Genomic DNA, 144,179 nt, shown 5'->3' on the forward strand with positions numbered 1-144,179 from the left:
TCATCCAGAAAAATATTCTCTTGATATGTTTAGAGATTAGATAGAATGTAAGAGTCGTGTAAATGGCACATGATGACGGTACTGTGAATCATCATGCTTTATTAGAAACTCAACATGACTTACTGTAATATAATGACGTTGATCAAGTGTCATTATATTATACTAATCCATGCTTCAGTTCCCAACACTACTTCAAAATATTCATATTTTAAACTCGAAGGTTTCAGAATTTAGAAACTAACACAGTTTCTTTTATGTTGCAGATATTACGGAGAGATAAATGATCTCAGATAAGAATAGTTGTGAAAATATCGCCAGAAATATGGAGGATATTTATAGTAGAACATACGAGAATATCTTAGAATTTCTAATATCAATGGATGATGAAGAAGATTTGTCTGTGAAGCTTTAGAATGAGAAATAAGATGTTTGCTAACGATTTCAGCAGGCACAGAATCATTTGGATTCTTTGAAGGCAAACTTATTCTTTGTGATTTGTCCACGGCTTTCTTCATAGTTTCGCATAATCCGCTTTTCGGTACTAAATTTTCTATCGAGAGTTCCTAACACTTCTTTCTTTATCATCAAACTTTTGGCCATTAAGATCATCTACAACATGCTGCTTCGTCAGCATTTTCAAAGTTAACTGATGTGAGTCATCGATTATCAAATTGAGGTAGTTTCAGGAGAATTGTGTTTTTTTAGAATGATTAATCGCTGATGGTAATATTGTGGAATATAAAAGGTTCCCTAGTAACATTAAAGAGTACGCATATATATCGCGGTTATAATAAAGTTGTTTCGGATGAAAAGTCAGAATTGACTTGCTGGAGCTGTGACAAAATTAGCTACTTTGGAAAGGGATTGCAAAATGATCTTCGGTAATAACAATGTCAAAGGAACTAGAACAGATACGTGTCAAACGTTTACTCAGTTTCCGAGGGTTTTTCAGGTGCATAACTATATGCATCAATCTTTTCTTCCGTAGATGAAGTGCGGTTGGTTTATCCTCTCGATTGAGGTGTTTTTAAGAATCATGATAGATTTGAACGCTGATTGTAATCGTCGAGATACAATGAGGTTTAAGATGAAATCAAGTGGCAATCTTGAAGAAATGTTTATTTTCATATGTTATAATCAATAATTTAATTCATTTTAATTGTCCAATGTCATTAGTCCACAGTCGATAGTCCACAGTAACAGTCCAATAATTCATATATAGTTTAATATATAATATACGAATTAATTAATACGTGTCATGACCTGTATACGTCTCAGACTCGATCACAACTCAAACTATATATATTATTGTAGAATTAACCTCAACCCTGTATAGAGAACTCGATCATTACTGCATATAGAGTGTCTATGGTGATTCCAAATAATATATATAGATGCGTCGATATGATATGTCAAAACATTGTATACGTGTCCTGATATTTAAAGTGCGTAAAATAATTACAGAAATTAAATGACGATAAATAAAAGTGCGATAAATAAACTGCGATAAATAAAATGTAATGAGTTAGCTAGGAACAGTTAGCGTGGATTCTTAACAAAATTTTTCTTAGTTAATTTGTTTGTTTCTAACAGATTTTATTTTTGTCATATGTTTTCTTCATATGCCACTTGTTGGATTCTGGGAAGTCAAAATCCAAATATGAAATTGAATGAAAATGGTTATTCTGTGGTGAACGGATACGTATATCGGTGGTTATAAGTAGGATAGTAAATGACTGTTGAATCAGCTTCGACGAATGTACAAAGTAACTTATTAAGATGAAATCTAATTATTCCTCGGGTATTACCTACCCGTTAAAAAAAAAATTTCACCATTAATATTTTGTACAAAAGAACTTTTAATTACAATCTTTATGAAAACATATATACATATATACATATATATTTTCTTCAGATGAAATCATGAATTTAATGAGTTAATATGATATTAATCTAATTTGCTTTTCGGTTTGAGCTAGAATAAGAAATCTCTAAAACTTTTTAAAACCACATATTCTTCGCAGAATATCAATGAAATTATGGATCAATACTTCATCGTTCATTATTGTTGGTACTCCTTTTTATCTATGGTGCGTATGATGTTGATGTTTGTGGGACAGATTATGATGTCGAGACGTGTGATGCGGATGTTGTTTGTTAGTGGTGATGATGGTATTGTTGATGTTATTGATGGTGGTGCTGATTATGCTGCTGGTGCTGCTGCTGGTGTTTGCAACCTTCGCACCATGTTCTCCAAAGCCGTCACGCGAGCGCGAAGTTCATTAACTTCTGCTAGTACACCCGGATGATTGGCGGTTGGAGCGAGCGAATGAACAAGATTTGTAATATGTGATAGTATATAATCGTGACGACATACTCTAGAAATGAGAGAGAAAATGGTGTTTCGAATAGGTTCGCCGGTAAGTGCTTCAGGTTCATCGCCAAGAGGGCAATTTGGTGGATGGAATGGATCACCTTCTTCTTGTCTCCAGTGATTTAGTATATTACGAACCCATCCCCAATTCATCCAGAATAGATGAAGGGAAATTGGTTGATCCATTCCGGTGACGCTGCTTTCGGAGCCCGAATGGAAATCCATATCGGCATAACTGTCGGAATCTGAAGAATTCGAACTAGATGCGGAATCCATCTTGTATAATGGGGAAAATTAATTTTTGGTATGGAATAGATTATAGGAGTTAGATTTGGTACTCTTCAATACATAATTTACATATGTATATATAATACTAAAATCCCGTAAATTACGGAGAATCTTTGAAAAGATATCAGTCAAAGTTCGCAATAACAGATATGCTAAGATAAGAATTCGTCTATACATTATCAATGCAGTAAATGCAGTAAAACGTGTCTAGACTTATGAATGATAAGCAGATAATTTCCTAAGGATGATAAGCAGATGATTTCCGACTAGAAATGATAAGCAAAACTTTTGACATGTAGACACGGTCGAAGTCCAGACTCATTAATGCATCCTAACAACTACTAGTTAGACACACTAATGCAAGACCTGGTTCGCTACGACCACCGCTCTGATACCAACTGAAAGGACCCGTCCTAATCCACCTGGACGAAGTCATCAACATTTGGTCTCATTGCGATGATCGGCTCCAAGTAATGTCCTTATATTGAGCAAATGCACAGCGGAAGACTTAATTCCTACCTGAGAATAAACATGCTTTAAAGTATCAACCAAAAATTTTGGTGAGTTCATAGGTTTATCATAACAATCATTTCAATATGTTAATAGACCACAAGATTTCATAATCATAAACATAATACACTCGCAAGTGTATGTAAAGCATTCTAAGTGGTTGAGCACTTGGTAACCATACTTAACATTTAATCAACGTCGCATATTCCCTTTATTATGAAATCTCACTACACCGTACCAAGTGTAGTCACTAAAACGAAGTACTGTGCAACCGTTGAATACTGGTAGTCCAGTCCGGTTGGGGTTGTCAGGCCCGATGGATCTATCAATAGGATTTGCGTTTTCAATACCCATGTAATTAGTAGTTACCAAGCTACAGGGAAATATGCCAGTAGTACAACTCAACGTAGAATATATTTTTAAGTACTTGTGTCTATTTTGTAAACATTTATAAAAGCAGCGCATGTATTCTCAGCCCAAAAATATATATTGCAAAAGCAATTAAAAAGGGAGCAAATGAAACTCACTTTTGCCTTGAAGGTATTTAATTCGACTTGGTCTCCGATAGATATCACGAACCTAACCATATATATAATATATCAACATATTTTCTTTTTAAGTAATCGTTACATATATATATACTTTTAATACTTTTAATATTTTCTTAGTCCGTAGTTAGCAGTCCGATGTTAGTGGTCCACAATTAGTTGCTTAAATAAAATAAATAAAGACCCCATCGTATTCGTATTGATCAGAATTAATCTCGACCCATGGTACCATGTTGTCAAATGACGTGTTGCGTACGTAAAGTACCATGTTGTCAAATGACGTGTTGCGTACAATCATGAGGTCTTATGATTAATCTTCTCGTGTTGTTTACGGGTGGTCCTGAAATATATAAAATCAAATCATAAGTAATTATATATAAAATATCATATTAATTAGAAAAGATATGATTAATTTACTTTTTCTCCAAATATTTTCGTAGCTAAACTAGCTTCGGATACCCAATCTTGTTTTAGTCGTAGTTTCTTCATTACAACTCCGTTTTTGTTGGTTCAACTTGCCACTTCCTTGGATCGAGTCAAATTTTAAGAATATGAACTGAAAATACCTTAGTTTGTATTCGAAATCATAGGTTATAGGTCAAACTTTGTTGAAACTTATGAAAGTGATCATTTTCCATCATAAAAACAATATTTAATGATCATTTTTCTAAAAATACTTACACTTTGAGTTAAACCATGAAATTTTTATGTGTTAACATATTCATAAGAAATATCATTTTTCCAGAACATGAACTTCCAATTCAAAGTTCAAGATGGTTTTTAATTATCCAACCCAAAACAGCCCCCGGTTGCACTCCGACGACGTAGATTCAGTTTTTAAGATGTTCTTTGTAAAACCAAGTTATATCTTGTTAGGTTAGCATATCATTATGATATAGTACAGGTCTTGAAGTATTTTAAAAGTCAAGTTAGAAGGATCTATTTAGTTTGCGAACAAGTTTGAAATCATTCAAACTATGTTCTTGTTGTTAAAATTTTATACCACAAAATAAGATAGCTATATGAATATGAATTGAATAAGATTATGAACAAGGTTACTATCTCAAGTTACATGGAAAAAATTACTGTAAAAGATAAGAAATAATCTTGGAATCAAAGAGTGGTGGAGTTAGATCAAAAGGTTGGAAGTAAACTTCTTCAAATGGGTGGTTATTTTGATATGTTCTTGAAAGAGTTTTCTTATAGTGTTTAAGGCTTGTAATTGAAGCTAAATGATGGGGAAAATGCTTGAAGATGATCAAGTATAAAGTTAGGAGTATTTTGAGAGAGAAATGAGGGTGTAGGTATGAGAAAATGAAGTGAAGAAATGGTGTTCATTTATTATAACGTTTTTAGTTTATAAACAAAGAAAAGGATTCCTAATTTTGTTTTCTTTCTAATAATTCATACTACTTGACAAATCTTAGTTACCTCATATCTAGGGCAGTAATAATGTTGATTAGGATATTGATTTGATGTGTATATACTAATAGTAAATACTTATAGAAGTTGGGTATGATACGGGTACATATACCCTAGATATACGTATAGAAATCTTGAGGAAACGGAACGAGAATTCAAATATAGCTATCTTTTGTGAATATACTTATATTGTTTTATGTATTTAAGTCCTTAAAAAGTGATTAAATACAATATATATACGATACATGTATAAGCATTATAGATTATAAGTATATATATCAAAGAATGTTACATATAGTTATTGTTTTGAAATCTTAAGTTAGTAGTTTCAAAATATACTTATAACTCATTGTCATTAGTACACAATGAGATGTTAAACCATCCTTAGATCATGTTAAATATATATAAATACATATATATACACAAACGTATAATTGTCGTATGTTATATAGTTCGTGATATCATCGGTCATATTAGACGGTCAAACGTTGTGTAAAACTCTTTTCAAAAACACAAGTCTCAACAATTTGGATTGCTTACCATGTTGGTATGGTTTAATTTATGTAAATATTAATCTCATAAGTATAATTTGGTCGGAAAATTCCGGGTCATTACACTTAGCTTCATTAATCAACTCCTTAAGTTTGCACTTTTCATGTTTTGACAAGTTTGACACTAGGCGTTTTCTCAAGTGCTCATCCTTTTTGGATGAGGCACGATGAACCCGCTCATAAAATTTCCTCATGGACTTGTCAATGATATCAATTTGATATTTTGGTTTACTTAAAGTTTCTTTGGTCAACTCCCCACCACACTTAGTTGGTGAACCAACTTGAGTTGTGCTTGTAGTGCATTGTACACTAGCAACAACTTGTGGTGTGGTCATGGGCATTGGTGGCAATTTGGTGTATTTACTACAAAAGCTCATACACTTGCCTTTGTCTCTAAGAGTTAACTTTCCGGTTCTAAAGTCAAAGAAAGAACCCGCGGTTGCCAAAAATGATCTTCCTAAAATAAGGGGCACAACCGGGTCTTCCTTTATATCAACAATCATAAAATCGGCCAAAAACTCCATTTCTCCTACTTTCACAATTAATTCTTAGGAGATCCCCACAATTAATTGGTCAATTAGTTTGACTCCCATCTTGGTGGGTGAAAGATCACCTAGGCCTAACCTTTTGTAAATCGAGTGAGGCATGAAGTTTATGCTTGCCCCTCGAGTCGGCCAATGAAGTAAACATTTCTGACCCGTTTACATTGCAAGGGATTAGGAAAGGCCCGAGATTGCCCAATTTAGGTGGTAGATTACATTTCTTTAAAATTACATCACACTCCCTTTTTTAGAAAGTGGTGGATGCTTGCTCGCATTCTCCCTTCTTGGCCATAAGTGACTTCAAGTATTTCCCGTAGTTGGGCATATTCTCCAGCACTTCCGCCAAGGGTAGTTTAACATAGATATTTCCATTCTAGGTTAGGGTTGACTTATAATACACATCCTTTAAATGTGTAGGAAGCAGTGTTGTAAATCTCCCGAGATCTCCCCGAGATCTCCCCCGAGATCTCATTTTTAGAAGGCAACCGAGACGAGATGTTCATCTCCCGAGATTGCTCGATCAACGGGGTCAAACTTAGTTAAATCCACCATTTCTCGGATTTTCTTGCTAATTTGTAAGATTTTCTTGTAAAATTCATAATTTCTAATATTTTCTCGCTCATTTCTCGAATATTTTTGAAAAATCTCATAAAAACGTACACAAATATACATATATTTATGTTTTTATGTATATTTTTATTAAAAAAACTATAAAGTCAACGTAAGTCAACGTCCAAGATCTCCCCGAGATTATTCCGAGATGCCGAGATCTCCTTAAAAAGTCCAAACGAGATCTCCCCGAGATCCGAATTCTCCAACCTTGGTAGGAAGCAATTGTAACACCCGCGTTTTGGGTCTCGCTGAAATGACCCTTTTGACCTTGGGCGTGTTTGTATGTTATTATAATAATTATTTGGTTGTTTAGTTGAGACCAGTTTGTGACAAGGGTCACAGAACAAGTTCGTTTGTTTAATTTGGACTCCGTTAGGGCCGCCTAATGAGGTACGAAAGATATCAGATAACTGATAAATACCTGTGTGTTGTGGGGTATGGGGTTTTAACCCCAAGTAAGTGTATTGTGTTGCCCTTTCCTCTCATTTTCTTCCTCCCTCTAGAAATTTCCTAAACCAAACCGTACCCACTTCATCTCCTATCTCTAACCCCAGATTCCTAAATTGTGTTCTAGAGCTCAAATTGTTCATACCATCTTGTTTTTTACAGATTACTGAGTCTATCAAGGTAAGTAACATGTGTTTTTGTGTTCAATTCATTGTTAAATTCATGGTTTTGTGTGAGTTTTGTAAAAAGCTTGAATTTGTGTCAAAACAAGTGATTTAAGTGTTGTTATGGTCAAATTGTTGTGGGTTTTGAGTCTACAACAAGTAGTGAACAAGTTGTGGTCGATTTTGATGTTTAAACCGAGCTCTAGATCGAGTTTTGAGGATTTCATCGTGTAGTCCGTAGCCTTTGTTCAGTTTCTGAGGAAGATGAACATAGTCGACCTACTGTCAGTCGACAGTCGACCGACTGAGAGTTCAACCGATCGATTGTTTAGTGAACCGACCAACTGAGATTTACCTTCGGCTGATTGATGTAATACTAAATGAATCGACCGACTGTAAAGGTCAGTCGACCGGTTGTGTCGACAGTCGACCGACTGTCAGTGTCAGTCGACCGACTGAGTGTCCAGGGAAGAATATTTTACTAAGTGTTGATTTTTAGCCGTTATGCTGCCTGTTTGTATTTTGGTGTTCAGGATGTAAATTTTGAAAGTGCATAAGTGTTAGGTGGACTTTTAGCGGCGCTTTTGTGACTGATTTATGTACTGTGTTGTTTTGTGTTAACGGATAGAAACTAACTTGATTTGCCTTATGTTCAGGTGATAAGGATAAGGAAGAAGCTCAGTGATAGTTTATCTGAGCTGGTTGCTGGTAATCGGTGAGTGGGATTATCTCTTGGTGTAGTATAGAGTAGCAAGTTGCACTACTATGTTTATATTGTTGATAGTTGCCATGATTAGTAGTTATGTGTACAGTTGATCACGGTTAGGGTTGCCATGCTTTTAGTAGTATTAGTTGCCTGTTATTGTAATAGTAGTTGACTGATTGTATGTGCACAAGTTGTTATTGTTGTTGTTGGAACCTATTGTTGTTAGGTTCAGCTCAGAGAGGTCAACCTAGTTGTGGTTGGGTCTAGTTGGCTACTGTTTGTTGAGTATAGTGTTGAATGACGCATCACCTGCGTGTGGATGACTATACTGGAGATTCAGTAGTAAAGACTATCGGTAGACTCTAGCCCGATCAACTAGTAGTCATGTGCCCGTACAAGCCGCCGATCCTCTAGTTGGAGCATAGTTGCCAGTTGCTGTTGTTGTTGTTGTTGTTGCTTGTTGTATGTGGGTACTTATAGTTGTTGCTATAGGAGTACAAGTTGGTACTGTATGCAAGACCTTGCGATAGTTCCATTCACTTAGCCTTGTGCTAACCCTTCACCTCCTCCCTTGCAGGTTTTGGATGTTAGCGGGTTTCGGGATAGAAGTGGTTGTTTGAAGATATGTTTGACTGGACAAACTCTGATGTCTTAACTTTTATAAATATGTAACTAGTCGTTTGATGTAACACCGGTGGTTTGTAATGAAATGATTAACTAAGGGTATTTATGTAAATTAAGTCTTCCGCTGTATTTAAAAAAAAATCTAGGGTGTTACAGCAATGCTTGAGGATATGGGACCGGTGCTTCATATTTCCCCTTTGTTGGTGAAGTAAGAACCTCAAACTCATTCCTTTGCTCTTTTGCATTCAAGACATTTCCTTTCTTTGCCCCTTTGTATATCACCTTGTTCAATTCAATTTTCTCAAAATCACTTCCTAATTGCTTGCATGTCGACTCGGTAGCCTCCATGGACATCACGCTCTTTACCCGATAAGGAATAACTTCGCTAATTCTGAATCATCCAAAAACTTAAATACCCCAAGTTCCATTGTGTCGATTTCTAATGCTTTATCCATATCAAACTCCTCTTCTTCAACATCGAATGTAAAAACATGAGGGCATTCGTGTTGCTCTTCCTCCTTGATCGAAATAATTGAATTTACTTGTGCATAATTAGGATTAGGCGTAGAATTTGATGAACTTGCTTGGTTCTTATTTTGATTAGTATTGGTGCTCTCGATAGGAATGACTCTTGTGTTGTTGTGGTTTTGGTTTTGTTGGTGTTGTTGAGATTGTTGATTGCCTCGGTTGTTATTGTAGTTGCTGTTGGGTTGATTTGTGTGTTCGATGGTAAAGTGTCTTGAGGTCTTTCGGCAACTTGGTTTCAAAGTCTTCCAACGGTGCTCTCAAGATTTTGGAAATGAGTCTTGTTGGTGTCGTAATTGTTGCTTCAAGAACTCATTCTCCTTGGTTAGAAATGCTTCGGTTGTCTCCACCTTCTTTATGTAATTTTGCATCATCTCCTCTAGACTCTTTGAAGGTTGAGATTGTTGAGTGTTTTGTTGGTTTTGTTGTGGTTGTTGATTGTAACCTTGGTTATTTTATGGTTGACTATAACCTTGGTTGTTTTGATAGCTTTGATTGCCTTGATAACTTGAGTTGGTTTGATTGTTATAAGGTTGGGTATTGTATGGTTGTTGGTTTTGTGGTTGGAAGTTGTTGTTTCGGTTTTGGTTATAATTTGGGTTGAAATCTTGGTTTCAGTTTTGATTGGTAAATCCGGGTGGTAGGTTGTTTTGAGTGTTGAACGAGACTTGCCTTTGATTAGGGTTGAAGTAGCCATGATTTTTTTGATAAGAGTTGTTGCTTTGGTTTGATGAACCGCCCCGTAGATAATTTTGATTACTCACATAGTTGACATTAGCATCAGAATTCATGGGAATATCATCCTGATATCGTCTAAAAAGTCACATTTTTATCCCCAATATTGAGCCTTAGAACAATAAAGATTTAAACTTTATCGGTAAAATTTTCGCTTTTTCGGTTGATTTTGTAGATTAAGTAATTACGAAGGCAATGCAAAAAGAATCAAGTAAAACGGAGCTAAAACGGAGATTCTTGAGCGAAAACGGTGAAAGACAAGAAATCAAGTTACGATCCAGCCAATCAATAAGCCAAAACGCTTGCCAAACGGGCTGCCAAATGACCTGCCAGTATGGCAAACGGCCTGCCAAATGGTCAGAGAAAACGGCCTCGTTAAACGGCTTGCCTTAGCAAACGGGCCCTGCAAACGGCTTGTCAAATGGCTTGCCAAACGGCCTGCCAGCTGTTTGCAGGCAAATTTTAAGTCTATTTAAAGGGCTTTCTCCATCCATTTCAACACATACTCAATTTGTAATTCATTTCATATTTTCAAGCTTTTAGTTAGTTTTTAGTAGTAGTTAGCTTAGCTTTTATTTTCCGGAGGATATCCCGGCGAGTCCCTGCGATCTCGGGCAGATTTCTTCGGCCTATTCAGGTTTTTATCCAAAACGCTTGTCTTTTGTATTAAATATTTGTTCTTACTTTCTATGTTTAATAATGCATTCCGATATTACCATGATAGCTTAATTAATCTGTATGTTGCCATGATAGAAGTTTGGGTTAGCGTAATTATGTTAAATTAGTACGATTACTGTTATAATACTGAACTAGGAAGTCTGATAGATTTGTATGCTAGCATCTTAAGGATTGACCAACCTAGGTTGTGATCAGGACTTGTCCACCTATATGAAATTAGCTACTTCATAGGATTAAGACCCCTGGTTATACTGTATTTGAAGATTCTACGAACTCGGTATGGCCGGAGTTCCCGAGAGGCATTTAATGCGCTTTTAGGACACGAAACTTAGGAATTGAGACATGAATGAGCTAGTATGCCTATTGACTATTTCGAAGAGACTTCTTAGGAGCTGTTAAGATCTAGTTAGTGCCTTCACTGTGTGACCCAAGCCTGTTGCATGTTCTTGTTTGATTGTTGCCTTAGGTCTTAGTCATATCAATTGTTTAGGTACTCATTAGGTTTCTATCTGCTTTACTATCAGTATATCAACTGTAATGCTGTATAATATTTAAATTGATATGATCTCATTAGTATGATGGAATGGTTGTTAGTTTTCATTTAAGGTTTTTCCAAGTTAAACCGACGGATTCCTTCTGTTTGTGATCAGTGTTCAATCAACATGGTACGTTGTTATTCAGTTAACTAAACTGATAACGAGGGTTAGGATTAGAGCTTAACTCACTAATAAACCTAGTACTTTACTGAGGATAACCTCTGAGGTATTGCTACCTTTCAATTGTACGACCAAGTGACATACTTCTCACTGCTCAAAGAGAACTTCGAGAGTTCAGAGACAAGTAGGTCTGTGTAATTGGCTCATCCAACCAGATTTACATCATTCCAAGCATAGTCTTAACATAAGCATAATTACCTTTCCCTAACTCAACACTGATATCTTGGTCAACATTTCCCTGATCTGCATACTCCGGATATCCTTCCACTTATTTACTTTTCCGCACTTAGGACTTTTAGCTTAAACCAACTACTATCTTTTATCCAGGTAATTTAACTAAAAGACAATTATCCACTTGATCTTCAATTTGTTAATCCATAAAAAAAACACGACTCTAGGTTAACTTACACCTTCTACACCTTAGAAAGTAAAAGTAAATTTAGGCCCCGCACAATATAAATAAACAAAACCACTGTGTGCTACCTTGATCAACTGAATCAGACGTCCTGCGGCCTAACGACACCGCATGAATAAAATCGTCCATTTCAGCCATATCACATCCAAATCAATGTGATTGCATTGGTTGATTTGAGGACAATTCTTTGTGTGGTGTGGTTCATTGCACCTTTCACACCCTACTTGCACCGCAACAATAGATTATTGTAGCTTCTTCAACTCCTTCCCGAACGATTGGAATTAGTTATTCAATCTAGCAAGTGTGATTTGCCCATTGTCACTATCCACTTGAGCTATACTCTTCCTTGGCAAATCTCTAGATGAAGGGTTCCACTCGTAAGTATGAATAAAGATATCTTCCAACAAGGTTTTGACCGCATTTGGTGACTTATACATAAATACTTCCCCCGCGGATGCATCAAGAACTTGCCTTGTCAATAAATTAGTACCGGGTAGAACGTGTTGATGTATTCCCTTTTTGTCAATCCATGTGGTGGACAAGCTCTTAACATCTTCTTAAAACAAATCCATGCATCATATAAAGACTCATCACTTTGTTGTACGAATGCATTAATTTCCATCCTAAGTCTCTCCACCTTCGATGGTGGAAAAAACTTATTGATAAAAGTGTCACTTAAGTCTTGAAAGGTTCGCTTCGAGTCGGAAGGCAAATTTCTTAACAAAGCATTGGCATCACCTTGAAGAGAAAAGGGGAATGCCCTTAACTTATAAGCGTCTTCGGTGACATCTTTGTGCTTATATAAATCACAAATATCGTTGAATTGTTGAAGGTGCTCGAAAGGATTCTCCTCCATCTACCCATGAAATTGCACATCTTTGATCATTGTGAAGAAATTACCCTCGACTTTCCAATTATCGGCCCCAATGGGCGGTTTAGTAATGGCGGGAGGCACCACCGTAGTTGCAACCAACGTAGTGTTCCACATTGGTGTGTCATTTGGATCAACTTACTCTTGATTAACCGGCGGTGGGTTGTTGGGTAAGCCATGACCAAATGGATTACCCTCTTTTTGTTGATTAGCTCCTTCCATAACTTCAAAAAAAATGGCAAAACCTCAAAAAATTTCCTTAATACCCTTTCTTCTCTACACTTGTAAACCCCGTGAACGTGTTTCTCCGGATCGGAAAATGGATGTTCAAACTCTTCTTCCTTTTGGGATCTCCTTTTCATACACCACGATACCTAACCTTCGATCACAACACAAACATAAACGGTTTCCAAACACAAATAATATATAAAAACAAGAAAAGTAACTTTTGCAAGGATAAATCCTTATAAAAGGATCGAACGATTAAAAGCTTAAACTCAAAGATACAACTAGCTAACTGCTCCCCGGCAGCGGCATCAAGAAGTTTGATGATGCTTTCACAAACTACTTTGAATATTTTATATTTATACTCAAACGTGGACTTCATATGTGACAAGCATGCGAGAAACAATGACTACGTAGTTATAATTAGCAAGTTTTCCGTTTAAGGTTCGTTCGAAGAGATCGGTAATTGTTAGTTGAATTGATGAAAACTTATAATCATCCTAGAGTTTGTTTGATTGGGGGGTTTTGAATTTGAGAAATCAAGAAAACAATTGCAAATTAAACTAAGAACTAGAATGAAAGGACCCGTCCCAATCCATCCGGACGAAGTCACCGACATTTGGTCCCATTGCGATGATCGACTCCAAATAAGGTCTTTAATATGAGCAAATGCACAGCGGAAGATTTCTTTCATACCTGAGAATAAACATGCTTAAAAGTGTCAACCAAAAGGTTGGTGAGTTCATAGGTTTATCATAACAATCATTTCAATATATTAATAGACCACAAGATTTCCATTTATAAATATATGTACACTCGCAAGTGTATAAAAGTGTTCTATAAGCTGTAGGCACCCGGTAACAAGCCTTAACGTTCATGTTTTACCCTCTGAAGTACACCAGACTAGGTGTGTTTAAAATAAACTCGAAGTACTAAAGCATCCCATAGTCAGGATGGGGTTTGTCAGGCCCAATAGATCTATCTTTAGGATTCGTGCCTACCGTACATAGACAAGTAGTTTAATGTTATCAAGCTAAGGGTATATTTCTAGTTTAAACCCACATAGAATTAGTTTTAGTACTTGTGCGTATTTCGTAAAACATTTATAAAACAGCGCATGTATTCTCAGCCCAAAAATATATATTGCAAAAGCAATTAAAAAGGTAGCAAATGAAACTCACCGAATGTATTTTGTAGTAAAAATACATATGACTATATTGAACAATGCGGGGTTGGCCTCAGATTCACGAACCTATATCATTTGTATATATATTAAAACGTATAATTGTGATCGAACAATTATATTATTATTAGCGATGTAATTCATTTATATAGTAGATTTATAAGTTTCATTATATATATTTTCATTTTATATATAGTTATATAATATAGTTAAGTTATGTGTATTAAATATATATTTAGATATATATAATCTTTATTTTCAGGCTTATAACTTTAATGATGTCATTTATACTTTTATTTTCATAATCGTAATTATCTTAATAATACTAATAATACTTCTAATAATTATAAATTGATACTAAATCTAATATTAATATTTGTGTTATTTTCATAATTACAATAATAATAATAATCATATTCATAATAATAATAATAATGATATTCATAATAATAATAATAATAATAATAATAATAATAATAATAATAATAATAATAATAATAATAATAATAATAATAATAATAACGACAACAACAATGATGGTAATAATAATATTAGTCATGTTAAAAAAAATACTCATAATATTAATTTTAGTGATAATAATAATTAACACAATAATAATAATATAAATGATAATAATGATCATAAAAATAAAATAAATTAACCTTTGAAGAGAAACTCAATAAAAAGAATGCACCCGCCGGGAATCGAACCCGCGACTTCTTGTTAACCGACCCAATACCCAAACCATCCAAGCTACACTGTCTTTCTGTTAACGTACGACCCAGGAATATTTATAACCCGTATATATAATTCCACTTCATCTTCTTCATTAGTTCAACCCAATCCCAAAATCGTATTAAACAACCCAATCAAACTTTGTTTCTTTAATTAAACAGAACAATTTAAAATCTATGAATTTAAATTAATAGATTCAGTAAAAAAAAAAAATTTTTTTATCAAAACCTGCTGTTTGATTCACGAAGAACTCAAAATCCATTTTCGATATTCGAATCTCTTTTAGCTTATGATTATAACAGGGAAGATGTCTTAAATCATCTATAAAAACTTTAGACATCATCAATTGTACATTGTACATAAAACATTAAAACAGATTCAAAATTTAAGGAAATTGATTCGTTTGACTTTTTATTTTAATTCTTTTGACTCCAAGATTCAATATCAATTCGAGGAATTGATACCTGAAATTTTACAGACAACTTGACCAGGAGATTCATATTACTTCTACGTTTATAGATTTTGCACTTTGATTCGTTTTCTAGTTGTTTTGATTTGAACCTATTGAAACAGGGTGTCGAGCTGTAAAAAAAATACTTTAACAGCTATAAACATATACAGGTTGTTGTAAGTTGATATTTTTGGTGGATAATCGATTGAATTCCTCAATACAATGAACAACTAAATATTTTATAATGGAAAGTGGGTCAGTCGACACAATTTACCTCAGAAAAATTCATGAACAGGGAAAAAAAAATAAAAAATTAAAAAGCAGACAATCACACTTAACATAATTTGTTTTAACTCATTTGGAATTCGAATATGGAGTAGTTAAATACTGATCGTGAGCAGAAACATAAATCAAATTGATGGTGATAGATAAACATTAGGTGTTACAGCTGTATCATAATATATCTATATTTTATAACCTGTGTTTAATTATTATCTATTATATACACTTATATCTGTTATGTATTTAAATACGTAGTATATCTATATTTATATAAGGGTTATATTATGTAAGTTTTTGATATCAAATTATTAATAACAACCCATTTATATTATTAATTTGGATAAGATTACAAATAATAAAAAAAATACTAATATTAATAATGATAATATCAATACTAATAACAATAATTATATTGTTAATAAATAATAAAACTTATAATAATAATTATAACAATGATACTAATAATCTTATTAATTACTCTTAATGTTCAATATAATATTTATTTCCAATAATATCATTATTATTAATCATAATAATTAAGATTGCATCTTTACTACTGGTTACAATAATAATAATTATGTTATCAATGATACAATAATATTAGTAATTGTAATAACTCAAATGTATCAATTTTCATATAATAAATTCTAACAATATTAATATTATTGAATATAACAAATAAATTTGTAATTACATTTAATATAATATATATTAACATTTATTTAATATTTATATATTACAACTAATTATAGGTTATATATGTATATATATTTATTCATTTTAATTAAACTTATTTATTTTATATCTTATTTTACATATTTATTTCTACTGATTATATTATATTTTATAATTCCAAGTTAATATACATTTACTTACATTTATATATACCTATTTATTTACAAACAATTGTTCGTGAATCGTCGGGTATAATCAAAGGTCAAATGAATCTATGTAACAGTTCAAGAAGTTTTTAGACTAAACAATACATATTTTTCTTATCGTGTCGAAATCATTTAAAGATCAAGTTCAAATTTGGTCGGAAATTCCCGGGTCATCACAGTACCTACCCGTTAAAGAAATTTCGTCCCGAAATTTGAGTGTGGTCGTCATGGCTAACAGTAAAAATGTTTTCATGACTAAGATGAGTTGATAAATCGAGTTTTATCATCATTGAGTAATATGGATAAAATAATTTGATTATTCGAAGAGTACAAATGAAGCTATCATAAGAGAGAATGGCTCAATTTTTAGCCGTTAGTAAAATAAAACTAAAAAAATCCCAACGGCTATCCCAACGGCCATTTTTTTTCACTATATAAACACCAACCATATACCTCATTTTATACACTCAAACATATATTTCTTTTATATTTCCACCTCTCTCAAAATCAAAATCAAACACTCCCAAACTGAAAAATGCTAACACTTCCCCCAATGATTGTTTCATTAGATGTTCATTACGGAGGTGATTTTCATAATCAAATGAAGGAATACAAGTGGGGCGATAGTATTTTGTTTGAAGATATCGACATTCGTGAAGTTGGTTTACAAGACTTGCTATCCTTTCTGAAGGAAAAAGTTTCGTCTGAATTCACGTCTGTGTTCTTTTATAAAGACGATTATGATGTGGATTGTAGGGCAAGTTTTTTGTGTACCGATGATCAATGGTACTTTATAAAAGATACCATTGAAGATCGTGGTAAACGCGTTTCTCTGTATGTGGTGCTTGAAGATGAAGAGACGTTGGGTTATCGTTACCTCGATGAATCAGCTGAAGCAGCAGCTGAAGCAGCAAGTGAAATACCGATGTCTCTAGAGAATGGAACTATCTAGTATTTTAGTTTAATTGTCGAAATCTTTTAAATTTTTAATTGTCATGATGTTTTAATTTTTTTAATTATTGTAATTTCAGTGTTGTTGTCGAGTTTTATATCTTCTCTTATGTTTCGGAGCTCTTTGTCTTTTTAATCTACTCTCAATTTTTAGTAAAACGAATAATGGTCCAGAATTTGTACGTATGGAGTTTTGAATGAATTTAATGTTATAATCAAGAAAGAACATAATAGCACAATTTGATTTGTCAAATTACCAGAATCATTGAGAATAGAATTATCAAGAATATATTTCTTGATATGTTCAGAGGTTAATTAGAATGAAAGAGTTATGTAACATGACACATGATAATAGTATAATCTACTATGAACCATCATCACGTTTCATTAGAAACTCAGCATGACTTACTGTAATATAATCACGTTGGCCAAGCACCATTATATTATACTAACTCATGCTTCAATTCCCAACACTTCTCCGTAATTCATTCATAATTTATACTTAGATTTTACAGAAGTTTCCAATATAATGAAATACAGAAAACACGAAGAGGTATATAATTTCGGACAAGAATTTTTTTATGAAAATATTCTCAGAAATATCGAAGATATTTAGGATGATATTTTGGAATTTCTAGGTTCGAAGGTTGATGAAGAAAAATTTTTCGCAAGATTTTAACATGACTTAGGAGCAAGATATTCTCTAAAGATTTAGGCGGATTCAGAATTACCTGGATTCTTTGAATATAGGGTTTGGTCCTTGTATTTGTCCTTGGTCTCTTTCATGGTGTGCTTAATCCGATTTTCAGTACCAATTTTCTATCGTGCGTTCCTAACACTTCCTTCTTTATCATCAACTTTTGGCTATTAAGACCATCTACAACATGCTGCTTCGTCAGCATTTTCAAAGTTAACGGATCTGGGTCATCGGTTATCAAACCGAGGTGGTTTCAGGAGAATTGTGTTTTTAGATGATTAAACGCTGATGGTAATATGGTGGAATATAAAAGGTTCCCCAGTAGCAATAAAGAGTACGCATATATATCAAGGTTATAATACTGTTATTTCGGATGAAAAGTCGGAGTTGATTTGCTAGAGCTGTGACAAAATTTGCTACTTTGAAAGGGATTACCAAATTATTTTGGGTAATAATAACACTAAAGGAATTAGCACAGTTATGTGTTAAACGTTTACTCAGTTTTCCAAGGGTTTTTCGGGTGCATAACTATATGCATCAATCTTTTCTTCCGTAGATGAAGTGCGGCTGGTTCATCCTCTCGATCGAGGTATTTTCAAGAATCACGAGAGGTTTGAACATGGATTGGAATCGTCAAGATTCAAATGAGGTTTAAGATGAAATCAAGTGGCAAACTTGAAGAATTGTTTAGTTTCATATGTTATAATCAATATTTTAATCCATTTTAATTGTCCAATAATGGCAGTCCTTAGTCGATAGTCCACAGTTAACAGTCCAATAATTCATATATAGTTTAATTTATAATATTCGAATTAATTAATACGTATCGTGACCCGTGTACATTTCTCAGACTCGATCATAACTCAAAGTATATATATTATTTGAGAATCAACCTCAACCCTATATAGAGAACTCGATCATTACTGCATATAGAGTGTCTATGGTGATTCCAAATAATATATATAGATGCGTCGATATGATATGTCAAAACCTTGTATACATGTCCCGATATTTAAAGTGCGTAAAATAAATAACAGAAATTAAATGACGATAAATAAAATTGAGATAATTAAATTGCGATAAATAAACAGTGATAAATAAAATGTAATCAGTTAGCTGGGAACAGTTAGCTAGGAACAGTTAGCGTGGATTCTTAGCAAAATTCTTCTTATAGTTAAATTGTTTGTTTCTAACAAATTTTATTTTGTCCAATATTTTCTTCATTATGCCACTTGTTGAATTCTGATAGATCAAAATCCAAATATGAAATTGAATGAAAATGGTTATTCTGTGGTGAACGAATTCATATATATGTGGATGTAAGTAGGATAGTAAATGACTGTTGAATCAGATTCGAAGAATGTACAGTGTAACTTATTAATGTGAAACTAAATATTCCTCGGGTATTACCTACCCGTTAAAATATTTTCACCATTATTAGTTTGTACAAAAGAATTTTTAATTACAATTTTTATGAAAACATATATACATATATATTTTCTTCAGATGTAATCATGGATTTAATGAGTTAATGTGATATTAAACTCATATGATTTTTGGTTTGAGCCAGAATAAGTAATCTCTAAAACTATTAGGAACCACATATTCTTCGCATAATACTAATGAAGTTATGGATCAATACTTCATCGGTTTTTGTTGTCGGTATTCCTTGATATTTATGGTGCGTATGATATTGATGTTCAAGGTAAAGATTGTGATGTTGAGGTGTGGAATGCGGATGTTGCTGTTGATGGTGGTACTGTTGGTGCCAGTAATGATATTGATCGTACTGTTGGTGCCGGTGATGATGGTACTGGTTATGTTGCTGGTGCAGCTGATGGTGTTCGTAACCTTTGCACCATATTCTCTAAGGCCGCTACCCGCGCTCGAAGCTCGTTGACTTCTTCTATTACACCGGGGTGACTGTCGGTTCGGACGAGCGGATAAATAAGATCTAGAATTTGGTATAGTATATGATCGTGACGAGATACTCTGGAAATGAGAGAGATAATGGTGTTTCGGACAGGTTCACCGGTAAGCGCTTCAGGTTCTTTACCCAGAGGAGAATTCGGTTGGTGGAAGGGATCACCTTCTTCTTGTCTCCAATAATTAAGTAGGCTACGAACCCATCAGATGAATTGGGGATGGATGATTGGTTGATTCATTCTGGTGACACTACTTTCGGAGCTTTGGTGAAACTCCATATTAGAATAGCTGTCAGAATCCGAGGAATTCGAACTGGTTGAGGGATTCATCTCGTACGATCAGATGTAGGATTTTCGATAAGAAATAGATTATAGGATGTAGATTAGTATCCTGCAATACATAATTTACATATACATATATAATACTAAAATCCCATAAGTTACGGAGGAATCTACGGAATATGTTAAGCAAAGTTTACAGTAACAGATATGCTAGGATATGAATTAGCAGATACGCTAAGATATGAATTTTTTCTATACACTATTCATGCAATCCAGGTAGTATGATATGTCTAGATTAAGTATGATAAGCAAGTGATTCCCTAAGAATGATAAGCAGGAAATTTTCGATACGGAATGATAAGCAAAACTTCTGACATGCAAACACGGTCGAAGTTCAGACTCACTAATGCATCTAATCAACTATCAGTTAGACACACTAATGCAAGACCTGGTTAGCTAAGACCACCGCTCTGATACCAACTGAAAGGACCCGTCCTAATCCATCCGAATGAAGTCACCGACATTTGGTCCCATTGCGATGATCGACTCCAAATAAGGTCTTTAATATGAGCAAATGCACAGCGGAAGATTTCTTTCATACCTGAGAATAAACATGCTTAAAAGTGTCAACCAAAAGGTTGGTGAGTTCATAGGTTTATCATAACAATCATTTCAATATATTAATAGACCACAAGATTTCCATTTATAAATATATGTACACTCGCAAGCGTATAAAAGTGTTCTATAAGCTGTAGGCACCCGGTAACAAGCCTTAACGTTCATGTTTTACCCTCTGAAGTACACCAGACCAGGTGTGTTTAAAATAACCTCGAAGTACTAAAGCATCCCATAGTCAGGATGGGGTTTGTCAGGCCCAATAGATCTATCTTTAGGATTCGCGCCTACCGTACATAGACAAGTAGTTTAATGTTACCAAGCTAAGGGTATATTTCTGGTTTAAACCCACATAGAATTAGTTTTAGTACTTGTGCCTATTTCGTAAAACATTTATAAAACAGCGCATGTATTCTCAGCCCAAAAATATATATTGCAAAAGCAATTAAAAAGGGAGCAAATGAAACTCACTGAATGTATTTTGTAGTAAAAATACATATGACTATATTGAACAATGCGGGGTTGGCCTCAGATTCACGAACCTATATCATTTGTATATATATTAAAACGTATAATTGTGATCGAACAATTATATTATTATTAATGATGTAATTCATTTATATAGTAGATTTATAAGTTTCATTATATATATTTTCATTTTATATATCGTTATATAATATAGTTAAGTTATGTGTATTAAATATATATTTATATATATATAATCTTTATTTTCAGGCTTATAACTTTAATGATGTCATTTATACTTTTATTTTCGTAATCGTAATTATCTTAATAATACTAATAATACTTCTAATAATTATAAATTGATACTAAATCTAATATTAATATTTGTGTTATTTTCATAATTACAATAATAATAATAATCATATTCATAATAATAATAATGATATTCATAATAATAATAATAATAATAATAATAATAATAATAATAATAATAATAATAATAATAATAATAATAATAATAATAATAATAATAATAATAATAATAACGACAACAACAATGATGGTAATAATAATAATAGTCATGTTAAAAAAAATACTCATAATATTAATTTTAGTGATAATAATAATTAACACAATAATAATAATATAAATGATAATAATGATCATAAAAATAAAATAAATTAACCTTTGAAGAGAAACTCAATAAAAAGAATGCACCCGCCGGGACTCGAACCCGCGACCTCTTGTTAACCGACCCAACACCCAAACCATCCAAGCTACACTGTCTTTCTGTTAACGTACGATCCAGGAATATTTATAACCCGTATATATAATTCCACTTCATCTTCTTCATTAGTTCAACCCAATCCCAAAATCGTATTAAACAACCCAATCAAACTATGTTTCTTTTATTAAACAGAACGATTTAAAATCTATGAATTTAAATTAATAGATTCAGTAAAAATAAATAAATAAATTTTTATCAAAACCTGCTGTTTGATTCACGAAGAACTCGAAATCCATTTTCGATATTTGAATCTCTTTTAGCTTATGATTATAACAGGGAAGATGTCTTAAATCATCTATAAAAACTTTAGACATCATCAATTGTACATAAAACATTAAAACAGATTCAAAATTTAAGGAAATTGATTCGTTTGACTTTTTATTTTAATTCTTTTGTCTCCAAAATTCAAGATCAATTCGAGGAATTGATACCTGAAATTTTACAGACAACTTGACCAGGAGATTCATATTACTTCTACGTTTATAGATTTTGCACTTTGATTCATTTTCTAGTTGTTTTGATTTGAACGTATTGAAACAGGGTGTCGAGCTGTAAAAAAAAAAAAATACTTTAACAGCTATAAACATATACAGGTTGTTGTAAGTTGATATTTTTGGTGGATAATCGATTGAATTCCTCAATACAATGAACAACTAAATATTTTATAATGGAAAGTGGGTCAGTCGACACAATTTACCTTAGATAAATTCATGAACAGGGAAAATAAAAATTAAAAATTAAAAAGCAGACAATCACACTTAACATAATTTGTTTTAACTCATTTAGAATTCGAATATGGAGTAGTTAATATACTGATCGTGAGCAGAAACATAAATCAAATTGATGGTGATAGATAAACATTAGGTGTTACAGCTGTATCATAATATATCTATATTTTATAACCTGTGTTTAATTATTATCTATTATATACACTTATATCTGTTATGTATTTAAATACGTAGTATATCTATATTTATATAAGGGTTATATTAAGTAAGTTTTTGATATCAAATTATTAATAACAACCCATTTATATTATTAATTTGGATAAGATTACAAATAATAAAAAAAATACTAATATTAATAATGATAATATCAATAATAATAACAATAATTACATTGATAATAAATAATAAAACTTATAATAATAATTATAACAATGATACTAATAATCTTATTAATTATTCTTAATGTTCAATATAATATTTATTTCCAATAATATCATTATTATTAATCATAATAATTAAGATTGCATCTTTACTACTGGTTACAATAATAATAATTATGTTATCAATGATACAATAATATTAGTAATTGTAATAACTCAAATGTATCAATTTTCATATAATAAATTCTAACAATATTAATAATATTGAATATAACAAATAAATTTGTAATTACATTTAATATAATATATATTAACATTTATTTAATATTTATATATTACAACTAATTATAGGTTATATATGTATATATATTTATTCATTTTAATTAAACTTATTTATTTTATATCTTATTTTACATATTTATTTCTACTGATTATATTATATTTTATAATTCCAAGTTAATATACATTTACTTACATTTATATATACCTATTTATTTACAAACAATTGTTCGTGAATCGTCGGGTATAATCAAAGGTCAAATGAATCTATGTAACAGTTCAAGAAGTTTTTAGACTAAACAATACAGATTTTTCTTATCGTGTCGAAATCATTTAAAGATCAAGTTTAAATTTGGTCGGAAATTCCCGGGTCGTCACATAGAAATGATTAAGTAATTATCAATACTAAAAGCATGCACACTTGCTTGATCCACTTGAAGCATTTAGATTGTTCTTTTGTTCACTTACGGTCTAATTGTGTTCAAACTTTGGACAAGTATCCCTACTAGATGTTCTTATAATCAATCAACACTTACAAATTCCCATAACCTTGCATTAATTGGATCTAGTTGAATCATGCAATTATCATCAGTACTTAGCTTGAGTTTGTAGTGACCCGAACTTTTCCATGTTTATATATATTAATTGAGATTGATATTTACATGATTAAATGTTTCCAACATGTTAAGCAATCAAACTTGTTAAGACTTGATTAACTGAAATATGTTTCATATAGACAATTGACCACCCAAGTTGACCGGTGATTCACGAACGTTAAAACTTGTAAAAACTATATGATGACATATATATGGATATATATATAGTTAACATGATACTATGATAAGTAAACATATCATTAAGTATATTAACAATGAACTACATATGTAAAAACAAGACTACTAACTTAATGATTTTTAAACGAGACATATATGTAACGATTATCGTTGTAAAGACATTTAATGTATATATATCATATTAAGAGATATTCATACATGATAATATCATGATAATATAATAATTTAAAATCTCATTTGATATTATAAACATTGGGTTAACAACATTTAACAAGATCGTTAACCTAAAGGTTTCAAAACAACACTTACATGTAACGACTAACGATGACTTAACGACTCAGTTAAAATGTATATACATGTAGTGTTTTAATATGTATTTATACACTTTTGAAAGACTTCAATACACTTATCAAAATACTTCTACTTAACAAAAATGCTTACAATTACATCCTCGTTCAGTTTCATCAACAATTCTACTCGTATGCACCTGTATTCGTACTCGTACAATACACAGCTTTTAGATGTATGTACTATTGGTATATACACTCCAATGATCAGCTCTTAGCAGCCCATGTGAGTTACCTAACACATGTGGGAACCATCATTTGGCAACTAGCATGAAATATCTCATAAAATTACAAAAATATGAGTAATCATTCATGACTTATTTACATGAAAACAAAATTACATATCCTTTATATCTAATCCATACACCAACGACCAAAAACACCTATAAACACTTTCATTCTTCAATTTTCTTCATCTAATTGATCTCTCTCAAGTTCTATCTTCAAGTTCTAAGTGTTCTTCATAAATTCCAAAAGTTCTAGTTTCATAAAATCAAGAATACTTTCAAGTTGCTAGCTCACTTCCAATCTTGTAAGGTGATCAACCAACCTCAAGAAATCTTTGTTTCTTACAGTAGGTTATCATTCTAATACAAGGTAATAATCATATTCAAACTTTGGTTCAATTTCTATAACTATAACAATCTTATTTCAAGTGATGATCTTACTTGAACTTGTTTTCGTGTCATGATTCTGCTTCAAGAACTTCGAGCCATCCAAGGATCCATTGAAGCTAGATCCATTTTTCTCTTTTCCAGTAGGTTTATCCAAGGAACTTAAGGTAGTAATGATGTTCATAACATCATTCGATTCATACATATAAAGCTATCTTATTCGAAGGTTTAAACTTGTAATCACTAGAACATAGTTTAGTTAATTCTAAACTTGTTCGCAAACAAAAGTTAATCCTTCTAACTTGACTTTTAAAATCAACTAAACACATGTTCTATATCTATATGATATGCTAACTTAATGATTTAAAACCTGGAAACACGAAAAACACCGTAAAACCGGATTTACGCCGTCGTAGTAACATCGCGGGCTGTTTTGGGTTAGTTAATTAAAAACTATGATAAACTTTGATTTTAAAGTTGTTATTCTGAGAAAATGATTTTTATTATGAACATGAAACTATATCCAAAAATTATGATTAAACTCAAAGTGGAAGTATGTTTTCTAAAATGGTCATCTAGACGTCGTTCTTTCGACTGAAATGACTACCTTTACAAAAACGACTTGTAACTTATTTTTCCGACTATAAACCTATACTTTTCTGTTTAGATTCATAAAATAGAGTTCAATATGAAACCATAGCAATTTGATTCACTCAAAACGGATTTAAAATGAAGAAGTTATGGGTAAAACAAGATTGGATAATTTTTCTCATTTTAGCTACGTGAAAATTGGTAACAAATCTATTCCAACCATAACTTAATCAACTTGTATTGTATATTATGTAATCTTGAGATACCATAGACACGTATACAATGTTTCGACCTATCATGTCGACACATCTATATATATTTCGAAACAACCATAGACACTCTATATGTGAATGTTGGAGTTAGCTATACAGGGTTGAGGTTGATTCCAAAATATATATAGTTTGAGTTGTGATCAATACTGAGATACGTATACACTGGGTCGTGGATTGATTCAAGATAATATTTATCGATTTATTTCTGTACATCTAACTGTGGACAACTAGTTGTAGGTTACTAACGAGGACAGCTGACTTAATAAACTTAAAACATCAAAATATATTAAAAGTGTTATAAATATATTTTGAACATACTTTGATATATATGTATATATTGTTATAGGTTCGTGAATCAACCAGTGGCCAAGTCTTACTTCCCGACGAAGTAAAAATCTGTGAAAGTGAGTTATAGTCTCACTTTTAAAATCTAATATTTTTGGGATGAGAATACATGCAGGTTTTATAAATGATTTACAAAATAGACACAAGTACGTGAAACTACATTCTATGGTTGAATTATCGAAATCGAATATGCCCCTTTTTATTAAGTCTGGTAATCTAAGAATTAGGGAACAGACACCCTAATTGACGCGAATCCTAAAGATAGATCTATTGGGCCTAACAAACCCCATCCAAAGTACCGGATGCTTTAGTACTTCGAAATTTATATCATATCCGAAGGGTGTCCCGGAATGATGGGGATATTCTTATATATGCATCTTGTTAATGTCGGTTACCAGGTGTTCACCATATGAATGATTTTTATCTCTATCTATGGGATGTGTATTGAAATATGAAATCTTGTGGTCTATTGTTACGATTTGATATATATAGGTTAAACCTATAACTCACCAACATTTTTGTTGACGTTTAAAGCATGTTTATTCTCAGGTGAATATTAAGAGCTTCCGCTGTTGCATACTAAAATAAGGACAAGATTTGGAGTCAATGTTTGTATGATATTGTGTAAAAACTGCATTCAAGAAACTGATTTCGATGTAACATATTTGTATTGTAAACCATTATGTAATGGTCGTGTGTAAACAGGATATTTTAGATTATCATTATTTGATAATCTACGTAAAGCTTTTTAAACCTTTATTTATGAAATAAAGGTTATGGTTTGTTTTAAAAATGAATGCAGTCTTTGAAAAACGTCTCATATAGAGGTCAAAACCTCGCAACGAAATCAATTAATATGGAACATTTTTAATCAATAAGAACGGGACATTTCAGTTGGTATCCGAGCGTTGGTCTTAGAGAACCAGAATTTTTCATTAGTGTGTCTTATCGAGTTTGTTAGGATGCATTAGTGAGTCTGGACTTCGACCGTGTTTACTTGAAAAATGATTGCTTAACAAATTTTGTTGGAAACTATATATTTTTAACATGTGAATATTATGTGATATATTAATCTCTTAACGCGTTTGATATTATGTGATAGATGTCTACCTCTAGAACAAGTCCCATTGACTCACCTAATAATAATGAAGAGTCAAATGTAAATTGGAATGATTCGTGGACTGATTCACAAGTTCCCGAAGAGGAACCGGAAGAAGAGTCGGAACCGGAAGAAGAATCGGAACCGGATGAAGAAATAGAACCGGCGGGGGAAATAATAAAACGGTTAAGTAAAAGAAAATCCTCAACCAACCGACCAAGGTTAATTATGGTCAATGGTGTTTCCGCCAAGGAAGCAAAATATTGGGAGGATTACCATTTCTCCGATGAATCGGATTCCGACGAGAATTCCGATGATGTTATAGAAATTACCCCAACTAAATTTAAAAAGGCAAAAGAAAATAATAAGGGAAAGGGCATAAAAATAGAGAAATCTAATTCCAACCCCGATGAACTTTATATGTATCGTCAACGCCCGAAGTCCTTAAGTTGTAACAATGACCCGGGAACCTCTAAACCACCAGGTTTTTCTAAACCAATGTGGACAACGACGGCTCGTATTAGGGGAACATCATATATCCCTAGAAACTTGGCAAAACGAAATAAAACCGAAGAAGAAGAAACGAGCTAGTCGGAATAAGATAGTTGTATTCGTGTGGTGTAATATATGTAATATAGTGTTCGTATGCTTTATGATATATGTAAAAATTGCTTGTATTAATAAGTATTTTTTTATGAATCTAACTCTTGTCTATTTTACAGTTTAAAAACACAAAATGGATAGACAACCCAATATTTTAAGAGACCTACCCGGAGACATGATTGATGAAATCTTGTCTAGAGTCGGCCAGAATTCCTCGGCACAACTATTTAAGGCGAGATCAGTTTGTAAGGCATTCGAAGAACGTTCCAAGAATGTCTTGGTTTATAAGAGACTTTCGTTTGAAAGATGGGGGATATCACATTGGGAAACCCATAAGTTACGATGTGTTTACTTTGACGCATATATTGCGGGGAACCCAAATGCTATTTTACGCAACGGGTTAAGAAATTATTTTGACTCAATATATCCGAATATTGGACTTCGTGATTTAGAAAAAGCGGCTAACATGCAACATAAAGAAGCATGTTATGCTTACGGATTAGTAATGTTCGCTTCTCACCAAAGTGAGAACAAGAACATCGGGCTACAACTATTAAACAAAACATTTCCACAAGTGACGGAGTCGGTAATTGGGGTAAGAAATGAGGTTTTTAGATTATTACGGGACTGTTGGACATTACGTAACCCTCGTCCCTTTGACGACGTTACAACACGCTGTCTTATCAACGGCCATAACGGTTATGTTGCACAAGACCAAGGATGGGAAGTAGTCCAAGTAAAACCAGAATGCATGACTTGTTTCTGGACGTATGAATTACGTGTCTTTATTGCCTTTGCTGAACGACTTGTGTACTAGCTAGAATTATCTTCACAACTATCTTGTATCAAAGTTATTGTGTGCTATATTTCATGCTTTATGTAAAATAAGCGGTATTGTAAGTTTGTAAAATATTGTATAAAAGTTTGAACGCGAAATATTATTATAATCAGTTTTTCATATAGAATTGTAGTAGTTGAATTGTATATTAGCTACTAAGTATGAACTTAACGGGTAGGTACTACCCGAATTTAAACTTATAAAACGCTAATATGAAGAAAAAGCTTTTATAAATGAGTTCATATTATGCTACGAAATACTATTAACTACTCTTAATATTCTGTATGATTAACTTGTTCCATTTAACTATTTTGAAGGAAATGGCACCGACTACTCGACACACCGTGAATATGAATGAAGAGGAATTCCGTACTTTTCTAGCTTCAAACATAGCCGCAGTACAGGCTGCGCTACATACCAACAATAACCTTGGATCTAGCAGTACAGGAAATCGTGTAGGATGCACCTACAAAGAATTCACTGCCTGCAAACCTTTGGAATTTGATGGAACCGAAGGACCGATCGGATTGAAACGGTGGACCGAGAAGGTCGAATCGGTGTTTGCCATAAGTAAGTGTACTGAAGAGGACAAAGTAAAGTACGCTACGCATACCTTCACAGGTTCTGCGTTAACATGGTGGAATACCTATCTAGAGCAAGTGGGACAAGACGATGCGTACGCACTACCGTGGTCAGCATTCAAGCACTTGATGAACGAGAAGTACCGTCCCAGAACCGAGGTCAATAAGCTCAAGACAGAACTTAGAGGGTTACGAACCCAAGGATTTGATATTACCACGTACGAAAAACGATTCACAGAATTGTGCCTATTGTGTCCGGGAGCATTCGAAGATGAGGAAGAGAAGATCGACGCGTTTGTGAAAGGATTACTGGAAAGAATCCAAGAAGATATAAGTTCACACGAGCCCGCCTCCATACAACAGGCATGTAGAATGGCTCACAAACTCGTGAACCAAATTGAAGAAAGAATTAAAGAACAGACTGCTGAAGAGGCCAATGTGAAGCAAGTCAAAAGAAAGTGGGAGGAAAACGGTGATAAGAATCACCAATACAACAACAACAGCAATTACAACAATAATCGCAACAATTATCCCAACAATCGCAACATCAATCGCAACTACAACAAATGGCCCAACAACAACAACAACAACAACAACAGCAACTACAACAATCATCCCAACAACAATAATAACCGCAACAACAACAACAATCAGAAGCAGCTATGCCAAAGGTGTGAAAAGAATCACTCGGGGTTCTGCACCAAATTTTGCAACAAGTGTAAAAGAAATGGTCATAGCGCGGCGAAGTGTGAGGTCTACGGACCAGGGGTTAATAGAACGAAAGGAACAAATGGTGTCGGAATGAGTAATGGCGGAGCAAGTAGTGTCGGAGCAAGTTATGCCAATGTAGTTTGTTATAAATGTGGAAAACCGGGCCACATTATTAGAAATTGCCCGAACCAGGAGAACACGAATGGACAAGGCCGTGGAAGAGTTTTCAATATTAATGCGGCAGAGGCACAGGAAGACCCGGAGCTTGTTACGGGTACGTTTCTTATTGATAATAAATCTGCTTACGTTTTATTTGATTCGGGTGCGGATAAAAGCTATATGAGTAGAGATTTTTGTGCTAAATTAAGTTGTCCATTGACGCCTTTGGATAGTAAATTTTTACTCGAATTAGCAAATGGTAAATTAATTTCAGCAGATAATATATGTCGGAATCGAGAAATTAAACTGGTTAGCGAAACATTTAAGATTGATTTGATACCAGTAGAGTTAGGGAGTTTTGATGTGATAATCGGTATGGACTGGTTGAAAGAAGTGAAAGCGGAGATCGTTTGTTACAAAAATGCAATTCGCATTATACGAGAAAAAGGAAAACCCTTAATGGTGTACGGAGAAAAGGGCAACACGAAGCTACATCTTATTAGTAATTTGAAGGCACAAAAAATAATAAGAAAAGGTTGCTATGCTGTTCTAGCACACGTCGAGAAAGTACAAACTGAAGAAAAGAGCATCAATGATGTTCCCGTCGCAAAAGAATTTCCTGATGTATTTCCGAAAGAATTACCGGGATTACCCCCACATCGATCCGTTGAATTTCAAATAGATCTTGTACCAGGAGCTGCACCAATAGCTCGTGCTCCTTACAGACTCGCACCCAGTGAGATGAAAGAACTACAAAGCCAATTACAAGAACTTTTAGAGCGTGGTTTCATTCGACCAAGCACATCACCGTGGGGAGCTCCTGTTTTGTTTGTCAAGAAGAAAGATGGTACATTCAGGTTGTGTATCGACTACCGAGAGTTGAACAAACTTACCATCAAGAACCGCTACCCACTACCGAGAATCGATGACTTATTTGATCAACTACAAGGCTCGTCTGTTTATTCAAAGATTGACTTACGTTCCGGGTATCATCAAATGCGGGTGAAAGAAGATGATATTCCAAAGACTGCTTTCAGAACACGTTACGGTCATTACGAGTTTATGGTCATGCCGTTTGGTTTAACTAATGCACCAGCTGTGTTCATGGACCTTATGAACCGAGTGTGTGGACCATACCTTGACAAGTTTGTCATTGTTTTCATTGATGACATACTTATTTACTCAAAGAATGACCAAGAACACGGTGAACATTTGAGAAAGGTGTTAGAAGTATTGAGGAAGGAAGAATTGTACGCTAAGTTTTCAAAGTGTGCATTTTGGTTGGAAGAAGTTCAATTCCTCGGTCACATAGTGAACAAAGAAGGTATTAAGGTGGATCCGGCAAAGATAGAAACTGTTGAAAAGTGGGAAACCCCGAAAACTCCGAAACACATACGCCAGTTTTTAGGACTAGCTGGTTACTACAGAAGGTTCATCCAAGACTTTTCCAGAATAGCAAAACCCTTGACTGCATTAACGCATAAAGGGAAGAAATTTGAATGGAATGATGAACAAGAGAAAGCGTTTCAGTTATTGAAGAAAAAGCTAACTACGGCACCTATATTGTCATTGCCTGAAGGGAATGATGATTTTGTGATTTATTGTGATGCATCAAAGCAAGGTCTCGGTTGTGTATTAATGCAACGAACGAAGGTGATTGCTTATGCGTCTAGACAATTGAAGATTCACGAACAAAATTATACGACGCATGATTTGGAATTAGGCGCGGTTGTTTTTGCATTAAAGACTTGGAGGCACTACTTATATGGGGTCAAAAGTATTATATATACCGACCACAAAAGTCTTCAACACATATTTAATCAGAAACAACTGAATATGAGGCAGCGTAGGTGGATTGAATTATTGAATGATTACGACTTTGAGATTCGTTACCACCCGGGGAAGGCAAATGTGGTAGCCGATGCCTTGAGCAGGAAGGACAGAGAGCCCATTCGAGTAAAATCTATGAATATAATGATTCATAATAACATTACTACTCAAATAAAGGAGGCGCAACAAGGAGTTTTAAAAGAGGGAAATTTAAAGGATGAAATACCCAAAGGATCGGAGAAGCATCTTAATATTCGGGAAGACGGAACCCGGTATAGGGCTGAAAGGATTTGGGTACCAAAATTTGGAGATATGAGAGAAATGGTACTTAGAGAAGCTCATAAAACCAGATACTCAATACATCCTGGAACGGGGAAGATGTACAAGGATCTCAAGAAACATTTTTGGTGGCCGGGTATGAAAGCCGATGTTGCTAAATACGTAGGAGAATGTTTGACGTGTTCTAAGGTCAAAGCTGAGCATCAGAAACCATCAGGTCTACTTCAACAACCCGAAATCCCGGAATGGAAATGGGAAAACATTACCATGGATTTCATCACTAAATTGCCAAGGACTGCAAGTGGTTTTGATACTATTTGGGTAATAGTTGACCGTCTCACCAAATCAGCACACTTCTTGCCAATAAGAGAAGATGACAAGATGGAGAAGTTAGCACGACTGTATTTGAAGGAAGTCATCTCCAGACATGGAATACCAATCTCTATTATCTCTGATAGGGATGGCAGATTTATTTCAAGATTCTGGCAGACATTACAGCAAGCATTAGGAACTCGTCTAGACATGAGTACTGCCTATCATCCACAAACTGATGGGCAGAGCGAAAGGACGATACAAACGCTTGAAGACATGCTACGAGCATGTGTTATTGATTTCGGAAACAGTTGGGATCGACATCTACCGTTAGCAGAATTTTCCTACAACAACAGCTACCATTCAAGCATTGAGATGGCGCCGTTTGAAGCACTTTATGGTAGAAAGTGCAGGTCTCCGATTTGTTGGAGTGAAGTGGGGGATAGACAGATTACGGGTCCGGAGATTATACAAGAAACTACCGAGAAGATCATCCAAATTCAACAACGGTTAAAAACCGCCCAAAGTCGACAAAAGAGCTACGCTGACATTAAAAGAAAAGATATAGAATTTGAAATTGGAGAGATGGTCATGCTTAAAGTTGCACCTTGGAAAGGCGTTGTTCGATTTGGTAAACGAGGGAAATTAAATCCAAGGTATATTGGACCATTCAAGATTATTGATCGTATCGGACCAGTAGCTTACCGACTAGAGTTACCTCAACAACTCGCGGCTGTACATAACACTTTCCACGTCTCGAATTTAAAGAAATGTTTTGCTAAAGAAGATCTCACTATTCCGTTAGATGAAATCCAAATCAACGAAAAACTTCAATTCATCGAAGAACCCGTCGAAATAATGGATCGTGAGGTTAAAAGACTTAAGCAAAACAAGATACCAATTGTTAAGGTTCGATGGAATGCTCGTAGAGGACCCGAGTTCACCTGGGAGCGTGAAGATCAGATGAAGAAGAAATACCCGCATCTATTTCCAGAAGATTCGTCAACACCTTCAACAGCTTAAAATTTCGGGACGAAATTTATTTAACGGGTAGGTACTGTAGTGACCCGAACTTTTCCATGTTTATATATATTAATTGAGATTTATATTTACATGATTAAATGTTTCCAACATGTTAAGCAATCAAACTTGTTAAGACTTGATTAATTGAAATATGTTTCATATAGACAATTGACCACCCAAGTTGACCGGTGATTCACGAACGTTAAAACTTGTAAAAACTATATGATGACATATATATGGATATATATATAGTTAACATGATACTATGATAAGTAAACATATCATTAAGTATATTAACAATGAACTACATATGTAAAAACAAGACTACTAACTTAATGATTTTTAAACGAGACATATATGTAACGATTATCGTTGTAAAGACATTTAATGTATATATATCATATTAAGAGATATTCATACATGATAATATCATGATAATATAATAATTTAAAATCTCATTTGATATTATAAACATTGGGTTAACTACATTTAACAAGATCGTTAACCTAAAGGTTTCAAAACAACACTTACATGTAACGACTAACGATGACTTAACGACTCAGTTAAAATGTATATACATGTAGTGTTTTAATATGTATTTATACACTTTTGAAAGACTTCAATACACTTATCAAAATACTTCTACTTAACAAAAATGCTTACAATTACATCCTCGTTCAGTTTCATCAACAATTCTACTCGTATGCACCTGTATTCGTACTCGTACAATACACAGCTTTTAGATGTATGTACTATTTGAAATGTCCCGTTCTTATTGATTAAAAACGTTCCATATTAATTGATTTCGTTGCGAGGTTTTGACCTCTATATGAGACGTTTTTCAAAGACTGCATTCATTTTTAAACAAACCATAACCTTTATTTCATCAATAAAGGTTTAAAAGCTTTACGTAGATTATCAAATAATGATAATCTAAAATATCCTGTTTACACACGACCATTACATAATGGTTTACAATACAAATATGTTACAACAAAATAAGTTTCTTGAATGCAGTTTTTACACAATATCATACAAGCATGGATCCAAATCTTGTCCTTATTTAAGTATGCGACAGCGGAAGCTCTTAATAATCACCTGAGAATAAACATGCTTAAAACGTCAACAAAAATGTTGGTGAGTTATAGGTTTAATCTATATATATCAAATCGTAACAATAGACCACAAGATTTCATATTTCAATACACATCCCATACATAGAGATAAAAATCATTCATATGGTGAACACCTGGTAACCGACAATAACATGATGCATATATAAGAATATCCCCATCATTCCGGGACACCCTTCAGATATGATATAAATTTCGAAGTACTAAAGCATCCGGTACTTTGGATGGGGTTTGTTAGGCCCAATAGATCTATCTTTAGGATTCGCGTCAATTAGGGTGTCTGTTCCCTAATTCTTAGATTACCAGACTTAATAAAAAGGGGCATATTCGATTTCGATAATTCAACCATAGAATGTAGTTTCACGTACTTGTGTCTATTTTGTAAATCATTTATAAAACCTGCATGTATTCTCATCCCAAAATATTAGATTTTAAAAGTGGGACTATAACTCACTTTCACAGATTTTTACTTCGTCGGGAAGTAAGACTTGGCCACTGGTTGATTCACGAACCTATAACAATATATACATATATATCAAAGTATGTTCAAAATATATTTACAACACTTTTAATATATTTTGATGTTTTAAGTTTATTAAGTCAGCTGTCCTCGTTAGTAACCTACAACTAGTTGTCCACAGTTAGATGTACAGAAATAAATCGATAAATATTATCTTGAATCAATCCACGACCCAGTGTATACGTATCTCAGTATTGATCACAACTCAAACTATATATATTTTGGAATCAACCTCAACCCTGTATAGCTAACTCCAACATTCACATATAGAGTGTCTATGGTTGTTCCGAAATATATATAGATGTGTCGACATGATAGGTCGAAACATTGTATACGTGTCTATGGTATCTCAAGATTACATAATATATAATACAAGTTGATTAAGTTATGGTTGGAATAGATTTGTTACCAATTTTCACGTAGCTAAAATGAGAAAAATTATCCAATCTTGTTTTACCCATAACTTCTTCATTTTAAATCCGTTTTGAGTGAATCAAATTGCTATGGTTTCATATTGAACTCTATTTTATGAATCTAAACAAAAAAAGTATAGGTTTCTAGTCGGAAAAATAAGTTACAAGTCGTTTTTGTAAAGGTAGTCATTTCAGTCGAAAGAACGACGTCTAGATGACCATTTTAGAAAACATACTTCCACTTTGAGTTTAACCATAATTTTTGGATATAGTTTCATGTTCATAATAAAAATCATTTTCTCAGAATAACAACTTTTAAATCAAAGTTTATCATAGTTTTTAATTAACTAACCCAAAATAGCCCGCGGTGTTACTACGACGGCGTAAATCCGGTTTTATGGTGTTTTTCGTGTTTCCAGGTTTTAAATCATTAAGTTAGCATATCATATAGATATAGAACATGTGTTTAGTTGATTTTAAAAGTCAAGTTAGAAGGATTAACTTTTGTTTGCGAACAAGTTTAGAATTAACTAAACTATGTTCTAGTGATTACAAGTTTAAACCTTCGAATAAGATAGCTTTATATGTATGAATCGAATGATGTTATGAACATCATTACTACCTTAAGTTCCTTGGATGAACCTACTGGAAAAGAGAAAAATGGATCTAGCTTCAATGGATCCTTGGATGGCTCAAAGTTCTTGAAGCAAAATCATGACACGAAAACAAGTTCAAGTAAGATCATCACTTGAAATAAGATTGTTATAGTTATAGAAATTGAACCAAAGTTTGAATATGATTATTACCTTGTATTAGAATGATAACCTACTGTAAGAAACAAAGATTTCTTGAGGTTGGATGATCACCTTACAAGATTGGAAGTGAGCTAGCAAACTTGAAAGTATTCTTGATTTTATGAAACTAGAACTTTTGGAATTTATGAAGAACACTTAGAACTTGAAGATAGAACTTGAGAGAGTTCAATTAGATGAAGAAAATTGAAGAATGAAAGTGTTTGTAGGTGTTTTTGGTCGTTGGTGTATGGATTAGATATAAAGGATATGTAATTTTGTTTTCATGTAAATAAGTCATGAATGATTACTCATATTTTTGTAATCTTATGAGATATTTCATGCTAGTTGCCAAATGATGGTTCCCACATGTGTTAGGTGACTCACATGGGCTGCTAAGAGCTGATCATTGGAGTGTATATACCAATAGTACATACATCTAAAAGCTGTGTATTGTACGAGTACGAATACGGGTGCATACGAGTAGAATTGTTGATGAAACTGAACGAGAATGTAATTGTAAGCATTTTTGTTAAGTAGAAGTATTTTGATAAGTGTATTGAAGTCTTTCAAAAGTGTATAAATACATATTAAAACACTACATGTATATACATTTTAACTGAGTCGTTAAGTCATCGTTAGTCGTTACATGTAAGTGTTGTTTTGAAACCTTTAGGTTAACGATCTTGTTAAATGTTGTTAACCCAATGTTTATAATAACAAAAGAGATTTTAAATTATTATATTATCATGATATTATGATGTACGAATATCTCTTAATATGATATATATACATTAAATGTCGTTACAACGATAAACGTTACATATATGTCTCGTTTCAAAATCATTAAGTTAGTAGTCTTGTTTTTACATATGTAGTTCATTGTTAATATAATTAATGATATGTTTACTTATCATAATATCATGTTAACTATATATATAACCATATATATGTCATCATATAGTTTTTTACAAGTTTTAACGTTCGTGAATCACCGGTCAACTTGGGTGGTCAATTGTCTATATGAAACCTATTTCAATTAATCAAGTCTTAACAAGTTTGATTGCTTAACATGTTGGAAACATTTAATCATGTAAACATCAATCTCAATTAATATATATAAACATGGAAAAGTTCGGGTCACTACAGTACCTACCCGTTAAATAAATTTCGTCCCGAAATTTTAAGCTGTTGAAGGTGTTGACGAATCTTCTGGAAATAGATGCGGGTATTTCTTCTTCATCTGATCTTCACGCTCCCAGGTGAACTCGGGTCCTCTACGAGCATTCCATCGAACCTTAACAATTGGTATCTTGTTTTGCTTAAGTCTTTTAACCTCACGATCCATTATTTCGACGGGTTCTTCGATGAATTGGAGTTTTTCGTTGATTTGGATTTCATCTAACGGAATAGTGAGATCTTCTTTAGCAAAACATTTCTTCAAATTCGAGACGTGGAAAGTGTTATGTACAGCCGCGAGTTGTTGAGGTAACTCAAGTCGGTAAGCTACTGGTCCGACACGATCAATAATCTTGAATGGTCCAATATACCTTGGATTTAATTTCCCTCGTTTACCAAATCGAACAACGCCTTTCCAAGGTGAAACTTTAAGCATGACCATCTCTCCAATTTCAAATTCTATATCTTTTCTTTTAATGTCAGCGTAGCTCTTTTGTCGACTTTGGGCGGTTTTCAACCGTTGTTGAATTTGGATGATCTTCTCGGTAGTTTCTTGTATAATCTCCGGACCCGTAATCTGTCTATCCCCCACCTCACTCCAACAAATCGGAGACCTGCACTTTCTACCATAAAGTGCTTCAAACGGCGCCATCTCAATGCTTGAATGGTAGCTGTTGTTGTAGGAAAATTCTGCTAACGGTAGATGTCGATCCCAACTGTTTCTGAAATCAATAACACATGCTCGTAGCATGTCTTCAAGCGTTTGTATCGTCCTTTCGCTCTGCCCATCAGTTTGTGGATGATAGGCAGTACTCATGTCTAGACGAGTTCCTAATGCTTGCTGTAATGTCTGCCAGAATCTTGAAATAAATCTGCCATCCCTATCAGAGATAATAGAGATTGGTATTCCATGTCTGGAGACGACTTCCTTCAAATATAGTCGTGCTAACTTCTCCATCTTGTCTTCTTCTCTTATTGGTAGGAAGTGTGCTGATTTGGTGAGACGATCAACTATTACCCAAATAGTATCAAAACCACTTGCAGTCCTTGGCAATTTAGTGATGAAATCCATGGTAATGTTTTCCCATTTCCATTCCGGGATTTCGGGTTGTTGAAGTAGACCTGATGGTTTCTGATGCTCAGCTTTGACCTTAGAACACGTCAAACATTCTCCTACGTATTTAGCAACATCGGCTTTCATACCCGGCCACCAAAAATGTTTCTTGAGATCCTTGTACATCTTCCCCGTTCCAGGATGTATTGAGTATCTGGTTTTATGAGCTTCTCTAAGTACCATTTCTCTCATATCTCCAAATTTTGGTACCCAAATCCTTTCAGCCCTATACCGAGTTCCGTCTTCCCGAATATTAAGATGCTTCTCCGATCCTTTGGGTATTTCATCCTTTAAATTTCCCTCTTTTAAAACTCCTTGTTGCGCCTCCTTTATTTGAGTAGTAATGTTATTATGAATCATTATATTCATAGATTTTACTCGAATGGGTTCTCTGTCCTTCCTGCTCAAGGCATCGGCTACCACATTTGCCTTCCCCGGGTGGTAACGAATCTCAAAGTCGTAATCATTCAATAATTCAATCCACCTACGCTGCCTCATATTCAGTTGTTTCTGATTAAATATGTGTTGAAGACTTTTGTGGTCGGTATATATAATACTTTTGACCCCATATAAGTAGTGCCTCCAAGTCTTTAATGCAAAAACAACCGCGCCTAATTCCAAATCATGCGTCGTATAATTTTGTTCGTGAATCTTCAATTGTCTAGACGCATAAGCAATCACCTTCGTTCGTTGCATTAATACACAACCGAGACCTTGCTTTGATGCATCACAATAAATCACAAAATCATCATTCCCTTCAGGCAATGACAATATAGGTGCCGTAGTTAGCTTTTTCTTCAATAACTGAAACGCTTTCTCTTGTTCATCATTCCATTCAAATTTCTTCCCTTTATGCGTTAATGCAGTCAAGGGTTTTGCTATTCTGGAAAAGTCTTGGATGAACCTTCTGTAGTAACCAGCTAGTCCTAAAAACTGGCGTATGTGTTTCGGAGTTTTCGGGGTTTCCCACTTTTCAACAGTTTCTATCTTTGCCGGATCCACCTTAATACCTTCTTTGTTCACTATGTGACCGAGGAATTGAACTTCTTCCAACCAAAATGCACACTTTGAAAACTTAGCGTACAATTCTTCCTTCCTCAATACTTCTAACACCTTTCTCAAATGTTCACCGTGTTCTTGGTCATTCTTTGAGTAAATAAGTATGTCATCAATGAAAACAATGACAAACTTGTCAAGGTATGGTCCACACACTCGGTTCATAAGGTCCATGAACACAGCTGGTGCATTAGTTAAACCAAACGGCATGACCATAAACTCGTAATGACCGTAACGTGTTCTGAAAGCAGTCTTTGGAATATCATCTTCTTTCACCCGCATTTGATGATACCCGGAACGTAAGTCAATCTTTGAATAAACAGACGAGCCTTGTAGTTGATCAAATAAGTCGTCGATTCTCGGTAGTGGGTAGCGGTTCTTGATGGTAAGTTTGTTCAACTCTCGGTAGTCGATACACAACCTGAATGTACCATCTTTCTTCTTGACAAACAAAACAAGAGCTCCCCACGGTGATGTGCTTGGTCGAATGAAACCACGCTCTAAAAGTTCTTGTAATTGGCTTTGCAGTTCTTTCATCTCGCTGGGTGCGAGTCTGTAAGGAGCACGAGCTATTGGTGCAGCTCCTGGTACAAGATCTATTTGAAATTCAACGGATCGATGTGGGGGTAATCCCGGTAATTCTTTCGGAAATACATCGGGAAATTCTTTTGCAATGGGAACATCATTGATGCTCTTTTCTTCAGTTTGTACTTTCTCGACGTGTGCTAGAACAGCATAGCAACCTTTTCTTATTAGTTTTTGTGCCTTCAAATTACTAATAAGATGTAGCTTCGTGTTGCCCTTTTCTCCGTACACCATTAAGGGTTTTCCTTTTTCTCGTATAATGCGAATTGCATTTTTGTAACAAACGATCTCCGCTTTCACTTCTTTCAACCAGTCCATACCGATTATCACATCAAAACTCCCTAACTCTACTGGTATCAAATCAATCTTAAATGTTTCACTAACCAGTTTAATTTCTCGATTCCGACATATATTATCTGCTGAAATTAATTTACCATTTGCTAATTCGAGTAAAAATTTACTATCCAAAGGCGTCAATGGACAACTTAATTTAGCACAAAAATCTCTACTCATATAGCTTCTATCCGCACCCGAATCAAATAAAACGTAAGCAGATTTATTGTCAATAAGAAACGTACCCGTAACAAGCTCCGGGTCTTCCTGTGCCTCTACCGCATTAATATTGAAAACTCTTCCACGGCCTTGTCCATTCGTGTTCTCCTGGTTCGGGCAATTTCTAATAATGTGGCCTGGTTTTCCACATTTATAACAAACTACATTGGCATAACTTGCTCCGACACTACTTGCTCCGCCATTACTCGTTCCGACACCATTTGTTCCTCTCGTTCTATTAACCCCTGGTCCGTAGACCTCACACTTCGCCGCGCTATGACCATTTCTTTTACACTTGTTGCAAAATTTGGTGCAGAACCCCGAGTGATTCTTTTCACACCTTTGGCATAGTTGCTTCTGATTGTTGTTGTTGTTGCGGTTATTATTGTTGTTGGGATGATTGTTGTAGTTGCTGTTGTTGTTGTTGTTGTTGTTGGGCCGTTTGTTGTAGTTGCGATTGATGTTGCGATTGTTGGGATAATTGTTGCGATTATTGTTGTAATTGCTGTTGTTGTTGTATTGGTGATTCTTATCACCGTTTTCCTCCCACTTTCTTTTGACTTGCTTCACATTGGCCTCTTCAGCAGTCTGTTCTTTAATTCTTTCTTCAATCTGGTTCACTAGTTTGTGAGCCATTCTACATGCCTGTTGTATGGAGGCGGGCTCGTGTGAACTTATATCTTCTTGGATTCTTTCCGGTAATCCTTTCACAAACGCGTCGATCTTCTCTTCCTCATCTTCGAATGCTCCCGGACACAATAGGCACAATTCTGTGAATCGTCTTTCGTACGTGGTAATATCAAATCCTTGGGTTCGTAACCCTCTAAGTTCTGTCTTGAGCTTATTGACCTCGGTTCTGGGACGGTACTTCTCGTTCATCAAGTGCTTGAATGCTGACCACGGTAGTGCGTACGCATCATCTTGTCCCACTTGCTCTAGATAGGTATTCCACCATGTTAACGCAGAACCTGTGAAGGTATGCGTAGCGTACTTCACTTTGTCCTCTTCAGTACACTTACTTATAGCAAACATCGATTCAACCTTCTCGGTCCACCGTTTCAATCCGATCGGTCCTTCGGTTCCATCAAATTCCAAAGGTTTGCAGGCAGTGAATTCTTTGTAGGTGCATCCTACACGATTTCCTGTACTGCTAGATCCAAGGTTATTGTTGGTATGTAGCGCAGCCTGTACTGCGGCTATGTTTGAAGCTAGAAAAGTACGGAATTCCTCTTCATTCATATTCACAGTGTGTCGAGTAGTCGGTGCCATTTCCTTCAAAATAGTTAAATGGAACAAGTTAATCATACAGAATATTAAGAGTAGTTAATAGTATTTCGTAGCATAATATGAACTCATTTATAAAAGCTTTTTCTTCATATTAGCGTTTTATAAGTTTAAATTCGGGTAGTACCTACCCGTTAAGTTCATACTTAGTAGCTAATATACAATTCAACTACTACAATTCTATATGAAAAACTGATTATAATAATATTTCGCGTTCAAACTTTTATACAATATTTTACAAACTTACAATACCGCTTATTTTACATAAAGCATGAAATATAGCACACAATAACTTTGATACAAGATAGTTGTGAAGACAATTCTAGCTAGTACACAAGTCGTTCAGCAAAGGCAATAAAGACACGTAATTCATACGTCCAGAAACAAGTCATGCATTCTGGTTTTACTAGGACTACTTCCCATCCTTGGTCTTGTGCAACATAACCGTTATGGCCGTTGATAAGACAGCGTGTTGTAACATCATCAAAGGGACGAGGGTTACGTAATGTCCAACAGTCCCGTAATAATCTAAAAACCTCATTTCTTACCCCAATTACCGACTCCGTCACTTGTGGAAACGTTTTGTTTAATAGTTGTAGCCCGATGTTCTTGTTCTCACTTTGGTGAGAAGCGAACATTACTAATCCGTAAGCATAACATGCTTCTTTATGTTGCATGTTAGCCGCTTTTTCTAAATCACGAAGTCCAATATTCGGATATATTGAGTCAAAATAATTTCTTAACCCGTTGCGTAAAATAGCATTTGGGTTCCCCGCAATATATGCGTCAAAGTAAACACATCGTAACTTATGGGTTTCCCAATGTGATATCCCCCATCTTTCAAACGAAAGTCTCTTATAAACCAAGACATTCTTGGAACGTTCTTCGAATGTCTTACAAACTGATCTCGCCTTAAATAGTTGTGCCGAAGAATTCTGGCCGACTATAGACAAGATTTCATCAATCATGTCTCCGGGTAGGTCTCTTAAAATATTGGGTTGTCTATCCATTTTGTGTTTTTAAACTGTAAAATAGACAAGAGTTAGATTCATAAAAAAATACTTATTAATACAAGCAATTTTTACATATATCATAAAGCATAAGAACACTATATTCCATATATTACACCACACGAATACAACTATCTTATTCCGACTCGCTCGTTTCTTCTTCTTCGGTTTTGGTTCGTTTTGCCAAGTTTCTAGGGATATATGATGTTCCCCTAATACGAGCCGTCGTTGTCCACATTGGTTTAGAAAAACCTGGTGGTTTAGAGGTTCCCGGGTCATTGTTACAACTTAAGGACTTCGGGGGTTGACGATACATATAAAGTTCATCGGGGTTGGAATTAGATTTCTCTATTTTTATGCCCTTTCCCTTATTATTTTCTTTTGCCTTTTTAAATTCAGTTGGGGTAATTTCTATAACATCATCGGAATTCTCGTCGGAATCCGATTCATCGGAGAATTGGTAATCCTCCCAATATTTTGCTTCCTTGGCGGAAACACCATTGACCATAATTAACTTTGGTCGGTTGGTTGAGGATTTTCTTTTACTTAACCGTTTTATTATTTCCCCCACCGGTTCTATTTCTTCATCCGGTTCCGATTCTTCTTCCGGTTCCGACTCTTCTTCCGGTTCCTCTTCGGGAACTTGTGAATCAGTCCACAAATCATTCCAATTTACATTTGACTCTTCATTATTATTAGGTGAGTCAATGGGACTTGTTCTAGAGGTAGACATCTATCACATAATATCAAACACGTTAAGAGATTAATATATCACATAATATTCATATGTTAAAAATATATAGTTTCCAACAAAAATGTTAAGCAATCATTTTTAAAGAAAACACGGTCGAAGTCCAGACTCACTAATGCATCCTAACAAACTCGATAAGACACACTAATGCAAATTTTCTGGTTCTCTAAGACCAACGCTCGGATACCAACTGAAATGTCCCGTTCTTATTGATTAAAAACGTTCCATATTAATTGATTTCGTTGCGAGGTTTTGACCTCGATATGAGACGTTTTTCAAAGACTGCATTCATTTTTAAACAAACCATAACCTTTATTTCATCAATAAAGGTTTAAAAGCTTTACGTAGATTATCAAATAATGATAATCTAAAATATCCTGTTTACACACGACCATTACATAATGGTTTACAATACAAATATGTTACAACAAAATAAGTTTCTTGAATGCAGTTTTTACACAATATTATACAAGCATGGATCCAAATCTTGTCCTTATTTAAGTATGCGACAGCGGAAGCTCTTAATAATCACCTGAGAATAAACATGCTTAAAACGTCAACAAAAATGTTGGTGAGTTATAGGTTTAACCTATATATATCAAATCGTAACAATAGACCACAAGATTTCATATTTCAATACACATCCCATACATAGAGATAAAAATCATTCATATGGTGAACACCTGGTAACCGACAATAACAAGATGCATATATAAGAATATCCCCATCATTCCGGGACAACCTTCGGATATGATATAAATTTCGAAGTACTAAAGCATCCGGTACTTTGGATGGGGTTTGTTAGGCCCAATAGATCTATCTTTAGGATTCGCGTCAATTAGGGTGTCTGTTCCCTAATTCTTAGATTACCAGACTTAATAAAAAGGGGCATATTCGATTTCGATAATTCAACCATAGAATGTAGTTTCACGTACTTGTGTCTATTTTGTAAATCATTTATAAAACCTGCATGTATTCTCATCCCAAAATATTAGATTTTAAAAGTGGGACTATAACTCACTTTCACAGATTTTTACTTCGTCGGGAAGTAAGACTTGGCCACTGGTTGATTCACGAACCTATAACAATATATACATATATATCAAAGTATGTTCAAAATATATTTACAACACTTTTAATATATTTTGATGTTTTAAGTTTATTAAGTCAGCTGTCCTCGTTAGTAACCTACAACTAGTTGTCCACAGTTAGATGTACAGAAATAAATCGATAAATATTATCTTGAATCAATCCACTACCCAGTATATACGTATCTCAGTATTGATCACAACTCAAACTATATATATTTTGGAATCAACCTCAACCCTGTATAGCTAACTCCAACATTCACATATAGAGTGTCTATGGTTGTTCCGAAATATATATAGATGTGTCGACATGATAGGTCGAAACATTGTATACGTGTCTATGGTATCTCAAGATTACATAATATATAATACAAGTTGATTAAGTTATGGTTGGAATAGATTTGTTACCAATTTTCACGTAGCTAAAATGAGAAAAATTATCCAATCTTGTTTTACCCATAACTTCTTCATTTTAAATCCGTTTTGAGTGAATCAAATTGCTATGGTTTCATATTGAACTCTATTTTATGAATCTAAACAAAAAAAGTATAGGTTTCTAGTCGGAAAAATAAGTTACAAGTCGTTTTTGTAAAGGTAGTCATTTCAGTCGAAAGAACGACGTCTAGATGACCATTTTAGAAAACATACTTCCACTTTGAGTTTAACCATAATTTTTGGATATAGTTTCATGTTCATAATAAAAATCATTTTCTCAGAATAACAACTTTTAAATCAAAGTTTATCATAGTTTTTAATTAACTAACCCAAAACAGCCCGCGGTGTTACTACGACGGCGTAAATCCGGTTTTATGGTGTTTTTCGTGTTTCCAGGTTTTAAATCATTAAGTTAGCATATCATATAGATATAGAACATGTGTTTAGTTGATTTTAAAAGTCAAGTTAGAAGGATTAACTTTTCTTTGCGAACAAGTTTAGAATTAACTAAACTATGTTCTAGTGATTACAAGTTTAAACCTTCGAATAAGATAGCTTTATATGTATGAATCGAATGATGTTATGAACATCATTACTACCTTAAGTTCCTTGGATGAACCTACTGGAAAAGAGAAAAATGGATCTAGCTTCAATGGATCCTTGGATGGCTCAAAGTTCTTGAAGCAAAATCATGACACGAAAACAAGTTCAAGTAAGATCATCACTTGAAATAAGATTGTTATAGTTATAGAAATTGAACCAAAGTTTGAATATGATTATTACCTTGTATTAGAATGATAACCTACTGTAAGAAACAAAGATTTCTTGAGGTTGGATGATCACCTTACAAGATTGGAAGTGAGCTAGCAAACTTGAAAGTATTCTTGATTTTATGAAACTAGAACTTTTGGAATTTATGAAGAACACTTAGAACTTGAAGATAGAACTTGAGAGAGTTCAATTAGATGAAGAAAATTGAAGAATTAAAGTGTTTGTAGGTGTTTTTGGTCGTTGGTGTATGGATTAGATATAAAGGATATGTAATTTTGTTTTCATGTAAATAAGTCATGAATGATTACTCATATTTTTGTAATCTTATGAGATATTTCATGCTAGTTGCCAAATGATGGTTCCCACATGTGTTAGGTGACTCACATGGGCTGCTAAGAGCTGATCATTGGAGTGTATATACCAATAGTACATACATCTAAAAGCTGTGTATTGTACGAGTACGAATACGGGTGCATACGAGTAGAATTGTTGATGAAACTGAACGAGAATGTAATTGTAAGCATTTTTGTTAAGTAGAAGTATTTTGATAAGTGTATTGAAGTCTTTCAAAAGTGTATAAATACATATTAAAACACTACATGTATATACATTTTAACTGAGTCGTTAAGTCATCGTTAGTCGTTACATGTAAGTGTTGTTTTGAAACCTTTAGGTTAACGATCTTGTTAAATGTTGTTAACCCAATGTTTATAATAACAAAAGAGATTTTAAATTATTATATTATCATGATATTATGATGTACGAATATCTCTTAATATGATATATATACATTAAATGTCGTTACAACGATAAACGTTACATATATGTCTCGTTTCAAAATCATTAAGTTAGTAGTCTTGTTTTTACATATGTAGTTCATTGTTAATATAATTAATGATATGTTTACTTATCATAATATCATGTTAACTATATATATAACCATATATATGTCATCATATAGTTTTTTACAAGTTTTAACGTTCGTGAATCACCGGTCAACTTGGGTGGTCAATTGTCTATATGAAACCTATTTCAATTAATCAAGTCTTAACAAGTTTGATTGCTTAACATGTTGGAAACATTTAATCATGTAAACATCAATCTCAATTAATATATATAAACATGGAAAAGTTCGGGTCACTACACTATTGGTATATACACTCCAATGATCAGCTCTTAGCAGCCCATGTGAGTCACCTAACACATGTGGGAACCATCATTTGGCAACTAGCATGAAATATCTCATAAAATTACAAAAATATGAGTAATCATTCATGACTTATTTACATGAAAACAAAATTACATATCCTTTATATCTAATCCATACACCAACGACCAAAAACACCTACAAACACTTTCATTCTTCAATTTTCTTCATCTAATTGATCTCTCTCAAGTTCTATCTTCAAGTTCTAAGTGTTCTTCATAAATTCCAAAAGTTCTAGTTTCATAAAATCAAGAATACTTTCAAGTTGCTAGCTCACTTCCAATCTTGTAAGGTGATCAACCAACCTCAAGAAATCTTTGTTTCTTACAGTAGGTTATCATTCTAATACAAGGTAATAATCATATTCAAACTTTGGTTCAATTTCTATAACTATAACAATCTTATTTCAAGTGATGATCTTACTTGAACTTGTTTTCGTGTCATGATTCTGCTTCAAGAACTTCGAGCCATCCAAGGATCCATTGAAGCTAGATCCATTTTTCTCTTTTCCAGTAGGTTTATCCAAGGAACTTAAGGTAGTAATGATGTTCATAACATCATTCGATTCATACATATAAAGCTATCTTATTCGAAGGTTTAAACTTGTAATCACTAGAACATAGTTTAGTTAATTCTAAACTTGTTCGCAAACAAAAGTTAATCCTTCTAACTTGACTTTTAAAATCAACTAAACACATGTTCTATATCTATATGATATGCTAACTTAATGATTTAAAACCTGGAAACACGAAAAACACCGTAAAACCGGATTTACACCGTCGTAGTAACACCGCGGGCTGTTTTGGGTTAGTTAATTAAAAACTATGATAAACTTTGATTTTAAAGTTGTTATTCTGAGAAAATGATTTTTATTATGAACATGAAACTATATCCAAAAATTATGATTAAACTCAAAGTGGAAGTATGTTTTCTAAAATGGTCATCTAGACGTCGTTCTTTCGACTGAAATGACTACCTTTACAAAAATGACTTGTAACTTATTTTTCCAACTATAAACCTATACTTTTCTGTTTAGATTCATAAAATAGAGTTCAATATGAAACCATAGCAATTTGATTCACTCAAAACGGATTTAAAATGAAGAAGTTATGGGTAAAACAAGATTGGATAATTTTTCTCATTTTAGCTACGTGAAAATTGGTAACAAATCTATTCCAACCATAACTTAATCAACTTGTATTGTATATTATGTAATCTTGAGATACCATAGACACGTATACAATGTTTCGACCTATCATGTTGACACATCTATATATATTTCGGAACAACCATAGACACTCTATATGTGAATGTTGGAGTTAGCTAACCCCAAGGGGTTGGCTTGGTGGTAGGATGCTTGGAAAGTTCCAAAGGGACCCAAGTTCAATCCTCACTTGCTACACTTTGGGGGGCTTGCCTTTCAAAAAAAAAAAAAAAAAAAAAAAAAAAATGTTGGAGTTAGCTATACAGGGTTGAGGTTGATTCCAAAATATATATAGTTTGAGTTGTGATCAATACTGAGATACGTATACACTGGGTCGTGGATTGATTCAAGATAATATTTATCGATTTATTTCTGTACATCTAACTGTGGACAACTAGTTGTAGGTTACTAACGAGGACAGCTGACTTAATAAACTTAAAACATCAAAATATATTAAAAGTGTTATAAATATATTTTGAACATACTTTGATATATATGTATATATTGTTATAGGTTAGTGAATCAACCAGTGGCCAAGTCTTACTTCCCGATGAAGTAAAAATCTGTGAAAGTGAGTTATAGTCCCACTTTTAAAATCTAATATTTTTGGGATGAGAATACATGTAGGTTTTATAAATGATTTACAAAATAGACACAAGTACGTGAAACTACATTCTATGGTTGAATTATCGAAATCGAATATGCCCCTTTTTATTAAGTCTGGTAATCTAAGAATTAGGGAACAGACACCCTAATTGACGCGAATCCTAAAGATAGATCTATTGGGCCTAACAAACCCCATCCAAAGTACCGGATGCTTTAGTACTTCGAAATTTATATCATATCCGAAGGGTGTCCCGGAATGATGGGGATATTCTTATATATGCATCTTGTTAATGTCGGTTACCAGGTGTTCACCATATGAATGATTTTTATCTCTAACTATGGGATGTGTATTGAAATATGAAATCTTGTGGTCTATTGTTACGATTTGATATATATAGGTTAAACCTATAACTCACCAACATTTTTGTTGACGTTTAAAGCATGTTTATTCTCAGGTGAATATTAAGAGCTTCCGCTGTTGCATACTAAAATAAGGACAAGATTTGGAGTCCATGTTTGTATGATATTGTGTAAAAACTGCATTCAAGAAACTGATTTCGATGTAACATATTTGTATTGTAAACCATTATGTAATGGTCGTGTGTAAACAGGATATTTTAGATTATCATTATTTGATAATCTACGTAAAGCTTTTTAAACCTTTATTTATGAAATAAAGGTTATGGTTTGTTTTAAAAATGAATGCAGTCTTTGAAAAACGTCTCATATAGAAGTCAAAACCTCGCAACGAAATCAATTAATATGGAACGTTTTTAATCAATAAGAACGGGACATTTCAGAGTTGAAGTCCAATAAAACTCTTTGGTGATCAAAATCCCTTAAGAAAACCAAACCTCACTATGTTGACTAAGGACCAATTGAAAACCAATCCAAACCAAGACCCCAATCCCTTGAATGACCCAATTTGATTATCTAGATCACCTAAGTGTTGAAGTAAAAGTTGCTTCACTAATTAAATCCCTAAGAGAAGCTACACAACTCATATAATCAAAGTAAAGTCCAAAACAAGCATAACAAAGGATCTTTTAGCTAATTCTAATAACAAATCACAATCATCAACTCATTGATTCATTTAAACACAATCATAAACATCAATATGAACAATCCTTGGCTATCAAGCTTCATAAACAAGTGTACATCATAAAATCTAGCTAATCATGGCTAGAACAAGATCAATACAAGTAATAAGAGTGAATCTAAATATCATTAAGCAATAAATAAGAGTAGATTGTTCCAAACTATGCAAATTACAATAAAGCTAGAAGCTAGATGAAGAAGATGAAGATGATGAAGAACAAGCCATAGATCTTGATTCAATCTTCAAATCCTTGATGTAGAATGGAAAAATGGATGAAAACTTGATGAAAACCTTAATTTTTTTAGCTATGAAACCCTAATTTTATCAGCCACCACGCTCTAACTACTGCTCTATTGATGATGTATGTTATGAGAGAAAACCCTTATCTCATTCTATTTATACTTCTCAAAAACTGCCTAGAATTTACAGAGGAACGTCGTTCCTCTTTTAGGAACGTCGTTCCTAGGCTCGTTATGTGGAACGCCGTTATTGTTTGTTACAAACGTCGTTCCTGAATCGATCTCTAACAGCCAACTTTTTTTGTATCCATTTCCTTTGTATTTCCCAAATAGAACGTCGTTCTGATGTTTAGAATGGAGTTCTTATCTTTGGAACGTCGTTCTTGTTGCCAGTTCCAGCACTTTACAGTTTTCTTGGTACATTTTGCATACTTTGGTCAATTTTAAACCAAATTCACACTTAGACCTGCTATAGTACTCAGAACGCGATTAAACCCAAGATCTTAACTTTTTGAGCATAAAGGACATGAAAATCGAGTAAAACGAGGTAGATATTGCGTGAGAAACATAGCGTGGATGAGCAATATCAGTAGGTATGTTCACTGCAAGCCCTCACGAGACAAAACTCGTCCACCCGAGGGAATTGGGTGGATTAAAGGCTTGTTTCATGTGCTAAATGCAATCGTGATCCCTACGAAAGTGGCTAGTTAGGATTTTACGTTTTTTTTTAAGTTGTAATGGAAGGATGAATGTAATCGAATGGAACTCGTGATGATGAATCAAAGTGGTGTGCAATGGTTAGTATCGAATGGTGAACGTGCAAGTATCTCGGTAATATGTTAAATTTTTCCTTTTCTTTTCACACAAGTATTTTAATATTCTTAAACATGAGTGCGAGGGTGTAGCATGATGTAAGTGCTGGGGAGAGGGTAAATTAAAAAAAATTTGGGGTACATGACTTTGGTTTGAAGCTTAAAATGAGTAAAACATTATGATTATTACAAATGAAACAAAATTTTTAATCATAATTTCATAAAAAAACCAAACGTGACATTGTTGATAGAGTTATAAAGTTAGTGAAGTGGCATGTATTTTAATGGGTATAAAGTATGAAAAACGACTTGGTGGTTATGCGGTTTTTAAAATGAGTGAAACATCTAATTTGAGTAAAAATTTTCAAATTTTTGATTTAAGTTGGATTTCAAAGTTAAGAAGTAAAGTCTTCTTAGTTGTATTTCACCAAGGTGTTTTATACCTGCCGGATGTTTCAAGTCCATCAAGGAAGTAAAGTCTTCCGACTTATGCTTTAAAAGCACTTTTAAGTGCAGCTTTTTACCCATGAATTGACGAAATTGATAAGTACAAAATGCCATTTCCTGTTCATTTACATCTTGTTTCGATAACGGGATCAAATGCTAGTGCTTGAACTTGTTACTTGTAGATGTCCAAAACCAGGATTAGCTATGGATGACACTATCCTAACCCGTAGTTTACTACAAAATTTAATGACCCGTCCTAATACATTTGGATGAATACATTATATTTGGTTACATCGCGAGGTACTTGACCTCTATATGATACATTTACAAACATTGCATTCATTTTTAAAAGACAAACTTTCATTTCATCGAAAGTTGACAGGCATGCATACCATTTCAGAATATATTCAATCTATAATTGACTTAATAATAGTCTTGATGAACTCAACAACTCGAATGCAACGTCTTTTGAAATATGTCATGAATGACTCCAAGTAATATCTCTAAAATGAGCAAATGCACAGCGAAAGATTTCTTTAATACCTGAGAATAAACATGCTTTCAAGTGTCAACCAAAAGGTTGGTGAGTTCATTAGTTTATCGTAAACATTCATTTCCATCATTTTAATAGACCACAAGATTTCATATATTTAATTGTACACGTAACCCGAGTATATAATAACACGCGTAAGCCGCGAATTAAAATTCATTCATATGGTGAACGCTTGATAACTGACTTAACTTTAATGCATAGAATATCCCCAAACAGAACCTCTCGTATGTATAATAATAATAATCTCGAAGTACTAAAGCATCCGTACCCCGGATGGGACTTGTCGAGGTTCATAGATCTATCTTTAGGATTCGCGTCAATTAGGGGCCATACCCGTTTCCTAATTATTAGGTTACCAATCTAAAAAGGGGTGATATTCAATATTCATAATCCAGCCATAGAATGTAGTTTTTGATCACTTGTGTCTATTTCGTAAAACATTAGTAAAATCAGCGCATGTATTCTCAGTCCCAAAAATATATATAAAAAGGAAGTAATGAAACTCACAATACTGTATTTTGTAGTAAAAATACATATGACGATATTGAACAACTCAACAATGCAGGGTTGGCCTCGGATTCACGAACCTATATCATTTGTATTTCTATTAAAACATGTAATAGAAATATCATAATTTCATTTATTAATATATATATTATTTCTATATATTTTGTAGTTATATAAGGTTTATACTAGATTCCTTTTTAAAACATATATTTTATTTTATATCTTAAATTATATGATATATATATATATATATATATATATATATATATATATATATATATATATATATATATATATATATATATATATGTATTTAAAGTGATTAATATAGTTATATTAATATCTATATATTTAGTATTATATTAAAAATACTTAATTTGTTGTATGTAAGTATTTATATAAGTAATGTTAATATTATTTATATATAGTTATATGGAATATTAATATAATTGTATTATATATAATAAGAATGTTTTACGTACAATATATTTATTTGTTCCAAAAATGATAGTTTTGATATTAATGATTTACTAATAATAATAATAACTTTATTAAAAATGATAATATTAATAATAATAATAATAATAATGATATTGTTAAAAATGATACTTTTGTTTAATAATAATAATAATAATAATAATAATAATAATAATAATAATAATAATAATAATAATAATAATAATAATAATAATAGTTACAAAGGTGATACTAATACTAATAGTTATGAAAAATGATAACTTGTATTATTTGAAGGTTTTTCGTATGCCCGAGAGACATATTAAATTAACGTGGCTAATATATTTTGATCCAAGTCGGGTCATACCCAGTAACAAACTTACCGACACCTTATTCGTATTTGATCTTAGTGATTGGATCGTTGATTAAATTACGCGACACTTGGATTTTAAGAAAAATGGTTTTCTAAAATAATATCGCTTGATGTGTATATAAATTATGAAATAATTTATATAATATGGATTTAATTATTTATAGGTTAAATAATTAATTTAGTTATGTTACATTTTATAAAATTGGTTTTTTTATAAATAATGTATACATAACAATTAATATGCAAGTTTATAAAATGTAAAAAAAAAACTAGTTTTATAAAAATCTAGTTTTATAAAACTATTTTATAAAAGAAATGGAAGTGGCATTGGAGTCATTGCAAGCATGCCATTTGACTAGCCATTTGTATGGTTACTTCTATTGTTGAGGTGCATATTAACCAAGGTTTGTGGGAGACCAAAACAAATGCAAATACACATCAAAACAAAGCAAAAAAAAAAAAAAAAAACTGCACAAAAGCTCTCTTGAGCTGATTCTGGCCGTGGCCTTTTAGAGCAAGAAAGGGTTCTTAAATTGTTTTTTGCAAGCTAAATTCAAGTGTTCATAAATCCTAACCAAAGCTAGGGTGTTGGTGCATAAGTTTGGGGTATAACAACTTGAGGTTTCATTCTTTTGGAGCTCCATTCATCATCATCACCTTCATCACTTATCAACAAGCTTGGAGTAGGTATAAACTCTTTTCTTGCTTGTATTTTGTGAGTATATTTCATAACTTGATCCTAATTGGGATTTAACTTTAAATGGTTAAATATTAACAAGTTTCAAAATGGTAATTTACATGCTTCCGCTATCTTAATTCTTAAATGGTTTTAAGTATATTAGAAACTTGTTAAATCCCAACAATGGTATCTAGAGCCGAAGTTGTTGAAATATGCTTCGAGATGGTTATTAAACCCGCTATGCATTTTGCATTTTATGTACATGCATGAAAGTATAATGCAAAAATTAATGGGTTTGGGTGGTTTGAAGTTTTTGCCGAAAATTAGGAGCCCCAAAAATGGGTTTTGGGTTCTTCTTTTTTTCATATTTTGTTGTATGTTAAAGTTCACAATCAAGCCTTGACCTTGTGTTTGGATGGTTGAATGTTTGGTTGATTTAATTCATTCATTTGGTATGTAATATCAATTCATTCATTTGGTTTGTAATATTTATTCATTTGGTTATGTAATTTATTTTATATTTGGTATGTAAAATAGATTATGTTGTTTTCATTTTCTAGACAAAATGTATTAGGATATATTTTGTAATAAGATGAAGACTTGGAAGAACACAAGAAGAAGCATTTGGATGCAAGATTAAGTGGGAGATTTAAAATCTCCTAATTTGTGTTATAACCCCTTAACCGGTGGCATTTGTTTTCGGCTAAAAAAATGTCTACCAAATTGGCTTGATTGTGAACATATTTGTTTTGCATGCATGGTTGTTTATTGTGTTTGTATGTTTGGTTGCTACAAGTAAATCACAAGTTAATAACAAGTAAAATGATAATTTAATTGGTTAAATTAGATATTATTAAACGACATGTAAAACGACAATTTAATTGGTTAAATTAAAAGTGGCAAAGGGACATTGATAAATGGTTATTAAGAACATGAAAAGGATCACATATATAAAATGGGTTATATCAAGTAATTGGCTTAATTACGTGACATGAAAATGGCTTTTCATAAGTACCATACACTAAATGCATGTTGGTGTATGGCATAAAAGTTTTCTTGAACTAGAATAAAGAAACCTTAAAAACCCTTTACTCACAAGGTTAACAAGTTTAACGCCATCCATTTATGTAAACACTTAAACATGTTAGGGAACTAATAATGGGATAAAGGTTACCTAACCGTTATGAGCAAACTAATATGATTAAGGTGAATTTCGCATGCTCGTGGGTTAAAGGTCACCTAACCACTTGTATGTCAAATTTACACGTTTACACAAGTTGGACGACTTAATTTGGGAATCATGAACTTAGGGTCACTGAAGCATGAGGAACAAATAGGCGTTGATGGGATAAATTTGCCATGCAAAAGGATTACATGATCTTTGCAATTGTCATATAATGACTACCTAGCTAAATCAAATAACGGGATAAAGGTCACCTAACCGAAATTTGGTTTACCGTTAGATTCTAAAATTTAATATATCAGTTGGATTTAAAAAGGGTATTGATTGTTAAATTAAAACTAATACTTAAACAACTTTATTAAATTTTGTAGATAGCCGCCAATAACAACAACATTCCAAATGCACCAATCAACTTTAACAACCTATCGTTGAGGTCAGTCCTCGAAAAGGAGAAACTCAACCATACGAATTTCATGGATTGGTTTCGCAATCTAAGAATTGTCCTCAAACTTGAGGATATGGCGTATGTGTTAGAAGACCCCATTCCCGATCAACCCGACGAGGATGATACGGAAGGCATGGCTTATCGGGATAAGTATTACACTGATTTGGTGCAAGTCGCTTGCCTTATGCTTAGGACTATGATACCCGAACTCTAAAAGGACTTCGAGCATCATAGTGCATATGACATGATCACACAATTGAAGGAGATGTTCCTTCAACAAGCTCATGTGGAGCGCTTCGAAACGGTTCGAGCGCTTCATGCATGTCGGATGGACGACTCCCAATCCGTTTCATCTTATGTCCTTAAGATGAAAAGCCTAATTGATCGGACGAACCGTCTAAATTGCAATATGTCTAATGAATTAGCCACAGACCTTATCCTTAATTCTTTGTCAAAAAGGTTTGACACATTCTTAATGAATTACAATATGAATGGTTGGGATAAGAGCATTGGCGAATTACATGCCATGCTTAAGACGGCGGAAGCAAGCATGGGTAAAAGGGCTTAACCCGTGCTTATGATCAATGAAGGCGGGTCCAAAAACAATAACACTTCTAGGCCAAAGGTGGCTAAGAGGAAAGGACCCGCCTACCAAGGCAAGGGCAAGGAAAAATGGAAAATGGTTACCCCAACCAATAATAACAAGAAGCAAAAGGTTGCTGGTAAAGCAAACCCCAAGGAAGATCCGTGCTTTGGTTGCGGTGAAATGGGTCACTGGAAACGCAACTTCCCGATCAACCTAAAGGAGTTGAAAGAAAAGAGGGATGCAGGGCAAACCTCAGATAATGTATATATGGTATATATTGAGCTTAGTATTACTTTTTCTAATACATGGGTATTAGACACAGGATGTGGAACTCACATTTGCAATTCTTTGCAGGGGTTCAAAAGAAGTAAACAAGGAGTGGGAATGACAAGTCTCTTCATGGGAAATAGTTCAAAGGTGCACGTAGAAGTTCAAGGAGACTTTGTTTTAAAGCTACAAACTAGGTTGGAGCTTGTTTTGAAAAATGTTTTGTATGCTCCTGATTTGACTCGAAACATTATTTCTATTTCCCGTTTAAGACAATGTGTTTTTGATTTCAATTTTATTGATGATGATATACATGTTTCTTTAGATAATGTGTTCTATTTTAAGGCTTCGCCTTTGAATGGCATTTATGAATTGGTTCATGATGACACATCATACAATAGCTCAATATACCATGCAAACACCAAGAAACTCAAAAGGGATTTGAGTGATTCCTACTTATGGCATTGTCGCCTTGGTTACATAAACAAGAACCGAATGCATACACTTCAAAAGTATGGCCTTTTGAAATCAAGTGAGCTGGACTCATTTGATGTATGTGAATCTTGTTTACAAGGCAAAATGACTAAATCACCTTTCAAAGGGACCTATGAAAGGTCTAAAGACTTATTGGGATTAATACATTCGGATGTATGTGGACCCTTTAAGCCCATAACTAGGAATGGTGAAAGATACTTCGTTACTTTCATAGATGACTTTAGTCGTTTCGGATATGTCTACTTATTAAGACACAAGGACGAAACTTTTGTAGCATTCAAGGAATATCAAAATGAAGTACAAAATCAACTCAATAAGACAATCAAGGTACTTCATACCGATAGAGGAGGTGAATACCTAAGCGATGCTTTCCAAGATCATCTTAAAGGTTGTGGGATTATCTCGCAACTTACTCCTCCTGGAACACCCCAACTTAATGGAGTATCCGAAAGGAGGAACCGAACCCTAATGGATATGGTTCGATATATGATGGCAAGAAGCTCGTTACCTTTATCATTTTAGGGTTATTGTCTATGCTCCGCGGCTCGTATTTTAAATATGGCCCCAACCAAGAAAGTGGAAAGAACTCCTCATTAGATGTGGTTTGGAAAATCTCCATCTCTATCATACTTAAAGGTATGGGGATGTGAAGCTTACCCTAAGCGTTACATCCCTAATAAGTTGAATGCTCGATCCACGAATTGTATCTTCATAGGATATCCCAGGGATGATATGGGATACTATTTCTATGATCCATCCGAGCAAAATGTATTTGTAGCTCGGAAGGCGGAATTTCTTGAAACTAAGTTCCTAATGGAAGGTAATAGTGAAAGGAAGATAGATCTTGAAGAGGTTCAAGATTAAATAGATGATACACAATTGGTTGACACTAGCACTCAACATGAAAATGTTGAGAATGATCAAATGGATGATCAAAGTATACAAGACGTTCGCAGATCTGGTAGGATTAGTAATCCTCCTGAGAGATATGGGTTTCTCATGGATGGTTGTTATGTGGTTGATTTGGATGAACCAATACACTACCAAGATGCTTTATCAAGGATTGATAAAGATAAATGGCAGGAAGCCATGAACGCTGAGATGCAATCCATGTATGACAACCAAGTTTGGGAACTTGTTGAACAACCTACTGGCTCAAAGCTAGCTGATTGTAAATGGATTTTCAAAATGAAAACCGACATAAATGGAAACTTGGATACATATAAAGCTAGACTTGTAGCAAAAGGTTTCACTCAAACTCAAGGGGTTGACTATGATGAAACTTTTTTGCCTGTGGCAATGCTAAAGTCTATTAGGATATTATTTGTCATTGCTGCTCATTATGATTACGAAATATGGCAAATGGATGTCAAGACCGCTTTCCTAAATGGATATCTTGTGGAAGATGTCTATATGGTTCAGCCTGAAGGATTTGTTGATCCGAAATATCCTAAAAAGGTATGCAAGTTAAAGAAGTCAATCTACGGATTGAAACAAGCATCTAGAATGTGGAATCATCATTTTGATGAGGACGCCAAGACATTTGGCTTCATTAAAAATGGTGATGAAGCTTGTGTATACAAGAAAGCTAGTGGGAGCACTATCATGTTCCTTGTACTATATGTGGATGATATATTATTATTTGGAAATGATATTCCGGCAATGCAAGGTGTTAAAACTTGGCTAAGTAAATGCTTCTCCATTAAGGATCTTGGAGAAGCACAATACGTTTTGGAGATTGAGATCTACAGGGATAGATCCAAGAAACTGATAGGTTTGAATCAAAGTGCATACATTGAAAAGGTCTTGAAGAGGTTCAAGATAGAGAACTCTAAGAAAGGTTTGGTACCTATTTAAAGAGGAACGCTTCTCAGTTCATCTCAGTGCCCTACCACGAAAGATGAACAAGAGAGAATGAAGAAAGTCCCGTACACATCTGCTATTAGGTCAATCATGTATGCAATGATATGTACTAGATCGGATGTGTCATGAGCTCTTAGCTTGAAAAGTTGATACCAGAATAACCCAGGAAACAATCATTGGATTGCGGTTAAAAGTATATTGAAATACCTTAGGAGGACTGTAACGACCCGGATTTTTCCGATCGTTTTATACATATGAGATTAATATCTACATAAATTAAACATTACTAACATGATAAGAAATCCAAATTGTTGAGTCTTGTGTTTTTGAAAAGAGTTTTACACAACGTTTGACCGTCCAATTTGATCGATGATATCACAAACTATATAACATACGATAATTATATGATTGTGTACATATATGTATTTATACATATTTAACTTGATTTAAGGATGGTTTAACATCTCATTGTGTATTAATAACAATGAGTTATAAGTATACTTTGAGACTACTAACTTAAGTTTTCAAAACGGTAACTATACGTAACGTTCTTTGACATATATACCTATAACCTATAATGCTTATACAAGTATCCTATAAATATGTATTTAATCACTTTTAAACGGCTTAAATACACAAAACAATATAAGTATATTCACAAAAGATAGTTATATTTGAATTCTCATTCCGTTTCCTCAAGATTTCTACAAGTATATCAAGGGTATATGTAACCGTATCATACCCAGCTTCTATACGTATTTACTATTGGTATATACACATCACAATCACTTTATTAGCAGCTCTGAGTCAGCAAATTTTGGATCTTAGCATGCATGATTAATCAACTTGGCATATTACAAGACTTTTACACAAAATTACAAACTTATACATCATTTCACCACCATTTATACTCCATTCCATTTTCATTTTTACTACACATTTTCTCTAGCTAAAAACACCTACTTGTAAGCTTCATTCACCTCTAAGAAATCCAGCAAAAATTCTCTTAAGAATCACCTTAATAACCATCATATTAAGATCAAACAAGAACACTACAAGATACTACTTTCATTTCAAGTCTATATTCTAAGTTTACTTCCAATCTTTCAATCCAACTTCACCACTCTTTAGGATCAAGAGTTATACTTCCTTTCCAGTAGCTTTATCCAAGTAATTTGAGGTTCGTGATATCTATCGAAGATCAGGTCGTGTTATATATCTTCAAGGCAAAAGTGAGTATATAGTCCCACTTTTAAACTCTAAATATTTCGGGATGAGAATACATGCATTTTATGATTTGCGTTATGGACAGAAGTGATAAAAAAATATATTCTACGTTGAGTTGTACCATTGGCATATTTCTCTGTAGCTTGGTAATTACTATTTACATGTGGTATTGTAAACGCGAAACCTGTTGATAGATCTATCGGGCCTGACAACCCCAACCGAACTGGACGACCAGTTTTCAACGGTTGCACAGTACTTCATTTCGGTGACTACACTTGGTACAGTGTAGTGAGATTTCATAATAAAAGGAATATGCGACGTTGATTAAATGTTAAGTATGATTACCAAGTGCTCAACCACTTAGAATATTTTTATTAAAATGTTTATGTATATGAAATCTTGTGGTCTATATTTATAACGCTGCTAGCATTAAACCTATATCTCACCAACTTTATGTTGACGTTTTAAGCATGTTTATTCTCAGGTGATAAATAAAAGCTTCCGCTGCATTATGCTGAATTTAAGCAAGATTTGGAGTATGCATATTTGTGTCAAAAATAAAACTGCATTTCGGAAGATTTGTAATGTGAAATATGTTGGAAATCGTGTTGTTGTTATCACATGTAAAGTTTGTAAGACTAAGATTATCGCTAAACGATAATCATTATTATGTTGTTTAAATCCTTTGGTTATAATAAAGGTTATGGTTTGTATTATAAAAACGAATGCAGATTTTGAAAAATGACGCATATAGAGGTCAATACCTCGCAATGAAATCATAAGTTATTGTATTCGTCCTTATCGATTAGGAAGGTTCGTCTCATGTGGTATCAGAGCGGTGGTCTTAGCGAACCAGATTTTTGCATAAAACGTGTCTAAACTAGTTTTTGATGCATTAGTGAGTCTGGACTTTGACCGTGACTGATTTCGAAAATTATTGCTTATCATTGTTGGTTAAAAATTAATATGTAAAATATTATATGGTACTAATGTGCTAGTTGTTGTGTGATAGATGTCTGGCTCAAAAATTGTTATCACATTCAGCGACTCTGAACCAGAATCCCCAGATAGTGTTCCAGTCAATAACCTATCCGACGATGAAAACGACACCTTTGAGGAAGACTCACAATTTTCGGATGAATCAATTGAAGAGGAACCGGAAAGTGATCCTGAGGAGGAAGAAATACAGGAAATTACGAAAGGCAAGTTCGAACGACTAAAGAAACGAAAGGCTACTGAATTGGAAAATCCAAATCCCGAGTTTAGTGAGGATGTTGTGGCACCAACTCCACCAAATACTACCACCCCTATTCCCGCTATTCCTATTAGTTCTATCCCGGCATTTAGTTCTTCGGCCCCTCAGCCAAAACGCAGGAGGATAAGTGTTAAGCGATTTTTTTGAACACAAACGTTTCGGGTTAAATGATGCGCTGTTGTTTTAAACCATGGGATCATATAACATTTTGTATAATATTACTAGTGTGGTTTGCTTAATGTTTGATGTAAGATAAGCATATGTATAATAGTGAAGTGTGAAATGCAATAATTTTCCATGGTGGAGTATTATTTGGATGGTAGTAATTAATTTCCGTAGTAAGCTATTAAGTATGAACTTTAACGGGTAGGTACTACCCTAGATATAATTATAAAACGCTAATAAGAAGAAAAGGCTTTTATAATAATAACTGGTTCATATTATTAATAAGCTACGATGTACTGTAAATTCACACTACATCTATAATATTCTATGTGAATACTTATTTTTTTCATTCTTATTGAAGAAAATGGCGTGATTGAACCGAATGACGGAACAAGAAATCGAGGAACTCATCAATCAACGAGTGAACGATAGAATGTTATGGGTCGAGACTGCAAGATCTGCTGCAGTTAACCCAAATCCTCGTGTGGGATGCACCTAAAAAACTTTTCAAGGTTGCAAGCCCTCATCATTCAGTGGAACAGAAGGACCGATCGGTTTAACCCGGTGGATCGAAAAGATTGAGTCGGTGTTTAAAATCAGTGGTTGTATTGAGAAGGACATGACCAAGTATGCATCGTGCACCTTACAAGATAGTGCACTCACGTGGTAGAAAAACTATGTGAAGGCCGTAGGAGGAGATGTAGCTTATGATACTCCATGGAAAGAATTCAAAACAATGCTAATCAACGAGTATTGTCCAAGGAACGAGGTTAGGAAGTTGGAAACTGAACTACGAAGCCTAAAAGTTGTTGGTACTGAACTCAACAACTACAATCAGCGATTTATGGAATTAGCTTTGCTATGTCCCGAATTGGTACCAACCGAAGGACGGAAGATAAAACTGTACAAAGATGGTTTGCCTAAAAATGTCAAGGCAAATGTTACAACATCGAAACCCAAGACTATTCATGAAGCCATCACCATGGCAAACGAGTTGATGGACCAGATTATTCTGGATAAGAACACCGATGTCAAGACATCGGAAAACAAAAGAAAGTGGGAAGGTAATCATCAACAATCCAACAAGAAACAAGAAACCACGCAAGGTGCGGGTAGTGGTTCAAGTTCAGGTTACAAAGGACGAAATCCTTTATGTAACAGATGCCACAAACATCACTCTGGTTATTGTAATGTGGTGTGCAACAATTGTAATCGAAGGGGTCATCTTCTTGAAGATTGTAGGATTCCCGTTACAAATATAAATGGCACCAAGACTCTTGCCACCAATACAAATAGAACTGCCCTGACCACTGTTACTTGTTATGGATGTGGAAAACAGGGTCATATTAAGAGCCAGTGCCCGTATCCAGAGAAGAATAATGGATCTGCACGTGGAAGAGCATTTATTATTAATGCTAGAGAGGCGTGTGAAGACCCGGAGCTTGTTACGGGTACGTTTACCATTAATAACTTATCAGCATCTATTATATTTGATACTGGTGTCGATAGAAGTTACGTGTGTAGAGACTTTTACGCTAAATTGAATTGTTCATCATTACCTCTAGATGCTAAGCACATGATTGAGTTAGTTAATGGTAAACTAATTAAAGCCGATAAAATTTGCCGTGATTGTAAAATAAATTTAGCCGGAAAAATGTTTAAAATTGATTTGATACCCGTAGAATTAGGAAGTTTTGATGTAATAGTCGGCATGGACTGGATGTCCAAAATAGGAGCTGAAGTTGTGTGTGCCAAGAAGGCAATTCGCATTTCTCGTAAGGATAAAACGCCAGTAATGATTTATGGAGAGAAGGGTAACTCAAAGCTAAAACTCATTAGCTATTTGAAAGCCCAAAAGTACTTGAAGAAAGGGTGCTAGGCTATCTTAGCACATGTTAATAAAGTCAAAATGAAGGAAAAAGAGAAGAGCATCAACGACGTGCCTGTGGCAAAAGATTTTCCTCAAGTCTTTCCGGAAGAGTAACCGGGATTACCTCCATTTAGATCTGTAGAATTTCAAATAGATCTAGCACCAGGAGCTGCACCAGTGGCTCATGCTCCATACAGACTTGCACCGTCTGAAATGAAAGAGTTACAAAGCCAGTTACAAGAATTACTGGACCGTGGATTCATTCGACCGAGCACTTCACCGTGGGGAGCTTCAATTTTATTTGTTAAAAAGAAATATGGATCTTTTAGGATGTGTATAGATTACCGTGAATTAAATAAGTTAACTATCAAGAATCGGTATCCACTACCGAGAATTGACGTCTTATTTGATCAACTGCAAGGATCGTGTGTTTACTCGAAAATCGACCTAAGATCGGGCTATGATCAACTACGCGTCAAAGAAGAAGATATTCCAAAAACTGCTTTCCGGACACGCTACGGTCATTACAAATTTTTGGTCATGCCGTTTGGATTGACGAATGCGCCAGCTGTATTCATGGACCTCCTGAATCGAGTTTGTAGTCCGTATTTAGATAAGTTTGTTATCGTTTTCATTGACGATATTCTCATCTATTCCAAAAATGAGCAAGAGCATGAGCAGCATTTAAGGTTGGTATTAGAATTGTTAAGAAAAGAACAGTTATACGCCAAATTTTCTAAGTGTGTGTTTTGGTTGAAAGAAGTGCAATTTCTTGGTCACGTTGTTAGTAGCAAAGGAATTCAGGTTGATCCAGCTAAAATTGAGGCCATTGAAAAGTGGGAGACTCCTAAGACACCAACGCAGATACGCCAATTTTTGGGTTTAGCCGGTTATTATAGAAGGTTTATTCAAGATTTTTCCCGAATAGCTAAACCATTGACAGCGTTAACGCAAAAAGGGAAGAAGTATGAATGGACCTCTGAGCAGGAGAGTGCATTTCAATTACTGAAAAAGAAGTTGACTACAGCGCCTATTTTATCGTTACCTGAAGGGAACGATGATTTTGAGATATATTGTGACGCTTCGCGACAAGGTTTTGGTTGCGTCCTTATGCAACGAAAGAAAGTTATTGAATACGCATCCCGACAATTGAAGATTCATGAGCAAAATTATACGACGCATGATCTAGCACTGGGAGCAATCGTGTTTGCATTGAAGATATGGAGACACTACTTATATGGGGTTAAATTCACTGTGTTTACCGATCATAAAAGCCTTCAACATATTTTTGATCAAAAATAGCTGAACATGAGGCAACGTAGGTGGGTCGAGCTGATAAACGACTATGATTGTGAAATTCGCTATCATCCCGGGAAAGCGAATGTAGTGGCCGACGCTCTAAGCAGAAAGGAATGAGAGCCAATTCGAGTATGAGCGATGAACATAAAAATTCGTGTGAATCTCAACTCACAAATCAAAGAGGCTCAACGAGAAGCTCTTACTAAAGAAAACATAGGAAATGAAATAATGAAGAAGTATGAGAAGCAACTCGTTATACGGGAAGATGGAATTCGATATTTCGCAAAACATATTTGGGTACCAAAGTTGGGTGGATTAAGGAAGTTGATATTGAAAGAGGCACATAAGACAAGATACTCGATACATCCTGGAGTTGGAAAGATGTATCAAGATCTTAAGACGCATTATTTGTGGCCTAATTTAAAGATAGACGTTGAAACATATGTCCGGGAATGTTTAACTTGTTCCAAAGTCAAAGCAGGACACCAGAAGTCGTCAGGGTTACTTCAACAACCAGAAATCCCGGAATGGAAGTGGGACGGTATTACCATAGATTTTATCACGAAGTTACCCAAGACTGCATGGGGTTATGACACCATTTGGGTAATAGTTAATCGTCTCACCAAATCTGCACATTTCTTGCCTATAAAAGAAACGGATAATATGGAGAAACTATTACGATTATACATAAAGGAAATTGTTTCAAGGCATGGAATACCTATTTCCATTATATTCGATCGTGATAGTAGATTTACATCAAAGTTCTGGCAATCACTACAGGAGGCCCTGGGAACTCGTTTGGATATGAGCACCGCATATCATCTGTAAACTGACGAACAGATGAAAGAACAATTCAGACTCTTGAAGACATGCTCATGGCATGTGTGATCGATTTTGGAAACGGATGGGATAAATACCTACCATTAGCAGAATTCTCGTATAATAATAGTTATCATGCGAGCATTAAAGCTGCACCATTCGAAGCACTGTATGGAAGGAGTGTAGATCCCCTATCTGTTGGAATGAAGTAGGAGATCGACGATTAACTAGTCCCGAGATCATACACGAAACTACTGTGAAGATAGTACAAATCAAGGAGAGATTGAAAACAGCTCGTAGTCGCCAAAAGAGCTACGCCGATGTTCGAAGGAAACCATTAGAGTTTCATATCGGTGACATGGTTATGCTAAAGGTGTCACCTTGGTAAGGTGTAATACGTTTTGGAAAAAGGGGTAAACTGAACCCAAGGTATGTAGGCCCGTTTAAGATCATCGAACGCATTGGATCGGTAGCTTATCGACTAGAGTTACCACAACAACTCACCGGAGTACGTAATACGTTTCACGTTTCAAACCTTAAGAAATGTCTTGCAAAGGAAGACCTCACCATTCCTCTTGAAGAAATCCAAGTCAACAAGAAACTACAATTCATAGAAGAACCAGTCGAAATCATGGACCGTGAAGTTAAACAGCTCAAGCAGAGCAATATACCAATCGTTAAGGTTAGTTGGAATACTCAAAGAGGTCCCAAGTTTACTTGGGAATGAGAGGATCAGATGAAACAAAAGTACCCACATTTGTTTCACGATAACGCAAAATAGGTACAACTTTAAAATTTCGGGACAAAATTTATTTAACGGGTAGGTACTGTAACGACCCGGATTTTTCCGATCATTTTATACATATGAGATTAATATCTACATAAATTAAACATTATTAACATGATAAGAAATCCAAATTGTTGAGTCTTGTGTTTTTGAAAAGAGTTTTACACAACGTTTGACCGTCCAATTTGACCAATGATATCACGAATTATATAACATACGATAATTATATGATTGTGTACATATATGTATTTATACATATTTAACTTGATTTAAGGATGGTTTAACATCTCATTGTGTATTAATAACAATGAGTTATAAGTATACTTTGAGACTACTAACTTAAGTTTTCAAAACGGTAACTATACGTAACGTTCTTTAACATATATACCTATAACCTATAATGCTTATACAAGTATCATATAAATATGTATTTAATCACTTTTAAAGGGCTTAAATACATAAAACAATATAAGTATATTCACAAAAGATAGTTATATTTGAATTCTCGTTCCGTTTCCTCAAGATTTCTACAAGTATATCAAGGGTATATGTAACCGTATCATACCCAGCTTCTATACGTATTTACTATTGGTATATATACATCACAATCACTTTATTAGCAGCCTTGAGTTAGCAAATTTTGGATCTTAGCATGCATGATTAATCAACTTGGCATATTACAAGACTTTTACACAAAATTACAAACTTATACATCATTTCACCACCATTTATACTCTATTCCATTTTCATTTTTACTACACATTTTCTCTAGCTAAAAACACCTACTTGTAAGCTTCATTCACCTCTAAGAAATCCAGCAAAAACTCTCTTAAGAATCACCTTAATAACCATCATATTAAGATCAAACAAGAACACTACAAGATACTACTTTCATTTCAAGTCTATATTCTAAGTTTACTTCCAATCTTTCAATCCAACTTCACCACTCTTTTGGATCAAGAGTTATACTTCCTTTCCAGTAGCTTTATCCAAGTAATTTGAGGTTCGTGATATCTATCGGAGATCAGGTCGTGTTTTATATTTTCAAGGCAAAAGTGAGTATATTCCCACTTTTAAACTCTAAATATTTCGGGATGAGAATACATGCATTTTATGATTTACGTTATGGACACAAGTGATAAAAAAATATATTCAACGTTGAGTTGTACCACTGGCATATTTCTCTGTAGCTTGGTAATTACTATTTACATGTGGTATTGTAAACGCGAATCCTGTTGATAGATCTATCGGGCCTGACAACCCCAACCGGACTGGACGACCAGTATTCAACGGTTGCACAGTACTTCGTTTCTGTGACTATACTTGGTACAGTGTAGTGAGATTTCATAATAAAGGGAATATGCGACGTTGATTAAATGTTAAGTATGATTACCAATTGCTCAACCACTTAGAATATTTTTATTAAAATGTTTATGTATATGAAATCTTGTGGTCTATATTTATAACGCTGCTAGCATTTAACCTATATCTCACCAACTTTATGTTGACGTTTTAAGCATGTTTATTCTCAGGTGATAAATAAAAGCTTCAGCTGCATTATGCTGAATTTAAGCAAGATTTCGGAAGATTTTTAATGTGAAATATGTTGGAAATCGTGTTGTTGTTATCACATGTAAAGTTTGTAAGACTAAGATTATCGCTAAACGATAATCATTATTATGTTATTTAAATCCTTTGGTTATAATAAAGGTTATGGTTTGTATTATAAAAACGAATGCAGATTTTGAAAAATGTCGCATATAGAGGTCAATACCTCGCAATGAAATCATATGTTATTGTATTCGTCCTTATGGATTAGGAAGGGTCGTCTCATGTAGTATCAGAGCAATATACCAATCGTTAAGGTTCGTTGGAATACTCAAAGAGGTCCCAAGTTTACTTGGGAATGAGAGGATCAGATGAAACAAAAGTACCCACATTTGTTTCACGATAACGCAAAATAGGTACAACTTTAAAATTTCGGGACAAAATTTATTTAACGGGTAGGTACTGTAACGACCTGGATTTTTCCGATCGTTTTATACATATGAGATTAATATCTACATAAATTAAACATTATTAACATGATAAGAAATCCAAATTGTTGAGTCTTGTGTTTTTGAAAAGAGTTTTACACAACGTTTGACCGTCCAATTTGACCAATGATATCACGAATTATATAACATACGATAATTATATGATTGTGTACATATATGTATTTATACATATTTAACTTGATTTAAGGATGGTTTAACATCTCATTGTGTATTAATAACACTGAGTTATAAGTATGCTTTAAGACTACTAACTTAAGTTTTCAAAACGGTAACTATACGTAACGTTCTTTGACATATATACCTATAACCTATAATGCTTATACAAGTATCATATAAATACGTATTTAATCACTTTTAAAGGGCTTAAATACATAAAACAATATAAGTATATTCACAAAAGATAGTTATATTTGAATTCTCGTTCCGTTTGCTCAAGATTTCTACAAGTATATCAAGGGTATATGTAACCGTATCATACCCAGCTTCTATACATATTTACTATTGGTATATACACATCTTAATAACTTTATTAGCAGCCATGAGTCAGCAAATTTTGGATCTTAGCATGCATGATTAATCAACTTGGCATATTACAAGACTTTTACACAAAATTACAAACTTATACATCATTTCACCACCATTTATACTCCATTCCATTTTCGTTTTTACTACACATTTTCTCTAGCTAAAAACACCTACTTGTAAGCTTCATTCACCTCTAAGAAGTTGAATGCTTAAAGGTATGGGGATGTGAAGCTTACCCTAAGCGTTACATCCCTAATAAGTTGAATGCTCGATCCACGAAGTGTATCTTCATAGGATATCCTAAGGATGATATGGGATACTATTTCTATGATCCATCCGAGCAAAATGTATTTGTTGCTCGGAAGGCGGAATTTCTTGAAACTAAGTTCCTAATGGAAGGTAATAGTGAAAGGAAGATAGATCTTGAAGAGGTTCAAGATCAAATAGATGATACACAATTGGTTGACACTAGCACTCAACAAGAAAATGTTGAGAATGATCAAATGGATGATCAAATTATACAAGACATTCGCAGATCTGGAAGGATTAGTAATCCTCCTAAGAGATATGGGTTTCTCATGGATGGTTGTTATGTGGTTGATTTGGATGAACCAATAAACTACCAAGATGCTTTATCAAGGATTGATAAAGATAAATGGCAGGAAGCCATGAACGCTGAGATGCAATCCATGTATGACAACCAAGTTTGAGAACTTATTGAACAACCTACTGGCTCAAAGCTAGCTGATTGTAAATGGCTTTTCAAAATGAAAACCGACATACATGGAAACTTGGATACATATAAAGATAGACTTGTAGCAAAAGGTTTCACTCAAACTCAAGGGGTTGACTATGATGAAACTTTTTTGCCTGTTGCAATGCTAAAGTCTATTAGGATATTATTTGCCATTGCTGCTCATTATGATTACGAAATATGGCAAATGGATGTCAAGACCGCTTTCCTAAATGGATATCTTGTGGAAGATGTCTATATGGTTCAGCCTGAAGGTTTTGTTGATCCGAAATATCCTAAAAAGGTATGCAAGTTAAAGAAGTCAATCTACGGATTGAAACAAGCATCTAGAATGTGGAATCATCATTTTAATGAGGAGGCCAAGACATTTGGCTTCATTAAAAATGGTGATGAAGCTTGTGTATACAAGAAAGCTAGTGGGAGCACTATCATGTTCCTTGTACTATATGTGGATGATATATTGTTATTTGGAAATGATATTCCGGCAATGCAAGGTGTTAAAACTTGGCTAAGTAAATGCTTCTCCATTAAGGATCTTGGAGAAGCACAATACGTTTTGGGGATTGGGATCTACAGGGATAGATCCAAGAAACTGATAGGTTTGAATAAAAGTTCATACATTGAAAAGGTCTTGAAGAGGTTCAAGATAGAGAACTCTAAGAAAGGTTTGATACCTATTTAAAGAGGAACGCTTCTCAGTTCATCTCAGTGCCCTACCACGAAATATGAACAAGAGAGAATGAAGAAAGTCCCGTACACATCTGCTATTATGTCAATCCGGTATGCAATGATATGTACTAGACCGGATGTGTCATGAGCTCTTAGCTTGACAAGTTGATACCAGAATAACCTAGGAAACAATCATTGGATTACGGTTAAAAGTATATTGAAATACCTTAGGAGGACTGTAACGACCCGGATTTTTCTGATCGTTTTATACATATGAGATTAATATCTACATAAATTAAACATTACTAACATGATAAGAAATCCAAATTGTTGAGTCTTGTGTTTTTGAAAAGAGTTTTACACAACGTTTGACCGTCCAATTTGACCGATGATATCACAAACTATATAACATACGATAATTATACGATTGTGTACATATATGTATTTATACATATTTAACTTGATTTAAGGATGGTTTAACATCTCATTGTGTATTAATAACAATGAGTTATAAGTATGCTTTGAGACTACTAACTTAAGTTTTCAAAACGGTAACTATACGTAACGTTCTTTGACATATATACTTATAACCTATAATGCTTATACAAGTATCATATAAATACGTATTTAATCACTTTTAAAGGGCTTAAATACATAAAACAATATAAGTATATTCACAAAAGATAGTTATATTTGAATTCTCATTCCGTTTCCTCAAGATTTCTACAAGTATATCAAGGGTATATGTAACCGTATCATACCCAGCTTCTATACGTATTTACTATTGGTATATACACATCTTAATCACTTTATTAGCAGCCATGAGTCAGCAAATTTTGGATCTTAGCATGCATGATTAATCAACTTGGCATATTACAAGACTTTTACACAAAATTACAAACTTATACATCATTTCACCACCATTTATACTCCATTCCATTTTCGTTTTTACAACACATTTTCTCTACCTAAAAACACCTACTTGTAAGCTTCATTCACCTCTAAGAAATCCAGCAAAAACTCTCTTAAGAATCACCTTAATAACCATCATATTAAGATCAAACAAGAACACTACAAGATACTACTTTTATTTCAAGTCTATATTCTAAGTTTACTTCCAATCTTTCAATCCAACTTCACCACTCTTTAGGATCAAGAGTTATACTTCCTTTCCAGTAGCTTTATCCAAGTAATTTGAGGTTCGTGATATCTATCGGAGATCAGGTCGTGTTATATATCTTCAAGGCAAAAGTGAGTATATAGTCCCACTTTTAAACTCTAAATATTTCGGGATGAGAATACATGCATTTTATGATTTGCGTTATGGACACAAGTGATAAAAAAATATATTCTACGTTGAGTTGTACCACTGGCATATTTCTCTGAAGCTTGGTAATTACTATTTACATGTGGTATTGTAAACGCGAAACCTGTTGATAGATCTATCGGGCCTGACAACCCCAACCGGACTGGACGACCATTTTTCAACGGTTGCACAGTACTTTGTTTCGGTGACTACACTTGGTACAGTGTAGTGAGATTTCATAATAAAGGGAATATGCGACGTTGATTAAATGTTAAGTATGATTACCATGTGCTCAACCACTTAGAATATTTTTATTAAAATGTTTATGTATATGAAATCTTGTGGTCTATATTTATAATGCTGCTAGCATTAAACATATATCTCACCAACTTTATGTTGATGTTTTAAGCATGTTTATTCTCAGGTGATAAATAAAAGCTTCCGCTGCATTATGCTGAATTTAAGCAAGATTTGGAGTATGCATATTTGTGTCAAAAATAAAACTGCATTTCGGAAGATTTGTAATGTGAAATATGTTGGAAATCATGTTGTTGTTATCACATGTAAAGTTTGTAAGACTAATATTATCGCTAAACGATAATCATTATTATGTTGTTTAAATCCTTTGGTTATAATAAAGGTTATGGTTTGTATTATAAAAACGAATGCAGATTTTGAAAAATGTCGCATATAGAGGTCAATACCTCGAAATGAAATCATATGTTATTGTATTCGTCCTTATGGATTAGGAAGGGTCGTCTCATGTGGTATCAGAGCGGTGGTCTTAGCGAACCAGATTTTTGCATAAAACGTGTCTAAACTAGTTTTTGATGCATTAGTGAGTCTGGACTTTGACCTTGACTGATTTCGAAAATTATTGCTTATCATTGTTGGTTAAAAATTAATATGTAAAATATTATATGGTACTAATGTGCTAGTTGTTGTGTGATAGATGTCTGGCTCAAAATTTGTTGTCACATTCAGCGACTCCGAACCAGAATCCTCAGATAGTGTTCCAGTCATTAACCTATCCGACGATGAAAACGACACCTTTGGGGAAGACTCACAATTTCTGGATGAATCAATTGAAGAGGAACCGGAAAGTGATCCTGAGGAGGAAGAAATACAGGAAATTATGAAAGGCAAGTTCGAACGAGGAAAGAAACGAAAGGCTACTGAATTGGAAAATCCAAATCCCGAGTTTAGTGAGGATGTTGTTGTAGTGACCCGAACTTTTCCATGTTTATATATATTAAATGAAACTGTTATTTACATGATTAAGTGTTTCCAACATGTTAAGCAATCAAACTTGTTAAGACTTGATTAATTGAAATAGGTTTCATATAGACAATTGACCACCCAAGTTGACCGGTGATTCACGAACGTTAAAACTTATAAAAACTATATGATGACATATATATGATTATATATATAGTTAAAATGATATTATGATAAGTAAACATATCATTAAGCATATTAATAATGAACTACATATGTAAAAACAAGACTACTAACTTAATGATTTTGAAACGAGACATATATGTAACGATTATCGTTGTAACGACATTTAATGTATATATATATATATCATATTAAGAGATATTCGTACATCATAATATCATGATAATATAATAATTTAAAATCTCATTTGATATTATAAACATTGGGTTAACAATATTTAACAAGATCGTTAACCTAAAGGTTACAAAACAACATTTACATGTAACGACTAACGATGACTTAACGACTCAGTTAAAATGTATATACATGTAGTGTTTTAATATGTATTCATACACTTTTGAAAGACTTCAAGACACTTATCAAAATACTTCTACTTAACAAAAATGCTTACAATTACATCCTCGTTCAGTTTCATCAACAATTCTACTCGTATGCACCCGTATTCGTACTCGTACAATACACAGCTTTTAGATGTATGTACTATTGGTATATACACTCCAATGATCGGCTCTTAGCAGCCCATGTGAGTCACCTAACACATGTGGGAACCATCATTTGGCAACTAGCATGAAATATCTCATAAAATTACAAAAATATGAGTAATCATTCATGACTTATTTACATGAAAACAAAATTACATATCCTTTATATCTAATCCATACACCAACGACCAAAAACACCTACAAACACTTTAATTCTTCAATTTTCTTCATCTAATTGATCTTTCTCAATTTCTATCTTCAAGTTCTAAGTGTTCTTCATAAATTCCAAAAGTTCTAGTATCATAAAATCAAGAATACTTCCAAGATTGCAAGTTTACTTCCAAGTTTTCTAAATCCATTCCAAGTAATCATCCAAGATCAAGAAACCTTTGTTACTTACAGTAGGTTATCTTTCTAATACAAGGTAATAATCATATTTAAACTTTAATTCAATTTCTATAATTATAACAATCTTATTTCGAGTGGAAATCTTACTTGAAATTGTTTTCGTGTCATGATTCTGCTTCAAGAACTTTCAAGCCATTCAAGGATCCTTTGAAGCTAGATCCATTTTTCTCATTTACAGTAGGTTTATCCAAGGAACTTGAGGTAGTAATGATGTTCATAACATCATTCGATTCATACATAAAAAGCTGTCTTATTCAACGTTATAAACTTGTAATCACTAGAACATAGTCTAGTTAATTCTAAACTTGTTCGCAAATAAAGTTAATCCTTCTAACTAGACTTTTAAAATCAACTAAACACATTTTCTATAACTATATGATATGCTAACTTAATGATTTAAAACCCGGAAACACGATAAACACCATAAAACTGGATATACGCCGTCGTAGTAAAACCGGGGGGCTGTTTTGGTTGGGATAATTAAAAGCTAAGAAGAACTTTGATTTAAAAGCTATACTTCTGGAAAAATTATTTTTCTTATGAACATGAAACTATATCCAAAAATCATGGTTAAACTCAAAGTGAAAGTATGTTTTTCAAAATGGTCATCAAGATGTCGTTCTTTCGACGGAAATGACTACCTCTTTCAAAAACGACTTGTAACTTATATTTCCGACTATAAACTTATACTTTTTTTGTTTAGATTCATAAAGTTAAGTTCAATACGAAACCTTGGCCACTAGAATCACTCAAAACGGATTAGAAACGAAGAAATGGCGAGTAAAACAAGATTGATAAAAACTACTCATTTTACCTACGTGAAAGTTAGTAATAGATCTATTCCAACCATAACCTAATCAACTTATATTGTATATTATGTAATCTTGAGATACCATAGATACGTATACAATGTTTCGACCTATCATGTCGACCCATCTATATATATATTGCGGAACAACCATAGACACTCTATATGTGAATGTTGGAGTTAACTATACAGGGTTGAGGTTGATTCCAAAATATATATATAGTTTGAGTTGTGATCAATACTGAGATATGTATACACTGGGTCGTGGATTGATTCAAGATAATATTTATCGATTTATTTCTGTACATCTAACTGTGAACAACTAGTTGTAGGTTACTAACGAGGACAGCTGACTTAATAAACTTAAAACATCAAAATATATTAAAAGTGTTGTAAATATATTTTGAACATACTTTGATATATATGTATATATTGTTATAGGTTTGTGAATCAACCAGTGGCCAAGTCTTACTTCCTGACGAAGTAAAAATCTGTGAAAGTGAGTTATAGTCCCACTTTTAAAATCTAATATTTTTGGGATGAGAATACATGCAGGTTTTATAAATGATTTACAAAATAGACACAAGTACGTGAAACTACATTCTATGGTTGAATTATCGAAATCGAATATGCCCCTTTTTATTAAGTCTGGTAATCTAAGAATTAGGGAACAGACACCCTAATTGACGCGAATCCTAAATATAGATCTATTGGGCCTAACAAACCCCATCCAAAGTACCGGATGCTTTAGTACTTCGAAATTTATATCATATCCGAAGGGTGTCCCGGAATGATGGGGATATTCTTATATATGCATCTTGTTAATGTCGGTTACCAGGTGTTCACCATATGAATGATTTTTATCTCTATCTATGGGATGTGTATTGAAATATGAAATCTTGTGGTCTATTGTTACGATTTGATATATATAGGTTAAGCCTATAACTCACCAACATTTTTGTTGACGTTTAAAGCATGTTTATTCTCAGGTGAATATTAAGAGCTTCCGCTGTGGCATACTAAAATAAGGACAAGATTTGGAGTCCATGTTTGTATGATATTGTGTAAAAACTGCATTCAAGAAACTGATTTCGATGTAACATATTTGTATTGTAAACCATTATGTAATGGTCGTGTGTAAACAGGATATTTTAGATTATCATTATTTGATAATCTACGTAAAGCTTTTTAAACCTTTATTTATGAAATAAAGGTTATGGTTTGTTTTAAAAATGAATGCAGTCTTTGAAAAACGTCTCATATAGAGGTCAAAACCTCGCAATGAAATCAATTAATATGGAACGTTTTTAATCAATAAGAACGGGACATTTCAGTTGGTATCCGAGCGTTGGTCTTAGAGAACCAGAATTTTTCATTAGTGTGTCTTATCGAGTTTGTTAGGATGCATTAGTGAGTCTGGACTTCGACCGTGTTTACTTGAAAAATGATTGCTTAACAAATTTTGTTGGAAACTATATATTTTTAACATGTGAATATTATGTGATATATTAATCTCTTAACGCGTTTGATATTATGTGATAGATGTCTACCTCTAGAACAAGTCCCATTGACTCACCTAATAATAATGAAGAGTCAAATGTAAATTGGAATGATTCGTGGACTGATTCACAAGTTCCCGAAGAGGAACCGGAAGAAGAGTCGGAACCGGAAGAAGAATCGGAACCGGAAGAAGAATCGGAACCGGATGAAGAAATAGAACCGGTGGGGGAAATAATAAAACGGTTAAGTAAAAGAAAATCCTCAACCAACCGACCAAGGTTAATTATGGTCAATGGTGTTTCCGCCAAGGAAGCAAAATATTGGGAGGATTACCAATTCTCCGATGAATCGGATCCCGACGAGGATTCCGATGATGTTATAGAAATTACCCCAACTGAATTTAAAAAGGCAAAAGAAAATAATAAGGGAAAGGGCATAAAAATAGAGAAATCTAATTCCAACCCCGATGAACTTTATATGTATCGTCAACGCCCGAAGTCCTTAAGTTGTAACAATGACCCGGGAACCTCTAAACCACCAGGTTTTTCTGAACCAATGTGGAAAACGACGGCTCGTATTACGGGAACATCATATATACCTAAAAACTTAGCAAAAAGAACCAAGTTCGAAAAAGAAGAAACGAGCGAGTTGGAATAAGATAGTTGTATTCGTGTGGTGTAAAATATGTAATATAGTGTGCTTATGCTTTATGATATATGTAAAAATTGCTTGTATTAATAAGTATTTTTTTTATATGAATCTAACTCTTGTCTATTTTACAGTATAAAAACATAAAATGGATAGACAACCCAATATTTTAAGAGACCTACCCGGAGACATGATTGATGAAATCTTGTCTAGAGTCGGTCAGAATTCTTCGGCACAACTATTTACGGCAAAATCAGTTTGTAAGACATTCGAAGAACGTTCCAAGAATGTCTTGGTTTATAAGAGACTTTCGTTTGAAAGATGGGGGATATCACATTGGGAAACCCATAAGTTACGATGTGTTTACTTTGACGCATATATTGCGGGGAACCCAAATGCTATTTTACGCAACGGGTTAAGAAATTATTTTGACTCAATGTATCCGAATTTAGGACTTCATGATTTAGAAAAAGCGGCTAACATGCAACATAAATAAGAATGCTATTCTTACGGGTTAGTAATGTTCGTTTCTCACCAAAGTGAGAAAAAGAACATCGGGCTACAACTATTAAACAAAACGTTCCCACAAGTGACGGAGTCGGTAATTGGGGTAAGAAATGAGGTTTTTAGGTTATTACGAGACTGTTGGTCATTACGTAACCCTCATCCCTTTGACGACGTTACAACACGCTGTCTTATCAACGGCCATAATGGTTATGTTCCACAAGACCAAGGATGGGAAGTAGTCCTAGTAAAACCAGAATGCATGACTTATTTCTGGACGTATGAATTACGTGTCTTTATTGCCTTTGCTGAACGACTTGTGTACTAGCTAGAATTATCTTCACAACTATCTTGTATCAAAGTTATTGTGTGCTATATTTCATTCTTTATGTAAAATAAGCGGTATTGTAAGTTTGTAAAATATTGTATAAAAGTTTGAACGCGAAATATTATTATAATCAGTTTTTCATATAGAATTGTAGTAGTTGAATTGTATATTAGCTACTAAGTATGAACTTAACGGGTAGGTACTACCCGAATTTAAACTTATAAAACGCTAATATGAAGAAAAAGCTTTTATAAATGAGTTCATATTATGCTATGAAATACTATTAACTACTCTTAATATTCTGTATGATTAACTTGTTCCATTTAACTATTTTGAAGGAAATGGCACCGACTACTCGACACACCGTGAATATGAATGAAGAGGAATTCCGTACTTTTCTAGCTTCAAACATAGCCACAGTACAGGCTGCGCTACATACCAACAATAATCTTGGATCTAGCAGTACAGGAAATCGTGTAGGATGCACCTACAAAGAATTCACTGCCTGCAAACCTTTAGAATTTGATGGAACCGAAGGACCGATCGGATTGAAACGGTGGACCGAGAAGGTCGAATCGGTGTTTGCCATAAGTAAGTGTACTGAAGAGGACAAAGTGAAGTACGCTACGCATACCTTCACAGGTTCTGCGTTAACATGGTGGAATACCTATCTAGAGCAAGTGGGACAAGATGATGCTTACGCACTACCGTGGTCAGCATTCAAGCACTTGATGAACGAAATGTACCGTCCCAGAACCGAGGTCAATAAGCTCAAGACAGAACTTAGAGGGTTACGAACCCAAGGATTTGATATTACCACGTACGAAAGACGATTCACAGAATTGTGCTTATTATGTCCGGGAGCGTTCGAAGATGAGGAAGAGAAGATCGACGCGTTTGTGAAAGGATTACCAGAAAGAATCCAAGAAGATATAAGTTCACACGAGCCCGCCTCCATACAACAGGCATGTAGAATGGCTCATAAACTAGTGAACCAGATTGAGGAAAGAATTAAATAACAGACGGCTAAAGAGGCCAATGTGAAGCAAGTCAAAAGAAAGTGGGAGGAAAACGGTGATAAGAATCACCAATACAACAACAACAGCAATTACAATAATAATCGCAACAATTATCCCAACAATCGCAACATCAATCGCAACTACAACAAACGGCCCAACAACAACAACAACAATAACAACAACAATAACAACAACAACAACAGCAACTACAACAATCATCCCAACAACAATAACAACCGCAACAACAACAACAATTAGAAGCAGCTATGCCAAAGGTGTGAAAAGTATCACTCGGGGTTCTGCACCAAATTTTGCAACAAGTGTAAAAGAAATGGTCATAGCGCGGCGAAGTGTGAGGTCTACGGACCAGGGGTTAACAGAACGAAAGGAACAAATGGTGTCGGAACGAGTAATGGCAGAGCAAGTAGTGTCGGAGCAAGTTATGCCAATGTAGTTTGTTATAAATGTGGAAAACCGGGCCACATTATTAGAAATTGCCCGAACCAAGAGAACACGAATGGACAAGGCCGCGGAAGAGTTTTCAATATTAATGCTGCAGAGGCACAGGAAGACCCGGAGCTTGTTACGGGTACGTTTCTTATTGACAATAAATCTGCTTACGTTTTATTTGATTCGGGTGCGGATAGAAGCTATATGAGTAGAGATTTTGTGCTAAATTAAGTTGTCCATTGACGCCGTTGGATAGTAAATTTTTACTTGAATTAGCAAACGGTAAATTAATTTCAGCAGATAATATATGCTGGAATCGAGAAATTAAACTGGGTAGCGAAATATTTAAGATTGATTTGATACCAGTAGAGTTATGGAGTTTTGATGTAATAGTTGGCATGGACTGGCTGAAGAAGGTGAAACCAGAGATTGTATATTATAAAAATGCAATTCGCATTGTACGAGAAGAAGGAGAACCCTTAATGGTGTACGGAGAAAAGGGCGACATGAAGCTACATCTTATTAGTAATTTGAAGGCACAAAAACTAATAAGAAAAGGTTGCTATGATGTTCTAGCACACGTCGAGAAAGTACAAACTGAAGAAAAGAGCATAAATGATGTTCCCGTCGCAAAAGAATTTCCCGATGTATTTTCGAAAGAATTACCGGGACTACCTCCACATCGATCTGTTGAATTTCAAATAGATCTTGTACCAGGAGCTGCACCAATAGATCGTGCTCCTTATAGACTCGCACCCAGCGAGATGAAAGAACTGCAAAGCCAACTGCAAGAACTATTAGAACGTGGTTTCATTCGACCAAGCACATCACCATGGGGAGCTCCTGTTTTGTTTGTCAAGAAGAAGGATGGTACATTTAGGTTGTGTATTGACTACAGAGAGTTGAACAAACTTACCATCAAAAACCGTTATCCACTGCCGAGAATTGACGACTTATTTGATCAACTACAATTCTCGTCGGTTTATTCGAAGATCGATTTACATTCTGGATATCATCAAATGCGAGTAAAGGAGGATGATATTCCAAAAACTGCTTTTAGGATGCGTTATGGTCATTACGAGTTTATGGTTATGCCGTTTAGATTGACTAACGCACCAGCTGTGTTCATGGACCTTATGAACCGAGTGTGAGGGCCATATCTTGAGAAGTTTGTCATTTTTTTCATCGATGACATACTTATTTACTCAAAGAATGATCAAGAGCACGAAGAACATTTGAGAAAAGTGCTAGAAGTATTGAGGAAAGAAAAACTGTACGCTAAGTTTTCAAAGTGTGCATTTTGATTGGAAGAAGTTCAATTCCTCGGTCACATAGTGAACAAAGAAGGTATCCAGGTGGACCCGGCAAAGATCGAAACCATTGAAAAATGGGAAACCCCAAAAACTCCGAAGCATATACGTCAATTTTTAGGATTGGCTGGTTACTACAGAAGATTCATCCAAGATTTCTCCAAAATAGCAAAACCCTTGACTGCATTAACGCATAAAGGGAAGAAATTTGAATGGAAGGATGAACAAGAGAAGGCGTTTCAATTATTGAAGAAAAAGCTAACTACGGCACCTATATTGTCATTGCCTGAAGGGAATGATGATTTTGTGATTTATTGTGAGGCATCAAAGCAAGGTCTCGGTTGTGTATTAATCCAACGGACGAAGGTGATTGCTTATGCGTCTAGACAATTGAAGATTCATGAGCAAAATTATACGAACGCATGATTTGGAATTAGGCGCGGTTGTTTTTGCATTAAAGACTTGGAGGCACTACTTATATGGGGTCAAAAGTATTATATATACCGACCACAAAAGTCTTCAACACATATTTAATCAGAAACAACCGAATATGAGGCAGCGTAGGTGGATTGAATTATTGAATGATTATGACTTTGAGATTCGTTACCACCCCGGGAAGGCAAATGTGGTAGCCGACGCCTTGATCAGGAAGGACAGAGAACCCATTCGAGTAAAATCTATGAATATAATGATTCACAATAACCTTACTACTCAAATAAAGGAGGCGCAACAAGGAGTTTTAAAAGAGGAAAATTTAAAGGATGAAATAACCAAAGGATCGGAGAAGCATCTTAATATTCGGGAAGACGGAACCCGGTATAGGGCTGAAAGGATTTGGGTACTAAAATTTGGAGATATGAGAGAAATGGTACTTAGAGAAGCTCATAAAACCAGATACTCAATACATCCTGGAACGGGGAAGATGTACAAGGATCTTAAGAAACATTTTTTGTGGCCTGGTATGAAAGTCGATATTGCTAAATATGTAGGAGAATGTTTGACGTGTTCTAAGGTCAAAGCTGAACATCAGAAACCATCAGGTCTACTACAACAACCTGAAATCCCGGAATGGAAATGGGAAAACATTGCCATGGATTTCATTACTAAATTACCAAGGACTGCAAGTGGTTATGATACTATTTGGGTAATAGTTGATCGTCTCACCAAGTCAGCACACTTCCTGCCAATAAGAGAAGATGACAAGATGGAGAAGTTAGCACGACTGTATTTGAAGGAAGTCATCTCCTGACATGGAATACTAATCTCTATTATCTCTGATAGGGATGGCAGATTTATTTCAAGATTCTGGCAGACATTACAGCAAGCATTAGGAACTCGTCTAGACATGAGTACTATCTATCATCCACAAACTGATGGGTAGAGCGAAAGGACGATACAAACGCTTGAAGACATGCTACGAGCATGTGTTATTGATTTCAGAAACAGTTGGGATCGACATCTACCATTAGCAGAATTTTCCTACAACAACAGCTACCATTCAAGCATTGAGACGACGCAGTTTGAAGCACTTTATGGTAGAAAGTGCAGGTCTCCGATTTGTTGGAGTGAAGTGGGGGATAGACAGATTACGGGTCCGGAGATAATACAAGAAACTACGGAGAAGATCATCCAAATTCAACAACGGTTGAAACCCGCCCAAAGTCGACAAAAGAGCTACGCTGACATTAAAAGAAAAGATATAGAATTTGAAATTGGAGAGATGGTCATGCTTAAAGTTGCACCTTGGAAAGGCGTTGTTCGATTTGGTAAACGAGGGAAATTAAATCCAAGGTATATTGGACCATTCAAGATTATTGATCGTGTCGGACCAGTAGCTTACCGACTTGAGTTACCTCAACAACTCGCGGCTGTACATAACACTTTCCATGTCTCGAATTTGAAGAAATGTTTTGCTAAAGAAGATCTCACTATTCCGTTAGATGAAATCCAAATCAACGAAAAACTTCAATTTATCGAAGAACCCGTCGAAATAATGGAAAGTGAGGTTAAAAGACTTAAGCAAAACAAGATACCAATTGTTAAGGTTCAATGGAATGCTCGTAGAGGACCCGAGTTCACCTGGGAACGAGAAGATCAGATAAAGAAGAAATACCCGCACTTATTTCCAGAAGATACGTCAACACCTCCAACTGCTTAAAATTTCGGGACGAAATTTATTTAACGGGTAGGTACTGTAGTGACCCGAACTTTTCCATGTTTATATATATATTAAATTAAATTTTTATTTACATGATTAAGTGTTTCTAACATGTTAAGCAATCAAACTTGTTAAGACTTGATTAATTGAAATAGGTTTCATATAGACAATTGACCACCCAAGTTGACCGGTGATTCACGAACGTTAAAACTTGTAAAAACTATATGATGACATATATATGGTTATATATATAGTTAACATTATATTATGATAAGTAATAATATCATTAAGTATATTAATAATGAACTACATATGTAAAAACAAGACTACTAACTTAATGATTTTGAAACGAGACATATATGTAACGATTATCGTTGTAACGACATTTAATGTATATATATCATATTAAGAGATATTCGAACATCATAATATCATGATAATATAATAATTTAAAATCTCATTTGATATTATAAACATTGGGTTAACAACATTTAACAAGATCGTTAACCTAAAGGTTACAAAACAACATTTACATGTAACGACTAACGATGACTTAACGACTCAGTTAAAATGTATATACATGTAGTGTTTTAATATGTATTCATACACTTTTGAAAGACTTCAAGACACTTATCAAAATACTTCTACTTAACAAAAATTCTTACAATTACATCCTCGTTCAGTTTCATCAACAATTCTACTCGTATGCACCTGTATTCGTACTCGTACAATACACAACTTTTAGATGTATGTACTATTGGTATATACACTCCAATGATTAGCTCTTAGCAGCCCATGTGAGTCACCTAACACATGTGGGAACCATCATTTGGCAACTAGCATGAAATATCTCATAAAATTACAAAAATATGAGTAATCATTCATGACTTATTTACATGAAAACAAAATTACATATCCTTTATATCTAATCCATACACCAACGACCAAAACCACCTACAAACACTTTCATTCTTCAATTTTCTTCATCTAATTGATCTCTCTCAAGTTCTATCTTCAAGTTCTAAGTGTTCTTCATAAATTCCAAAAGTTCTAGTTTCATAAAATCAAGAATACTTCCAAGATTGCAAGTTTACTTCCAAGTTTTCTAAATCCATTCCAAGTAATCATCCAAGATCAAGAAACCTTTGTTACTTACAGTAGGTTATCTTTCTAATACAAGGTAATAATCATATTCAAACTTTAATTGAATTTCTATAACTATAACAATCTTATTTCGAGTGGAAATCTTACTTGAAATTGTTTTCGTGTCATGATTCTGCTTCAAGAACTTTCAAGCCATTCAAGGATCCTTTGAAGCTAGATCCATTTTTCTCATTTCCAGTAGGTTTATCCAAGGAACTTGAGGTAGTAATGATGTTCATAACATCATTCGATTCATACATAAAAAGCTGTCTTATTTAACGTTATAAACTTGTAATCACTAGAACATAGTTTAGTTAATTCTAAACTTGTTCGCAAATAAAGTTAATCCTTCTAACTAGACTTTTAAAATCAACTAAACACATTTTCTATATCTATATGATATGCTAACTTAATGATTTAAAACCCGGAAACACGATAAACACCATAAAACTGGATATACGCCGTCGTAGTAAAACCGGGGGCTGTTTTGGTTGGGATAATTAAAAGCTAAGAAGAACTTTGATTTAAAAGCTATACTTCTGGAAAAATTATTTTTCTTATGAACATGAAACTATATCCAAAAATCATGGTTAAACTCAAAGTGAAAGTATGTTTTTCAAAATGGTCATCAAGATGTCGTTCTTTCGACGGAAATGACTACCTCTTTCAAAAATGACTTGTAACTTGTATTTCCAAATATAAACTTATACTTTTTTTGTTTAGATACATAAATTTAAGTTCAATACGAAACCGTGGCCACTGGAATCACTCAAAACGGATTAGAAACGAAGAAATGGCGAGTAAAACAAGATTGATAAAAACTACTCATTTTACCTACGTGAAAGTTAGTAATAAATCTATTCCAACCATAACCTAATCAACTTATATTGTATATTATGTAATCTTGAGATACCTTAGATACGTATACAATGTTTCGACCTATCATGTCGACCCATCTATATATATATTGAGGAACAACCATAGACACTCTATATGTGAATGTTGGAGTTAGCTATACAGGGTTGAGGTTGATTCCAAAATATATATATAGTTTGAGTTGTGATCAATACTGAGATACGTATACACTGGGTCGTGGATTGATTCAAGATAATATTTATCGATTTATTTCTGTACATCTAACTGTGGACAACTAGTTGTAGGTTACTAACGAGGACAGCTGACTTAATAAACTTAAAACATCAAAATATATTAAAAGTGTTGTAAATATATTTTGAACATACTTTGATATATATGTATATATTGTTATAGGTTCGTGAATCAACCAGTGGCCAAGTCTTACTTCCCGACGAAGTAAAAATCTGTGAAAGTGAGTTATAGTCCCACTTTTAAAATCTAATATTTTTGGGATGAGAATACATGCAGGTTTTATAAATGATTTACAAAATAGACACAAGTACGTGAAACTACATTCTATGGTTGAATTATCGAAATCGAATATGCCCCTTTTTATTAAGTCTGGTAATCTAAGAATTAGGGAACAGACACCCTAATTGACGCGAATCTTAAAGATAGATCTATTGGGCCTAACAAACCCCATCCAAAGTACCGGATGCTTTAGTACTTCGAAATTTATATCATATCCGAAGGGTGTCCCAGAATGATGGGGATATTCTTATATATGCATCTTGTTAATGTCGGTTACCAGGTGTTCACCATATGAATGATTTTTTATCTCTATGTATGGGATGTGTATTGAAATATGAAATCTTGTGGTCTATTATTATGATTTGATAATATATAGGTTAAACCTATAACTCACCAACATTTTTGTTGACGTTTTAAGCATGTTTATTCTCAGGTGATTATTAAGAGCTTCCGCTGTCGCATACTTAAATAAGGACGAGATTTGGAGTCCATGCTTGTATGATATTGTGTAAAAACTGCATTCAAGAAACTTATTTCGTTGTAACATATTTGTATTGTAAACCATTATGTAATGGTCGCGTGTAAACAGGATATTTTAGATTATCATTATTTGATAATCTACGTAAAGCTTTTTAAACCTTTATTGATGAAATAAAGGTTATGGTTTGTTTTAAAATGAATGCAGTCTTTGAAAAATGTCTCATATAGAGGTCAAAACCTCGCAACGAAATCAATTAATATGGAACGTTTTTAATCAATAAGAACGGGACATTTCAGTTGTGGCACCAACTCCACCAAATACTACCACCCCTATTCCCACTATTCCTATTAGTTCTATCCCGGCATTCAGTTCTTCGACCCCTCAGCCAAAACGTAGGGAGACAGCCAGGATAAGCGTTAAGCGATTTTTTTGAACACAAACGTTTCGGGTTAAATGATGCGCTGTTGTTTTAAACCATGGGATCATATAACGTTTTGTATAATATTACTAGTGTGGTTTGCTTAATGTTTGATGTAAGATAAGTATATGTAAAATAGTGAAGTGTGAAATGCAATAATTTTCCATGGTGGAGTATTATTTGAATGGTAGTAATTAATTTCCGTACTAAGCTATTAAGTATGAACTTTAACGGGTAGGTACTACCCTAGATATAATTATAAAACGCTAATAAGAAGAAAAGGCTTTTATAATAATAACTGGTTCATATTATTAATAAGCTACGATGTACTGTAAATACACACTACATCTATAATATTCTATGTGAATAATTATTTTTTTCATTCTTATTGAAGAAAATGGTGCGATTGAACCGAATGACAGAATAACAAATCGAGGAACTCATCAATGAACGAGTGAACGATAGAATGTTATAGGTCGACGATACAAATATTGGAAGACCCGCCCTCAAGATTTACTAAATGGAGCCTTTGTGGTTGATCACATGTAATCTTGAGTAAAGGCGAATATCATTGTATCCTCTGACCTGAGACACATATTGGGTTCGGATATTCACTAAGTATTATGCCTTGATTCTTTCCTTCACTATTCTGAAATATGGTAGTTCATAAGGAAGAGCTCAGGTGTAATAAAAAGTATATATCTAGGACGTATGTAGTCAAGATGGAATTCGTCCCTCTTATTCGTTGAGAGTCAGATGTCTAAGGCCTGATAAAGTTAAATCTAGAAGAGAGTGATCACTCTGTATCTCTTGGATTTAACATGACATCTAGGACGAAAGGATATTATGAAAGATTCACCTATTCATATTCGAGATGGGAACTCGAAAGGGATGATGTTATTGAATGGCACAAAATCATAACATATTGGGGGTGATGGACGGTCGTTAGGTGGTATCCATCACTTGCATTAATTTCTTACATTTCTCGTACAAGTGGGAGATTGAAGGTTTTTCGTATGCTCGAGAGACATATTAAATTAACGTGGCTAATATGTTTTGATCCAAGTCGAGTCATACCCAATAACAAACTTACCGACACCTTATTCGTATTTGATCTTAGCGATTGGATCGTTGATTAAATTACGCGACACTTGGATTTTAAGAAAAATGGTTTTCTAAAATAATATCGCTTGATGTGTATATAAATTATGGAATAATTTATATAATATGGATTTAATTATTTATAGGTTAAATAATTAATTTAGTTATGTTACATTTTATAAAATTGGTTTTTTATAAATAATGTGTACATAACAATTAATATGCAAGTTTATAAAATGTAAAATAAAAACTAGTTTTATAAAAATCTAGTTTTATAAAACTATTTTATAAAAGAAATGGAAGTGGCATTGGAGTCCTTGCAAGCATGCCATTTGACTAGCCATTTGTATGGTTACTTCTATTTTTGAGGTGCATATTAACCAAGGGTTGTGGGAGACCAAAACACATGCAAATACACATCAAAACAAAGCAAAAAAAAAAAAAAAAACTGCACAAAAGCTCTCTTGAGCTGATTCTGGCCGTGGCCTTTTGGAGCAAGAAAGGGTTCTTAAATTTTTTTTTGCAAGCTAAATACAAGTGTTCATAAATCCTAACCAAAGCTAGGGTGTTGTTGCATAAGTTTGGGGTATAACAACTTGAGGATTCATTCTTTTGGAGCTCCATTCATCATCATCATCTTCATCACTTATCAACAAGCTTGTAGTAGGTATAAACTCTTTTCTTGCTTGTAGTTTGTGAGTATATTTCATAACTTGATCCTAATTGGGATTTAACTTTAAATGGTTAAATATTAACAAGTTTCAAAATAGTAATTTACATGCTTCCGATATCTTAATTCTTAAATGATTTTAAGTATATTAGAAACTTGTTAAATCCCAACATTATTTTCATAATAATAATAATAACACTTATAATGATAGTATTAGTAAAACCGACAATAATACTAATATAGTTGTAGCAATAATAATTTTTAATAGTAACAATGCTAATAATGTTAATACTAATGTTATTAATGATAATAATTATAATACTTATACATGTGATAATAATAATAATCTTTATAGCATTAATAATAACAATAATAATAACACTAACAATCATGAAAATAATAATAATGATGATAATAATGATGATAATAATGATAATAATAATAATAATAATAATAATAATAATAATAATAATAATAATAATAATAATAATAATAATAATAATAATAATAATAATAATAATAATAATAATAATAATAATAATAATAATAATAATAAAAGTAATTGTGTATAGCCTTAAAGCTTTGTCTAAAAAGAATGCTCCAGACGGGACTCGAACCCGTGACCTCCCGCTTATCAACATAACACTCAAACCATCCAGTCCATTCTGTTTTTTTTCTCTTTTAAATCTATAACCGAATCTACTTAACCCATTATCTTTTCCTATCTTTTTTATTTTTCGCAACATCGACCCAACTAGTAATAAGTTTATACGGTCCAATTAGTATTTAAATAGGTCAATCACCAAAATACCCATTTTTTTGGCCTTTTCTGAGCTGGAACCCCCTTTTTTTTTTTAAGAATTTGCCCGCGCAAGGCGCAAGTATCTTTAGACCTTGCGACCTTGCGGCTTGCGCCTTTGGGTGTAAACGCAAGGCGCAAGGATAAGGACTTGCGTCCTTGCGTCCTTGCGCCTTGCGTCTTATCAGAATGGATTTTTCCTGATTTCTGGATAAGATTTTTTTGGATTCTTTGTACCTTTACGGATAAGATTATGTACCTGTCTATTTAATGAGGCTAGAACTCCAGATTAATCATTTTATTTCACTTCATTTTCAAAAAGATCAAGTCATTAGAGCATCGTTAAGGTACCAACTTTTATCTATTTTTTCACTAATTTGTGTCTTAATGAGCTGTAGTAATGATGAAGCATTTGTTGTTCATGTATGTTGTGGGGGTAATTAGTTAAATAAATAAGGACGCATAAAAAGGCCAAAAAACTTTTAATTGTTCGTCGATATGCCTCGAGAATCCAAATCTACAAAATTAGTTAAATAAATAAGGACGCATAAAAAAATAATATACGATTCAAATGTTGAGGTATTAACCAAATCTACCAAACTTGTTTATTTTTACCTTAAATGACCACATAAAACCGACCAAAGTATAACCCTTTCCCACCTCTAACTGACTTTCCCGAGCTTGAAATCCATCTTTAACTACGGGGTAAGTGGCATCCCAAATACGATTACCCCACGGGTAGTCATTCAATTTAGCAAAGTCTTCGACTAGCCATAGGTATTTTTTGCTCACCACATGAATCCCTTGCTTACCCATAAACGCTCTCTCCACAATCAAAATAATGGCTAGTCGCACGACATCATCATCACTAACCACAAAATCAGCACCATCATATAAAAGCTTTTGGATATCGGTAATTGTAATGTTTGAATTATCTTTACGATTTGGGAAACAACGTCGTCTAATCGGTGGTGTTTCTACATCATAACTTCTGGGAATGTAATGTGCCATGTCCGTGCGACGACTAAACTTAAACCCCGTGATGAGACAAAATTCCCGCCTACTAAATCTAATTTTGAAATTCGGACGGAAACTAAACCATATTTCCTCATCATCAGCAGGGTACTTTTCATCTATTCCTATCGGTCGCTCACTCTTTCTTTGGAGCATTGCATGTACAAGGCCCGGATCATTGCCGGTGTAAGAAAGATCTAGCCAAGGACCAAAACAAGTTCCCCTAAAAATTTTTTGTTGATTCTCAGTCATTGATGCCTTTAGTTGAGGTATAACATTCAGCATATTCTTCATCGTCAACTTCGCCTCAACATATCCCTGAAACAGACAGTTTTTCAGAAAAAAAATACAGGTGCAAGGACGCAAGTCGCACCTTGCGTCTCGTTTATCACACAGGCGCAAGGACGCAAGACGTTCCTTGCGCCAGCTACTACGGACAAACGCAAGGACGCAAGACTTTCCTTGCACCTATACCAGATTCTAGTTTTAAGCCCTAAAACAATCGTGTTCCAGTTTTTATAAAATGTTAGCTTCCAAATACTGTAACTTTAACAAATCTAGCAACACTATAAGTGAGTTTTGCATCACCAAGCTCGTTGAAGCATTTCATCGAACACTTGGTGTGCAACAAAAATTATATATCATTTTCGACATAGAAATGGAGTAATCAAACGGAGATAGTTGAAAGGAAACACTTACCTGTTCTTGTGACATCTTGATCACGTTTTTTGTCGGTTTTTTTTTCTCTTCCTTTTTCTCAATCGTGGTGGTGATGGTGATGCTAATGGAGGCGGTGATGGTAATGGTGGTGAGATGTACTGATGGCGGTGGTGCTGGCGATGGTGGTGGTGGTGGTGATGTGGTGAGTCTCAGAAGAAAGGTCGCAAGGGTAGACGGGTCGCAAGGGGGTCGCAAGTGCAAGGTTCTTTGTAATCGCCGTCGGTCGCAAAGTGGTCGCAAGAGCTGAGTGTCGGGGTGTGTGTGTGTATGTGGTGTCTGATTTCTATATTTGACCTAATTTTTTAACACAAGGACGCAAGGACGCAAGGCGCAAGGACGCAAGTCGCAAGGTCGCAAGGTCTCTTGCGCCTTGCGCGGGCATTTTGTCAAGGTTTTTTTTTTTGGGTACCAGCTCAGAAAAGTCCAAAAAATGGGTATTTTGGTGATTGATCCTATTTAAATCTCGACCCATGTTACCAATAACATGGCCCAATGAAGCAAAATCTTAACAGCCCACTAGTAATTACGGTCCAATTAGTATGTTACTGTGTAATCAAAAAAATTGCTGCAGGTCTCAGAATCGAACCAGAGACCTGTTGGTTAATAACGCACGTTCCAACCATCTGTGCCACTCATCATTTCTGTTTTAATACGTACGTCTGTTATATTTAATATGTATGATCCTGTTTATCATATTCCTCATAACATCATCAACAACCTCGTGACTCAATTTCATCGTTCGTATCTCATAATCATCATCATTCAAGTTCATTTTGCAGTAAACAGAAAACGAAAAGGCTGCTGTAGTAGAAATACATGATGTCGAGAAAAGAAAAAATATATATATTAGTGGCGGTTTATGTGGTTCTCAATAGAAACCGTAATAGTAGTTTTACGAGCTTGTTTGGGTTTAGTTATAGCAAACAACAGAACAGGAAGACTGGAAACAGAAAAATGGAGGTGGCTTGGTGATGTTTACGGTGGTATCCAAAAAAAATAGAGAGGGAGAGGGAGAGAGAAGTGGCATTTGATGTGGTGGAGATTGTGGTGGTTGTTGATTCACGAAGAAGAGATTAGAAACAATTAAATGGGTGGTTTATAATGATCATGGGTTATGATAGTGGTGGTGATAAGATAGTGACGGTTTAGGTGGTGGTAACCATTGATGGTCACGAGTGGTGAGGGTCGATGATGATGTTGATGTGTGATGGTGGTTGTCGGTGATTCATGAGGGTGGTGACAGTTAAGTTGGTGGACGTGGAAGGTGATCGAGCTAGTGATCAAGGTGATGATCAAATGGGTTTAAGGTGGTGGTAGATGGTGTTAGGGCGTGGTGGCGAGTGGCTCTCGGTGGTCTTCACGATGACTAAAAAAAATGCAACAGCGACAGTACAACTAATATGATGAGTTGGGTGGTGATTTAGTTGTAGGTGTTCACAAGTGATCAAGTGAGAGAGAGGAAGATGGTTGCTATGTTCCTCCATATATTAGGTAGTATAAATTATAATTATATTATTAACACTAATTAATAATATTATTAAATTAAAACACCTTTAATCATGTGAGGATGAACTCTTTTAAAAACAGTAAAAGCTCTCGTGATATATCAATTGTATGTATTCTACCGACAGTTTTCCCAGACTGTGTATCTTGCGAAATCAGTGGCGGATAAAAATGTTCAGAAAAATCCCATATTTTTAAATTAACTTTATTTATTTATTTTGGTTATTATGGTATAAAATTCATTCCTAAATTGGTTAAATGAAAATTACATCAACTGTCCCTCTCATTTATGGGTGAAATATAAAAAGTGTTAAAATTAAATAATTAGATCCTAAATATACTTTAATAAGCCTATAACTTATATAACTCATTTTCGGATCACCTTTTATTTTAAAATCATATAATTTCATTTTTAACTTGATTAATAACCATCAAGATGATAAACTAGTGCTACGAGCGTTTATTAAATAAATTCTAAATTATATATATTCAATGTATTTTTCATATATAGATATATTTATAGTAATGTCATGTATTATTTTATTTACACAAATAAACTAACTCATATAACTATCTATTTCAAATTAATATATATATATATATATATATATATATATATATATATATATATATATATATATATATTTACAGATAGTGATTTGTGAATTGTCGGAAATAGTCGAAGGTCAAATAGATATCTGAAACAGTTCAAAACTTTTGAGATTTAATTTAACAGACTTTGCTTATCGTGTCGAAACCATATAAAGATTAAGTTTAAATTTGGTCGGAATTTTCCGGGTCGTCACAGTACCTACCCGTTAAAGAAATTTCGTCCCGAAATTTGAGTGAGGTGGTCATGGCTAACAACAAAAATGTTTTCATGACAAATATGAGCTGATAAATAGAGTTTTATTATCATTGAGTAATATGGATAAAACAATTCGATTATTTGAAGAGCACGAATGAAGCTATCACAAAAGATTGAAATGAGTAAATGCAGGTTTGACTTAACCAGTGACGTAGTCACGGTTGATTTTCGGAAATTCAAGGGATTTAGAGAAAATTTTCGTAATAAGATTTGATTCTTCGGTAATTAAGGAAATTACAATCCGCTTTGGTTAAATGCGATAATCTACCTTGATTGCTCTGTCGAATATTTCACTATAAATCCATCCTCTTCATTTCCTTTATATTTTGGAGTTCCATCCTTTTGTTTTCCTCTTCCCAACTTTAAGTCAAGCGAATAATGATCCAGAATTCGTAGATATGAAGTTTCGAATGAACATGAATAATGTTCTAAGAAAGAAACGGTAATAGCACAATCTGACTTGTCAGATTACCAGAATTCAAGGGAAAGATAGGACTATCAAGAAGATATGTTCTTGATATGTTTATAGATTAGATAGAATGTAAGAGTCGTGTAACATGGCACATGATGACGTTATAGTCTGTGAATCATCATGTTTCATTAGAAACTCAGCATAACTTACTGTAATATAATCACGTTGATCAAGTGTCATTATATTATACTAACTCATGCATCAATTTCCAACACTACTTCAAAATCATTCATAATTTTAACTCGAAGGTTTACAAAATATAGAAACTAAACAGTTTTCTTTATGATGTAATACAGATAGCGCGAAGAGATAATTGATTTCGGATAATAATAGTTATGAAGATATCTTCAGAAATATCGAGGGTGAAAGATACGATGATATCTTAGAATTTCTAATATCGATGGATAATGAAGGAGATTTGTCCATAAAGGTTTAGAGTCAGGATTAAGGTATTCGTTAATGACTTCAGCAGACACTGAATCATTTGGATCCTTTGAAGGCAGATTTAGTCTTTGTGATTTGTCCACAGCCTCCTTCATGGTTTGCTCAATCCGTTTTCCCGTTCCAAACCTTCTCTTTTTCTGAGTTTTGCCAACACACAATTCTTTATCATCAAACTTTTGGCTGTTAAGGTCGTTTACAGTTTAATTTTTTTTTTTGCTGTTTCATTCGGCTTTTTCAACATTCCGAGTATTGATTCGCGGACTAGGTGCTTTTCAGAATTTCAGAATTTCAGAATGGAAGATCATAATTCTAAAAGATAAATGTTATATGTATACATATAACTGTTGATGTAGACATGCTGCGAGATTTCAAAATACAGATTGTTGATTCCCAGTATTTAGTATGGCAGTTCTCGTTTCAAGGTGCGGATGCGTATATGATAGGGTTTTAACGAATAAATATAATGGTTCTTCAGAGTGACTTAAGCTAATGAGTAATGAAGTTGCTGGTAATTTTACTGCTAATGTGGTGGGATATAAACAGTTCTCCGGTAACGATGATGAAGGGGTAATCTTTATAATAAGGTTTATTCGAATGAAAAATGGAAGTTAATTTGTTGGAGCTGTGACAAAATTGGCTAATTTGAAAAGAAATTGCAAAGTTATTTTCGGTAATAACAACGCCAAAGGAGCTAGCACAGATATGTGTTAAACGTTTACTCAGGTTCCGAGTGTTTTCAGGTGCATACCTATATGCATCAATCTTTTCTTCCGTAGATGAAGTGCGGTTGGTTCATCCTCTCGATTGAGGTGTTTTCAAGAATCATGAAAGGTTTGAACGCAGGTTGTAATCGTCAAGATACAAATGAGGTTTAAGACGAAATTAAGTGGCAAACTTGAAGAAATGTTTAGTTTCATATGTTATAATGAATATTTTAATTCATTTTAATTGTCCAATGTTATTAGTCTACAGTTAGTAGTCCACAATTAGTAGTTCAACAATTCATATATAGTTTAATATATAATATTCGAATTAATTAATACGTGTCGTGACCCATTATATACATGTCTCAGATGGCATTTCCGAAAAGAAAAAAATCCAATCCCGCAAAGGATTGTTCATGGAACTACTATCGAGATTCTTTGGACCATATTTCCTAGTATCATCCTGATGTTCATTGCTATACCATCATTTGCTCTCTTATATATATATATATATATATATATATATATATATATATATATATATATAAGAATCAACCTCAACCCTGTATAGTGAACTCGAGCATTACAGCATATAGAGTGTCTATGGTTATTACAAATAATATATATATAGATGACGTCAATATGATATGTCAAAACATTGTATACGTGTCCCGATATTTAAAGTGCGTAAAATAACTAACACAAATTAAATGACGATAAATAAAATTGCGAGAATTAAAATTGCGATAAATAAATGTAATAAGGAATTAGCAGTTAGCTAGGAACAGTTAGCTAGGATTTTTGTTAGCGTGGATTCTAAACAAAACTTCTCATAGTTAATTTGTTTGTTTCTAACAATTTTTATTTTGTCAAATGTTTTCTTCATTATGCCACTTGCTGGATTCTGATAAATCAAAATTCAAATAAGAATTTGAAAGAAAATGGTTATTCTGCGGTGAACGGATACGTATATCGGTGGATGTAAGTAGGATAGTAAATGACTGTTGAATCAAATTGGAAGAATGTATAGTGTAACTTATTAATGTGAAATCTGAATATTTCTAAGGTATTACCTACCCGTTAAAATATTTTCAACATTAACAGTTTGTACAAAAGATTTTTTTTTAATTACAATCTTTATGAGAACATATATACATATATATTTTCTTCAGATGTAATCATGGATTTAATGAGTTAATATGATATTAATCTCATTTGATTTACCGTTAGAACTAGAATGAATAATTCCTAAAATATTAGAGATTACATAATCATCAAGAAGAACGAAGATAACCGATGTAGAACAAGATGTAGAATGAAGATTATCCTCGAGGTATAGATTGCGACATTGAGGCATGTGATGTTGAAACTTGGGTTATTGGTGGTACTGTTGGTGCCGGTGATATTGCTGAAGCTGGTAAATTTTGCACCATATTCTCCAAATTGATTACACGAGCGCGAAGTTCGTTGACTTCTTCTATTGTATCGGAATGATTGTCGGTTGGAATGAGCAGATGAATAAGATCTAGAAGTTGAGATAGTATATAATCGTGACGAGATACTCTGGAAATGAGAGTGAAAATGGTGTTTCGGACTGATTCGCCTGTAAGTGTTTCAGGTTCTTCGTCAAGAGGTGAATTCGGTTGGTGGAAGGGATCTCCTTCTTCTTGTCTTCATTGATTAAGTCGACTACGAACTCATCAGATGAATTGTGAAATGTCCCGTTTTTATTGATTAAAAACGTTCTATATTAATTGATTTCGTTGCGATGTTTTGACCTCTATATGAGACGTTTTTCAAAGACTGCATTCATTTTTAAAACAAACCATAACCTTTATTTCATAAATAAAGGTTTAAAAAGCTTTACGTAGATTATCAAATAATGATAATCTAAAATATCTTGTTTACACACGACCATTACATAATGGTTTACAATACAAATATGTTACATCGAAATCAGTTTCTTGAATGCATTTTTTACACAATATCATACAAACATGGACTCCAAATCTTGTCCTTATTTTAGTATGCAACAGCGGAAGCTCTTAGTATTCACCTGAGAATAAACATGCTTTAAACGTCAACAAAAATGTTGGTGAGTTATAGGTTTAACCTATATATATCAAATCGTAACAATAGACCACAAGATTTCATATTTCAATACACATCCCATACATAGAGATAAAAATCATTCATATGGTGAACACCTGGTAACCGACATTAACAAGATGCATATATAAGAATATCCCCATCATTCCGGGACACCCTTCGGATATGATATAAATTTCGAAGTACTAAAGCATCCGGTACTTTGGATGGGGTTTGTTAGGCCCAATAGATCTTTCTTTAGGATTCGCGTCAATTAGGGTGTCTGTTCCCTAATTCTTAGATTACCAGACTTAATAAAAAGGGGCATATTCGATTTCGATAATTCAACCTTAGAATGTAGTTTCACGTACTTGTGTCTATTTTGTAAATTATTTATAAAACCTGCATGTATTCTCATCCCAAAAATATTAGATTTTAAAAGTGGGACTATAACTCACTTTCACAGATTTTTACTTCATCGGGTAGTAAGACTTGGCCACTGGTTGATTCACGAACCTATAACAATATATACATATATATCAAAGTATGTTCAAAATATATTTACAACACTTTTAATATATTTTGATGTTTTAAGTTTATTAAGTCAGCTGTCCTCGTTAGTAACCTACAACTAGTTGTCCACAGTTAGATGTACAGAAATAAATCGATAAATATTATCTTGAATCAATCCACGACCCAGTGTATACGTATCTCAGTATTGATCACAACTCAAACTATATATATTTTGGAATCAACCTCAACCCTGTATAGCTAACTCCAACATTCACATATAGAGTGTCTATGGTTGTTCCGAAATATATATAGATGTGTCGACATGATAGGTCAAAACATTGTATACGTGTCTATGGTATCTCAAAATTACATAATATACAATACAAGTTGATTAAGTTATGGTTGGAATAGATTTGTTACCAATTTTCACGTATCTAAAATGAGAAAAATTATCCAATCTTGTTTTACCCATAACTTCTTCATTTTAAATCCGTTTTGAGTGAATCAAATTGCTATGGTTTCATATTGAACTCTATTTTATGAATCTAAACAGAAAAAGTATAGGTTTATAGTCAGAAAAATAAGTTACAAGTTGTTTTTGTAAAGGTAGTCATTTCAGTCGAAAGAACGACGTCTAGATGACCATTTTAGAAAACATACTTCCACTTTGAGTTTAACCATAATTTTTGGATATAGTTTCATGTTCATAATAAAAATCATTTTCCCAAAATAACAACTTTTAAATCAAAGTTTATCATAGGTTTTAATTAACTAACCCAAAACAGCCCGCGGTGTTACTACGACGGCGTAAATCCGGTTTTACGGTGTTTTTCGTGTTTCCAGGTTTTAAATCATTAAGTTAGCATATCATATAGATATAGAACATGTGTTTAGTTGATTTTAAAAGTCAAGTTAGAAGGATTAACTTTTATTTGCGAACAAGTTTAGAATTAACTAAACTATGTTCTAGTGATTACAAGTTTAAACCTTCGAATAAGATAGCTTTATATGTATGAATCGAATGATGTTATGAACATCATTACTATCTCAAGTTCCTTGGATAAACCTACTGGAAATGAGAAAAATAGATCTAGCTTCAAAGGATCCTTGGATGGCTTGAAAGTTCTTGAAGCAGAATCATGACACGAAAACAATTTCAAGTAAGATTTCCACTCGAAATAAGATTGTTATAGTTATAGAAATTGAATTAAAGTTTGAATATGATTATTACCTTGTATTAGAAAGATAACCTACTGTAAGTAACAAAGGTTTCTTGATCTTGGATGATTACTTGGAATGGATTTAGAAAACTTGGAAGTAAACTTGCAATCTTGGAAGTATTCTTGATTTTATGAAACTAGAACTTTTGGAATTTATGAAGAACACTTAAAACTTGAAGATAGAACATGAGAGAGATCAATTAGATGAAGAAAACTGAAGAATGAAAGTGTTTTTAGGTTTTTTTGGTCGTTGGTGTATGGATTAGATATAAAGGATATGTAATTTTGTTTTCATGTAAGTAAGTCATGAATGATTACTCATATTTTTGTAATTTTATGAGATATTTCATGCTAGTTGCCAAATGATGGTTCGTACATGTGTTAGGTGACTCAAATGGGCTGCTAAGAGCTGATCATTGGAGTGTATATACCAATAGTACATACATCTAAAAGCTGTATATTGTACGAGTACGAATACAGGTGCATACGAGTAGAATTGTTGATGAAACTGAACGAGGATGTAATTGTAAGCATTTTTGTTAAGTAGAAGTATTTTGATAAGTGTCTTGAAGTCTTTAAAAAGTGTATGAATACATATTAAAACACTACATGTATATACATTTTAACTAAGTCGTTAAGTCATCGTTAGTCGTTACATGTAAATGTTGTTTTGAAACCTTTAGGTTAACGATCTTGTTGAATGTTGTTAACCCATTATTTATTATAACAAATGAGATGTTAAATTGTTATATTATCATGATATTATGATATATAATATATCTTAGTATGATATATATACAGTTAAATGTCGTTACAACGATAATAGTTACATATATGTCTCGTTTCAAAATCATTAAGTTAGTAGTCTTATTTTTACATATGTATTTCATTGTTAATACACTTAATAATATATTTACTTATCATTTAACATAATTAACCAAGTGTATCAATATCTTAATATGATTCATATGTACCTAGTAAGACGTTGTTATAACGATAATCGTTATATATATCGTTTTCGAGTTTCTTAAATTAATAGTCTCATTTTTATGTATATAACTCATTGTTAAAATACTTAATGAGATACATACTTATAATAAAATCATGTTAACTATATATATAACTATATATGTGTCATCGTATAGTTTTTACAAGTTTTAACGTTCGTGAATCACCGGTCAACTTGGGCGGTCAATTGTCTATATGAAACCTATTTCAATTAATCAATTCTTAACAAGTTTGATTGCTTAACATGTTGGAAACACTTAATCATGTAAATAACAATTTCATTTAATATATATATATATATATATATATATATATAAACATGGAAAAGTTCGGGTCACTACAAATTGGGGATGGCTGATTAGTTGATTCATTCTGGTGACGCTGCTTCCGGAGCTTAGGTGAACATCCATGTCGGAATAGCTGTCGGGTTCCGAAGAACTTGAACTAGTGGCGAGTTCCATTTCGTACGATTGAGTAAAGGGTTTTTCGGTATGAAATGATTTTCGGCTATCGGATGGTATTCTAATTACATAGAATATATATATATATATATAGAACAAAATATTTCATAGAATACTATATATATATATATATATATATATATATATATATATATATATATATATATATATATATATATATATATATATATATATATAGAACAAAATATTTCATAGAATACGGAGGAATTTACGGAATATGTCAGGCAAAGTTTACAGTAACAGATACGCTAAGATATGAATTTTGTCTATACACTATTCGTGCAATCAATGCAGTAAGATGTGTCTAGACTAAGAATGATAAGCAAATGATTCCCTAAGAATGATAAGTAGGTAATTTTCGACACGAAAAGATAAGCAAAACTTTTGACATGCAGACACGGTCGAAGTCCAGACTCACTAATGCATCTAAACAACTATCAGTTAGACACACTAATGCAAGACCTGGTTTGCCAAGACCACCGCTCTGATACCAACTTTAATGACCCGTCCTAATCCATCTGGACGAATACATTACATTTGGTTACATTGCGATGTACTTGACCTCTATATGATACATTTACAAACATTGCATTCGTTTTTAAAAGACAAACTTTCATTTCATCAAAAGTTGACAGGCATGCATACCATTTCAGAATATATTCAATCTATAATTGACTTAATAATAATCTTGATGAACTCAACAACTCGAATGCAACGTCTTTTGAAATATGTCATGAATGACTCCAAGTAATATCTCTAAAATGAGCAAATGCACAGCGAAAGATTTTTTTAATACCTGAGAATAAACATGCTTTCAAGTGTCAACCAAAAGGTTGGTGAGTTCATTAGTTTATCGTAAACATTCATTTCCATCATTTTAATAGACCACAAGATTTCATATATTTAATTGTACACGTAACCCGAGTACATAATAACACGCGTAACCCGCGAATTAAAATTCATTCATATGGTGAACGCTTGATAACCGACTTAACTTTAATGCATAGAATATCCCCAAACAGAACCTCTCGTCTGTATAATAATAATAATCTCAAAGTACTAAAGCATCCGTACCCCGGATGGGACTTGTCGAGGTCCATAGATCTATCTTTAGGATTCGCGTCAATTAGAGGCCATACCCGTTTCCTAATTATTAGGTTACCAATCTAAAAAGGGGTGATATTCAATATTCATAATCCAGCCATAGAATGTAGTTTTTGATCACTTGTGTCTATTTCGTAAAACATTAGTAAAATCAGCGCATGTATTCTCAATCCTAAAAATATATATAAAAAGGGAGTAATGAAACTCACAATACTGTATTTTGTAGTAAAAATACATATGACGATATTGAACAACTGAACAATGCAGGGTTGGCCTCGGATTCACGAACCTATATCATTTGTATTTCTATTAAAACATGTAATAGAAATATCATAATTTCATTTATTAATATATATATATATTATTTCTATATATTTTGTAGTTATATAAGGTTTATACTAGATTCCTTTTTAAAACATATATTTTATATTATATCTTAAATTATATGATCTATATATATATATATATATATATATATATATATATATATATATATATATATATATATATATATATATATATATATATATATATATATATTGTATATGTATTTAAAGTGATTAATATAGTTATATTAATATCTATATATGTAGTATTATATTAAAAATACTTAATTTGTTGTATGTAAGTTTTTGTATAAGTAATGTTAATATGATTTATATATAGTTATATGGAATATTAATATAATTGTATTATATATAATAAGTATGTTTTATGTACAATATATTTATTTGTTCCAAAAATGATAGTTTTGATATTAATGATTTACTAATAATAATAACTTTATTAAAGATGATAATATTAATAATAATAATAATAATGATATTGTTAAAAATGATACTTTTGTTTAATAATAATAATAATAATAATAATAATAATAATAATAATAATAATAATAATAATAATAATAATAATAATAATAATAATAATAATAATAATAATAATAATAATAATAATAATAGTTACAAAGGTGATACTAATACTAATAATTATGAAAAAATGATAACTTGTATTATTTTCATAATAATAATAATAATAATAATAATAATAATAATAATAATAATAATAATAATAATAATAATAATAATAATAATAATAATAATAATAACAACACTTATAATGATACTAGTAGTAAAACCGACAATAATACTAATATACTTGTAGCAATAATAATTTTTAATAGTAACAATGCTAATAATGTTAATACTAATGTTATTAATAATAATAATAATGATAATAATTATTATAGTTATACATGTGATAATAATAATAATCTTTATAACATTAATAATAACAATAATAATAACACTAAAAATCATGACAATAATAATAATAATAATAATAATAATAATAATAATAATAATAATAATAATAATAATAATAATAATAATAATAATAATAATAATAATAATAATAATAATAAAAGTAATTGTGTATACCCTTAAAGCTTTGTCTAAAAAGAATGCTTCAGACGGGACTCGAACCCGTGACCTCCCGCTCATCAACATAACACTCAAACCATCCAGTCCATTCTGTTTTTTTTCTCTCTTAAATCTATAACCTAATCTACTTAACCCGTTATCTTTTCCTGTCTCTTTTCTTTTTCGCAACATCGACCCAACAAGTAATAAGATTATACGGTCTAATTAGTATTTAAATCTCAGCCGAAGTTACCAATAGCACGGCCCAATGAAGCAAAATCTTAACAGCCCACTAGTAATTACGGTCCAATTAGTATGTTATTGTGTAATAAAAAAAAATTACTGCAGGTCTCAGAATCGAACCCGAGACCTGTTGGTTAATAACGCACGTTCCAACCATCTGCGCCACTCATCATTTCTGTTTTAATACGTACGTCTGTAATATTTAATATGTATGATCCTGTTTATCATCTTCCTCATAACATCATCAACAACCTCGTGACTCAATTTCATCGTTCGTATCTCATAATCATCATCATTCAAGTTCATTTTGCAGTAAATAGAAAACGAAAAGGCTGCTGTAGTAGAAATACGTGATGTCGAGAAGAAGAAAAAAAAATATATATATATATATATATATATATATATATATATATATATATATATATATATATATATATATATATATATATATATATATATATATATATATATATATATATATATATATATTTGTGGCGGTTTATGTGGTTCTCAACAGAAACCATAATAGTAGTTTTACGAGCTTGTTTTGGTTTAGTTATAGCGAACAACAGAACAGGAAGACTGGAAACAGAAAAATGGAGGTGGCTTGGTGATGTTTACGGTGGTATCCAAAAACAAATAAAGAGGGAGAGGGAGAGAGAAGTGGCGTTTAATGTGGTGGAGATTGTGGTGGTTGTTGATTCATGAAGAAGAGATTAGAAACAATTAAATGGGTGGTTTATAGTGATCATGGGTTATGATAGTGGTGGTGATAAGATAGTGACGGTTTAGGTGGCGGTAACCGTTGATGGTAACGAGTGGTGAGGGTCGAAGATGATGTTGATGTGTGATGGTGGTTGTCGGTGATTCATGAGGGTGGTGACGGTTAAGTTGGTGGACGTGGAAGGTGATCGAGCTAGCGATCAAGGTGATGATCAAATGGGTTTAAGGTGGTGGTAGACAGTGTTAGGGCGTGGTGGCGAGTGGCTCTCGGTGGTCTTCACGATGACTAAAAAAATGCAACAGCGGCAGTACAACTAATATGATGAGTTGGGTGGTGATTTGGTTGTAGGTGTTCACAAGTGATCAAGTGAGTGAGAGGAAGATGGTTGCTATGTTCCTCCATATATGCAGGTAGTATAAATTATAATTATATTATTAACACTAATTAATAAAAATATTAAATTAAAACACCTTTAATCATGTGAGGATGAACTGTTTTAAAAACAGTAAAAGCTCTTGTGATATATCAATTGTATGTATTCTACCGACAGTTTTCCCGGACTGTGTATCTTGCGAAATCAGTGGCGGATAAAAGTATTCAGAAAAATCCCATATTTTTAAATTAACTTTATTTATTTATTTTGGTCATTATGGTATAAAATTCGATCCTAAATTGGTTAAATGAAAATTACATCAACTGTCCCTCTCATTTATGGGTGAAATATAAAAAGTGTTAAAATTAAATAATTAGATCATAAATATACTTTTAATAAGCCTATAACTTATATAACTCATTTTCGGATCACCTTTTATTTTAAAATCATATAAGTTCATTTTTAACTTGATTAATAACCATCAAGATGATAAACGAGTGCTACGAGCGTTTATTAAATAAATTCTAAATTATATATATTCAATGTATTTTTCATATATAGATATATTTATAGTAATGTCATGTATTATTTTATTTACACAAATAAACTAACTCATATAACTTTCTATTTCAAATTAATATATATATATATATATATATATATATATATATATATATATATATATATATATATATATATATATATATATATATATATATATATATATATATATTTACAGATAGTGATTCGTGAATCGTCGAAAATAGTCGAAGGTCAAATAGATATCTGAAACAGTTCAAAACTTTTGAGATTTAATTTAACAGACTTTGCTTATCGTGTCAAAACCATATAAAGATTAAGTTTAAATTTGGTCGGAATTTTCCGGGTCGTCACACAAAATAGCTAGTTTAGGGGCTGGATAAATATTCCTAAATGAGAGCCTTGCTTGGGGTATATAATACCACAAAACTAGAGCTCACTAGGGCCAAATCCATACAATTATTTCTCATTATAAGTCACGTGGAACTTAAATTCCACGACCCTCCTTCGATTGTCCACCCTGCTCCGAGAGGCACCGGAGAAGTTGTTTGGATATGAGATGAGTGCTGCCATCTTAAAACACCAGGAGAAGGAAAAGGGTGTCTTCGAACACTCTGGCACACCAACCTTTAAAACGAAGATGGAATTAACGGTAACACTTCTAGTTTAACAACTAAAGCGTAGTATGTAACTTGTACCATGGTTCTTTTGTCATGATTTCTAGTTCGTATGGAGGATGACTCCCACTTGACTCATGGTTTATTTGAAGATCACAAAGTTTGAGGTTCTTTTACACTTTTATTATGAAGTATTTGTTTAAGATGAGATGCTACTATAATCATTATATGTAACGACCCGCCAAAATCGCCATTGACGTGGTACGTTATCTCTGGTCCCATTGCGAGGTATTGACCTCTAAATGATACACGGAGATGATTTTGAATACAACTTCATTTGAAAATATGCGATGAATGACTCCATGTAATGTGTTTTTCAATTAGCAAATACACAGCGGAAGCATTTTTTAATACCTGAGAATAAACATGCTAAAAAGTGTCAACCAAAAGGTTGGTGAGTTCATAGGTTTATCATAAATAATGATTTCAGTAATAGTAATAGACCACAAGATTTAGTTTAAAGTTGATTGATACCAAATATATCAATCTAAAAGTGTTGCTGCACTTTGTAATATCGCGACTAAACAAAAGTTACCTCGTGACACCTTGTACAGTCAGTGTCATTGAATCATTATTATGTAACCAAAGACCAACAGTCAAATGGTTAGAGACGTTATTCTCAATAGGCCTATTCACAATTATTAAATTTGCCTTTTATACGCAGCAATTAACGATATTACGGTGAGGATTTGCAAGACAAAGCAAGACAACATAATTACAGTTGAGTACTTGTGTCTAAACGTAAAGCAATTATAAAACATTGCATGTATTCTCAGCCCAAAAATATATAATGCAAAAGCATTTAAAAAGGGAGCAAATGAAACTCACGATACGATATTTTGTAGTAAAAATATGCATACGACGGAACTGAACAATAGGGTTGGCCTCGGATTCACGAACCTATATCATATATATATATATATATATATATATATATATATATATATATATATATATATATATATATATATATATATATATATATATATATATATATATATATATATATATATACATATATATACATATATACATATATATACATATATATACATATATATACATATATATATTAACACATATAATCGTAATCGAACAAATTTTTATATATTTATTATTAGTGATATAATTGTTATATTTAATAATTTATTAGTTTCATTATTTAATAAAATATATTCATTTTATGTATATTAATATAGCTAAGTTATGTGTATTAAATACATTTTTATATATATAATCTTTATTTGATATATTAATAATACCAATAATAATAATAATAATATTGATGATGAAAATAATACTGATTATGATAAAATCATGATAATTCTTAATAATGATAATAATAATAATTTCAATAATAAAAATGATAATTTTAATAAAAATATTAATTTCAATGAAAATACAAACTTTAATAAAAATTATAAATTTAAAAATAATGATACTTTTAGTAATAGTGTTAATAATAATAATAATAAAAATAATACTGATAATAATAATAAGTATAATAATGATACTTTTAATAATAATGATAATAATAAGAATAATACTAATAATGCTAATAACTATAAAATGATACTAATAATACTTAATGATAATACTTGAGAGGATAATAATATTAATGGTAATGATAATCATATTATTAATATTAGTGTATAATAACAACAATAATTAATAATAATAATAATAATAATAATAATAATAATAATAATAATAATAATAATAATAATAATAATAATAATAATAATAATAATAATAATAATAATAATAATAATAATAATAATTTCTCTTATCTCTAATTAGAAAAAAATTATGATATCATATTTTATGGTTAAAACCAACATGGCAAACTCTCATCCATTAGATGAGTTTTCTAATTTTAAATCACAACCATTTAAATAGCTAATGGCGTCATTTAAGTTTCAAATCGCCAGTTACGTTTTGAAATTACACGGATGCCCTTAATTCCACCTGTAATGCAATTAATAAATCAGTTTAGCGGCGGTTTTCAGAAGCATAAATCGGTTTCATAAAACCGTCTACAATCCTTCCAAAAACATTAATTCATTCACACATTTGATTACTTTTTGTGGAACAATCACAACTTCGATTCATATATTTCATCAACATATACACAATCAGGTATGTACTAACCGATTGATTTTGATTTTTCCTTTCATTAGGCTTTTCACCTTTTTAAAAATTAAATACATCTAATGGCCATGAGTTTGTCGATATGTTTAGTTACAGTTTGCAAAACAAAATTTCATGTGTGTTTACAATGGCAGTTAATCATCAGATTGATGAATTAACGTTTCTAAATTGCGAAGTTTGAGCATTTGTACGTGTGCGCTGATTTGTAACAGGTATGTTTGAGGAATGCTCATGTATTGTCTAAATTTTAATTTGTGTTTGCACACCAATTGTTTGATTAAATGCTTGAATGAATATATAAAAGTTCGTAAGTACAAATGAACTATTATCGTATCAGGTTTTAATTAGCATGCAGATTGATTAATTAAAATTATAAAGTGGCTAATCACATATTTCATATTTGTTCAATTTATAATTGATTCGTAGCACTCTTTCCATTTGATTTATAACTACATTCTATTTCAATTTATATTTTTTGCTATGATCTATGTTGAATATATGTTTTTTACTCCCATTAATATGATCATTATCATTATCATTAGACAATATAACAAACATACAATGAGTATAAATGAATTATGTCTTAGGTAGTCATATTCTCTATGACATTGCATTATTCATTCTATCTGCTACTTTAAGTTTTTGTATTGTTAGTACATGAAGTCAGCTTGTGATGGATGTCTTATGAACGAGTAATGTGTCTACGTGACAAACTATGTGGATTTACTTTTAATTGCTTGGTTAGGGGTTTTTTTAAGACATTGATCATCACATTACCGTCCCCCTTAATATTATTATTATTTCTATTATTATTATTATTTGTTTAACAGGCACATAGAGATGAGGCTAAATTTTTTCCTCATGAACTTATCAATGTTGCAATGCGGGACCCTGTATATGAAAAACATAAGCTAAAAGCTGCTCGTGAAAGTATAATGCTTCGGTAAAACTCCAACTTTGAGTCTAATTCTATTCCGCTTACTTGAACAGTCGTTCTTCATACTCCAAACCTTATATATCCTACATTAAGTAAGCTATGGGAGCCTTGTGAACACAAATGAATACCATTCTTTTTGTCGTACAATATTAATATACCTTAATGTAGGAACTGTTACATTTCATTATCTCTTTTAGTTATAGACTTATAGTAACACTAATAATGTTAACCCTATGTGTCTCAGATTTTAAAGTTTTTATCTCTTTTTTAATAGCGATTTTGGAGTCACTGACGGGACTCACCGGAAGCGAAGCACTCACCCGATCATATATGTGCCCCGGGGCCCATCGGTTTAAAAAGCCTATTTATCTTTTCTTGAATGGATGTTTGAATTATAGTTCAATTAGATTTATTGGTTTTCATTGTTTTGGATTTAAATATTCGGGTTTCGATCGATTTGGATTTCGATTTTCGGGTTTTGATTGTTTCGAGAAATTTTATTTTTAGGTTTATCAAATAATTACAAAATAATTTTACACTGGTTATTTTTTCAATCTATAATATGATGTATTTTGTAACTTTATGTATTTGATTTTCCTTTACTATTCTTATAGATTCTTTGGATCAGGTTGGACAATTATTAAACTCTAAAACTGATTGTTGAGACAAGTAGATACCAAATATTTCTTTTATATGTACATTCCTACTCACATGCATGTATATAGGTTTTGATTGTTCCTCTTATCATTTGAAAATGAAGATGGAATATTTATAATACAGCAAGCTTCACATCGTACATTTTTCTCTAATGGTAAGTTATTTCTTTAATTGTTGTATGATTAATATCCCTGTATGTTATAATCCACGATTCTTTTCTTGATGGTTTTGTGCCCAGTTATAGGTAATACACCCTGACTCATAAATATATTTTGCAAAATTGAAGGTTAGTACTTTTTTGTACTAATTTATTGTGTAGCATCATTCTTTGGTAAATAGTTTTCGTATTTTTTTGTAATACACCCTGTTTGTTATAATCTGAAGATTTCCAGCCTACAATCTAGAAGCCCACCTTCTAGATATTCAAAGTAGGCAACCTTGACAACTCATATGGAGGTAGCAAAGTTGATGATGATGACGGCCGCCAACCTTCTCCGTTCACACCCTTCCACCGCCATAGAATTTTTACTATAAATAGAGGTGCAAACCTCAATTGTAAATTATCCCAAATCACTCAGAGAAGTGTAATCACAACCTAAAGAGTGTGTGTGAGTTTGAGAGTTTTTTTTTTGTAAGAGTTTTGTAATACTCTGTAAATCTATTCTTGTGAGTAATAGAGTTGTTTTTCTCTCAAATTTGTATCTCCCAACGTCCAGGCGATCCCCTCTTCCTAACAAGTGGTATCAGAGCTTGGTTAGAAACGTTGGTTGAGTTTTTTTTGGGTCTTCTGAAGTTTTCTCAAAATTCAATTTTTAGTGTACCATTGGATTCGTCTCGTCGAACCGAGTCCAACGCAAAAAACGGCGACTTAAACGGAGTTATAACAAGCCCAGAAAACGTGGTCAAAGTTTGGTCAACTCGCCGGAATCTCGCCGGAAAAGACGACCGGTGCCGGAATTTTCGCCGGAGAAGACGATCACTGTAGCAATTCACTGTAGCAGCTGACGGCACTGTAGCAAGTCACTGTAGCAATACTGTAGCGGTACTGTAGCAATTCTGAAATTTTACAATTTGGTCCCTGAAATTTTCAGAATTTCATTTTTGGTCCCTGAAGTTTATTAAAATTATAATTTTGCCCCGTAAGTGGAATTTAAGCCGCGAAGTGTCTATTCCACTATTTTCAACCGTTCCGGACGTAACGGTGATATCTGTTTTCTACAATTCAACCCCGTTTGTGTTAAAAATTATTTGTAAGGTGATAATGTCCACAGAAGAGTCAACATCATCTTCCGGAGCTATGATTATGCTCACAGCCACAAACTACACGCTGTGGAAACCTCGGATGGAAGATCTCCTAAGCTGTAAGGATTTGTTCGATCCTATTGAATTGAAGGGTATAAACCCTGATTCTGCCAAAGAGAAAGAGTGGAAGAAATCAAACCGAAAAACTATTGGTCAGATCCGTCAATGGATTGATCATAGTGTCTTCCACCATGTTGCACAAGAGACAGACGCATATGTCCTCTGGAAAAAGTTGGAGGACATGTATCAGGCCAAGACTGCTCGGAATAAAGCCCTGCTGATGAGGCGTTTAGTCAACATGAAGCTCAAAAGTGGAACTTTAGTTGCCGAGCATACCAGTGAGTTCCAGAGCTTGGTCAACCAGTTATCTTCTGTAGAGATGCCGCTTGGCGATGAAGTTCAGGCGCTACTGCTACTTAGTTCCCTTCCCGATAGTTGGGAAACGCTTGTAGTAACACTCAGCAACTCAGCCCCGAATGGCAAACTTACCATGTCAATGGTCAAGGATGCCCTATTTAGTGAAGAGGCAAGGAGAAAGGACATGGGCACAGATCAGACCCATGCCTTTGTCACAGAGAATCGGGGGAGACAGCGAATGAGTAGCAAAAATAAATGTAGAGGCAGAAGCAAGAGCAGGGGCAGGTCAGCTGATGGCAGAAAACCAACATATAAATGCCATCATTGTGGATTAGAGGGACATATGAAGAAGAACTGCTATAGATTGAAAGAGGAACAAGGTCAAAGCAGTTCACAGCCGAAGAATAAGGGTGGAGAAACATTAGTAACTATCTCTGGTGATGTAGCTTATTGTTCAACCCATGATGAGACATGCCTTCACGTCTCACGAGAAGAAACGGAATGGGTGGTAGATACTGCAGCTTCCTACCATGTGACTCCATACAAGGAATACTTCACAACATACAAAGCTAGTGACTTTGGAGTTGTGAAGATGGGAAATTCCAGTTCCGCTGAGATTGTCGGAATTGGAGATGTCAGGATAAAGACAAGTTCCGGGAGCACAATCACTCTGAAGGATGTCCGCCATGTGCCAGATCTTCAGCTGAATTTACTTTCTGGGATAGCTCTCGACAAACAGGGCTATGATAGTCATTTCAGTAAAGGCACATGGAAATTGTCAAGAGGCGCTATGATAGTCGCTCGAGGACACATTTGTGGCACACTGTATAAGACTCATGTGAAGATCTGCACAGACAGTATTAATGTTGCAGAAAATGAGGCTTCACAAAATTTATGGCACCAGAGACTCGGTCACATGAGTGAGAAAGGGTTGTCTACCCTAATAAAGAAGGAGCTTATCAATGTAGACAAGGATGCTGCACTAGATCCTTGCAATCATTGTCTGTTTGGTAAGCAGCATAGAGTCTCGTTTAATTCCTCTTCAACGAAAAAATCAGATTTACTCAGTCTGGTACACTCTGATGTTTGCGGTCCCTTGGAGGTTGAATCAATTGGCGGCAATCGATACTTTCTGACGTTTATCGATGATACTTCTCGAAAGGTGTGGGTATATTTCTTACGGACGAAGGACCAGGTGTTCGATTACTTCAAACAGTTCCATGTCATGGTAGAACGTGAGACAGGAAAGAAGTTACAGTGTCTTCGATCCGACAACGGCGGTGAATACTCTTCCAGACAGTTCGATGCCTATTGCAGATCATATGGCATCCGACATGAGAAGACGGTCCCACGTACCCCTCAACATAATGGTATAGCAGAAAGAATGAACCGAACAATCATGGAACGTGTTCGGAGCATGCTCAGTATGGCTAAGCTGCCAAAGCCATTCTGGGGAGAAGCAGTCAGAGCCGCTTGTTATTTGATCAACCGATCTCCATCAGTACAACTGAATTTTGAAGTTCCGGAGAAACTTTAGTCTGGAAAGGATCCATCATACTCTCACTTAAGAGTATTTGGATGTTTGGCGTATGCACATGTATCCAAGGAGCTCAGGCAGAAGCTGGATGCAAGGACCACTCCATGCATATTCATAGGCTATGGAGATGAAGAATTTGGATACAGATTATGGGATCCAAAGGAGAAAAAGGTGATCAGAAGTAGGGATGTGGTGTTCCATGAAAGCCAGACAATAGAAGATATTGAAAAACCCACAATATCTCAGAAGTCAAATGTTGCTGCTCAGGTGCCAGAGGCAACAACGGAATCATTCATGAGAAATGAATTTTCAGTGCAAGAAGAAATGCCAGAAGTAGAAGATAATGAGGAAAATGACGGTGCTGAGCAGGGGGAGCCACAACCCCATCTGCCAGACGTTTCAGCACCATCACAAGGTCAAGATGATGGTGGATCTCCTCAGAATGTTCCAGAAGTTCGTAGATCTGAACGAGGTCGGATTCCATCGAGTAGATATCCAGAATCCGAGTACCTTCTACTTACTGAAGATGGAGAACCGGAGAGTTTTCATGAAGCAGTAACTCATAAGGATAAAGAAAAATGGTTGCTCGCAATGCAGGATGAGATGGATTCTCTGCAGAAAAATCAAACTTATGAGATTGTAGAACTTCCACGCGGGAAGAAGGCACTGAAAAATAAATGGGTGTTCAAGCTGAAAAAGGATGGTAGTGGAAAAGTGGTGAAATACAAAGCACGACTTGTAGTCAAAGGATTCCAACAGAAGAAAGGGATTGATTTTGACGAGATAGTTTCACCAGTAGTCAAGATGACTTCAATTAGAGTCATACTTGGATTGGTCGCAAGTATAAACTTGGAGCTTGAACAGATGGATGTAAAGACAGCTTTTCTTCATGGAGATTTACATGAAGAAATTTACATGGAGCAGCCAGAAGGTTTTGAGGTTTCAGAAGATAATCTCGTATGCAAGCTGAAGAAAAGTTTGTACGGTTTAAAGCAGGCACCTAGGCAGTGGTACAAGAAGTTTGACTCGTGCATGGTGAGTCACGGGTACAAGAAAACTGCAGCAGATGAGTGTGTCTACATTCAGAAGTTTTCTGAAGGAGATTTCGTTGCTCTTCTACTTTATGTAGACGATATTTTGATCGTAGGGAAAGACGTAACGAAGATCAACCAGCTGAAGAAGGAACTCTCTAAGTCTTTTGACATGAAAGACTTAGGACAGGCTCAACAGATTTTGGGAATGCAGATAACCCGAGATAGGAAGAATAAAAGGTTATGGCTATCTCAGGAGAAGTATATTGAACGAGTGCTTTCACGTTTCAATATGAAAAATGCCAAACCTGTTAGCATTCCATTAGCTAACCATTTCAAGTTAAGCAAGAGTTCTTGTCCCTCATCCAAGGAAGAGATCGGGGAGATGTCTTCAGTACCATATTCCTCAGCAGTTGGAAGTTTGATGTATGCGATGGTGTGTACAAGGCCCGATATTGCTCATGCAGTGGGAACGGTGAGTCGTTTTCTCTCGAACCCCGGGAAAGAGCATTGGGATGCAGTAAAATGGATTCTCAGATATCTTAAAGGTACAAAGAATCTATGTCTTTGTTACGGGGGAGCTGATCCAATCTTGGAAGGCTATACAGATGCGGATATGGCCGGAGATCCTGATAGTAGGAAATCTACTTCAGGATTCATTTACACTTTTGCAGGGGGAGCTGTTTCATGGCAGTCAATACTACAGAGGTGTGTTGCATTATCCACAACTGAAGCAGAGTATATTGTTGCCGCAGAAGCTGGAAAAGAAATGTTGTGGTTAAAGCGTTATCTTCAAGAATTTGGAATCAAGCAAAAGGAGTACAAGGTATATTGTGACAGTCAAAGTGATATAGATTTGAGCAAGAACTCCATGTACCATTCCCGTACAAAACATATTGATATTCGCTATCATTGGATACGCGAGGTAATTGATCGACAACTGTTGAGACTAGTGAAGATCCATACAAAGGAGAATCCTGCGGATATGTTAACAAAGGTGGTGACTCGAGAGAAGTTGGAGTTATGTAGAGACATAACTGGAATGTTTGTGGATTTGGCTGGAGGGGGAGAATTGAAGATTTCCAGCCTACAAATTGTAAATTATCCCAAATCACTCAGAGAAGTGTAATCACAACCTAGAGAGTGTGTGTGAGTTTGAGAGTTTTTTTTTTTTTTTGTAAGAGTTTTGTAATACTCTGTAAATCTATTCTTGTGAGTAATAGAGTTATTTTTCTCTCAAATTTGTATCTCCCAACGTCCAGGCGATCCCCTCTTCCTAACATAATCCATGCATGAATCTTTTCTTGATAGTTTTGTGCCAGTAATAGGTAATACACCCTAAATTATATATTGAAGGTTAGTACTTTTATTGTACTAATTTATTGTGTAGAATCCGATGACTTTGAGTTGTGATTTATCCTTTTGATTTGTTGCTAAAAACTATTGATCTTTTGTTTCTTTTGTTATTAATAAGAAGACCATGAAACATGTTGGTGCTAATAAAGTCAATACGTATTGGAGTTATTTTTACTTTTGGTTCAAAATTTGATCGTGATTTGTGGGTTTTGTTTGTTAGGTTGCATAACTAGGAGATTTCGAATTCAATCAACCATTACGGGAAAGAGTTTGACAAATCATTGTAAGATAATTTTTATTGAACTTGGATTTTAATCGTTTTAGGTTGCTTTTGAATTGAAACTGATAGATAGTCTTACAACCTATGTCAGTTTTAACGTTGGTGAATATGGATATTGATATCATTCAATCTATGTAAGTTTTAACCGTAGGTGTTTTCGATAACCAACTTTTTTTTTATCCCAAATAAACATACTGCCACTGTTTGCTTCATGATTACTAACACTAAATTTTTGGATCCAAGTTGAAACTCTATGTAATCAGCAGCCTACTTTCAGTACATTGGCATACATGTAATTATATTTGGATCTTTGACAGTTTTAGATGCTCCAACATTTGATATAGGAGTGAAGAATTTGCTGCTATACAGAGTGTAGCAGGTTTTGTTGCAATTGCTGCATCATATGAAGGTAATGAACGAATCCTATTCTTTTCTTTCTCCATATTTGCATTTTAAACATATATAGGCCCAACGTTGTGCCAACGAGTCACGTAGAACCTTTATTCACAGCTTTGTAGTGCAAGAAAATTTGAACCCGATTGTTTGTTATTTGTTTAATATATCGTGAAAGCTTTTAATTACATGTCCAAATTGTCGAGCTGAACAAACCTACCAAGATTTATATATTGAACTCATGAAATCTCCCAAGTTTGTTTCTTAGAAAAAGATTATTACTAAGATATTACAATGTATGTATTCATATTTGTCAGACTGTCTTTTGGATTACAAAGTATACAATTCTGATGTTTCTACCTGACCCACGACCTTCAATCTGCCCATTTGACAACCTCTGAATGTAGTCTAATTAGGATAATGTTATGTATAGTATACATTGTATAGAGTCAAAGTTACTAAAAAGGTATTGGTTGATTATTTGTTAGAAGATAGACGTTGAGCTTCATTTGATTATAAAAGAGATGGTGCAGATCTGGATGGAAGATCTTGTGACGACCCGGGAATTTCCGACCAAATTTAAACTTAAATTCTAATTTAATTTCGACATGAGAAGCAAAGTCTATTTAATTGAATCTAAAAATGTTAAACTGTTGTTATACATTCAATTTGACCTTTAACCACTCCCGACGATTCACGAACTATTGTGTGTAAATAAATATAAATGTATATATATATATATACAAACATAAATGTAAGTGTATATACAATAACTTGAATTAATAAAGTACACTTTAATCATTTGAATTTGAAATGCCCCGTTCATATTAATTATAAACGTTTCATATTAATTGGTTTCTTTGCGAGGTTTTGACCTCTATATGAGACGTTTTTCAAATCTTTCATTCGTTTTTAAAAAAAAACAACCATAACCTTTATTATTGAATAAAGGTCTTAATGACATAATTTAGATTGTCTATCAAAGACAATCTCCTCAAATAAATAAGTTTTCCACAACTCATTACAATATGATCAAATATATTACAACAAATACTCTGAATGCAAGTTTAAACAATATAAACAATTATGCCGACTCCAAATCTTAACCTTGGGTTGGCATACGACAGCTGAAGCATTTTTAATATTCACCTGAGAATAAACATGCTTAAAATGTCAACAAAAATGTTGGTGAGTTATAGGTTTAATTTCTATATAATAATCATAACATTTAATAAGCCACAAGATTTCATTTAATTAAATGTGCAGGATCATTACAACTGCAAAAATCATTCATACGATGAGTCGCCTGGTAACCGACCTTAACATAGAGCGCTTAAGATATCTGGCATCATACATTCCACTATTCAAATGTATGACAAGAACCCTTCGAAGTACTAAAGCATTTCCACTATTCGAAAATGGGGGTGGTTGGTACCCGTAGATCTACCTTTAGGATTCGGGTCAATTAGTGTTTTTCACTAATTCTTAGGTTACCAAGCATAATAATAATAAGTACAGATATCCGGTATAACAAAACAATCGTAGAATGTAGTTTCATAAACTTGTGCTTATTTTGTAAAACATTTATAAATTTTGCATGTATTCTCATCCCAAAATAATTTAGATAGTAAAAATGGGACTATAACTCACTTGTGATGATTTCCGAATAGATGGTGATAAGACTTGGCCTTTTGACAAATTCACGAACCTCAAATCAAATGAATAAAGTTGCTGGAGAAATATGGAGAATATCTTGAGTTCAAAGATATCCTTGATGGCTTGGAATTCTTGATTATAAGATGAAAGACTACTGGAATGAAAGTAGAATTCTTGATCCTAAAGAGTTTTTGAGTTGGATTAAAAAGGTTGTAAGTAATCTTCTTCAAATGGGTGGTTATTTTGACATGTTCTTGAAAGAATTTTCTTATGGTGTTTAAGGCTTAGCTTATGACCCAAAGGTTGCTGAATATGATGAAGGTTATGAGAGTGTTTGAGTATGTGTGTGTAGAGAGTAAATGATGTAGTAATCTTGAATCAAATGGTTGTGTATTTATCCTCCATTTTGGCATGAGACATGGGGGAGAGAAAAACAAATTTCCAATTTGTTATTTTGTGTAATAATGTATGCTAACTTCCAATTTAAGTTCCCTATCATCTAGGGCAGATCTAAATCTGTTAAAAAGGTTGACTTTGATGTGTATATACCCATAGTAAATACCTTTAGAAGTTGTGTATGATACGAGTATGAATACCGAATAAATGCGAGTAGAATTCTTGATGGAATTGAATGAGAATATGAGTATAGCTATCTTTGTTGAGTATAAGTATGTTAGTATATATGTTTAAGTCCTTCAAAAGTGTATTAATACATATTAATACAATACGTATACATACATTTTAATTTAGAAGTTCTTACAACGTTAATCGTTATATATATGTATATAGTCTTGAAGTCCTTAAGTTAGTAATCTAATTTTATGTATATAACCAATTGTTATTATATGTAATGAGATACTTAAATATCATTTTATCAAATCATAAGTATATATATATATATATATATATATATATATATATATATATATATCCATATATACATCATTATATAATTATTTCGAGTTATGACGTTCGTGAATCGTCAGACAGACTGGGTGGCCAAACATTTGTATAAAATTCATTTCAAATAACCAAGTCTTAATGATTTTGATTGCTTAACATGTTGGAAACATTAATTATGTAAATATTAATCTTCTATATATTAGCGGAAAAATCCAGGTCATTACATTACACACCCGTTAAATTAAATTTCGTCCCAAAATTTAGAATAGTACCTAGTTAACGTGTGATATCGGGAAACAAATGTGGGTACTTCAGCTTCATTTGGTCTTCTCGTTCCCAAGTAAATTCAGGTCCTCTATGAGCATTCCATCGAACCTTAACGATTGGTATCTTACTTTGTTTGAATCGTTTGACCTCACGATCCATAATTTCGACGGGTTCTTCGACGAAATTAAGTTTCTCGTCAATTTTAATCTCGTCTAAAGGAATAATGAGATCTTCGGTAGCTAGGCATTTCTTCAGGTTTGAAACATGAAAGGTGTTGTGAATCTTTTCTAATTTTAGAGGTAGCTCAAGTCGATAGGCCACCGGCCCAATGCTTTTTTCAATCTTGAATGGCCCAATGTATCTTGGGCTCAATTTCCCCCACTTTCCAAAACGAATTACACCTTTCCAAGGTGATACCTTAAGCATAACCTTATCACCTTCCTCAAACTCTAAAGGTTTTCTTCTAACATCCGCATAGCTCTTTTGTCGACTCCGGGCTGTTTTCAATCGTTGCTGAATCTGAATGATTTTATCGGTGGTTTCTTGGATAATTTCCGGACCTGTAATTTGTTTATCCCCCACATCACTCCAACAAATCGGAGACCTGCACTTCCTACCATAAAGTGCCTCGAATGGTGCTGCCTCAATACTAGAATAATAGATGTTGTTGTAGGAAAACTCAGCTAACGGTAGATGTCGATCCCAACTGCTTCCAAAATCAATAACACATGCTCGTAGCATGTCTTCGAGTGTCTGAATTGTCCTTTCACTCTGACCATCAGTTTGTGGATGATAGGCAGTACTTAAATCTAGACGAGTTCCCAACGCTTCGTGTAATGCCTGCCAGAATCTAGAAGTAAATCTGCTATCACGATCAGAGATAATAGAGATTGGTATGCCATGTCTAGAAACAACTTCTTTCAGATATAATCATGCTAATTTCTCTATACCATCCTCTTCTTTTATTGGCAGAAAGTGTGCTGACTTAGTAAGACGATCGACTATTACCCAAATCATATCATAACCACCTGCGGTTCTCGGTAACTTAGCAATGAAATCCATGGTAATGTTTTCCCATTTCCATTCTGGGATTTCAGGTTGTTGGAGTAGACCCGATGGTTTCTGATGTTCAGCTTTGACTTTAGAACAAGTCAAACATGCTCCTACATATGTGGCTATATCGGCCTTCATTCCTGGCCACCAAAAGTTTCTCTTGAGGTCTTGGTACATTTTCCCCGCTCCGGGATGTATTGAATATCTGGTTTTATGTGCTTCATCTAGTACCACTTTCCTCAAATCCCCATTCTTTGGTACCCAAATTCTTTCAGCTAAATACCTGGTTCCGTCTTCCCGAATATTAAGCTGTTTTTCTAATCCTTTGGGTATTTCCTTTCCAAAAATTCCTTCCTTCAAAACCTCCTGTTGTGCCTCTTTTATTCGAGTAGTAAGATTAGTATGAATAATCATGTTCATAGCTTTTACTTGAATAGTTTCTCTTTCCTTTCGACTCAAGACATCGGCTACCACATTCGCTTTCCCCGGGTGGTAACGAATTTCACAATCATAATCATTTAGCAGCTCAACCCACCTACGCTGCCTCATATTTAGTTGCTTTTGATTTAAAATATGTTGGAGACTTTTTTGGTCAGTGTATACAATAAACTTGACCCCATATAAATAATATCTCCACATCTTTAATGCAAAAACAACGGCGCCCAATTCCAGATCATGTGTGGTGTAGTTTTGTTGATGAATTTTGAGGTGTCGAGAAGCATATGCAATCACCTTCTTCCGTTGCATAAGAACACACCCAAAACCCATTCTTGATGCGTCGCAGTAAATAACAAAATCTTCCATTCCGTCAGGTAACGATAAAATAGGTGCCGTAGTCAACTTCTTTTTCAACAATTGGAAGGCACCCTCTTCTTCGAAAGTCCATTCATACTTTTTCCCCTTGTGTGTCAAGGCAGTTAAAGGTTTGGCTACTCGGGAGAAATCTTGAATAAATCTCCTATAATAACCGGCTAAACCCAAAAATTGACGTACTTGTGTTGGAGTTTTCGGGGTTTCCCAATTTTCGATGGCTTCGATCTTGGCGGGTTCAACTTTGATTCCATTACTACTGACTACGTGGCCTAGAAATTGTACTTCATTTAACCAAAAAGCGCACTTAGAGAATTTTGTATAAAGCTGTTCTTTTCTTAACAATTCTAACACAAGTCTCAAGTGTTGTTCGTGTTCTTGGTTATTCTTCGAATAGATAAGAATGTCATCAATAAAGACAATAACAAACTTATCTAAATATGGACTACATACTCGGTGCATGAGATCCATGAAAACTGCGGGTGCATTGGTTAGACCGAATGGCATAACCATGAATTCGTAATGGCCATAACGAGTTCTGAAGGCTGTTTTTGGTATATCAGCTTCTTTAACCCTCAGTTGATGATAACCCGACCTTAAGTCAATTTTGGAGTATACGCTCGAACCTTGGAGTTGATCAAATAGATCATCGATTCGGGGTAAAGGGTATCGGTTTTTGATGGTTACTTTGTTCAGCTCACGGTAATCGATACACATGCGAAAAGACCCATCTTTCTTTTTAACGAACAAAATTGGAGCTCCCCATGGTGACGTACTTGGTCGGATAAAACCACGTTCTAATAATTCTTGTAGCTGACTTTGTAATTCTTTCATTTCGGTGGGCACAAGTCTATATAGAGCATGAGCTATTGGTGCGGCTCCTGGTACAAGATCTATTTCGAATTCAACGGATCGGTGTGGAGGTAGTCCCGGTAATTCGTCCGGAAACACCTCAGGAAATTCTCTTGCAACGGGAACGTCATCGATTTTTTTTTCTTCTTTTTCAACCTTCTCGATGTGTGCTAGTATGGCATAGCAACCTTTTCTTATTAGTTTGCGCGCCTTCAAACTACTAATAAGATTTAATTTGGCATTACCCCTTTCTCCGTACACCATTAAGGGTAATCTGTCTTCTCTCGGAATGCGAATCGCCTTCTCATGACAAACAACTTCGGCTTTCACCTTGGACATCCAGTCCATTCCAATAATTACGTCGAAGCTTCCCAATTCCACCGGTATTAAATCAATTGCAAACGTTTCGCTAACTAAACTAATTTTTCGATTTCGGCAAATTTTATCAACCTTAATTAGTTTACCGTTTGCTACTTCAAGTATACACTTTTTATCCAAAGGCGTTAACGGGCAATTTAATTTTGCACAAAATTCTCTACTCATATAACTTCTATCGGCACCCGAATCAAATAAAACATAAGCAGGTGTATTGTTGATAAAAAAACGTACCCGTAACAAGCTCCGGGTCTTCCTGTGCTTTCTCCCCATTAATGTTGAAGGCTCTCCCATGACCTTGCTTATTTCCATTCCTGCACTGGTTTATGGTATGGCTCGGTTTTTCACATCCATAGCAAACAACGCCGTTATTATTTGTTCCGGCATTATTTACTCCTTTGTTTCTATTTGGTCCGTAGACTTCACACTTTGCTGCAATATGGCCATTCCTATTACACTTGGTACATAATTCTCTACAAAACCATTCCGGATGAAATGTATCACACCTGGGGCATATAGTTCTTTGCCTTTTGTTGTCGTTGTTGTTGTTATTGTTGTTGTTAGGGTTATTATTGTTGAGTCGTTTGTTGTTGTTATTGTTGTGATTGGGATTGTTGTTGTTGTTGTTATTATTATTGGGATGGTTGTTACGGTTATTGTTGCGGTTGTTGTTGCGATTATTGTTGTTGTTGTTGGGGTGGTTACGATTGTTGTTGTAGTTGTTGTTTTGATTGTTGTTGTTGTACTGGTGACCCTGATCACTGCTTTCCTCCCACTTTCTTTTTCCCTGTTTCATTATGGCCTCCTCGGCCGCTTCTTTCTTTATCCTTCCTGTAAATTTGGCCTATCAATTTGTGGGCTATACGGCTCGCTTTCTGCATTGTTGCAGGGTCGTTAGCACCTACATGCTCTTGGATTTATTCCGGCAACCCTTTTATGAATGCTTCAATTTTTGCTTCTTCGTCCTTAAATGCTCCAGGACACATTAAAGCCAGTTTATTGAAACGTCGCTCGTAGGTAGTGACATCTAACCCTTGAGTTGTCAGTGCTTTAAGCTCTACCTTGAGCTTGTTGATTTCGGTTCTGGGATGGTACTCTTCCGTCATCATGTGCTTAAAAGTGGACCATGGAAGTGCGTAGGCGGTATTCTGTCCTACGTAATCCATGTAGGTATTCCACCATGTCAAAGCAGTACCCCTGAAAGTATGTGTGGCATAATTAACTTTATCCTCTTCTGTGCAGTTGCTGATTGCGAACACTGCTTCAACCTTCTCTGTCCACCGCTTTAGTCCAACGGGTCCTTCAGTTCCTTCAAACTCATTGGGTTTGCAGGCCATAAAAGCTTTGTAGGAACATCCTACCCGGTTGCCATTGTTTCCTCCACTGCTGGAACCCGATTGGTTATTGTTGTTCATTGCATTCACCACTGCAACCATATTTATAGCGAAAGCTTGAAGTTCTTCTGTGTTCAATTGTTGTTGTCTAGTAGATGGAGGAGCCATTTCCTTTAAAAATAGTCGACTGAGTTAATCATATAGAATTTTAGAAGTAGCCAAAAAGTATTTTGTAGCTTAATATGAACTTATTATTATAAAAGCCTTTTCTTCATATTAGCGTTTTATAACTATAATAATGTTCATACTTAGCAGCTAACACACAAATTAACTACTAAAATTCTAATATGAAAAACTATGGTAAGTTATTATGTTACTACGTAATAATAAGTTGTAATAATAATAATAAACCTTCCATGCTTATTCTTATTATTATACAATCATAAAGAAAATTACATTGCGGATTTTCTTACAAACTTAAACACACAATATAATACATATTATACAATGCATGGAATACAGGATAGGTGCTGATGGTTCAAGAACGGAGAGATTTCTTAGATGTTGACGTTGTTTCTTTCTCGGCCAAACGTTTGGATTTTTGTTTGGATAGTTCTTTTTCCAATTCCTCCCAATTGGTTCTTTCGGCTAATTGTTTGGGAGCAAAACCAGCAGTCGTTATACGAGCGGTCATTTTATAAACTGGTCTCTTAGGTTCTTCAGGTGGATGATCACAAACATTTTGGGTCAGAATAGGTTCATCGGGATTGGGTATAACAGCCAAAGATTTTCCCAAATCACGTTGTGGTTCGGTAATTTCCACAACTTCTTCCGGATCCTCTTCTTCGGGTTCCTCTTCGGGATCTTCTTCTGGATCCTCTTCTGGAACCTCTACTGGCAATTGTGAATCTTCCCGATTTTCCCAACAATTTTCCACTTTAATGGTAGCACCAAAAGTTAACTTTTTCGTTGGTTCATAAGTCATATGCTTTGACTCAGCCTCCAAATCACTTGATAAGTAAATGAAATCTGAATCACTGGAGATGCTTATATGATCGCATGAAGTCGTCTATCACATAATAGCAGGCACGTTAAGAGAATGATATATCTTATATTATTTATATGTTAATAATCTTATGTTTCCAACAATTATATTAAGCAATCATTTTTAAAATAATTATGGTCGAAGTCCAGACTCACTAATGCATCAAAAATCAGTTAGACACACTAATGAAAAATTTTCTGATTCTCTAAGACCAACGCTCGGATACCAACTGAAATGCCCCGTTCATATTAATTATAAACGTTTCATATTAATTGGTTTCTTTGCGAGGTTTTGACCTCTATATGAGACGTTTTTCAAATCTCGCATTCGTTTTTAAAAAAAAACAACCATAACCTTTATTATTGAATAAAGGTCTTAATGAAATAATTTAGATTGTCTATCAAAGACAATCTCCTCAAATAAATAAGTTTTTACACAACCCATTACAATATGATCAAATATATTACAACAAATACTCCGAATGCAAGTTTAAACAATATAAACAATTATGCCGACTCCAAATCTTGACCTTGGGTTGGCATACGATAGCGGAAGCGTTTTTAATATTCACCTGAGAATAAACATGCTTAAAAAATCAACAAAAATCTTGGTGAGTCATAGGTTTAATTTCTATATAATAATCATAACATTTAATAAGCCACAAGATTTCATTTAATTAAATGTGCAGGATCATTACAACTGCAAAAATCATTCATATGATGAGTTGCCTAGTAACCGACCTTAACATAGAGCGCTTAAGATATCTGGCATCATACATTCCACTATTCAAATGTATGACAAGAACCCTTCGAAGTACTAAAGCATTTCCACTATTCGAAAATGGGGGAATTTGGTACCCGTAGATCTACCTTTAGGATTCGCGTCAATTAGTGTTTTTCACTAATTCTTAGGTTACCAAGCATAATAATAATAAGTACAGATATTCGGTATAACAAAACAATCGTAGAATGTAGTTTCATGAACTTGTGCTTATTTTGTAAAACATTTATAAATTTTGCATGTATTCTCATCCCAAAATAATTTAGATAGTAAAAATGGGACTATAACTTACTTGTGATGATTTTCGAATAGATGGTGATAAGACTTGGCCTTTTGACAAATTCACGAACCTCAAATCAAATGAATAAAGTTGCTGGAGAAATATGGAGAATATCTTGAGTTCAAAGATATCCTTGATGGCTTGGAATTCTTCATTATAAGATGAAAGACTACTAGAATGAAAGTGGAATTCTTGATCCTAAAGAGTTTTTGAGTTGGATTAAAAAGGTTGTAAGTAATCTTCTTCAAATGGGTGGTTATTTTGACATGTTCTTGAAAGAGGTTTCTTATGGTGTTTAAGGCTTAGCTTATGACCCAAAGGTTGTTGAATATGATGAAGGTTATGAGAGTGTTTGAGTATGTGTGTAGAGAGTAAATGATGTAGTAATCTTGAATCAAATGGATGTGTATTTATCCTCCATTTTGGCATGAGACATGGGGGAGACAAAAACAAATTTCCAATTTGTTATTTTGTGTAATAATGTATGCTAACTTCCAATTTAAGTTCCCTATCATCTAGGGCAGATCTAAATCTGTTAAAAAGGTTGACTTTGATATGTATATACCCATAGTAAATACTTTAGAAGTTGTGTATGATACGGGTATGAATACTGAATAAATACGAGTAAAATTCTTGATGGAATTGAATGAGAATATGAGTATAGCTATCTTTATTGAGTATAAGTATGTTAGTATATATGTTTAAGTCCTTCAAAAGTGTATTAATACATATTAATACAATACATATACATACATTTTAATTTAGAAGTTATTACAACGTTAATCTTTATATATATGTATATAGTCTTGAAGTCCTTAAGTTAGTAATCTCATTTTATGTATATAACCAATTGTTATTATATGTAATGAGATACTTAAATATCATTTTATCAAATCATAAGTATATATATATATATATATATATATATATATATATATATATATATATATATATATATATATATATATATATCCATATATACATCATTATATAATTATTTCGAGTTATGACGTTCGTGAATCGTCAGACAGACTGGGTGGCCAAACATTTGTATAAAATTCATTTCAAATAACCAAGTCTTAATGAGTTTGATTGCTTAACATGTTGGAAACATTAATTATGTAAATATTAATCTTCTATATATTAGCGGAAAAATTCGGGTCGTTACAGAATTAAAATGTAAAATAATAAATAAAGTAATTAAGTTACTATCATATGAATATATATAAATATACATATGATATTATTATAAATATACGATTTCTATAAAGTATTATATTGAAAAATATAAATATTTAACATTCAATATATATATATATATATATATATATATATATATATATATATATATATATATATATATATATATATATAATACATGATTAATAAATCATAACATTAATATTTAAGTACAAATTAAAATATAAATGTTATATTAATATTATTATATGTATTTTTCATTATTAATACTAGTATAATACTAATATTAACATTAGTATAATATTGATACATCTAATTTGTTATATTATTATAATTAGTAGTAAAATTATAAATTTAAGCTATTATAAATAATTATTATTAATCTCTTTATTAATATTATTAATATCTCTAGAATTATTATAGATATAAATATAAGAAAATAACACACTCTATTATTAATATCATTATTATCATTTTTATGATTAATAGTAATATTAATATTATTATTAATACAATTATTATTATTATTATTATTTATTAATCATTAATATTAGTTTAATTATATAAAATTGGAAAAACTCGTACAAATCTATTAGAGGATCGATCACACTGTTTTATATTATCATTCATGTCTTCAAAATTGATCCAAAGTCGTAAGGAAATCACCAGATACCAACAAAATCGGTTTGCTATCACTTTCACCTTTTTATTTTTTTTTTATATTTCTGTACCTGAAGGATATCATCTGTCGACTGTCTTATGCAATAAATCAAACGAATTTACCATTGATTTTAACAACTCATTCAATTCAGTATCTATCATTATCAATTTTATCTGCAAATCGTGTGAAATAAACAGAAAAATATTTGTACAGCTCGTATTTCCCCTGTTCTTACTTCAAAATTCAAACAGCTCGATTTTAAATAAATATTCAAAATGAAGAATTGCAATCTTATTAGGAATCCTTCAATCAAACTATACGTAAAATCTCAGGTCTTAACTTTTTCTATCGAGCTCCAATTTCGAAGTCAAATTTAAAAAATAAAAAGTCAACCCTTTTGTACTTGGTAAAATTTGATTTGATTTTTATGTTTTAATTTCAATTAAGGTTGCAGAAAGTTTCTAATCGTGATTTAATACTATTTTCATGTTGAAATTGTTGTCTAAAACGTACTCGATTTCCAAATCAATTTATGAGTTCATACGTTTTCTTCAAAAACTGTTTATGTTTCTTTTAATTTTTTTCTTTTTCTGTTTTAATTAACTCAATCCTTTATAAATCGTTTATGTACTGATTTCACATCCCAAAATAAATAAATCGCATCTCTTTTATAAAAATGGGCACTGGTCGATTTTGGGTTCAGGAAAAATAGAGAAGAAAAGAAAACAGAAAAAGGATGGGTTAAATATAATTGATTACGGGTTATATTCAGAAAAATTGGGAACGGAACAATGGTTAAGTGTTAAGCGGGTGAGCGTGAGGTCTCGGGTTCGAGCCCCGTCGTGGGCGTTTCTTTTTAGAAAAATTTTCAAAAAGGTATACACACTTTTATTTCATTTTCATTATTATTATTATTATTATTATTATTATTATTATTATTATTATTATTATTATTATTATTATTATTATGATAAGTTGTTATTGTTATTATTATGATTATTATTGTTATTAGTGTTAAATTAATTATTATCACTATCATTAATATGATTTATGTTATTATTACCTTTAGGAAGTATTATGAACATAAGTATTATTATCATTAGCATAACTAATATTGTTATTATTATCATCGTTATTATTATTATGAAAACGATAATTGTTATTACTCTTAATATTTATAAATATCATTAGTTTAATCAAATTAAGAGTAGTATTAATTCCGTTAACATTAGTATAAGTATCATAATTACAATTAGGATTATTGTTATTATTATTGTTATTATTATTAATGATATTATTAGCATTACAATTATTATTACTACAAATATTATAATTATATTTATAAGTATTAGAAACATTGATTATCATTAATATTTTTATAAGTAAGATTATTATAAATTTTGTCATTTTAATATTATTATTATTATTAATATGATTATGATTAATATTAATATTAATATATCTTTTGTAACTATTAGTATTATTAATCTTATAATTAGATAAAAGTATCATTATTAACAATATCATTATTATTATTAAAATTATCATTTTAATAAAGTTAATATTAGTATTATTATTATTATTATTCTTAGTAAATCATTAATATCAAAACCATCATTTTTTTTAAATCAAATAACTATTTTGTATATAAAACATACATATTACATATACTACAATTATATTAATAAGCCAATTAACATTAGTTATATAAAAACTTATATACAACAAATTAGGTATTTTCAGATATAGACATATCAATATAACTATATAAATAATAATCATTTTCATATATATATATATATATATATATATATATATATATATATATATATATATATATATATATATATATATATATATACAAACTAAATATATAATATATAAAGTTATAAGATATGAAATTGTTCGATTACGAGTATATATTTTAATATATATATATATATATATATATATATATATATATATATATATATATATATATATATATATATATATATATATATATATATATATATATATATATATATATACTAATGATATAGGTTCGCGAATCCGAGGCCAACCCTGCGTTGTTCAGTTGTTTAATGTCGTCATATCTATTTTTACTACAAAATACATTAGGTGAGTTTCATTTGCCTTTTTACCCTTTATATTTTTGGGCTGAGAATACATGTGAAATTTTTATAAATGTTTTACAAAATAGACACAAGTAATCGAAACTACATTATATGGTTGAATGATCGAAGCCGAATATGCCCCTTTTTGCTTGGTAACCTAAGAATTAGTAAACCGATCTACTAATTGACGCGAATCCTAAAGATAGATCTATTGGGCCTAACGAACCCCATCCAAAGTACCGGATGCTTTAGTACTTCGAATTCGTTTTTATCATGTCCGAAGGATTTCCCGGAATGATAGGGGATATTCTTATATGCATCTTGTTAATGTCGGTTACCAGGTGTTCAATCCATATGAATGATATTTTTGTCTCTATGCATGGGACGTATATTTATGAGAAATGAAAATCTTGTGGTCTATTAAAATGATGGAAATGATTATTTATGTTAAACTAATGAACTCACCATCCTTTTAGTTGACACTTTAAAGCATGTTTATTCTCAGGTATGAAAGAAATCTTCCGATGTGCATTTGCTCATCTTAGAGATATTACTTGGAGTCATTCATGACATATTTCAAAAGACGTTGCATTCGAGTCGTTGAATTCATCAAGATTATTATTAAGTCAGTTATAGTTAGATATATTATGAAATGGTATGCATGCCGTCAACTTTCAATGTAATGAAAGATTGTCTTTTCAAAAACGAATGCAATGTTTGTAAAATGTATCATATAGAGGTCAAGTACCTCGCGATGAAATCAACTGTTGTGAATCGTTTATAATCGATATGGACTTTGTCCGGATGGATTAGGACGGGTCCTTTCAAATCTTGAGCATGATGAGCTGAAACTTTTTAGAAATGCTCTAGATTTTGAATTCCTGATGTGATTAGGCTCTTGAAAATGTGAGGTCATTTTTCATTTTGTAATTAGCATCTTTTCTTGCTTTATGTATAATTGAATCTAATTGGTGTATATCTTATTACCTTTTGATGATCGCAGAAACTTAAAGGCCATGCATTGAGGAGCACAATATTGTAGTAGAGTAGAAATCTAAAGAGAACCTTCTTGTAGTTAGTTTTTTTTAGTCGTGAGACCCTCAAGTTACTTCATTTACCCAATGATTTTTAACTAGATCAAGAACATTTACAAATCATTTGATATTGTATATTAAAATTACATACACCTTTTTCTTTCTAACCTAAATCATCATAAACTAATCACATGATCATAGTGTTATATATACAATGATCATAATGTTATATATACAATAAAATTGTCTTGTAGGCTTATAAAACAATATACACTAATAAGGATCTTAAAGAACTCATATAATTCGAAACATACTATCAAATCAAATTACTAAAATACAATTAATTGCATAATATTTCATACTAATCAGTTAGGTTAATATCAAATTACTAGAATACAATGACTTACATGATATCTTATACTAATAATTTTTGTTACAAATCAAAGTTAGTAAACCAATTACAAAAATCCTTATGTATATAATCCCGCGAAGGCGCTGGTTATAAACTAATAATAATAATAATAATAATAATAATAATAATAATAATAATAATAATAATAATAATAATAATAATAATAATAATAATAATAATAATAATAATAATAACAATAATAATAATAATAATAATAACAATAATAATAATAATAATAATAATAATAATAATAATAATAATAATAATAATAATAATAATAATAATAATAATAATAATAATAATAATAATAATAATAATAATAATAAATAGATAAATGAATAACTACCTCAAATAAATAGGCTTTTAAAAGAAATAATGCCTCAGTCTAGGCTCGAACCCGAGACCTCTCGCTAACCCGAACACTCCCCTAACCAACTTCTCTACTCGATCATTTCTGTTTTAAAATCACCCCTAAATCTATATATATCCTATATATCTGTTTCTTCTTCTTCCTCATCTAATGGATCAGAATCATAACCAATTATGATAACAGTTTATGTGTTTGAATTAGGAAGTTTAATTGAAACAGAAACGATTGGTTATGGGTAATTGGATTAACAAAACAAAAAAAATCAAACAGCAAGAAAACAGTTCACGAAGAACACGATTTAACTCAAACTTTGATTAAGATTTCCGGACGTTTTTAGACCACGATTTCTTTATGAAATAGTTTATAAATCACTCCTAGAAACTTTAGGAATCATCAATTTATCCAAAAACCTCAAAACAATTTCGAATTTCTTCATGAACCAATCGTTTAACTTTTTCAAATTAAACTTTGACCTCAAAATTTGGATTCGATAGGAAGAATTGGAATTTGAAACTTTACAGATAGTTTAAGTAAAAGATTCCTAACAAAACTGCATTAATAGATTTTGAAATTAAATTCAAAATTGAGCTTTGAGTAAAATGAGGTCAAGAACAGAGCTGAAGGAGTCGTTCTTCTAAACTTTCTATTTTAAATTATCAGATAAAAGCTGCTTTAATTGATAATTGATAATGATAATGAAGAATGATTCGACATTGAGCAGACAGAGAACAAAAGTGTGTGTGTGTATATATATATATATATATATATATATATATATATATATATATATATATATATATATATATATATATATATATATATATATATATATATATATATATATATATATATATATATATATAATAAAGCTCGATAGGGATGTTCAACTGATTTTTGTTTGTAATGAAGGTGGAATTTGACTTGTATTTCAATCAAGAAGACAATTTAAAAAGTAGGAAAAGGACTGGAAACAGATTTTGTATATGTGTCCGATCATTTTTATATTTAATTTAGTATTAATAATCAATAAGTATATTAATAATAATAATACTAATAATAATAATTATTGTGTCAATAATAATAATACTGATAATATTATTAGTAATAATCAAAATACTAATAATCAAAATAATAATCAAAATAATACTAATAATAAAAATGATATCAATAATAATAATTTTTAATAATAAAAATGATAATAATAGCTAATAATTTATTTAACTCATAACTAATTTATAACTTCAATCATTCTTATTATAATATTTATTTTTAAAATCTTTATTTTGATAACCCTAAAATTTATTAGAATTTTATTAATTACAATTATAACAGTAATAATAATAGTAATATTAATAATATAAATATTGATATTAGTATTAATAATAATAATAATGAAAGTAGTAATTATATTATTACAACAACTATTTTTAACAACTAGCTCACATAATATTTTATTAATGTATTTCAGATTACATATCTATTTACAACAAATTGTTCGTGAATCGTCGGGAATAGTCGAAGGTCAAATGTATTCAAGAAAACAGTTCTAAAATTTTGAGTCTCGGTTTAACAGACTTTGCTTATCATCTCAGAATTATTAAATCATATATTGATTTTGTTCAAAATAAGTCAAAATTTTCCGGGTCATGACAGTACCTACCCGTTAAAGAAATTTCGTCTCGAAAATTGACAGAGATCGTCATAGTTGACAATAAGTATGTTTTCATGACGAATACGAGTTGAAAATTAGAGTTTTATCACCATTGGATAATATGGATAAAACGATTCGAATACAGGAAGAGTATAAATGAAGCTATCGAAAAAGAGTGAAATGAGGAAATTAAATGTTCGCCTTAACTTTTGACGTAGTCACGATTGATTTCTGAAATTCAAGGGATTTAAAGAAAATCTTCGTAATCTGTATAAAATTTGATTCTCCGGTAATTAAGGAAATTAGGATTTTCTTTGATTAAATTTGTAATCTGCCTCGATTACTATGTCTGATATTCCACTATAAATTAACCTCTTCCATTTTATTATTTTCACCACTCCTATACTTTCTTCCTCAATTCTTACTTCCAAAAGATCCGTTAAGAGGCTCAATCCTATATTGATCTTTGCTATTATATTGACCATATATACAATCATTTTTCTTTTCAATCTTCCACCAGAAGAATACTTTTACTTCTACTATGCTCTAGGGATTATTGTATTTATTATTCTTCCGTGTCTTTATATTGCTATAAGCATTGATATACATGGTTTGTATTTTCCATGCTGTTGTCGTGCTTATATTTTCCCATGTATTTCGGAGCTCCATGCTTTTGTTTTATCTTCTCGACTTTAAGTAGAGTAAGTACAATGTCTCGAGTTTGTAGGTATGAAGTTTCGAATGAACCTAACTAATGTTCTACGCAGAAAGAAAATGTAATAGCATGTTGATTTGGAAAATTACCGGAAATCACGGAAAAATAGGAATATCAGGAAAATATTTTCTTGATATGTTTAGAGATTAAGTAGAATGAAAGAGTTATGTAACATGACACATGATGAGTGTAAGGTCTGTGAATCATCACGTTCCATTAGAAATTTAGCATAACTTACTGTAATATAACCACGTTGGCCAGGCGTCATTATATTATACTAACTCATGCTTCAATTCACAACACTTCTCGAAAAACATTCATAATTTAAACTCGAATTTTACAGGGATTTAGAACTAAAACAATTTCGTTTATGATGTAATACAGATAGCATGAAGAGATAAATATTTTCGGACAAGAATAGTTATGAAGATATCTTCAGAAATATCGAAGATATTTATAACGAAAGATACGATGATATCTTAGAATTTCTAAGATCGAATGATAATGAGGAAAATTCTTTTGTAAGGATTTAGAATGCGTAAAGAGATCTTTTGTGATTTTCATCAGAAATCGAATCATCTAAATTCTTTGAATAAAGGTTTAGTCCTTGTGATTTGTCCACAGCTTCCTTCATGGTTTGCTCAATCCGTTTTCCAGTTCCAAATCTGAGCTTTTTCAACACACCATTCTTTATTATCAAGCTTTTGGCCATTAAGACCATCTATAGCTTTTGCTGCTTCATCAGCATTCACACCGTTAACATATATGAATTATTGGTTATCAATCTGAGGTGTTTTTAAGAATTTTGAAGGGTTTGAACGCAGATTGTAATCGTCAAGATATATATGATGTTCAAGATGAATTCGTTGTGAATTTTAAATGATACAGATATTTTTGTGAGTGTTATGAATAAAAGTGATGTTCTAGAATTCAAAGTATGATTTTGAAAGATGTAGGATTCTAAGAGTTATGCCATTTGTTAAATCTTGACTTGGATTCTGATCTGTCAGAATCAGAATATGTAATTGCATTTGTATGAAAATGGTTGTCCTTTGGTGAACAGCTACATATATATGTGGATGTAAGTGGTATAGTTAATGACTGTTGAATCAGAATTGAAGAATGTACGGTGTAATATATTAATTGTGAACTTAAATATTTCTCGGGTATTACCTACCCGTTAAAAAATTTCACAAGTAATACTTTGTACAAAAGAATTTTTGTTACAGTCTTTATGAAAATATATGTATGTATATTTTCTTCAGATGTAATACAGATTTAATGAGTTAATGTTAAATTAAACTCATTTGATTTACGGTTAGAACTAGAATAAATAATCTCTAAAACTTTTAGAAACTACATATTCTCTGCAGAATATTTCTCCGATGAAGTTATGAATCAATACTTTATCGTTTATTGTTGTTGGTACTCCTTGGTATCTATGGTGCGTATGAGGTTGATGCTCATGGTACAGATTATGATGTTGAGGCTTGGGATGCGGATGTTGTTATTGGTGGTACTGGTGCTGTTGGTGTTGATGCTGATGGTGGTGTTGGTGCTGGTGATGCTGATGTAGTAGTCATAAGTCTATCTCCCAAATTGTGTGCTGTACTTTCCAGAGACTTCATTCTTCCTTCAAGCCTAGCACGAAGCACCCTGAATTCTTCCACTAATCCTACTTGATTAGTAGTCGGGAGTAGAGGTTGAATCACCAACATAATTTTATGAATGCGTTCTTCGAGGCGGAATATTCTGGCAAAGAGTGTGAAAACGGTATTGCGAATTGGTTGACCAGTAAGCGCGTCAAGTTCTCTACTGGTGGGAGGTAAATTTTGTTCGTTGTTGGCTTCACCCTCTTCATTCCTCCATCGAGTGAGTATGTCTCTTACCCATCCCCATCTCCTCCAGAAAGAAGTGTAGTAAACCAGTTGGGGCACTTCGGTCACACTACCTTCAGAGTCTTCAGAATTGCCCTCAAAACTATAGGAACTCGAAATTTGTGCAGGATCCATCTTACACGATCAGATAAAGGATTTTTCGATATGAAATGATTTTCGTGTATCGGATGATATTCTAATTACATAGAATACCTATATATAGTACTGATGTGTCAGCGGAGGTGTACGAAATACTATTATTTTTAATAAGAAATACGGTACAATTTACACAAGTTTTAATTATTTATATAGATGGAATATACCTAAACCTTGCTACAACACTATAGGCAGTGTACCTAATCGTAGAGTAGTGTAGTTTTTAGTGAGTCCGGTTTGTTCCACAGGGAGCTTGTTGATTACGTACTATATTTTTATAAAACTATATTTATACAAATATTTATACAAATATTTATATATATATATATATATATATATATATATATATATATATATATATATATATATATATATATATATATATATATATATATATATATATATATATATATATATATATATATAAGTAGTAATATTATTATAAAAAGGAGGTTTACCGTTTAATGACCGGTTTGTCGATTTTATATTTTAAGCGTAAAGATAAATGACGATAATTAAAGTGCGTAAAATAAATAACAATATTTAAATGACGTTAATTAAAATTGCGAGTAATAAAATTGCGATAAATTAAAAGACAGTAATTAAAAGTACAATGAGAAATACAATAAAAGTATTATGCTTATTTAAACTTCCGTAATCATGATGTTTGACGTTTTAATTTTAATTTATTACTCTGGGTTAATTGTCCTTTGTCCTGAATTTATTTGAAACCTATCTGGTTTTTGCCCATAATATCCCATCGGTCATAATTATAAAATGCTCGTCAAATTAACCTTATACTCGAAGTCAAATATTACAACTAATTAGGGATTTAGACTGTAACAAAGTTTTAATACTTTGTTAATTACACCAGGTTATCGACTGTATGTAATCCAAGGTTTTAATACTTTATTAACAATTACACAAATTACCCTTGTATGTAATCCACCCCTGTTTTAATTAGTCCATGATATATTAATTCATCCACTTAGCCCAAATGAATAATAAATTACCCAACCCAATTGATTAATTAAATGATTGTAAAAGGTTCCGTATAAACGTCACTAAATAGGACATTTGTAATCATTTAATAATTATTAGATTAACTAATTTGAAGATAGGTTCGACAGACTCCAAAGAGTTGTCATTCAATTAGACAATGCCCCCATCTATTAATAGTCCATAGTCCAATGTCCACAAGTGTCGGTCTTTTGGCCAAACCCTAATTATGGTCCAAAGTCCAATAACCCCGTCTTAATATTTATTCCAACATCACGATTATTTCGGCTCAAATAAGCATAATAATAACTTAGTTACGAGACATTAATTTAAAAAGAAAGAACATAGCTTACAGTGATTACTAATAGCGTAGCGTTACACGGACAGAGTTTCGACTTTAAAACCCGTAAAACATTTTTACAATAACCCAACTAAACTATAACTTATTATTAATCTTACTTAAACTTAATTATAATTATAAATATAATTATAAATTTATATATTATAATCTTATAGAAAGAAAGAAAGAAAAATGAAGTAAAGAGGTGTGTTTGAGTCGAGCAAAATCGTGGTATTTATAGCACTTGGCCTACCTTTTGTGCCCATGTGAGCGCATGATGTTTACTCTTCCTGGCCATGCGATCGCATGGTCAGCCTGTCCAGCTCCAATTGATTCCAAAACGTGGGCGGCTGCTGATATAATTTAATATATAATATAATTTATATAATTTTATATAATTATATATATATTATATTATATTCTTGTGCATAGTTGACTTGTAATTTTAGGTCCGTTGACTCGCGCGTTAATGCTCGGTTCATGTCTCGGTTCCGGATTTTCGAACGTCTTTTCTTACGCTTAGATATCTTGAATTTTGCGTTCCGCGACTTGCACTCTTATCAATATTTAGACGTTATTCATCAATAAATTGAACCACTTGGAGTTTAACTTGTACGTTTGAGCATTTTGGAAGTTTGCGTCTTCAAATCTTCGTTTTCTTCTTTTGTCTTCACCTTTTATTATTTAAACGAATATTACTTGGAATTAGAACAATTGCAACTAAAAACTTTACATATTGGAAGAATATTACGCCTAAATATATGTTCATTTGGAGCACTATCAAATATCCCCACACTTGAGCATTTTTTGTCCTCAAGCAATACAGAACTTGAAATTAAATCACACTTCACTCGAATCACTTTTTTATTCTCAAACTTTATACATCAGTGATTTTGATACGGCGGTATAAACAATGATAGTAACGATATGGTTTACAGTCCCATGTGACTATGAAAATTTAGATCCTTTAAGGAAATTGGATCTTTATGAAAACATTTGATCTTTTGAAAATTCATTCTAGCTTTTACCCTAGATAAGTTTTCCGGAATAACCCTTCACCGGTGTTTGCAAAATGTTTTTGTGGGTTTCATATTTTAAAATTTTAGCTCAAAACTTGTGGTTTTGTGTCACCCACTTGCTAACCTTATATTAGGAAAGCAACACGTCCAGTATACTTGCTCCGTATATTACCTTTCGGTAAACAACCGTCCGGTTGTAAAGGAAAGCGTTGAACAAGCAACTGTTAAGGCAATGTCTAATGACATGCAGGTGTTCATGGTCCACAACGTGTCGGATGCAATTACTATCATTTGTAGGAGAAATAGTAAAGATCACCCTATAATTTTTCTGGTCTGGCACAAGGTCCTGTCTTCGACCATGTTATGCAACCACCGTTCTTACGGTTGACACCCAATTTGGTTCAGGTGACCTAATAAATTCCAGTGAATTCTTAGGATTTTACGTTCAATGGTAATGAACGCATTAAAAATAGGTTTTTCAGAAAACAAATCGGTTTTAATTTTGATCAAAATATTTTCTCGTTCAAGCTCGAGTTTAGATATCATCAAATTCCATGAGTTTGTAATTCTCAATCTTTAAGGTCAATCTCAAGGATTGAGTAATATCAGGCTTAAAAGCTGATTTTTAATCTTTAAGGAGATTATCCTTTCTGGGGGTCTGATTCATTAGTCTTATCAAGCTAATTTACACGGCGCCCTCCCCATTTTACGAGACAGATCCTCTGATGGTTAGGATAAGTCTGACCACATGGCGACCATGTTTGATACTGAGGTCCGCGGATTTCCTGCTGATTTTAGAGATGACTTTTCTAGATTTTTCGTCAACCTACAGCTGGTCTGGACGACAACTTCTTGACCTAAATCAAGAAGCGCGTGTCTTTTTCGAAAGACTTTACTTCCTTTTAATGATGGAATTAATTCATCGTGTAGATCCATCTTTCTTTCAAATATATTACAGTAAATCGGGTAAAACTGATTAGTTTAGTCCAAAACAAAAGTACCTGCAATAATCTTGTACAAATATGTGATATATATTTTAAAGAACTTGGTGCATTCTTCCCACACTTAACTTTTATTTATTTCTTTCTTTGCCTTTTTATTCTCTTCTATTCCATTTTAAATGAATTCAAGCGTTTTTGGGTTGTTTCTCAATTTATGTCCTTTTCGAGGTAACAATAATTTCGGTATTATTACCTAGTTTTATCGTTCATAAATATGTATAAAAATAATTTTGAGTTCATTTAGTTGAAAATTTTTCAAATTTTCACAAAATTAGGAAATTAAACCAAGTCTAAATCTGAGAGAATTTATAACCCTTCCCCACACTTAAGATCTTGCAATGCCCTCATTTGCAAGAAATCGGTAAAAATTTAAATTCATGAAGGTGATTAGCGTAGAAAAATGATTAAAAATACCGAGTTTGCAAATATATTGTTTTATATCACATTTGATATTTTGCGTCTTGTCGTCAAAATTAGTAGCTTTTGCTGAACTTAATGCCAGTCTTTGAAAGTGAGATGTTTTACCCTATTGTGTTCATGAGATAAAATACAAACATATATATACATATTTTTGAAGTTGGGTATATTACCCCACATTCATATAATATTTTTGGCATACTTTAGATCAATAATATTTAAATAATGATAATAAAATTTTTCGTCCCGTCCTTGGGTAAAGCAATTTTGGTTCAACGACCTAGTGTTTAACTCACGATGAATTTTAGAAATCATTTTTTTAATCTTAATGAAATAAAGTAAATTTTTGCTTTTAAATTCACAAAAAACTTAAATTTAAAAAGCGTATTAATTTCATACAAAACCTACAAAACAAAAAAAAATAAAAATTCAGAATGGAGGAAGAAAACTAGTTCTTTAGTGTCTGCTAGTGGAAAAGACCAATCGGATTCCATTCTCGGAACTACACGAGAACATAACAACTAACTCTAGACAGCATTTTCTTTTTAGAACATTTGAATCTTCCCACACTTCGGTAGCTGTGGTGTCAAAATTGTGATTAACTTCATCGTCAATTTCTCTTGGACCATAATCAACTTGCATATCTGTGACTTTTGCTTTAAGCCATTGGTCGGATTCCTGTGTAATATCCACAAATTCAACTAGTTTCGCCTTTTCTTTAGGCGATAGATTGGATACTAACCGGTTACATAACTTAAAGTTCCCCTTGGTTCTAGCATCGCGAATCCGTTTAATAAGTTTCTTCATTGAAGTGTTAATAACGGGGTCATTTAATTTCATATCAACAATGGGGTTCTTTGTTATCAGGTCATCATTAGGTGTTACTTCATCTTTCCCACACTTAGGCGTTTTATTATTGTTAAGCACTACCTTTGGAGTTGGTAAAACAATATGGTTCTTACCAATCATTTTTATTGGTTCAACGGTTTTGGCTGGTAGAGATTTAGACTTTCGAATCACAAAGGTAATCGATTTTTCACCATTACTAAGTGTCATTCTACCCTCTTTTACATCAATTAACGCCCCGGTGGACGCTAAGAATGGTCGACCTAAAATTAGAGGAATGTTTGAGTCCTCTTCTATGTCAATGACAATAAATTCGACTAGAAAGGTTAAATCACCCACTTGAATGGGTAGGTTGTCAGCAATTCCAACTGGGTGCTTAATGGTTTGATCAAAGAGTCGAACAGTCATTTCTGTTGGACTTAACTCACCTACACCTAATCTCTTATATAAAGAAAGAGGCATAACACTCACACTTGCACCTAAATCTACTAGTGCATCATACATGACACAATCACTAAGTAGACACGGAACAATAAATTCACCCGGATCACCCAACTTGGGTGGAAGTTTTGGTTGAACTGTCTTCATCGGGTTTACTTTTACGGTTTTTGTTTCTTGCACTTTCTTATTCTTCTTCTTCTTTCCAAAGGTATCACACACTTTATTACCATCACTTGCTCATATTCAACTCCTTTTCTTGGAAACGGGATGGGTGGTCTATATGGTACAACCACTGGCTTTACATACTCGGGTGGTGGTGGTGGTGGTGTAACTTCTTCATTGTTACTCACATCTAAAACTTTCCCATCTTCTGGTGCTGGTTTTTCAGAATTTGTTGACACCATATTTGATGGAATTTAACAAGTTTGAAAAACAACATTTTCATATAGATAACTTGATCATTAAACCATTTTAATGTAGTTAAAGCTAGCGGAAGCAATATGTAAAGTCCTGTTAACATGTTAAGCCATTAAGTTAAATTCCATGATAATATCAAGTCTTGGATAAATGCTTACAAATATAACAAGAAAAGAAGAGTGTTTATACCTCCTCAATGAAGGATTTAGTGCTGAATTTGGACAGCAAAATAGATGATGAAGATGATGCAAAATGAGCTTCTAACTTGAAGCCTCAAGTGTGTAATACCCCAAGCTTTCAATCACCAACACCTTCCTTTAATTTGTTAGGACTTTAGACACTTGAATGTATTAAAATACCAAGCAAAGAACCCTTCTTTTTCTTCAAAACTGTTCGGCCAGAATGCTCCTAGAGGGCAGAATTTTTGCTTACACTTTTAATGTATGTATTAAAATAGCAAGCAAAGAACCCTTCTTTTTCTTCAAAACTGTTCGGCCAGAATGCTCCTAGAGGGTAGAATTTTTGCTTACACTTTTAATGTATGTATGTTTCCTTACTTGAGTCAAAGCATTGGTTAACTAGTTAAGCATGTGCCTTATGAGTTGTGCAATCTTGAAAGTTACAAAACAAAGCATGGGTCTCACCTAGGAGACTAAAAAAAACGTCCCATATATATGTATTTAACAAGATTCACATTATATAAAATGATATAATAAGTCTTGTAAATATATATGTACTATTTGTTATATAAAATATGCATTTGTTAAGTTACTTACATTTTATAAACCAATTTATAAAATATAACACAACATAATTATTTAAACCTATAAATAATTAAATGTAAATTATCCAAATAATTTATCTCAAGTGATAATATTTTAGAAAACTGATTTTCTAAAGTTCAAGTGTCGTGTATTTGTTTAACGATCCAGTCGTTAAGATTAAATACTTATAAAGTGTTGGTAAGCTTGTTATTGGGTATGACCCGACTTGGATCATAACACATTAGCCACATTAATTTAATATGTCTCTCGGGCATACGAAATACCTTCAATATTAACATTCTCATTCCGAGGATTTACTTCAGTATTACTCAGTAGCTTCCCTTGTTCCCTCTCACTCATCATGCTAGCAAGAGTACCTACGTGTTTTTCTAGATTCAAACTGGAAGCTTGTTGAGTTCTAAATGACCGATCAAACCTCTCATTCGTTTGGGTTTGAGTTGCAATAAATTGTGTTTGAGATTCAACTAGCTTTTGTACCATTTCTTCAAGATTTGAATTTTTCTCTTCGGTTTGTTGTGGTGGTTTATACAAGTCAGGTCTTTGTTGATTGAAAGTGTTGTTTTGAGTTGGTTGGTTATTCGGACCTTGTTAGTTATACGAGTTATTGTTGGGTCCATTTGGATTGTAAAGAATGTTTTGATTTCGATTGAAGTTTGGCCATGGCGATTGATAATTATTTTGATAATTATTTCCCGGCCTTTGGTTCATGTAGGAAACATTCTCACGTTGTTCCATCGTTTGCTCAATGTGACAATCTTTCGTTAAGTGTAGTCCACCGCATTGCTCACAACTGATTCGTATTGCGTGAATATCTTTAGTCATCTTTTCCATTCGTCTCTCGAAAGCATCTATTTTTGCGGAAACGGAATCAAAGTCATGAGCCGCTTTAGATGAATGAAATATATGTTTTTCCTTATGCCACTCATGAGAGTGGGAGGCTGTTGTGATGACCCGTCCAAATCCCTTTTGGACGAATACATCATTCATCGATTTCACAGTGAGGTACTGACCTCTACATGATACGTTTTGTAAATATTGCATTCTTTTAAAAAGGCACACCATAAATGAATAACCTTTTCCAAGGTTTTTGACATCTGATGATTTCTACATATAGACAATCACCGTAAATAATAGTTTACAATACTACAGCCGTTATGTAACAACCCAACCCGTTAACCAACCAATAACGCGAAATAAAAAAAAAATTCTTTGTGCAGCAAATGGCGCGGCGCGCCATGACCCTGCGCGGCGCGCAAAAGGGCCTGGACAGGCTGCTGTCCCAAAAAGTCAAAAACATAAAAATGTTTGACCACTTCCCGACGTAATTAGACAAAACGCTTTTCACAACATATTCATATGTGAAAAACTAACATGTTCCATTCATAAAATAAGTTTTATGAGGCGGGGCCCACATCGACCCAAATTACCCTTTAAGTACAAAATGCATGTTTTGACCCCACAATTTTAAACACAAAATAAGAGCCGAGCATGGCGATTGGGGATACGCTACCCAATCCTAATTAATCCAAAAGCAATCCTTCTAAAGCAACTACGCGAGTCCACTAGTCCCATGCTTACCCGAGCCACCGCATCCATGCAAATCTATAAAAAGGTAAACAACGAAAGGGTAAGCTAACGCTTAGTGAGTGCAATAGTTACACACATACATATATAATTTACCTACTTGCACTCCCTTACCCAAACCACACATTAATCTCGCATGTTAAAGCATAAGAAGCGAGCATCAACAATCTTACCACAATAAACTCGTATAACAAGCGTAAAAGCTAGTAACATCAAACGCACCACAATTACCTCGTGTATCACTTCGCACAAGCTAGTAACAACAAACGTACAACTAGCATAAACCTTAGCATAATCTCGCATATCATCTCGTAACAAAGCTAGTATCATCAAAATCGTACAACTAGCAACATCATTAGCATAATAATCATAATAATAATTAAATGCTACACAACAACTATAAACCATGGTTAACCAATTCTTCGCAAGGGAATGACTTTACGAAACAAGTCATCGATGTTCATAACAACCGTTAGCGCCCAAACACGGCTATTGTATGCTAACCCCCGAGGTGTTCCAAAAACGGCTATGGCATCACCTCCAAGTGTTCCAAAAATGGCTATGGCATCACTTGATCAATGTGTGAGTAAAACACGGCTATTACTCACAATCATGTGCACAAACACGGCTATGTGCAACAATTAATACGGGCAACAACGTGGAGTAAAACACGGCTATTACTCGCCACCATATGCACAAACACGGCTATGTGCATAATTATCAATTGGACAAAACGGCTATGTCCCACAACTATGGTCACAAAAACGGCAATGTGACACCATTAATTAATGTGTGCAAAAACGGTTATGCAACACCTCAATGGTCACAAAAACGGCTATGTGACTCATCGTCAAATAATAGCATTACAATAAATATATCGGGTCCACGAATCTTAAGTCGCATGTAGTGCACAAAATTCGGCTATTGTGACACTATTCCCAAAGGTGTCTAAACGGCTATCGTCGCATCGATGTGCACTAAAACCCGGCTATTGTGCACATCGTGCTCAAGCAAATAAATTATATACATACATGTATAACTATTCCACTCACCTTGTCGCCTTGAAGAATGCCACCGAATAATCCGCAATCGCCGATGGAATGTACCTATTCCATTTATCACATAACAAGTAACACAATTAGGGTGGATATATAAATCAAC

The 144,179-nt window shown here is 33.2% G+C and overlaps 1 protein-coding gene and 1 non-coding gene across 2 annotated transcripts; one reads left to right on the forward strand and one right to left on the reverse strand.

Moving 5' to 3' along the window:
* Positions 1-12,381: 12,381 nt before the first annotated feature.
* On the forward strand, positions 12,382-12,488 carry LOC139895522 (small nucleolar RNA R71). The gene has a single exon (XR_011775957.1). It is a non-coding gene; the product is annotated as a small nucleolar RNA R71 (small nucleolar RNA).
* A 378-nt stretch (positions 12,489-12,866) lies between these two features.
* On the reverse strand, positions 12,867-91,230 carry LOC139888241 (uncharacterized). The gene is made up of 4 exons (XM_071871264.1): positions 91,216-91,230; positions 90,118-90,834; positions 89,983-90,019; positions 12,867-12,952 (listed from the first exon to the last, which is right to left on the reverse strand). The coding sequence occupies exons 1-4, from the start codon at positions 91,228-91,230 to the stop codon at positions 12,867-12,869; spliced, it is 855 nt and encodes a 284-aa protein (XP_071727365.1).
* Positions 91,231-144,179: the final 52,949 nt, after the last annotated feature.

Source organism: Rutidosis leptorrhynchoides, chromosome 2 (assembly GCF_046630445.1).
Source record: "Rutidosis leptorrhynchoides isolate AG116_Rl617_1_P2 chromosome 2, CSIRO_AGI_Rlap_v1, whole genome shotgun sequence".
In the NCBI taxonomy this organism is placed as follows: Eukaryota; Viridiplantae; Streptophyta; class Magnoliopsida; order Asterales; family Asteraceae; genus Rutidosis; species Rutidosis leptorrhynchoides.

Bases quoted from the DNA above. Each gene is read 5' to 3' on its own strand.
- LOC139888241 (XM_071871264.1), bottom strand. The intron at 90,020-90,117 runs GTAAAAATAAAC...CTAATTTTGTAG, and splicing joins GTTTTATGTGGTCATTTAAG to ATTTGGATTCTCGAGGCATA. The intron at 12,953-89,982 runs GTTTTTTGGCCT...TTTTTTTTGAAG, and splicing joins ATATCGACGAACAATTAAAA to TTATGGAAGGAGCTAATCAA.